Consider the following 141281-nt stretch of genomic DNA (forward strand, 5'->3'; position numbering starts at 1 on the left):
AAGGAAAGGTTTTATGGCGAACACCTCTTTTTAGTAGGAATGCTTTACTATATTTTCAAATGGAAATTGACCGCGTCCCAGGCTTCAGCCAACAGATGTATATCTGTTTTTCATGTGTATCCAGATGTATTACAGGTACCCCTGTGCTCATGTCTGTGTATGTATCTTAATCCCTATATTTAGTCATGGGACAATTTTGGTTAAGCACTCTATAAAGAACAAAAAGCTGGTCTAAAAAATAGAGTGTACAGTTTAACCATAAAGCACAACATATGCGTGCAGACAGAATCCTGGGGGTGGACAAGAAAACTATGAGTCAGTATTACTCAAGAGGACAAGCAGTTGCCTTGGTGCACCAGCAGGCTAACCCCGATACATTTTTTTGGTAGGCTTTACAGGAAAAGAGAGGTTTGCGGAGGAATGCGAAGGAGGATAGCGAAGATGGCTGCGCAGATATTTATGGGAAGCTCTTCCCACACACGGAGGGTAGCCTGGCAGAAATGCAAAGCTAGTTAATATGTGGACATTGAAAGCTGGCATTGTCTGATCAGACTTGCTTCTTCACAGCAAATGACAGAAAATAGATAATAATGTGCTAGGTGATAATATAGTAAGATAATATGGGTGAGTTCTTGGGGCTGCAGGGTTTTTGAGCCTGAGGTCCTTATACCTGGAGCAGTTTTGACTGAAGAAATGTCACTAATCCAACTACAGAATAACACATTGCAATTACGTCTAGATGGACGTTGGGTATCTTGTGTCTAACTTGGTCACTTGTGTCGGTTTGAAAGGATTTATGTAGTACTTTATGTTAATACGATAATGTCTTGCTGATTGCAAGACATATGATGAGATACATCAGGTAAATCACAATACAGCTGTCTTTTATCACATGCAAAGGATCTTGCCAAGCAGTCTTCCATTTGTTTCCTTCCATCCATAGCTTTGGCTTCCACCCTTTATAGTGTGTTTTTCCATGAGATAGAGTGCGTGAACTTGAATTTATCTATTTCTTACATTTTTAACTTCCCAGTGCCTGTAAGGGTACTCAAACTAACTACGAGAACTCCAGCACAAGATCTGCTTGAATGTTTTGGCAGGTGCTATATTGCTTGCTTCTTAACATGTCTCATCTAATAAAACAAGTCTGTTATGAAAATTTTCTTTCATAATTAGGTATGTTATTTTAGAATGGCAGTTCATCATGCTGCCTGAAAGAGTCAGCGTCTGTCCTACACTTGCAGGGTCTCTGTCTTGCCTTGCTGGTGACCGGTGGCAGGGAATCTTACCGTCAACTGGAACTTTGTATCAGGCCCTTAAGGAATACCTGGGGATTTACTGAGGCAGAGAGATTTAGAAATATCTGGTTACTTATTCATTAAGTGGGATTTTGCATTGTGTGTTGGCGTGAAGCCAAATAATTATTTATTTTTTTAAAATTATTTTTTCCCTTCCATGTGTGTGTCACTGTATGAGACAAAGGTTTTGCCACAGAGTTTCTACTCACAGAGACCTTTCCTGATGGCTGCTAGTGATGGTGCTGGGACCAACTGCGTCCCAGGAACACAGCCTGATGTTCTGCGGGTAATGTAGCAAAAATAATTGCAATTCCTGAACAATTACAATTTGTCTTGCAAGCCTAAATCACACTGATGCCTGTTATCTGTGCTATTTAAATACCACACGGTCCCGCCTACAGAGAAAGAACTAACCACCACTTAAGAAGATCACATGCCCATAGGAAGATCCAAAATTCATTTATATGAATCTATGTTAAGTATGATCTCTTGCAATCATTTTACCTTGCCTTATTGCACAAATTGTACTTCGTCTCTTTAAAAAAATATGTACATAGAAATAAAAAAAATCCTAAACACTCCAGAGAGCATTACATATGGGGCAATAATTAATTGATGATAATTAACACTATAAATACAATTTTAAGAGCAGTAATTCTGGTGCATTCCAATTTATAAAGCCAGTTGTCGTAGATGTATCTCGTTAAGTTCCATTTCTCATTCTGATGATAGTAATAATGGTGAAGGTAGCTCTTACGCTCTCAGACCACAGTAATCTATGGTTAGTGTGTGTTAGCGCCTTTTCATAAAGGGTTGGAAAAAGAGACCAAACCCTTCAATTCTTCACATTTTAGGTTGTTGCTACTGAATTCAGAGGAAGCAAAACTGTGTCTTGATTGTGGTGAAGGATGCAGAGAGGAGATGAGAGAAAACTTCCTGGAAATAACCTGCAGTAATAGAGATAATAAAAATGGGATCTTCAAGTACACTTTATTTTTCTGTTGTAGGTCCATTGCTATTACATCCAACATTGCCAGCAATTTATGATGTCAAATATTTCCCCTGAATTGCCTCTTAAATTACTCTGGCAGAGAATAGCATGGTTCATATAACTTAGTCTGGTGAATTTACTTGATTTACTCATATTTTGAGGTTATATGTCTGAATAAAAGCAAGTGTTGGGTAGTCAGTGTCCAGTAGACCCCTAGTGACTCGTCTAAAGATTGAATGGGTATGAAACAGGGCATAGCCTGTTCTATAGGAATGTAAGGAAAGGGATGTATGCATTTTAAAAGATTACACATTTTCAGTCACTATGGCAAAGAGCATGAATGACTATAGAGATTTAATCTTTGTCCAACTTACAAAACAAAAACAACTGTGTGATGCTAAAAAGCAGCTTACAAGACATGCTGTCACTCAGTTAAAAAAGACAAAGCTACTGAAATTGCACCCTTTTTTTGAACAACTGAGCAAAATTAACGTATTTTGCTTTTCTGTGTTTTAACAACTTCATCAACTATTACCAAGCTAAAAATAAGTCTGTAGAAGACTCAGGTAAGACTCCCAGGTAGCACCAGTACCAGTACCCGTCCTTTCCTTTATCAGTGCTCTGGGTATCAGCTAATTAGAGCATTTGTTTTATCCAACAGTTTTAATCTTCCAATTTACAGTAGAAAAATCTATCAAAACAGTTAAAATGACAGCAATCAGCATCAGCAGCGCTGACCACAAGGTCAAAAGCAACAAAAGCAGGAAACGATGGATCCCTTTGCATATATGCACAGCTAAATTGCATATTTTTTATAACAAAAGCCAGAAGGCACGGCAGTGGAAGACACATTGTTTTTAACCCCACGGGTTTTAAGCTGCCGAAACTCGACGCTCCACGGAAGGAGGGTGCCATGGCCACCTCTCAGGAGACCCTTGGCTCCTGGTGACCCCACCACGCCCGAAGCAGGGACTTCTGCGGCCCCGCTGCCTTCTCCGGGACCCCTTCATTCCCTCTGGAAGCGACCCCCCTCCGGCTCAAGGTGAGGGGGACCACCTCTGTGGGCGACCCCACAGCGGGGCCTTTCAGGGCAGGGCTGGGCTGGGCTGGGCTGGGCTGGGCAGGGCCGGGAGGGCACCGGGGCCTTGCCTCAGCCCCCTCCCGCCCCCCGGCGGGCAACAGGAGGAGCCCGGGCCCCGAGATGGCGGCAGAGGGCTGGAGGGTGAGGGGGAAGCGGCGAGGCCAGGTGAGCGGGCCGTGAACTGTCGGTCGCCGGCCTCCCTGCCGGCGGGTAGGGCCAGGCCGGGCGGCTCCGGGCGTGAGTCAGAGCGAGGGGCGGGGAGGCGCGGCCGCCTCGGCGAGAACGGCTCTGCCGGGCGGAGGCGGGGGCAGCGTGTCCGGCCCAGACCCCTCCTCCTCCCGCCTTCCTCCGCCCGCCCGTTCCTCCCTCCCTCCCTCCCTGCGCGACTCTCCCGGGGACGCGGGGAGACACCGCCGGGCCTGTGGCCTGGACCGCACGGGGCCTGCCACCCGCACCGCCTCCCTCCTCTCTGCCGCTCGCCCGCGGGTTAAATGTAGCCGGGCGCCCCGCGGGGGCTGCAGCAAGATGGCGGGTAGGTAGCGCCCCCCCCCCTTTTCCGCACACGCCGCCTCCCCGGTGAGGCGCCAGCCCTCCTCTTCCCCCCCCCCCCCCCCCCCTCCTCCTCCTCCTCCTCCTCCGCCTCTCCCCCGCCCCGGCTTCGGAAGCGCTTCCCTGTTGCTGTCCGGCTTAGAGCGTGGGGGGCTGTGGGGTCAGGTCGCGGGGGGGCACCGGGGCGCAGCCCGCTAACGGCGGCGGCGGCGGCGGCCCCGCGGGTGGGCCGGGTCACGCGTGGGGGGGAGGGGCTGGGGTGTGTCGCGGGGGGGGCGGCGGCGGGCCGGGCACGTTGGCACATGGTGTATCTCCCCCCTTCCCCCAGATCTGTCGCTGCTCCAGGAGGACCTGCAGGAAGAGATCGACGGATGTGAGTGGGGCCAGGGGGGCGTGGGGCGGCTTTCGGGCGAGGAAGTGGCTTCAGAGGGGAGCGCCCACGGTGCATTGTGGGAGGCGGCGGGGGCACAGGAGGAGGAGGGAGGCCATGCTCCGCGCTTCCCTGTGTACATGACACGCAGCCGGGCACGCGTGGGGCAAGCCGGGCTCCGCCGAGCTTTCCCGCGGGGGAGCGGCGGCGGCGGCGCCGCGCAGCGGGGTGCGTTGGCCGGCGGGAAGCGCGCGCGGGGCGGGGAGGGGGTGCGCGCGGGGGTTCCGTTAACGGCCGTCCCGCCGGGGGGGTGTGGTGGCAGCCTGAAGGCCGCCCTGGGGAACCGTCCCCTCACGGCCTGGCCACGGTGTGTGTGTGGGGACGCCTCCGGGGAGGAGAAACCTGCCGGCTCGGAGGCTGCAGCGTGTGGGTTGCTCGTTCCTTTTATATGTATATTTTTTCCTTATATCTGTATATATATTTTTTTTTTTGTCCCCCTCCGCCCCCCCCCCCCCCCCCCCCCCCCCGGCCCCCTCTTCCCGACCCTGCTGGAGAGATGTGTGGAAAAGAGTTCATGTCAGGGAGCAAATTGCAGAATGTGGTGGCTCTGGTGCAAAATTACTAACTCAGGGGTATACGAAGCCTGGCTGGCAGACTGTAAAAATGTTACTCAGGTGAGAAGGCATCCGTTGGTAATGTCAGTACCGAGGGAGCTTCTTGGAAAGCAGAGGAGGATAAATTTTGGGGCGGAAGTGAAAAATGGAGGCGGCTGGTAAGGCAGGCGTCTGCCTCGCAATCTGCCGTGGGCGTGCGGACCCTTGTTGCTGTCTGAAGGTATTTTGTCTGACGTGCAGTCTGCACAGTGAGCCGCTCACCAGGGCTGGATTGCAGGAGAAAAAGCTTTCATTTTATGTCTTACGCTTTTAGGGGAGTGTTATTTTCACTTTTCAGACTTTACTGTGAGCGTTCTACATCTTCAGTTCTGTGATTTGATGTTTAAAAGGCTTTTATCATGTGTTGCCTTGTACAAAGAGGGAGTCTTTCTCCAAGGCTGCTTGCTTGAAATTCAGATTGATGGCATAGCTGTTTGTAAACTTTGTGTGATTACAAAAGGACTTTCTCAGAAGTAACACTTTTTTTTTTTTAAAAAAAAAACCTCTGTGGTCTTGAATTTCCACTTAGATTATGATTTTTCTTGACAGGAGTTGAAGTAAGATATGGTTGTAGTCATTGCAGATATGAATCTGTAGCCGTGGGTTTCTGGTGATGGTTTGGATGTTATGGTCTTGTCTTTAAAGCATAATATATGTGTGGAGATATGACTCAATCCAGATGAGAGCATCCTGAAGGCAGGAGCCATACTAAAAATTTGAAACCTCATTAAAAATTAACTGAGGTTTCGATGGAAGTAGATAAAAGTGAATAGCTCAATGCTTATGCATAATATTTTAAGAGAAAAAAATGGAAATCTGTATGAATCAGTGCTATCTGGACATAGTTCAGTCACATGGTGTCTTTTATGTTTCTAAATTTTATGTGGTTTTGTTCTTGTGAGGTGGGTTTGAGATGAAGAAAAATAATACAGACCAGGGAGACCGTACGTATCTAGTAAAAAACAACGTTTCTTGTGCCCCTGTACAACAGGTCGTATGCAATTTATGAAAGCATTCCCAATTGATGCATTGTTTGATACTACATTTCATAGTTGCACATGTGAAACAGACAATGTCAAAAAAAGACGCAATTTTTGCCTGGCGGTGCCAAGCCTGAACCCCACCCTACAGTACCTCTCTATTGTAAATATTACAAATATTTACAGCTCTCTCGAGCAATAGACTTAGAGGCTTGTTTAGAGGTGTATTCCTGAAGTAGTAATGCAATTCTGAGAAAACTGGAAGTGCTGGCAGCTTTTATGCATGTGTGATTCTGCCAGCTGCAGTCTTGCTATTGAATGTGCTAGGCTGTAGTTAAGGACAAACAAGGAGAAAGCTATGTGGGCATACCTCTAGTCCTGGTGGTATAATTTAGGAAGAGAAATTGGGTAAATGCAAAATAATATGACTGAGATGGGATCAATTGTTTGGCTATTTTGAAAAGTGAACTATGTAGTTTCCGATAAATCTTTGGGCTTTTAATTGATCTAGTATCAAGTGATAGCAAAACATCTATGAGGTATGTTGGAGAAACCAGCAGTGGTTAAGGCTGGATGAATGTGTACAGATCTGGATTGGACATCTGAAGCTTGGTCTGTGATTAGGCATATGGTTTAGAACATTTTACATTTAGAACACTTTACATTTAGAACATTAGGTGTTCCTTTGTAGCTCCTCAATGAGTCTAGGTTTGATTCTGAATCACAAAATTGTACTTTCTTTATAATGATAATCTACAATGTGATTCACCATTTTCTAATACAATAAAAGTACAAAAGAAAATGAAAGAATCATTAACGTGACTAATATATACCTTTTATTGGTCATGCTCTAAGGCAGTAGGAGAAAGTCCTGGAGTTGCGCAAACAACAATGTATGGTTGCTGCTAAAAATAAAGAACCAAGCATCTATATCTTTTTAGTTGAGCAAAGTTAAGAACAGCTATTTTTTGATCGTTGTCTTTAAGGTCTCTGGAATTAAATATTTTACTGTAAAGTTGGAGGTTAATCAACAACTTGTACAACTGTACAATTTGTGCTCTCATTTATTGTGCCAACTCATTGGATGCTAATTAACCTGAAATATAAAACAGTAAATTATTATGTCTTTGGAGTACTGTTTTAACAGTTGCTTGTAAAAGAAAGTTTACAAGCAACAAGTTTCCCAAAGAGAACTTTTGATATAAATATTTAGGTTAAACGAAGCGTTCCTACACTTCAACAGAGAGTAGTAAATCTGCGTTTGGAATAGTGGGAGACCTCAGAATATATGCTGTGGAAGGCATCTGTTTAAAAATTGCCTTTTGTTTATTTGTTTAAGAGGTCAGAGATTAAACGGGAGCTTTTATAAGAAAGGCTTTTAGAGACTAGTTGATAAACCAGCTGGATTGACTTTTAAATAATTAATTTCAGCTTTGGTTCGCATTTCTATTTTGAAAGCTTCATATTATTTTCTGCTCTTGGTTGCTTGGTAACCACTGGAAAGCTCTGATTTTTTTTTTTTTTTTTCCAGGTGAATGCATATTTTACACCTGATGGTACATTACACAGATGATTGCTTTAAGTAGTTACATAGCTTGGCATGTGGTATTTCAGTACTTTAATTTTAGCTAATACTTCGCTTCTGTAGAGGTAGCTCCTAATGTCAGAGGCTATGATTTCTTAAAGAAATTCTGTCTCTCCCATATTCAGCCATCAGCTTTTCCTTGATCAGTAGTTTGAAGTAAAAATAAATAAATAATTAACACCCCCCCCCCCCCCCCCCCCCCCCCAAACCAGTGAATGTATCCTGGCTGAACCTACCTAAGGTTAGAAAAGAAATTTCATTCCTAAATGTAAGTTATTATTGTGAAAGGCAACTTTGTTATTGACTCTAACCCCTCAAATAAGTAACATATCATCGCATTGCATCTGTGTCAAGGTGAACCTAACAAGAATCCTTGCATGATATCCATTAAGGCAAAAAAAACCCACCCTAAAGGCAATAGGATGAAAATTCAAAGTGGAAGCCTGCAGAAGACTCCTCATCCCATCTGGCCGCTATAAGGTCGCAAAATTAAGGTAGTGGTTCAGTGTCACCTGGACAGTTACCCATAATGCTACTTGGACTGTTGGCTTCCATGATCTTTTGTCTAAAATCTTGCACGGTATATGAAAAGAAGTCAGGGAAAATTTGGCTTTTGTTAAAATCTTTGATTTGTGCATACAAAAACCAAAATTGAATAAGGTAGCTGTATAAGCTAAGTATAAAACAGAAAAGAAAATAAGCAACAAAAATGCTTCAAAAGCAAACACGGGGGTTGTAGAATTATATTTCTGATGATAAATAAAATGTTCTTTATGACTCTTCCTTGATAGTGTGTGTTTCACACCCCCTTCCCCCACTGGAGGGGGTTTTGAAGATTGAACTGATCAGTACAGATAGATGCAATCAAACGTACCTTGATGCTGACTTCTTTCAGTCTGTCCATTGACGTGCGTAGGATGTGTATTCTGAAAAATAGAGCCATCTGTAATTAGAATTCAGGTTGTTAAAGACAGCTTTATTTAACTTGGATTTTAACTGTGATTTAAATCAGGAGAGGAAAGAAATTTTGATCTAATAACTGGTTTAATACTGTTTTGCATGTGTGTTTTTTGAAGAAATATTTGTTATAACTGGCAGCTGCATTTGCATACGACTTTTGGACTTTGGATAGTTGCAAGTACTATATAGATGCTTTGGTGGTTACGTAGCTTAACATTCAGATTCTGAAGCTTTACCTTTTATCATGTTGAAAAATGGTGAGTGATAATTACCTTTTTTTGTACACTTACTGTTCAGATGTTTTAACTAAAAATGCAGAACATGGTATTTTAATATCTAAGCATAGTTTAGACAGTTCTGGTTTGAACTGTTAAATGAGTTTTAATAGATACATATATGTATACACTTGTATGTAAACTTGTTTTCCTTAGCATAACAGTTTAACAGTAAGATAGATTTAACTTTTAACAATAACATAGTTTTTACAGTTATCAAATCTAGTGTTACTGGTTGGATTTTAGTTGTAGATTAAACAGTTATAAAGATTAAAAAAATACAGTAGCTGTAATCTAATATACCTCTGGTTTTAGTATTGAGTTCTTTTTAATTGATTGAAAAGAGACAGGTCTTTCTAGCCTCCTCCCAGCGGGCTTCTCAACAGTGAGTGAGCCAGTTATTCAGCTGAGCTAAAGAAAATACTCTTTGTGCATCTGCAGGTGTCAAAAGCTGTTTCATCTTTGTCTTGTTCCAGGTGATCAGCAAATCATCTGGCATTAGCAGTGAGCTTGTGTTTGTTGAATGCTTTTAATTAAATTATTCTACACGTGCAACTTAAGTAGCACACAAGTCTTTTCCCAAATAGAAGCTAAGTTAAATTTAATTTTTCTTTCAATTTTTTTCTCCTTTTTCCTAACACTTAAAGCCAAAAGGTTTTTGCTTGTTTTTTTTTTGTTTGTTTTGTTTTTAATAAATAAAATTGGTCTGTATTTACCTGTGGTGTCAAATCACAGTCACGGCTTGCTGCTGTGTTGTTGCTCTTAGTCCCTTGCAGTGAATTATGTTGGGATAACATGCATTCAGTATTTTAAAATTCACCTTACCTTTCCTGCAACTGTACATAGTAATATCAGAGCTTTTGTATTGTGGCTCCTTTGTTCCTTTACCACAGAACAAGAACTCGCAAATTTTGTTATGCTGTTAGTTGTTACGTATAGACTGCAAGTCTGGTCGCTAGTATGGCTAAATTTCCAACATAACGTTTGAATGCCAAGTTGCAGTGCTGACCTTTTGGTCCTGTCAGAGATTTAGCTCTGGTGAAAGAGTGCTGGGAGAGTTTGAGTTACTAGGATGGCATTTCAGTAGGATGCAGTCTTTAATGTCTGTGTTGCAATAAATAATAACAGAAATTAATGTCAGACTTTCTGTTTCAGTTCTCTGGTGTGACTGAGATTCTGTTCCATTGGGAATCTAATAACCAGTTTATATTGCTAATGAAGCATACTTGTTAAGTCTGTTGTTTCCCCTGGAGATCAGGTTTTAATTCTCCTGACTCTTCAGTTTATTTCTTTGTCTTTTAATGTGGCAATTGACCCTTTATAGAAACTGTGAGACTCAGGTGGATGGCTGTGTCCTCATGGAACTCTGATTTTAGCAGTCTCAGGTGGGTAATGGTTAGTGTCTTTTTCTTGAGCAACCTCTTAGGATTCTGCAGAGGAGAGGTTGTGAAGAAAGGGTTGTGCTGGATTTGGTATAGGCTAATGAACCTTCCTCATGCAGCTGTACATGTTTTCTCCATTACACCTAGCAGAGGTTTGAAGAAGAGCTAATTTTTTTAGGCTTTCAGCTTCCCAAGGCCAGTAGCATCACTTCTCATGTGGAAATGGGCTTTTCACGAGCCACCTTTTATGTTCCTGTCTCTGGCAGGAATCCTCAATTAAGGTTGCCAGCTCCTCTTTTATCTTTTTATTATTTTTTTTATTTTGTCTGTGTCTCCTGATTTATCTCCTATGACTTCAGGAATTCTCCTCCCTTTCTCTCTCACTTGGAGGGGGAAAAAAAACAAACAAAAAACCCCAAACAAACAAACAAAAAACCCCAAACCCGCAAAAAAACGGGAAGGCATGAATGAGTCAGGAAAGAGATGGAAATTTTCAAAATCTTAAGCTTGAGTGAAACCTCGCTGTTCATGCAGTTGCTTCTGACTGCTGACCTATTGTGGAGGTGGCAGACCGCACTGTGTTGAAGATAAAATGCCTCTCTTTCCTGTGTGTGTCTTTTGCTGCTGAGACTTTCCCTCTGTGTGGGCAGGAAGCTTTCTTTGAAAGGGTAGTAGCTGCAAGAGATGACTTGTAACAGTAGCAGAACTGGATGAAAGGACAGCTTCTGCTTTGGGAGCTGGAGTAACAATTCTGTCTTTGGAAGAGCAAGGCAGGGACAGCTGCCCCTAAAGGAACGCAGTACATCAGGGTTTCTCTGTCAGCTTTAGAAAGTATAGCATAAGAAAAATTAATGTGGCTTTTTCTTGGTTTGGGTGTGGTTCTTTCTGGCAATAGGGTTTTAAAATCCCGTCTAATATATAGGTTAAACAAAGTGTCAAAATACATTTGTGAAGGGTGTTCATTTTCAACAGCAGAACAACTAACTGCACTGAGAGTTGAGAGTACTGGTTTGGTGGGGGGGCTGTTACTATTTTTGAGGTTAAAAAAAATGAAAGGCAAATAGTACAATAAATATGCATTATTCTGAGATAAAATTTCCCTAAAAGCTAAAAATACTAGTGTATAAAAGTGACATTCTATATGAGCGCTAATGCAGACTGTTGGAGTGTTTTTCTCTGATAAATAAGTCTGCGTAGGTATTTTTTTGTCTTGTTGCCATAGTGCCTGAATGGTTCCCAAATATTTGAATGGAAGAGAGACCACCTTTTCCTTCCTCTCTAGGCAGAAGGAAGAATAGCTTTAGTAGTCTTTAGGGATACTTGCTTGTGCAGGTTTGCTTGTATGTATGTTTTATTAGAGGAAACTATTTTAAATAACATTGAAATTTGCACCTGTGGCTGTTCTCACTTTCTAAGACTGAATCCACTGCTTTCTGTACTGCTCAGTCTTCTCCCATAGACTGGTTTGATACTTTATACTAAGCATAGACCGGAAAAGCATGAAGAGTTGCAGAAAGAATGTCCTCCTCTGAAAGCTCAGGAAACACGAAGGCTTATCCCACCGAGAGTTTTTAAATGCTGTCAAACAACATCTCACGAGTGTTGTCTGGGGTTTGAGTGGAGAGAGGAGGATTACAGTTAGGAAGTTCAAAGTGATTTATGTTGCAAAGCCATGTTTTATAGAATATGGATGTACTAATCAGAACTTGCCTTGTCTGCAGCATTTAGCCCAAATGTGTTTCAGTTACTGTGACTGAACCAGTCAAAGTAACTGCACAGCGGTGCAATGCTTGATTCAAGTGGAGCAGCTGCGTTAGTAGCTGATGTGTTATAACTCCTCATCTCATGTCAGCATTGCAAAGCTAGCACAAGCCTTTGGAGCGTTTGAGCTTCAACTGCTTGTTTCATAATGCTCTCCCTTACACTTAGACCAAGGGTAAAGCATATGTTGTTTGAACTTGATGTTTTTTTTGTTTACCAAATACCCATTTAGGGGCAGAACTTGAGCACAGCCCCAGGCGCAGTGAATGCATGTGTCCTGTCATGGTAGGACCAGGGAGACCATTTTGGTGGAAGATGAAGTGGAATTCTCTTTGTAGTGCTACAAAGTTTGCAGTCAGTCATAGAGGCAATCAAAAACCCCACAAGCAGCAGTGCTCTGCAGATAGAGGGTGGATGCCTTTCTTTGACTGTAAGGAACTTGTAGAGGGGGGAAAAAAGTAACTTAGAGGAACTTCCTGCTTGCACTAGCTGACACTTGCTTCACTCCAGCCTCATTCCATGATTCTTAATTGTATGCAATTGTTTGGAAAGGGTAAAAGATAGGTATGTTAAGTAGCAGGGGACTTGAGCACCATAGTGATGGGTGTGACATGCTCCCAACAGGAAACTGGTGGACAAAATATAAACTGTTGATTGTTTTAACTGGTAGCTTGGATGTCCTTCTCTTTGTTTTAGTTTCCTCTGGACCAGCTTTTGTTGCAGGTCAAACCATTAACCAGTAGAAGGTACATTCTGCTGTTCTGCAAAGAAATGACTAATGAGCAATATGAGATGGAACTATTCCTTTGTTTCAGAATAAATCAGGATTTTTAGTGTTGCTTGTGTATGACTTGAAGACACATATTTGTCTGTAGCTGCACCTGTTCTTGTTACTTAAAGAATTTTGTACCACCCCTTGTTTCCTCTGATGTTTGTTGAGAAATGCAACTGCTTTGGCATGCATGGTAACTATATCTTTTTTTGAAGGCCTTTGCTAGATGAAAATATTCTCTCAGTCTGTTGTGTTTAGTCTAGTGGGTCTTTTAAATTTGCTGTACCATACTTGCATAGTTCTGTATGTACATAGCTGCTTATTTTGATTCCTGCATCTTTCTTTCATCTGCTAAATGGTGTCCAGTTCTGTTCCCGCCCCACCCTGAAGCTTTATTTTAAATGGTTTGCTTTGTCTGTGCTTCAGGCCGTTAGCAAGCTCTGCTATCAAAGTGCTACATGGGGGCTAATGTGATGAGCCTTGCTGTTAGCATGGCTCTGTTTGCATCAGAGCCGCTCTGCACTTACCCCTTCTTATCTTCCTTGCTCATACCTCTCTCCTCCTTCTCCCCAACTCCCAAACCCAGTCCCACCAAACTTGGGAGTGCAGACAACTGTCTATGCATTCAGGTGTGGTGACTTCACTACATTCATAAGAGACTTAAGATGGATGGTGTTCCATGTTTGAATGAGAAATTTGGGGGAGAGACAGAGAAAGGGAAGTGTGGTTCTTGTTTCTGCTAATATGGTGGACGGACTGGAATCTAGGATTATCACTTGCAGATTCCTTTTTTATTTTTTTCACCTGTTTTGTAATGTTGCATGATGAAATCGCACACTGGTCAAACTTGCATTTTTCTCTGAAAACATTTGTAATATCAGGGTAAACTTGTGGCACCTTATTTGCATTTTCAGTCTCAGAGTACAGCAGGAGAACAGAGATGATATATTTTAAGTGTCTTTTGGAAAAATCAGCTCCCACTTTCTGACAGCGGCACCTATGATCACCTGTGAGTGATACCTGGATGTGGCAGGCAAGATAGTGGAATTCAGCATTACAAATGCATTTTGTAATATTTGTGTAACTGTAATCGCAATAGATCTTGGTTAATGTTACTGAAGCAGTACAGTAAATTTGTGGTAGCAAATGAAGCTGAAATAGCACAACTGACGCTTTGGTCTGTGACATCATTGCGGAACCGGAGCTGCAATATAGTGCACTATGAAAGGGTGAGAGTAATGAGTTCCTAACTGTGGACAAATATAGACGTTTAGCTCATGCTTATGCTGAGGTAGATTTCTCTTTGCAGAACATCAAGATGCAAAATGATAATTCTCATAGTAAATAAGATGGAAAGGAATGCATTTGTAATATTGAAGGGCTGAGAACACTACTTGTGTTCTGCAGAAATCTGAATGTAAGGTGAATTTCTTCTTTCCTAGCATAGAGTATGGTGACTTGGAACGAAACCTGCTGCTATTATTTTGTGATTATGATATTAAATGTTTGGGCTTGTGGGGCTACTATTTTTGCTTTACAATTAAACAGAAAAATTGCTTGCTGGAACAGCAGAACAGAACTAAGTCCTTTTTGCTATATTAACCTGGACACGGCTGTGGTAACAATTGATGTAGACCATAGCAAATAGCCTGTACTACAGTTATACAGATATATCTGTAGCAACTGCCATAGAGACTTCTTAATAGATCTTGAGAATGCTTTGGGTATGCAGAAGATAAAATGAGGGAACTGTAATATTACTTGGAAATCTCAAATCTTTAAAATTATTTGTTGCTCAGCTTTGAGAAATTAAAATTGCTCATTTTTAAATACCTGTTGTCTTGTAACTGAGTTTCCATGTCAAAATGAGGGAGGATATGTTTCTGCCTTGGAGCCTATAGCAGATATAGAAGAACAGAAAGAACAGTCTATGTCAAAGAGTTCATGCATTATGAAATAAAAGAAAAAAAAAAAATTATTGTTTGAAACTTGATCTTGTGCGCCTGTCTGTAAAAGACACGATATGATCAAGATCTTTGTGAAAGACACTATGGAGATGAGACGTAGTAGAAAAATCAACTCACTTGAAAATTGACCTATAGGCTATGGCTTTATAGGGGACTGAGTTTTAAGTGGACTTCTGTTTTGTTGTATGCTCAACCAAGCTTGTCAATGGTCGACTAAGCACCTCTAAACATAGTTTATCTCAGTGAGATTGCTGTATGGTCCATGTTAGTTAATAATTGTGTCAAGTAATTGTATCCTTGCCACGAAACAGAGGAGAACTTAAGGGAAACAGGAGAACTTAAAGTGGGTGTTAATACATTCTTTGTACAGTATGGACCAGATGCAAGATAGATAGACAAGCCTGAACAACTTCTACAAAAAAGAGCCAAACAAATGATTGGACAGGAAAATGAAGGTACAGAGGAGTTACTTGTCTTGTGTAATACAACAGGTCAGTGATAGTCAGATATTGAAACAAAATCCAGTGTTTATCTTGTTTGTGATGCTGCTTTGTGTTTGGTGCTAGTAGTGTAGAGTTTTGAAGAGAAGTTTGCAAACTACTTAGTCTAGATAAATTAACACATTTATTCATTTTCCTCTGCCTTGGTGCTTATGTGGACAGAAAATAGGGGCACTGTGATTGCTTTTTACACTGTTGTCCAACTATCCTTCCTCCTTCCATCACCACTAGTGACTTTAAACTGCTGGGGTAGGGCGTTTTTATAGAAACTCCTGATTTCTTAGCTCTACTTCTTTTGCATGTTAGTGTGAACATGTAAGACCAGATTAAAAGGTACATAGGCTCTGAACTTGCATTAGTTTTCAGTAGTGTATTTTAGCTTAGATGCCTTCTGAGCATTTGGTCTGGACTTATTTGTACTGGTTTGAAAAAGTGAAGAATTCTAACTATCCCAGCCAAAACCAGTACACTTGTGTTCAAGGGTGATTTTTGCATTTGTAGTTTACAAAAGTGATCAAAGTTGGGTAGAAAGCAGAGGAGGGCTGAAGAGGAAATATTCAGTTAACAGCCTTTTGGATAGCTTTATTGGAATAACCTTCCAAATGTAGGGAAAATCAAAGTGACTTGTTTTATTGAATAATGCAAAGTATGTTCTTTATGCATTTTTAGATGAGGAGTGGTTAGATTGTTGGAGAATCATATCTGGGGCAAGTTAAAGATGAACATTCATTTGAGGGGCTTTGTTAGAATGGGAATTCTACTGGGCTGATGCCTCTTTTCACTTGGATCGGTGTCTTGATGTTGAAAGTGAAAATGAATACGTAAGATAATTGTAACAGTACTTTAAAAGAACTATGTACTGTTTGTGTACTGATTGGTTTATTTTTATCACCCCCCTCTTCCCTGTTGGTGTTAGTGTAGCACTTATCAGGATGCTGCCATTTAAATGATCTCTTTTGTGACTATAAGCTGAGATGCTGGAATTACTTAAAGAAAAAATGTTGCTCAGCATCAGTAGCAGAAGCACATTAAGCCTAACATAGTGCTAAACTTAATTTTACAGTGCACAAACACAGCAGAGTCAAATTCACGCACCTCACTTTCTGTTTGAACTAGTAGGAGGCAGGAAACAGATAAATTGTAAGCAGCTGCTCATATTTTTATCATTGATATTTACATCTGATATAGAATGGATTTAGCAGTTTGGTTAACTTAAGTGGTTTCACGAGGCAAAAATTACAAGAACATTCAGTTTACTAAATCAAAGGTGTCAGACATCTAGTCAACTTTGGTGCATGTTTATGTGTTGAGACATACAGAGTGCGCAGTTGCCATGTTCTACAACGTCTTAAGATGACATCCACATTAGACCACTCACTGTAGGAGAGCTAAGGGAGAATAAATGTAGAGGGGAAAGAAAGGAACATGGAACATAAAGTTGAGGTTGAGAGGAGAGAAATGGAGAAAGTAAGACTGGTCGTGGTTGATGTAATGATCAGCATTTTTTTTAATTCACGCATATGATAGCTAAATAAAAATAATTATATTGGTGACGATAATTATGTTGGTATTTTGACATAGTTTCATCAATTTATGCTTTTAAATTTGTAGTATGATCAACAAACTTTAAAATAGGAAAAATAGGACGCTGTCAGAGTTAATTTCACTGAATATTAGAGTGATGGGTTTTGTTCTTCCCAATTGGTTATGTCACAACTTGACTGTATTAATTTAAGTTCTGTAGTTTAGAAATTGATCTCAGTGCAGTGGTTTAGCTCCTTAGTGAAGGGCGCAATTATAATTATACAACCCTCCCCAAAATTATTGCAGTTTATTTCCTGGAATGAGGAGTATCTGTGTAACTTATTTCATGTGTGGATGCTGCAGAATGTTTTTGCCTCAAAGTGTGTCTTGACAGTAGGAGCTTGTGTACGATAAAATGTTCTGTAAGGAGTGGCTGAGGACTCTGTGTTTGCCTAGTTTGGAGTAAAGGAGGCTGAGCAGCAACCTCATTGTTCTCCACAGCTCCCTGAGAAGGGGAAGAGGAGAGGGAGGTGCTGATCTCTTCTCCCTGGGATCCAGTGGGACACATGGGAATGGTTTAAAGCTGCTCCAGGGGAGGTTTAGACTGGACATTAGGAAGCATGTCTTTATTGAGAAGGAGCGTGGTCAAACACAGGAACAGGCTTCCTAGAGGGGTGATTGATGCCCCAAACCTGTCAGTGTTTAAAAGGCATTTGGACAGTGCCCTTAATAATAGCTTTTGGTCATCCCTGGATTGGTCAGGCAGTTGGACTAGATGGTCATTGTATGTCCCTTCAACTGAAATATTCTATTCTAAAAAGACTAGTCTGTGAGAAAGGTGCGTGGCATAACTATAAACACAGGAAAACCTGTTGTTTTAGTTGGATCAATGGGTTGAATTAAAGGCCTTTGAGTCTGTCAAAGGACATAGCTTGTTCCTTGTTAACTTAACCTGACATAGAATCTTAACTTGCATTGTGAGTGCATTTTTACCTTCCCCCACCTTTTCTGTGACAAATAAAACCAATTCTTGCAAAAGACTAAACCAACCAAACAAAAAAACCCCAACCAAACCCACAAACTCAAACCAAATACGGATTCAAACACTTGTGTAAACTTGGGGTTACTAAGTGCTTTCCCTTTGTGCTGCAATAGCTTTCTGCAGCTAACCTTTTTGAGCCTTCCCTTTCTCCCCCTGCAGTTTGTTATCCACTGCCTTAGGCATATCCAGAGAATGCCTAAGGTTCCTCTCCCCAGATTACTCTTCCATCTACTTTGTCTTGCAGTTCCTAGCAAGCTTTCTTCCTTGCTCCTGTCTCCCAGGTTCTTCTTACACCCTTGATCTTTTCCCATCATTTGATCATTTCCCTTCATTTGATTTCTGGCAAGGGTTTCATGTCCTAGCAGCAAGTGCAGAATTTGGACCCTCCTCCAGGGATGGGATTTATTTATGACTAATTAAACAATGTCCGTTGATTCTTTACCTAGAAAATGGGAGAAATAGTTTGTTGGTAAAGGGATGCTATTAACCCAGCTTGGTCTAAAAATGGAGAGTTTGGTGCTAGATCTTTTGACATTTAAAATAGGTTTAGGAAGAAGTTCAGAAAATTGTAGTTGCGTATTCTGAATGGCGAAGATAATGGTACAATGTCCGATAACCAATTTGCATAACATAGTATAGTTGTATGGAAGGTAAGAGGACAGTAATCTTTTCTTTCTTCTATAGAGTTCACTTTTTTTTTTTTTTTAAAATAACCATTGTTGGATTTCTAGATCTGTCTGTCTGCTGTCCAGCTTTTTTTTGCCAGTTTTCAAAGGGCTTTCAGAGAAACTTGGCTAGACAGAAGAATATTTGTAGCCTACTGTAGTGTTGTTGTATCTTCAGGAGTAATGCAGGTGACCTGGTATGGTTCTTGCAAATAAGTGAATGCATTTGCAATACTAGTAAATAAGTGATTGCATTTGCAGGCTAAGGTGTTTGTTATGGGACTGAGTTTTTGAGCGTTTTAGAGAGCATATTGAAGACAGAAAAGGTGATAGTTCAAATCCTAATTCTTCAAGCAGCTTTGCGGAGCAGGGATGGACTCCTTTTCTATTTCATTCTGTTTCCATGTTGATAAAGGTGTCTGGAGTTCCCTATTGAGTTGTTGGTTAATAATTATGCAATAGGTGAATTGTGCCTATTTTAATTGGTAGTCGGATATAGTAATACACATCTGAACTTTTTAACATGCTTAATTTAGGTTTTTCTATTTTAAGAAAATTTCTTTTTTTATTTTGCTAAATGATGTTGTATTAACTCTTTATCTCTGGGCTAATTGCTCCTATGATTTTAGTCTATGCTTCTTCAGAAGGCTGACTTTAGAATTAGCTGAAAGTAATTTATGTAATAAAAATACAAGGTATAAAAATACCATTTGTAAGCTAAAATTATTGTGAATCTTGGATGTTTTGTGAAACATCATCTTTGGGAATTTAGAGAAAATTACTCAAAATCCATTTATTCCAATTTATAGGTAATAAATCACTTTCTCGTGTAGAAAAGGCTTTATGGGAGTTGAGGAAAGCTAGGGGGAATGATGTAGTGCAGTGAGTAAATATGTTGTCAATGGGACCTTGTTTAGACTTCTGTGTTTCAGACCAACAACAGACATCATTTTAGTGTTAAACTACTGTGATTATAAGGAATATTTCTGATGTCTCTGATAGTTGGTGTGGATGACTACAGCTCAGAGTCTGATGTGATTATTATACCTTCAGCCCTGGACTTTGTCTCACAAGATGAAATGTTGACGCCTTTGGGAAGACTGGACAAGTACGCTGCAAGTGAGAACATATTTAACAGGTATGCTTTTTAAATGTCCTGTCTGGCTAATGGTATGCAAACTATTAATCTGATTCAAATCTGACTGAAGTTAATTTGCATGAAATACAAATAGTTTAAAAAAACTCCAACAACTTTACAAAACTTTTCAGTTTGCACTCCTCCTTCTGTTTGCTGATACTCCTTCTACTTACATAGAATGAAGTACTAATGATAACAGAAAAGCATTCGCTTAAGCAGCTATAGTTCAGGACTTCCTGAACTTTTTCATTAATTGGTCCACATCCTTGTAGGTTTTTTGTGGATGTTAACATTCCTGCTGACACAGGACTAGGACATTTCCCCATTTTTATTTCTGTAATACTACTACTACATTTAAAAGCACAGGTATTGTAGCGTACTCTAGACAGACATACGCTCCCCACCTGCACAGAGGCACCCTGCAATGAAATGGAGAAATTCAAAACCAACGCTTATTTTAACTGTAACTGCAAACAGTTACAAAAATCACAGAAATGTATAAAATATGTTAAGGTTGAGGGTTTTCTGGTGTTTTGTTTTAACATAGTTTAGTTGGGCTCCAACTAAATCTTCAATAAAGCATGTTTGCTTTTATGTTGAATTCTTAATTCAGTAGTATGCGGAAGATAAGCCAGTGATCAATCACCCTGTAGGTTAACCTCTATTTTGTTGTTCATGGCCTGAGTTCTGTAAGGATTTAGCCCTGTGCTTAACTTTAGTCATGTGAAGTATACTTTAAATTCTATGTGACATGTGTGAACATCCTGTGTTTGGAAGGTTTTCATTTTGATTGAACTGAAGTTAACAATTACAGAGTGGTTTCTATTACTATAACCTGCATAAATCTGAATGCATAAATTAGTTCTGAAATGCCTGATTTTAAAGTTTTTTGTTTTCCTGAAATCCAAAGTTTGTGGTATTTTACAATTTGAGATGAAATCAGCAATTTGCCAACCAGGAGAGAGTTTCTGTGTGTTTGACTTTTCGTGGGGAGGGAGGGAAGAGGAGCCTTTTAGGGCTACAGGTGACAGTTATGTATTAAAAGTCAGTAGGGCAGAGAACAAACTCATAAACTCAAGTTGCGCGACTTGAATTTTAAGTGAGAATAGTGGTCCTAATATTTTACTTGCCCGTTTAAGAAAAAACTGTCTCTCTGAGTCTCTCAGTATGGATTGTATGGGGTATGGGGCATGCATAAGCTTGAAATCTTTTTGATCACGCCATCCAGCTTTATGCATCCCGTGCTTGCCTGTGCTTTTCTGCAGGGGAAGATGGGTGGAGTAACTAGTTTTCCCCTGGGGTGTTTTTGTGTTTGCTTGTTTGGTGCTTGTTCTTTGGGGTTTTTTTTGTTTGCTGTTGTAAACAAGTTGTTTAATCCTAGCTCTCTTTCTAGGCCTACTGTGTTATGTAGCATAAGAAAATGTAGGAAATAGCATATGATAGCCATTAGTGATAGTGAGTAACTATTGCAGGAAGCTTATGATGATTCAGCATTAGTCAGTGTCAGGAATAATTGAAGAGATTTTTGCTAGACAGATGAACTGGAGCATTTCATAGGGAAAAGATAAGAATGAACAACTTAAATGTAATTTAATTTATGCCTCTTAGTATGGTATAATCATATCCAATTTCTTATATGTAATTTAACATTATTTTATATTATGATTGAGTTAATAATATTTCAGTTGTTTCTGTGACCTTGAACCTGCATTTGTGTGGAAGCTTCAAATTATAGGTGCCCAAACCCTTGAAACGTAATCATTGAGCTTGGGTAAATTAGGGTAAGATTTTTTTTTTCTTTCAATGGATGAATTTGCTTTTAGTGTGTGGTTTGTTTTTTGTGTTTTGTTTTGTTTTTTTAATATTTAAATTTCATTTTAAGTATTATTTCTCTTTGCATTTGTTATTATTATCATTTTCTATCTGGTTAGTCATCTTCATATGTAATCACACACATTTTCACTGTGTGATTATGTTGAATGATAAAAGTGAAGTGATTTTTTTTTAACAATTACTACAAAAGCCTAGTCTCCTTTGAGTGGATTCCTTGAGGACTCATAATTTCTCGGCTGCTGTATGAAGGCCAAAGCAAGTTGCTCTGAGATGGAAATGAATCTATGTCTGCATCCTAAGAAATTTTAGCAGATCGGACTTGGAAATTGCAAATGGGAATTGTTTCTTCATTTAAATATGTATGATTTTTGACAGGATGAGCTGAAAAAAAGAGAGTGAGGTAGGGAATCCTCTAACGACTTCCCAAATTGTAGAAGGAGTTTCTATGTGACAATTTTGGCATGTTATGGTCTACATCCTCACTGTTTTAAGCGTTGCTGATCAGCACCACAGATGTTGTCTTAGTTTATGATAATGGAGGGGAACCTGACAAATAATACAGTAAATAATGCCCCTTGTATCTGAAAATGAAGGCAAATGGGACTCTGGCTATGGTTTTATTAATGAAAAGGCAGCCTCCAGGCAGGATTTAAGACAAATCTCTAAATATGCCTTAATCCAATATCATATTTCAGCAAGAGTAGATGACAAGCAGAAAGCTAAGACTATTGCCCTGAAACACAAGATCTCCTTGTTCCTGGTAGTACTGGTGTGTGTGTGCGTGCATGCATGCATGGGTGATTTGCTATTTGCTTTAAAAAAGCATTTGCTGTTTGCTTTAAAAAACAATTGCTGGTGCAAATTGGAGCATAGCTTTTTGTCTCTTCTCATTTTAAGAATCCTTTGTGGATTTTCCTGAGCTTATTGCTGTTAACTTTCTTCCATTCCTCATTAAGAAGGCTCAGATGTATGCAAGACTCATCAATAGATCTGTTGAAATAGTGAAGCAGTTGCTGAACAACAGACCCTTCCTTCTGATCAGCCTACTTTTTGAGGAACTGTTGCTCTTCAAACGAAAGCAGATCTTGGCAGCAGACTCTTATTCATCACTATGATCAGTCTTTGCTATCAAGACTATATCTACATGTCAATGTAGATATTTTTAAGCTATCCTCTTGCCATGCTTCTTTGTGTTCTGAAGTAATTCTTTGCTTTTGCCTTGGGAGAATACCTAATGTCTTTTGAAGTAGGTTTGTGGTTGGTTTTTTTTTTTTTTTAAATAGTTTAACTTCAAAATACTTGTAGCACAGCACTCAGCAGTAACTGAGGATATATGGGATCTCAAAGAGGGATTAAGCTGAGGTGCGTGTACTCATGTACAGTTTATCAGTAGCACTTTTGCTGTCTACAGTGTAGGTGACGATTTGGCCTAAAGCATTCTGGGTAGCTTGTCTTTTTTGTCTAAAAGATATGCTCCTCTGACTTCATGGCACAGACATCGTTTCTCATATGGTCCGTAAAAGGTAGCCTTTTTGCTTTCTAGAGTCCAGATGGAAGAGATGGGCATCAGAAAGGAGGTTGTACCACGTGTGGCAGTGAATTGTTTTAATGTGGTTATCCGATTCCTGACTCTTAACAGTCACAGTATAAACCTAGGTTTTACATGTCTGTGACTATGGAAAATAGTCTAGAAGCTTTTAGAATTGGGTACGCGATCTGACTGAATGGGCAAGAAAATGCAATTCTGTTAGTTGCTGCAATGAAGACAACTCTGGTGGCACTGGGAATGTGTAAAGGTAGAAGTTCTTAGTGGAGCTTGGTATCTCATTAGAGGCAAGTACTGCACAAACCCAAGCCAGTGGCAGGAGGGAAATGGCAAGAAACCGTTAATCCTAGTCCCACGTTGTGCCCTGATAACCAGGAGTAACGTATAGTAACAGAATGTATGCCACTAAAATAATTTATATTGCCATCATTAACGTTGGTGGAGTAATTTCTGTCACATGTGTACTTGGAGGAGTCTGATTCCCTCTTAGAATGCAGTTTATGGAGACATGATGTCATCCCTAGAGGAAATCTGCTCCTCCTCTTTTTCCCTGACACAGGAGGTATCTTCTTGCCTCTTGAGCATGAAGCTTGTCTGCCTATTTTTGTTGTTTTGTTTGTGTCTAGACTAGACAGGTCATCCTTCAGAGCTCTGTTACAATTTCACAAATGCTCACCTGGTACTCGCCTGGCAAGTTGCTGGGCAAGCTACTGCTTGCCTTATGTTATAGTACTGTGCATTGACAGTTCATCACAGTCCTCTGTTGAAGGCTTTTTATAGCTCAACCGCCAATGCTCGCAGGAGAAGATGATGAGACTGCTAGACAGGGCACCAGAGACCCTTGCTTACTATCAACTCTCCAGTAAGTGGAGCATGTTGAAGTGTAAGCTTGCAGGGCTCAAGTCATTCCGCGTTAGTAGCCTACATGCAAGCTTTCAGCCTGTGGCAAATGCAAGGCAGGTTTAGCTCTGTGTCCTATGTTTGCATCTTGGAGGCACAAGAATAATTTCGGCAGATTGTTGGGGATAGTGGCAGAACTAGGACAGAGCTTGTAATGTTTGGAGGACATGAGTGGACGTCTCCCAGAACACTGGATGGATGGAGTAAGGAGATTACCCTGTCATTACTGGTTACCTACCCAGTTAGGTTTTCTAAAATGAGCTTACCTTGCCCTGTTGTCTTTTGTAGTGCTTTTTACCAGAATCTGCTAAATGTAAAAGCAGATTCATTGATTCCTTTACAAGACAAAGAAGGAAATACCATCTGGATGCAGGTGGGGCCATCTTCTACCTTTAGTCCAGGGAAAAAGTTGAATGTCCCTTCTTAGCTTTGAGTGGATTTAATAAGTAAGTCAGATCTACTTCAGGTTAGGATTCACATTTTCATCTCCGCCTCTTGAGCATAACGTTTGTGGCCTTCAGCTTAATGGGGTGGTTACTTCTGCATAGCCATCTGTGCCACTCACAGCAACGAGCAAAGACTTAACTGTGGGATCCAGCCACCACACTTCAGGATACTGCTAACAAAGCTCTACGAGGAGTTGAGAGTCTTCTCAAAACTCCCAGCGTAGTAGGAGGTCATTCCATAGTTCCCAGGAGCCAAATGGGATGTAGTGCTGTTTATTGTGGTTCCTTACTTGCTGAGACCAACTCAGTGGGTCAGTTGACTTGTCTCTTGCTTTCCAAGATTACGCTTAGTATCTATGAGACACATGCATCCAGGCAGGCTAGTTTATGAAATATGCTTCATCTGTTCCTCTTCTCTTTTCAGAGGTGTCCAGCCCTTTAAAAGACCAAGCCTACTCTGCTTCTAGGTTAGTGTGTCACATAGTCTGTTTCCCTCCACTAGGATTTTGATAGGTGAACTTCCAACTACATATCAAGATCTTTGCTGAGAGATGTTGCACTTTTACCAAATTGAAAAGAGTGAGGGAGAGGAAATTTGTTAAAGGCAAACAGTTTTTTGCAGTTTGCTTTTTAGAGGATTTTGTTCATCTGTATGTCAAAACAGTTCAGTTTAAGATAGTTTTGCAAGTGTGCAGTTTGAAATGTTTAAATTATTGATTTTCAGTCTGAGAAAATGGAAATGCCTGCTTAGCTTTGGGAATTTGTGAAAACCTAACTACATTTCTCCGATTGCATGGAATCGTGAAGTTCCCAAGCTTCCCCTGTGGGGGAATGTAACCATCTGATTTTTTCCAGTTTGTGACCATCGCTCACATTCACTGTTTGTAGTGAACATGATCAAGTTTAGTTATGCTTCTGCTCTTGGCCACAGCACTGCTGTTTGTCAGCAGTGCTTACATCTAGGCTACATCCTAAGAGTGTATCTGTCAGTCAGTTATGGAAATATCTGGCACTTGACCCTTGCTGCTTCAGTATTTTGATAAATTGCTCCAGGGCAGTACAAGAGATAGTAGTGTGTTGGACACTGTTTCTTGGCTGATTCCACTGTTGGGATAATCCTGCTAGCTGTCTGAACTAATGTTCAACCCACGTTGTCCAAAAGGATGAAAAAAAATGAGTTATGCCATTGCATGCTGTTGTTGAGGAGAAAGGTTGATTGTCACACGTTGCCAGCTGCATTATTAAAAACTTAATGTTTAGGGCTCTCTAGGTAGCTGATGGGTATGACTTTGTAACACAGGCTGCAACAGAACCTTAGAGGACAGAAACCCAAATTTGACTGTATCCTGTCACTGACAAGTTAATCCTTAGAAAAATTTCTCATGCATTAGAAGTAGTTAACTGAGTTGATTCTGACTTGTTTCATAGTTTCTTAATGTTTTGTTTTCTACTTTGCTTAATGTATGTCCCAGGCACGCATAGGCTAGTACATTTTATTTTCACAGTACATACCCATTGCTCTATACAGCATTTGAATGAAGTTTAGCTTCTAAACATCACCGTTGGTATGGAAATCTTCAGCTTGAGTGTGCATGCTTCTGTTTGTGAAATAAATTCATAAATCTGTTTAAAAATTTTCTTACAGTAGTGGTGTTGTCTTGTTTTGTATGAACAAGTTAGGGAATTCAGAGGTGAGGATGGAAGGCTGACACTCACTTCCTAACATTCAGCTTCTGTTTGCCCGCTTGGCAGAGGATTACTATTTTTTATCTTTGTGGCTGGTTTCCCTTATCCTTGTAAGCCAAAGGGATACTTTTAATGTTACATTTAACATTATCGGTTCTTTAGGATTACGCCAGGTATCAGAATTAAGAATTCCCAAAGCAGGACTAACTAAATTTACTGAGTTAAAAGTGAATCTATGTAAAATTTTACTGTTTGGTTTAAGAAACTTGTATGATTGCACAACTTTTTGATTTGGCTGTATTTCTGAACACAAATAATGCTTATTTTTAATCTTTCTTGTAAACCAGGCAAATGGTGGCTCGAAGTTTGCTGGACACTTTGAAGGAAGTCAGCGATGATGAGAGAGATTGTATTGCTGTGCTGGAGAGAATCAGCAGATTAGCTGATGATTCAGGTAGGTAGCATTAAATATTTTACTGGGTTACTGAGGGAAAGTCAGAATTGCTGAACCTGTGTTCAGCCCAGGACCACTATGTTCTTTCTCGCCTTCAATATTCAAACTAGGCTTCTGCAAATGCAATAAAATATTGTAAAATTTCATTTTGCTAAATCATCTGCCTAAAGATGACCGTTTTCCGTACTGTTTTCCTTAACAGAATTAAGCCTCTTCAAAATGTAGGATTACCACTTTCCATCAGTACATTTTTGAATAACTTTTGTTATGTACTTTGGCTACTCAACAGATCTATGTGATTATTTCAGATTTGTAGATAAAGATTAATTTCTTGCCTTGAAAAGAATCTTGCAAAACAGCTGTGCAAAACTCTCATTAGTTTTGATAGAATTTAAATGCTCAAGTTCTCTTTTGGGCAACCAGTTGGTGAAGGTAAGAGAGGCAGCAGGAATTGGTAAGCAAGATGCAGATATAAGTAATGAGTAGGAGGGCTCTACAGCTATAGAGGGGCTTTTGCTCATTAATATATTGAGACTACTGGGTGTTTGGAATAAAAGGCAACAGCAGAAGAATAATGAAAAACAAATACGAAAGAAAAGGACCGCTTAAAAAGCGGTCTGGGAGTGGATGAAGGGAAAAATGGTGCGGACAGAGCTGCAACAATTCTTTCTAGAGCATTTTCAACCTGGAATTTTAAGGGCTTAATTTCAACATAGCTGATAGAACCAGAAGGAAGAAGGAAGGCTTTAGCAGCAAAACATCAGAGAAGATCTGAAGTTCAGTCTTTTGTCACTGTAGGAGTGCTATGGAGAGAAACTTGTATTAAGTCTTGTATGAGAAGAAAACGTTTCTTCTGTTTAATGTCTCTTAGTTTTTCTCCCTTTTTGGAATTGCAGAACATAACGCTTTCCAAGGGTAAAAAGGTATTCTGCTCACTTCTGTTATTCTGTCATTACTGTCTTAATTTAAAATGCGTGTTTTTATTTATCTGAGGGAATGTCCTTGTTTAGCCAGGAAAATAGCCTGTTGTAAGCATTACATAATTGTATTGAGTGCCTCTCCAAGGATTCTTTAAGAGGGTAAAAAAAGTCACTATTCATTTAAGATTAAATGTGTCTTTGAGAACAGTGGTGTGCTACTGTTTCTAGAGTGCTTTCCTAGCAGAGCTCTGCTTCTGAAATCTGTCTATATGGTGCTTGTTTGTGTGATCATGTTAACAGTTTTGAACATCAAAAACTTTCTCCGTTTCAAGTTTGGAAAATAGGACAGATGTGTCTGGGGGAAAATGGCCTTGTGCAGCAATTCTGTAGCCTTAGGCTTTTCATTTGTGACCAACTAAGTGTGTCAAATTGAAGTTTGTTTAGGTAGAAATGTAATGGAAACCAAGAGTTGAGCTCAAATCAATTTGTTTCCTTTAGCAAGGGTGGAGTACATTTTTAGTCAGGGTTGATATTTTCTCAGTGTCAGTAAAAGCAGCATTTCAGGCTTTTCCTGTGTTGTAGAAGTTGTCTCAGATCTGCCAAACTAGTAGCACTGGATTCTACAGCTGCCCCACAAATTAAATTTCTGCAAACTTAACTTATTTTGGTGCCTCGAGCAGTTACAGTATTGGACTTAGCCTGTTTCTGTAAGACAGGTTATTAGAATATCCTTGTGTCTTAAACTGTGTGAAAATTCATTAGAAAACTAGATCTGCTTTGTATCTTCTTAATATATGTGCTTGACTATTATTCAAACCGCAAGATAGCGAGCCTTGTTTGTTTTTTTGTTTTGGGGTTTTGTTTTTGTGAGGTTTTTTGGGTTTTTTTTTTTTTTGTTAAGGGTGCTATTACTAGACTTGTTTTTCATTTTTCTGTGATCTGATGCTTTTTTCCATTTACATTTTTCTCCAACTTGTTCTGTAAAACAAACAAACAAAAAAAGAATTTGGAATAAGAAAACATTACAAAAGTATCTGTGCATTTTGACTTGCTTGGTTAGAGTAACGGTTAAAGCCATGCTGGACTCAAACTTTCATGTTTAAATGCATAAATAAAGAAAAAATAAAACAAACTGTTGGGAAGCCAAACTAAACTATGTACAGTCTTCTCATTTCTAATAGGTGATACTCATTAGTCTTATGCTTGCTTTTTAACATTTGGAGGTATTTGTCTTCTCTTTTCAAATCAAGTCACAGAAAGCAAGGTACTTTTCTCTTTTGGCGGTAGTTGGTATAATGAGGTTTGAATTGAAGAATGTACCTGGGTACACGATATCCATGCTCTCTTTGTGCTACTGCTGCTGCTATCTAAAGTAGGGGTGCAGCAGTGAACTAGAAATAGCAACTGTCCTAAAGTTGCCTGAGTAGTCCTCTGTCCTGTTAATACCTTGCAACTTCAGAAGCCCTGTAGGTGGGCTGATCTTTTTCTTTGCTTGAAAAATAAATGTGTTTAGGTTTTTTGGGGGTTTCATTTGTTTTGGGGTTTTTTGTTTGTTTGTGTTTTGGGGGGGGAGGTTGTATGGGAGTTTTTTGCCCCTTTTTTTAATAAAAGAAAAATAAGCTGGGGCTACAGTGAGACAGTCATTTCTGTGTTTGAGAGCAAGAGACTTTCAAAACAATTATTATTCTTGAGGTACTGTGATAGCCCTTTAAGAACCTAAATGTCGTCTTTGTTATGCTAAACACTGCATTCATGTGTAATAAAAATTATTTTTTACTAGAAAAAGATCTGGGTCCAAATATATGCTTGTATGATGGAAGGCACCAAAAAATCATGAGACTGCGGTTTGGTATGATTGACACAGATCTTGACATACCAACTGTCTAGCCATGACATAAATTTTTTTGAGGCGTCATGGCTGAGGCAAATATCAGCTCTAAAACTAGTTTTTAAAAGCTGTTGACAAAAAATTCCCAAAGCAATAGCTTTTGGTGGGAATTAATTTGGACTCTTTGAGTAATATCTTATTAATATCACTAATTTATGAAAGTTTCTTTGAGGTGGGAAGAATTAAGTATTACTTACGCCTAAAGAATGTGAGGTGATGTTTTAACACCTCTCCGTCAACAGCCATGTTGCAGGTGGACAGACAGCAATTGTAGTGAAATGTATTTTGTGAAGGAGAGTTCTGACTACCATTGTGTAACTGCACATACAAATGATATAAAGTGGAACATCTTCTGACAGGGAAATTCGGACTCTTCATAATGAATTAGTTCCACGTTACATGTGATTTTGCAGCCTTAAGATCATTAGTATATTTCTACTGGGAAGAACTGTCCACTTGAGGTGATATTGGAAATGAGCTGCCCCCAGTGCTGACGGAACACAGGAATTGCTGTGCCCTGGTATCATGCCCTGCTGTATGTAAATAGCAGCACAGAATAGCTGTTCCAGTGGAGGAAACCCATCAGTGGCAGCTGGGGAATAATCTGCCGTCTCCAATCCCCTTACTTGCCAAACAAACTTCTTCCCCAAATCTCAGTTGTTTGGAAGGCTTATTTTCTTCAGTGTTTGTCTTCATTGCTGTAGTTGGGTGTTACTGCTAAGTCTGTGATTTTGTTGTGGAGTTTGGGTACTTTTCAGGCTTTCCGAACTCTGACTTCCCTACTGTCTTTGGTAGCAAGTTCCCTCGAACAGTTACAGCTGTGGTAAGAAAGGTGCTACCTTGTATTGCTTTTGAATCTTCTGTTCAATCACTCTGTTTCTTTAGGGATGTTGGTTATGGCTTCCCACTTAAATGTTTTTATGGTGTATTTGAACCTATAGAGCCCAAGAAGCAGCTTGGCGTAGAAGCTCAGTGCTTGGCAAAGGTTAATTTATCCCCCATAATCCCTTGTTAGTGATAAAGTGCTTATCTTTGTGTTAAAACAGCTGGGCCTTCTTCATTCCCAAACATAGACTAGCCGCGGACTTATGTGAGCTTGAACAAGGCCCTTATGTCTGTGTTTTTCACTTGAGTAAATTAGTATTCAATTTTATTTTTTTTTGGTACTAGCTTGTGAATGGTTTATCTGATGATATAAGGCTTCATCGCTGTGCACACAAATACAAGTAACTGGCTTCAAAAGTTAGCCTCAGCCAGAATTATTGCGTTATTGGCATTTTTCTCAATGTCCTTGCAAAACTCGACACTGGAGGCTTTAAATGTCATTTGCTGAAGGTTCTTTCAGAGGGAGAGTCTGTATCTTCATTTCTAAAATATATGTGGTATTTTAATGCACCGTGAAGTAGATACAACTTTCTAAAAAAAATGATGGGGAAAAAGAATGGGACTTGCTGGAGGACTGGTGCTTATTTGCTTGAATATGACCAACTAGAATTTTTTTCTCCTGAATGAAAAGCAGTCCCTTTATTGCACAGAATCAGTTGTGAATGAAGTTTGAAAAACAAACTGATTTTAAAAAATAATTACGAGACTAATTGGTCATTAAGTTTTGAAGCTATATAATCAGGCTTAATGTGGATGGCCTCACAACCTTAATTGCTTAATAGTGTGCTTAACCTATGTTAGTAAGACCATTTCAATTACTGCTGTTGGTATAGTGAGAGATGCCAACAATACCTGTCGAATACACATATTACAGCATTTCAATTTAACAAAATTTTCATATGTAAGCAATATTAACGAGAATGCTGATATTTGCCTTTCCCATTTGTCAATAACTCCACTTTTTTTTTTTTTCTTCCCTCCCTCATCTTTATGTTTCTGCATTTTCCATACCTCTTATCCCATCACCTGCTACACTAAGATTTTTTTCCTTTACTTGATGTGGTCCTCTTTTGTCTCTCCATGCATCTGATGGATGACTAATGGTGACTTTACCCTCTCTCATTAGTCTGTAATTCACTCCTCACTCTGCCAGTCAGTAATGAAGTCCATTTCTGGTTAGTAAGAGAAAAAAACCTGACTACTGAAGCAGCACACATCAGACACACCAGCCTTTCTGATGGACTCCTAAGCTAAAAGGGACAGGCTCTGGTTACAGTCTGTTTTTCACTTGTCTAGGTTTTCTTTTGTCTTCAGAAAAAGTAGGAAATTTGGAGGCACAGATGAAACAGGAAATGAGAGAAATTGAAAGGGAGAATATGGATGACACCGGAAGGAAAAAAGGGGGGGACGGGAAAGTTATATTTGGGAAAGAAGGGGATACATGAAGTTTGATAGTAGAATTTATATAAATGTCGTCTTTGATCATGCAAATTATGTTCAGTTTGAGAATGGGCATGTATACAAATCCAGTACTATTGCCATGCTATTGACAGATTGGCATTTTAGTATGCTGTGGACCTTATATTCAGACTGAATATAGAAATGGGGATCTGTACAGGAGCATGAAGCATGTGCTGCTTGTTTCTCTCTAGCACATATAAATCAGTATTTTCATTTGCCTTTCCCCAAAATGTTTTTCTTTAAAGAATTAAAGTGTAAATGCAAGGCGATACACTTAACCTTTACTTCTTACTCACAACTCTTAATAAGAACAAATATTAATAATATTTATATTCAGGTGTACTTAACATTCATCAAAACTGTCAGTTAAAGCAGCATTAACATCACCAGTAGTTGTTCTTCATATATGCTTTTTCAACAGAAAAACCTTACAGCCTCTCACAAATGTAGGGGAAATTGACTGCTGCTTGTATGCCAGAATGGTCATTTTGGGATAATGAAAGCTTTGCAGAATTTCTTCTAAATACTGTATGTTGTTGTAGAATAAGCTATTATGAAATAGCTCTAGTTGTGAGCTGGCTTTGGTATAATTACTTCATTTACAAATAACTGTTCTGGAGCAATTAGGTAGTATTACACTGTGCGGCTCTGCAGTAATCCCCTTCTAATTTCCAGTATAGAGCTAACTGTGGTGCTTTACTTCCTATAGCTGAAGTGGTATACAGAGTGAACTGAAGCTTCATCAGGGATGAAATAAACATTACACATTTATATAGGAAAGCTAAGTGTATGTGCTAGGAGTAGCTAGATGAATATGTTGGCACTGCTTACATGAGAGATGGTGTCAAATTCTAGTGGAAATTTAAATGTTTTTTCATGAGTGGGGAGGGAACAGTTAGTTACTTCTATGATTTTGGAGTTGATTTGTGAATTTGTGAATTCCGTGATTTAGGAAGTTGATTTAAATGGTGATTAGTGAAACAGATAAAACTGAAGGCTGGTGTGTGCAGATTAAAATCCGCCCAGGCGCCCAGGTTCTAGAGATGTTGGCTGGAATATATTGCTGCTTTCATGTGGTCTGGAAGTCAAGAGAAGCAGAACAGTTTCATTTTATTCTGGCAACTTCTTTTCAAAGTTACTTCACAAACAGAAGAAATGGAAGTTATTTTCACTTTCTTCTGTGATTCTTTTAGTTTTGCTTGATTTCTAAAACTCAGTTCAATGTGATTCTGTATCTAGAGAATACATGAGACCTGATAGAATGAAATGAAGTGCTAATGAATGAGAAAAACAAGTACGAGTTTGCTTCTGAGATCTAATTTTTTATATTACTATTTCTTTTCAGTTTTTTTTGTTTTGACAAGTTGCAGCTTTTTTTCTAGTAGCCTGCTACTTTAAGGCGTAGACTTGTACCTTCAGGAGATAGTTTGAAAAGAGCACTTAAAAATACTTCCTCTGCCAAACGGAAAAATACTGTTCCAAGCAAATGTTATGGAGAATGTAATTGTACACAGTGATTTTTCCAAAGTGCCTAAAATAGAAACTTTCAGTCTTGATGTGAAGCAAAATTCTCCACCCAGGTTTTGTTTATACTGTGTGAAAGCCTGGTCCTGACTGTATTGTACAGTGCAAAAAATATATAATACAGACGTATTCCCCAGCTGTAAGAGCTTCTGCTTTAAGAAGCCGTGTGTAATAATTTTAACTGATACTGCCATGCTCTGTTTGCTGTGGTGATGACCAAACCATAAATATGGTTATAAACAACAGAAAAGTCTAAACTGAAATGGCAGACATACTGCAGTATTGAAGCCTGCTTGAATCTGTATTTGGAGGTGCCACCCATCTAAGCTAAAGACAAAGCTGAGGAATGGATGAAAAGAATGAGAACTCTTTAGTGGAAATTTTTGGTGTTGTTGCTTGGTCTTTATAGGAAACATAATGCAAAAAGAAAAAGCTCTACTGTAACCCCATCAGACTGCAAGATTAGTCTCTATTCAGTACACAGTGGAACATATGCTTCAGCATTTGGAATAATTGAGCTCTTATCTAAATTGGTAAGCTTAAGGTTCAGGTTCCTGCATAGCAGCCGGAATTCCCCAGAACAGCACAAATGCCTTTTTGATAGTGAATTATGGTGTTGTATTACCAAGCCAGTTACGTACACAGTGCTGGTTTGTTTGTTGGTTTGAACTGACCTTACTAAGATCGCAGAGCCATGTACTTAAAAGTTAAGGAATGTAAGAACTAAGGTGACTTTACAGTTCTAATTCATTCCTGGGCATGAATTTTTCAAATCTTTAATTGCATCATCTCATCTGTCTGTGATCCTCACAAAGCCAGAGCTTACTTAGTCGCTGAGGAAGATGGGGGCTCACTTTACGTGAGCAGCTCTTCAATATTGTCAGGCAACGTGGCCACTCTCTTAAGTGCTGCATAATAGATGAAACCTCTTCTGAAGAAAAAAGGATCTGATGTTTTTGGTACTCATTGCTCTCTTACTAGAGTGCTTCATAAAGAAATTTATGAATTCAATTTCACAGCAAACATAGTCAATTTGGGGAAAGGGAGTGTTGCCGTTACTTTACCAGTGGGTGGGCAAACTGTAGAGGTATCAAAATGTCACCATTTTGAGTGCCTAGTGTCCAAAGCTTTATACATAGCTCTTGACATGCTTAATACAGGGCTCTTGTTGGCTTTCACTGTAGTGGTGGTATTTCTTCAGCAGTGAAGACATGGAGTTGAGACTGCAATCAAATGAGCAGTGTGCAATTACTCTGTGAAGAGTTTGGCTTGAGCATTTTGCGCAGCTTCACACTAGGCAAAGAAATGAATAAGGTTTCTCAGCATTTTACTTCTTTCACTCTGTTTTGATTGTAATATCACAGTGAGCAGCTCCTGCACCTTCTTGCCATTGCTTGCTTGCTTCCATCATCAGATAGTTCTGCTATGTGAAGGAACTGCGTGATTGCATAGGGAGACCAATCTAAATGCCAGTTCTTGCTGTTTAATCATGCTGCTGTGGTGGGGCAAAAGCTGCATCAGCCAGATCAGCTCTTTGATATGGTTTGTAGCCTGGCTGCATGAACAGTTGTGTTGGCATAATGGAAAGGCCAGCAGCAAGTTTTGGGTTTGGGAGGGTGGGAACTGCCTGAAGCAAATCTGGAAACAATTTAAGAAGCATTGCTGCCAAACATGCAGCCTCAGACAAATTTCTTTTCCTCCCTCCCCTCCCCACATCAGTCACTTTCTGTCTGCTGCAAGGAATGAGGCAGGGGTCCTAAGAAGTGAGAACGAGATCCTAGTGTTGTGGTACAAGCCTCTTGTACCCTTAGATCATGTCCTGGTCATGTTTTGAAATAGCAGCCTTATGGGAAAGTTGGGAGTGAGTCCCTCCAGCACTGGCATTGGGTCCTGGTTCCAGTTTCTTGTCCAGCAGGTTTCAGTCTCCCTTCCCTTTAGTCGCTACTTTTATCTCCTTCTCACTCACCTCAGCCCTCCATCCCTCCTTACCCAGCCTGGTGGTTCCTCATTCTGCTGTTTCCCATCTGTAGCCTTTTCAAAACAGTTGCTCTTAGGAAGAGGGGCTGTGTACATTCTGTCTGCAGTGATGATGGCTTTCTCCATCTCAAAACATGTTCAGCAAGGAAGGACTCTGCAATATGTAGCTGCTGTGCTCTCTGTCAGCTACTGGGCAGGTGCAAATGTAGGGTGTTTTCAAGGCCTCTTAGCTCAGCCACATTTGGGCAGGTTTTCACACAGATGGAAAAAACATGTTGAGATGTAAAAAGACTTCTTTCTCTGGCATGTTTCAAGCCCTTCTTCCAGAAGTGAAGAAGCTAGGCCTTGTCAGATAAGAGGACCAGAATTCAACATAGGAAGAAAATAGGTAGTTTTGCCAGCTTTAGTCTTGAAAACAGCTAGTGTACTTTGGTGGTTTTTGGTTTTTTGTTGTTGTGTTGTTTTGTTCTGTTGTTTTTTGGTTTGTTTTTTTTTTTTCTGAGAAAACCTCATCCTCATGAAGAACTGCAGCTTACGCTATCTTGTGTTCGAAGGAGTGCTCTGGCAAATTTTTATAAGGAAGCGAAAGATGAGTTACTATGATAGGAAGTACAAGGCAACTTTAATAGTAGAAGGTGCTGCAAGCTCCCAATAGGAAGTTAGAATGAAATTAGAAACTTAGACTGAGGTTGGTAACATTTTATTCTCTTTTTTTTTTTTTTTTTTTTAGAAATACTGCAAGTAGTAGTATTTCCTATTTCCTTTCCTTACATTACCACCATATGTCGAATTTATCTTTCAAAATTTATGATGTCATTAACTATTACGTTTGTCCTATTTGCAGGTGCTTATTTCGGTCAACTGTCATGTTTAGTGCTACAGACATAGTGTTCACCGTGCTAGAATTTAGCCTTCTGTTATCAGTTCATTTTCATTAATTCAAGTCTGCTAAAACTTGCACATAATTTTGAGTAGTCTTCTGCAGGATCTGACTTTTTCAATACAAACTTCAGGATGTCTGTATTGCTTATGGACTTCAAGCTGTGGATGTTTCAGAACACCTAAAGTTTAAATAAAAAAGCTTTTATCTTTTGTGTTCCTGTTACTGTTTTGGGAAGACAAACAGAGCAGATTAGAAGACTTTTTTTCTTTATGGTCGTGAACAGCAAACCTATTTGGTATTGATTTATCTAGGATTTCATTTTGTATTTTGGAACTTTGTCAACAATTAATAAATTTTACAGAGGACTTTGGTATTTTTTTTTATAGGAAAAGTAATTTAAGTCTGTAGCGAAAGAAATGGAGTCCATAGACATTTGATTACTTTGTGTGCTGTGATCTGTTCTGTTCATATTGTCCTCAGTGAAGAAGAGACAGTACACAGTATGGTACTTGCTTTGTCTTTGTTTTGTTTTATTCAGGCCTAAGTTGTCTCTTGTAACCAGTGTTTAAGAAAGCCAAGTGCTGCATGCATTGGCTATATTAAATATAAATGCAAGTTACATGCTTCTATCTAGCAAAAGTTTGTCTTTTTAATGTATCATGGTAATTTGAAGTATTCCAAGGAAGATGGCTCTGGTCATAACATTAAGTTTTACCTGAATAATTCATATGTAACAATTTAGTAAGGCATGCGTATCCTGTGAACAGTATACATCTTATTACTTAAAATATTGGAAATGAAATTACTGTGACTTGAGAGTAATTGATGAGTTTTCATTATGTGGTTTTTATAGTTAATCAGTTCTCTAGTAGTAACTACAGATGTCAGCAAATTCTGAAAGGACAGAAATACTTGGGTCTGATCAGGCATGTGGTAATGACCTACTTCTTAAATTGAAACTGTATTTTTAATAGTTGGAATTTAATCCACGTTTGTATTTCTTCTCATGTTTCTCCTCTCATCCCCCAAATAGATGTGCATGTTCCGTGGGGATTAGGATTCATTCAAGCAGTGCATTGCTTTCTGAATTAAAAGAATGAATTAAATATTATTTTTAAATAGTGACCAACTTTGATGAAAAACATACCTGAAAAGTTTAACAGAAGCAATGGCAAAGATGCAGGACTTCTTCCGTCTGATGGAAATATCAGTAGTCTTAAAAAGCAAAGAATGAAAGAAAGCATTGGTGGTTGTGGTTGGTTGTCCTGCTCAGTGGGATGTTTCCTGCATGAGAGGCTGTGCTCAGAAGCACCCCTCAGTTTGTTTCTTCTCAGAGTCGTACCAGTGGGGTTTGCTTTCTGCTTAGCAGGATTCTTGGAAGTAGGTGATGCTCATAGGGAGTTCAGACAGATTCTGATACACACAATGTTTGGTGGATTGTTCTCTTTTTGCTTGTCTTTTTAGTAGTTTAGCAGTACATAGTGTAGTTGTGCCTGGTTTTGCAAAATCATGGTTCTTGTCAAAATGAAGCTTGACATAAACATGCTGACATGAACACTTGAGAACATAGTTTGTACGCATGGGACTATAAAAAGCTTATTCTGGCAGTATGCTTTTAAATATTTATTGTGCCTTGTTTGGTTTTATTTTGACCCTGACAGAGCCAACAGTACGGGCAGAACTGATGGAACAGGTGCCTCATATTGCTATGTTCTGTCAAGAAAACAGACCTTCAATCCCATATGCTTTTTCCAAATACTTACTGCCTATTGTGGTACGATACCTTGCAGACCAGAACAACCAGGTAAGTGTCTTTTACAAATAGTTTATTATTCAGTTGAATATATCTGGTGTGAGGTTTTTCAGTTTAAGTAATTTAGTATCATACAAGTGTGTAATATTTCAGGGTAAAAAGGTTTTGAATGACATGAAATACGTGGCACTCTGAACTTTAATTAAAGAAAGTTTCCAACATTTTTTCATCTGACTTGATCTGTTCTGATTTGGACCCTTTTATCTGGTATTGTATTCTTATAGATGAAATCAAACAGTCATTTTGATAAGCTGACATAGTTAAATTCTGGCAAAAAGGAACTGTAGTTATGAAAAACTGACTCCTTGGTATAATTTAATTTTTTAATGCTATTATGTATCTTCAGAACCAGTGATTTGTATATCCATCCAATAAACTTTTTGGATTGAATTTGTGTGGTTTGTTTCTTTGCAAGTATGAGTTAGCTTGTCTAAAGCTTTCTCTAGGCTTCTCCATGTCATTTCAGACTAGACTAATCCTAGGTGATACATTGCTTTAAGTAAGTGTTTTAGGCCTCTTGAGTTTGTCACTTCTTTTTCTTGCCCTTTCCAGGTTTTCCATAATTAAAAATAGGTACCAAAACCTATTTTTCTTAATTGTTGGTTTGCTAATTCATGTGTTATAGAAGAACTATACTTCTGCTTGATATTCTCTTGCTAGCAGATCAGCAGTCGTGTTCATCACCTTAACTTCTGTTGATACTCCATAGTTCATTTGTCTGGTTTGCTCTGAAACAAAGATCTCAAAGCTATTTTCAAAATTCCTGCACTGCAGTATATAGTCTTTTGTTTTATGTAATGTCTCTTCTGATTAACTTACTTTTTGAGAGGCAGGGGTTAGCCACATATGAAGTCAATTATATTAATGGTTATCTTATTTTTTTTGTACAGTCTTTTTTTGTTAGATGGGACTAAGCAAAGTTGTGTCTCAGCATTTAACATACATTTGAAGTAAAAACAGTTATTCATTGTCAGCCAAACTTGTTAATCTCAGAAAAAGAGGATTTGTTTAATAAAATTCACATTCCTTAGAACTTTGTTACTCCCAATTAGTTGTGCTGTTTTTCTTGCGTGAGCTTTGCCATGATTGCTTTTTTTTGACATTGCTTTCCTGTGTTTTGGGAAGTAAGTAGGGAGCGCTTTTATAATAGCACTGCTTTAGTTTACAATATACAGGATTTCTTGAGTTGAAACATAGTTTGTTTCAAACATGAAGTGTTTGCAAAAGTGGTTTTGGTGCACCTTTTGCTGAGTGCAATTGATGTAGGTGTGTGGCAGTAGAGAGGTACAGCTTCCAAAATACAGGACACATATTTAGACAAAAAAACCCTCAAAGAACTGTCTTCAAATTCCTTTGTTCAATTTTTGTTTTTATGATAGGTAAGAAAAACAAGCCAGGCAGCACTGTTAGTTCTGTTGGAGCAAGAACTTATAGAGAGATATGATGTGGAGACCAAAGTATGCCCTGTTCTGATAGATCTGACAGCTCCAGACAGCAACGATGATGTGAAGACCGAAGCCGTGGCTGTAAGTAACAGCAATACTAAAATCACACAGTATAACATTTGCTTCAGTGCTTGATGTTGCAGTGATGGTAGTGTGTTTCCAAGATGCACATCCATGTGGTAATAAGGAGAAAAAATTACATTGCTATCCACGACTACTCTGTAACTTTTTCCGTGCTGTGTTACAGTCAAGTCAAGGTTAGATTTAAAGTCAATAGCTTATACATGCTGTAAAGAAAAAACCCAGCTGGACAAGACAGTGCAGAGAATTAATTTTATTGACTTCTAAAGCATGTGCTATTGATGGCTTTTTAGTTTTTTCAGGTTTGTTTGTTTTATGGAAGCTTAAATTGCATATGTGGAAAATTTCCATCAGTGGAAAATCTTTAATGCTTAAATTCTGTCAGTCTTTGCTGTGTGTCTGTTCTCTTTATTGATTTTGGTTTGTTTTATTGGATGAAATAATAAGCATCTGAGTTGAAATCATAGTTGGCAAGTGGGTTGTTTTTGCATTAGGCACAACCTTAATAATTAAAAATCATTATGTAACAAATTAAAATAGTAAGAAATTTAATAAGTTAATTTATAAAGGAGAAATGGTGCTTATGTTTTCCTTGAATTTTTGCAATTTATTTTGGTGCTTTTTGCTGGGTTATTTATTTATTTTAAATTCTTTTTGGTTGAGGGAGCCCTCATCAATATTTTACTTTCATGATGTGGCTAGACTCATAAACTATAAGCAGGCTGGGCATTATTGTATTTGGCACCAAATTTCTAGTACTTTCTTGAAGAAGCTTACAAATACATACGGGAATAAAATTTAAAGCAGAATTGTTTTATCCATTTTTGTTGTTTTGAAGATATTGAATCCTGAGAAAGGTTTCCATAGCTCATCAAACCCCTAGAGGTTATAATAACAATTTATTATTTTTCTAGGAAAATGAATTAAGTAGTTCTGCTGATGTGATTAGGGAAGTTAAACATAAAATTCTTTTAGATTACCTTCTTTTTTTAAAAAGATGTAGTAAAAATCCAAATAAAAGAGCAGTTAGAGGGAAAAGCTGTCACTTTCTTTGTTACAATATGCTTTTTCAGTTATTTTATGCTAGGGAGTTGTGTGCGCGCAGTATGGAGTGTTGTGATTAATTTTTAAATTATACAGAAGTCGTGTAAGTCAAGCACATTAATTGTCAGCAATTTTCTGTTCATTGTAAATATATATTCATTAAGTATTGGAATAGTAAAAGAGTCTTGTACTTGGTGGTTTTTTTATTATTTTATAAGTGGTAAAATAGAGTAATTTCTGAGAATTCAGTTATCTGCATTAGTTAGGAATTTGATTTAGTTTGGTGAAAGAGCAATGTCTTCTATAGCTGTGTTACATCATGACAGGGGAAGGGTTAAAAAGAAAAAAAAGAAAAAGCTTTTTTGCAGAAGTTGACAAACCTTCTCAATTCAAAATACAGATTTTTTTTCCAATATTTTTCACAGTTTTCAATAAAACAATGTGCATCAGAATGAAAAGTAAATGTAAAAAGCCTCTGCTTAACTGACATGGAATTGTGTGTTGTGTAAGCATCCCTGATTAGTGTTTGTCTTGCCATTAGATAATGTGCAAAATGGCCTCCATGGTGGGAAAGGACATCACGGAAAGACTTGTTCTTCCTAGGTTTTGCGAGATGTGCTGTGACTGCAGAATGTTTCATGTTCGTAAGGTATGAATTATCAGCATCTGATCTGGATTATCTGTAAAAGGAGTGGCATCAACTTGGGACTTATATTTGTCTTTTCTGCTAGATCTCATCTGTGACATGTATAAGCTATGGGGTTTCTTTTGTAGCTTGCATTTCCACAGATTTTATATTTGACACTCAGTATTTTCCAAAGTCCCTACCTTTATTATCACAAACAAAGAAAGAATCTGCTTCTCCTTATGGTTGTGTAGGTAGCTACAGAAACGTGAACAAACTGTAACTGATAGGACGTCAGCCATCTGAGCTCATATCTCTGTGTGTAGATGGAATTAAAGATGCTCATTAAGATGAAATAAACCAGTACTCCATCATGGTATTTAGGTGCTGAGGCTGTGTTTTGGTTTCACCCTGACATTGCATAGCTTATTTACCTTAATAACTGCTTCTATTCTTTCATTTGACAACACTTTGAATGCATTTTATGCTCCTTGCTTTTCTCTGAAGTTCTGGGTTGGTTTGTGATTTAAAAAGGCCGATTAAACTTGAAAACTTTTTTTTTTTTTTTTTTTTTTTTTTTTTTTTTAAACCATGGGAACTGATGGAATGGGGAAGTTATTGAGACTGAGTTTGCACCAAAACCTGTTTTTATGGTTTTAACAGCTCTTTACATTTTTCCTTTGATTTTGTTTGCGGTATTAAAACTGTGATCTTTGTGGTTATTTCTTGCATTTTGTCTGCAAGGTATGTGCAGCCAATTTTGGAGATATCTGCAGTGTGGTTGGGCAGCAAGCCACTGAAGAAATGCTGGTAAGCCGTTTCTTAAAGGATTTTTCTTTTTAATACAAGTCAGTAGCAGAGTTAGACAAGGTACAGAGAAGGACAGCTAAAATGATTAAGACAACTGCTACATTCCCTTAGTAGGGAGAGACTAAAAGAGCTGTGACTCTTCAGTTTTGCTGATGTGAGGGTATGACTGACATTTACAAAATTTTGAAGACAGTTACTATGAATACAGAACTCTTACTTGCCAAGTCATACAGTCCAGAGCTAAGGGGTACTCGATTTTGGATCTGGGAGAAGGTTTTAAACCAGACTGAAGAAAACACCTCGGGCAGTGGAGACAGAGTATTTTCAAGTTCAAATATACATTATGCAAGATGTAGGCAGGAATATGTCTTCTAATGTTTATAAATGCAATGAGAGATTGCAGATACAGGAGGAGCACGGCGGGTATAGACTGATAGAAGCGGTGAGTCTTATGTGGTCTCTTTAACGGCATCACTTAATGCTGCTGTTCATTTATTTAACATTAAAAAGTCAGTTTTCCTGACTCAAACAAAGTCTCAAAACCCTCCTGGGAAGGACTGAAAGAGAAAGAAAGGCAGAGAAAATAAATACATTTGAGCAATAACAAATGAAGTAAAGGGAAGAGATAACAAATTCAAAATGGAAAAGCGGGGAGCTGGATGAAGCAGTGAGCAGAGGATCCTTAACAGTGTCCCCCATTCCTCTGGCAGGTCCAAGGAGCTGGTGGATGTTGCTGGGCAGGAGACATGACAGGGCTAGGGAGCAGAAATCAACCTGACAGTCTCTGGGATCCTTCTTCAGGCTTTCTGTTTTGGGGCGTGCGGACAGTGAGCTTATGGAGGGCCAGAGGAGGTTGATGAGTCAGTGCCATGAATTAGCGAGGGACTTACATGGAGAGAGTGTAAATGCAGGCATGGCTTTAACAAGAGGCTCTGCAGCCTGCTGCAGATGTGGTGTTGGGACAGGTACACCTAGTGTGACCCTCAAGGCATTTCTTATCTTCCTACAGCATTTGCTGCATTTTTCCCTAGGTACTATGCGATTCATTTGATAATGAAGTATCACAGATTTACATCCCGTATGTTTCGTCATTGGGGATGTAAATTGATTTCTCACACAAATGCCCTCTTAGTGATACATGTAATGAATTTGGATTACAACTTTGTAGATGGTGCAATAATGTGTGGCTGGACGATTGGGGATCTCTTTCCATAACAGAAAATACCATTTTCTGCTCTCTTAGGATTATTTAAAAAAAAAAAAAAAAGAGGTAAAAAGCTGAATAGCTTTAGATAAAACTTCATTTTGTAACATAAATGGCTTTTTTTTTTTTTTAATCAGAAGTAAAGTCCAGAAAACTTTGCTGCAGAAAGCAGGAACAGCTGAACATCAATAACAGAACAGAGTTGTAGCGCAGTCCTTGTATTACTTGCATCTTACCACTCTGCCTGTTGCAAGCGAAGGCAGCCATGTGATGACCTGCATGTCTTTGACTGACTCATTTGCACTTTGTCTGCTGTTCCATCCTTACCATTATTGTTTCCAAAACAAGGGAGCACCTGAGCAACTTCAAAATGCTTCAGTTTTATTAGTGAAACCACTGCTCTGTTCCAACCTGTTTTCTCTTGCACCAAATGCAGTGTTTCTCTCCTTCCCCTATTCCTCTATGCAGTTAAAGTCCTGCTTTGTAGGGTAGGTGGTGACAGAGATTGGTAAATCTGACAACGAAACGTTTAGGTGGAAAAGAAAGGTTTTCTTTCTTTCTGAAGATGCTCTTCCTTTGCATTTCATTGAGAAACTTACAAAAATCTGAATAGGTCTCTGATAGTTAAAACGTTAACCATCAGTATTCTTGATGGTTTTGTTCTTTCAATGTTATCTGCTTCAAAAGAATGGTGTAGAGGTGAGGTTTCATCTTACAATAGGTTTTCTGGGCTTGGGGATATTTTTGGAGGGTTTTTTGGGTCTGGGTTGTGGTTTTGGTTGTGGGTTTTTTTTTTTTTTACATAAATCAGGTTAGAAAGTTAGTGCTTCCTTGCTATTCTTCGGACAGGTGAATTGTTCTTACCTGTACCCGTATGTAACATGAGAGCAACTGATAAGAAGAGTGGTGATACTGAATGTGTGTTCTTTGTCGTGCAAATGTTAAACTAATGCATCTGAGTATGAGGACAGAGAACAAGATGAAGGGAATGAATGTGAAAAAAGAACTTGCTTTGAAACAGGTACTGCCTGTTAAGACTTGCAGACTTACTCACTATGTTCTTAACAGCTGCCAAGGTTTTTCCAGCTCTGCTCTGATAACGTGTGGGGAGTTAGGAAAGCTTGTGCTGAATGCTTCATGGCAGTTTCTTGTGCAACATCACAGGAAGTCCGGAGGACAAAATTGTCAACCCTTTTTATTAATTTGATTAGTGATCCTTCACGATGGGTAAGCATTGCTTTTTATTTCTTGAATAGTTGTCATATTTAAAGGATTTTACTGCGATATTCTGTATAGAACTTCTCCCCATAGGTGTGGATAACGCAACTTGTTTCATGCACCTCAAGCAAAATTCTTCTTAGATTGCTTAGTTTGTCAATGGGTGTAGAGAGTCCCTCACGTTTTCACTGCAGCATGTCAGAAAAACTGTCAGGGGAGAGCTTTTCTTAGCTGCAGAGCTGCCAGTGACTTAACGTTGCTGAAAGTCATTAACAAAACTGGAAAATTAGATGTGTTTTATTTGTATTTCTTCAGGTTCCCTACCACCACCTCCTTTTCTGGGGGGGAGTGGGGTGGTGCAGTAGGGGTTTGTGTGTGTGTGTTGTTAATTTTGGTGGGGTTTTTTTGTTCTGGTTTTGGGTATTTTGGTTTGTTTGGGGGCTTTTTGTTTGTTTTGGTTTTTTTTTTATTTTTATTTTTGTCTTGAAGATATACTCTTCAAACCTTGTTAAGTCTGTTATTGAGCAGACTACTTCCGAGAGCCAAAAGTAGACCTTTTGCACGGGAGCATGAGTTCTTGGATCCTGGAAAGTCGTGCAGGCTGTAGCCCAGCAGAATTAACCAAATAATAAAAATGGAGGTAGATATGGTAATTGTTGAGAAGGGGAGAATAAATAGTAGGAGAAAGGAGGAGCAAATGAACAACATAAACAAATAGGAAAGGGGAAGAAATGCAGAGCTTATCATCAGTCAGACCTATAGTAGTGAAATGTCTGTTCACTGCACGTAATTTTTTTCCTTTCAAGTTGTTAAAATTCTCAACTGAGAATCTGCTTCTACTGTATAAATAATTTTGATTTCTTTGGTTGTGGGCAATAGGCCTGTCAACTTAGTTACCTATAATTCAACTGGTTTTACCCTGCTTTTTCTTAACTTTTTTTTTACTTGGCACTTTAGCTGGCTGACTCTTTCCAGACAAGAGCCTCTGCTGTTGATTTCCTCAGTAGGTTTATTACCCTTCCAATTCCTAGTAGCAGGCATTTATGTTTTATAGGACAGCAAGCTTTATATATTTAAATATTTTTTTTTTCATCTTGGACCCTCTCACTAGGTCCGTCAAGCAGCTTTTCAGTCTCTGGGGCCTTTCATATCAACTTTTGCTAATCCATCCAGCAGTGGCCAGTACTTTAAAGAAGAAGATGGTAAAAACCCAGAAGATTGTGGTTCTGCACAGGAAAACAGGTAAAGAATTTGCTAAATCTACAGATTATTTTTTTCTTCCTTGTTTGTCTTCTGTATGAACTGCAAGTTAAGAAAATAAAATTTCCTGTATAACTTGAGTATTTGTCTTGGTAAATGGAAAGACCTGAAAATTATCATTTTAGTTAATAGACTACCGGAATTTTCAGTTATTTACTAAAGACACATGACTGTTCAGTAACTTAGGATACCTTAGGATATACCTTCTGTGATGAAATGACTGACTTGATAGACAAGGGATAGTGGTGGATATAGTTTACCTAGATTGCAGTAAGGCTTTTGACATGGTCTTCCATAAGATCCTCATAGGGAAGCTGATGAAGTATGGGCTGACAGTGAAGTGGATTGACAGCTGGCTGAATGGCCGAGCCCAGAGGGTGCTGATCAGCGACACACAGGTGGAGGCCAATGGCTGGGTGTGTACCTCAGGCATCAATATTAGGTCTAGTCCTGTTTAACATCTTCATTCATGATCTGGATGGTGGAGCAGGGTGTACCCTCAGCAAGTTTGTTGATGACACAAAACTGGGAGGGGTGGCTGATGTGCCAGAGGGTCATGCTGCCATCCAGAGGGGCCTCAATAGGCTGGAGAAATGGGCTGTCAGGAACCTCTTGAAGTTCAATAAGAAGTGCAAAGTTCTGCACATGGGGAGGAGGAACAACCCCAGCCATCAATACGTGCTGGGGTCTGACCAGATGGAGAGTGGCTCTGCAGAAAAGGCCCTAAGGGCCAGGACGAACACCAGGTTGACCATGAGGTAGCAATGTGCCCTTGCAGTGAAGGCCAATTGTATCCTGGTCTGCATTAGGAGGAGTGTTGCCAGCAGGTCGAGGGAGGTGATTCTTCTCCTCTGCTCAGCACTGGTGATGCCGCAGGTGGAGTGTTGGGTCCAGTTCCGGGCTCCCCATTATAAAAGACACATGGGTATACTGGAGAGAGTCCAGTGAAGTGCCACAAAGATGATGAAGGGACTGGAGCATCTCTCTTATGAGGAAAAGCTGAGAGAGCTGGGACTGCTCAGCCTGGAGAAGAGAAGGCTCAGAGGCGATCTTAATATCTTATCAATGTAAACAAATACCTGAAGGGAGAGTGCAAAGAGGACAGAGCCAGGCTCTTTTCAGTGGAGCCCAGTGACAGGGCCAGAGGCAGTGGGCACAACCTGAAACACAGGAGGTTCCCTCTGAACATCAGGAAACACTTTTTCATTGTGAGGGTGACCGAGCATTGGCACAGGTTACCCAGGGAGGTTGTGGAGTCTCCATCCTCCAAAATATTCAAAAGACATCTGGACATAGTCCTGAGCAACTGGTTTTGGGTGGCCCTGCTTGAACAGGGGGGTTGACCCAGATGACCTCCAGAGGTCCCTTCCAACCTCAACCGTTCTGTGATTCTGTGATTTGTTTTGATGTGTTGTAAGTAAATCTGGTTTGATAAATAGCAAGCTGATAGCTTGCTCTAGATGTGTGTGAATTTTCAAGAGCATCTGCTTGCAACAAGTGTATTTTGTTTTTTAAATGTTCGTTTGCTTTGGCACTCAACAGTGAACAAGTCAGGACTACAGAAGATGTCACAACAGAGGATGAGCACAACAGCACAGAGGATCTGTCTTCACATGTTGATAATGATGATTTTGTAACAAAACTTGAAAATGCCATGGAAGATCAAAATACAGTGTCAAATAACTCCCAGAGGGAAAGTGATTTCCAAACTGAGTCATCCTTCCGTTGCACTTTGTCTTCAGAATCTTGTGGGGAAATGGCTGAGGAGAGTGAGCGAAGTTCTCATTGCTGTACAGCAGGTCTGCGGGAGGCTGGTCTGAATTCACAAGAAACCTCTCTTTCAGAGCAGGAATTGTATAACTCTTTCCATTTCTGGAGGACTCCACTTCCTGAAATAGATATTGACTTCGAGCTTCAGCAGACTTCTGAGATAATACTCGATAGAGAAATTCAGGAACTCACTATGCCAGTGTCTTCAAACATTCCTATGGCAACAAGGAAAGAATTGGAAGAAATGATAGAAAATTTGGAACCCCATATGGACGATCCAGATGTTAAAGGTATAGTAAAGAAATTGAAGCATTTTTAGTGTTTGGAGATACGCATATGTTGCTTTAGCGGTTTGGGCTTTAACCTTTCAGTTGTTTTATAAGTCAGAAGTACTACTTTCTCCTGGTCCCCAAAGAGATTGTATCTATTTTGATTTAATTGTGAAAATTGATGATGAACTAAAAGGGAACTTGCGTTTGTGTACAGATGTTTAAAGGTAGTATGATTCCTTCCATAAACTGAATACACATAACAGTTAGCAGTATAAACTTCTGGCTGCCTGTTTTGACAGTATAACCAAATAGATGGTTCAGTGTCATAAGCTGTTAATCAGGAAATTAATTTGTAATGGCAGATTAGGATATTTTAAAAAAAAATACTGATGTGTGATAAATGATTTTCATTCTATGCATTATCCATTTTATTGTTAATGAATTTAGTCTTCTCCATGTTTCTGCAAGGTCTTTATTATTGCAGTCTCATGTTGTTGACTCAAGCATGTCAAGTTTGTTGATCCAAACTGAATCTTGAAGTGAACGCACATCCTCCATTTTAAAAGCTCTTCCAAGGTGGGGAAGGGTTTCATAAGTATGAACAGCTGGTGGAGCAGCACCTCAGAGATACCTCCTGGGCTAAGGCAACTTGACTTTTTCACACATACCTACTGGAAATATGTTTTTCTCGGTATTGATTCTAAGGCACGTCAAGCTTGAGCGTCACAGTCAGAAAGTCCAGAGGTACCACTAAAGAAGAAGCTGTATTATTCTGGAGCTGAAGAATCCCTAGGGGAAGCATTCCTCTATACCAGAAAAAGTAGGAAGGAAAAAGAGGGACAAGTTGGGAGTGGCAAAAACATTTTAGAATAAACTGATGCTGCTTTCAGCTTCTTTTTGTTGTTAGTAGGTTGATATGCTAATAAGTTTTCCTTAGGGAAACTTAAGTAACGGGGAAAGAAGATGACTTCCACTGGGTTGAGGAGGATTGAGTGAGGGATCAATTAGATCAATTAGATATTCACAAGTCCGTGGGCCCCGATGGGATGCACCCGAGAGTGCTGAGGGAGCTGGTGGAAGTCATTGCTGGGCCGCTCTCCATCATCTTTGAAAGGTCCTGGAGAACAGGCGAGGTGCCTGAGGGCTGGAGGAAAGCCAATGTCACTCCAGTCTTCAAAAAAGGCAAGAAGGAGGAGCCGGGGAACTACAGGCCGGTCAGCCTCACCTCCATGCCTGGAAAGATGATGGAACAGCTTGTTCTGGGCGTCATCTCAAGGCACGTGGAGGAAAAGAAGGCTATCAGAAGTACTCAACATGGATTCACCAAGGGGAAATCATGTCTGACTAATCTGATAGCCTTCTATGATGGCATGACTGGATGGATAGATGAGGGGATGGGGAGGGCAGTAGATGTGGTCTACCTTGACTTAAGCAAGGCGTTTGACACGGTCTCCCACAGCATCCTCATAGGGAAGCTTAGGAAGAGTGGGCTTGATGAATGGACAGTAAGGTGGATAGATAACTGGTTGAAAGACAGAGATCAGAGGATAGTGATTAGGGGCACAGAGTCTGGTTGGAGGTCAGTGATGAGTGGTGTTCCCCAGGGGTCAGTACTGGGTCCAGTCCTCTTCAATATATTCATCAATGACCTGGATGAGGGGATAGAGTGCACCCTCAGCAAGTTTGCCAATGACACAAAGCTGGGGGGGGTGGCTGACACACCAGAAGGCTGTGCCGCCATACAGAGAGACCTGGACAGGTTGGAGATTTGGGCAAAGAGGAACCTTATGAAATTCAATAAGGGCAAGTGTAGGGTGCTGCACCTGGGGAGGAATAACGCCATGCACCAGTACAGGTTGGGGGCTGACCTGCTGGAGAGCAGCTCGGTGGAAAGAGACCTGGGAGTCCTGGTGGACAACAGGATGACCATGAGGCAGCAATGTGCCCTCGTGGCCAAGAAGGCCAATGGCATCCTGGGCTGCATCAAGAAGAGTGTGGCCAGCAGGTCGAGGGAGGTCATCCTCCCCCTCTACTCTGCCTTGGTGAGGTTGCACGTGGAGTACTCTGTCTAGTTCTGGGCTCCCTGGTTCAAGAAGGACAGGGAACTGCTGGAGAGGGTGCAGCAAAGGGCTACGAAGATGATTAGGGGACTGGAGCACCTCTCTTATGAAGAAAGGCTGAGGGATTTGGGTCTCTTCAGTCTGGAAAAAAGACGGCTGAGGGGGGACCTTATTAACACTTACAAATACTTAAAGGGTGGGTGTCAGGAGGATGGGGCCAGGCTCTTTTCAGTGGTGCCCGGGGACAGGATAAGAGGTAATGGGCACAAACTTGACCATAGGAAGTTCCACCTAAACATGAGGAGGAACTTCTTTCCTTTGAGGGTGGCAGAGCACTGGAACAGGCTGCCCAGAGAGGTGGTGGAGTCTCTGTCTCTGAAGACATTCAAAACCCGCCTGGACGTGTTCCTGTGTAACCTGCTCTAGGTGACCCTGCTCTGGCAGGGGGGTTGGACTAGATGATCTCCAGAGGTCCCTTCCAACCCTATGATTATATGATTCTATGATTCTAAATCCATTTTGGGCTGCTTCTATTTAATCTGTTGGGAAGTCAGCAGATGAAACTTTGTTACTTTGGGCACTCTCTCTAAGGAAAGACATAAGAAAAAACATTCATCCTTGCTAATGATAGTCTTCACATAACCCATCTCTGAAGCCCACTGTTAAAACATGTGGTGCTCTTTAGGTTTGTTTTATAAATCCTTGTTCTGTCCAGTTACAGAACATATCTTAAACACTTTTAATGAAGATTTATGTAGGCATCCATTTATACATCCAGAATTGTTCTGTGTTAGGGGGTTGTTTCCGTTGTGTGTGTTCGTGTCTTGTTTCAGAGGTTGTTTTTTTTTTTTTTGTAGCTCTCTTGACTGGGTGTCAAGAGGTTTTCTGTGCAGTTGTTGACTAGCACTTGGGCGTTTCAGTAGAAGAAAACTGTTGGCAACACCATGGATTCCTGGTACCCACAAGTTAGGAAGGATTTGAATTAGGGTTATCAGTGCCATGCTTCCTAATGTGGGGTGGGGGCGGGTGGTCTTAATTACTCAGTAACCTTTGTATTCCGTACAGTACCTCTGACTTGGTCAAGGCTGTGTAGGGAAGCTCCATGAAACACACCTTCTAAACCTTGTACTCTTTTTTTTTTTTTCTTTTTTTTTTTTCCCCCCTCTCGCCTATACTCTCATTATTCAGTCTAAATACTTCAGAAGCTAGAATTTAACAACATGCCTGTTTCGGTAATGTTGCTATTTTAATTTTACACAAAGTGTATTGAGGTATAAGGAAATTGAGACCAAAACTGACAGAATAGTGTTCATTTTGCATGCTTGTCTCAAACACTAAAGTGCACATAGAAGTGGTAGTGGTAGGTGTCCAGACTTTAGTCCCTGAGTAGCTGACTTAATGCCTATGTGTTAGACCATACCCTCCATATATTCTGATAAGAGGGAAGTAGATTCCCTTTGGGGGTGATCCAGAAGATGAGAGCCCTGTCTGCCTCTTTGCTCATGGCAATACCAGGAATAATCCTTCCATCTTTACCATCTAAAACTGTTGTTGCAAACTGATGGTATAAATATTCAGTCCAAAGGTTGCCTTGATTTGTTATTTTTATAGAAATTTTATGAAACTTCTTAATTTCACAGATAACTTTGTTTCCAGTATATTTGGCTTACAAGTGTTTGCCAAACAGCACTGGTCCCAAGCAGTGCTTAGGGTCTCTCCCTGCCCCTCTGCCCCACAAGACTAGCTATTACGTTTTTATGAGTCTTGTACTATAAGTGAGCTGGTTCTTGACAGCAAAGACTAGATGTTGGTTTTCCTTTCTTTCTTTCTCTTTTTCTTTCTTTCTTTCTTTCTCTTTTTCTTTCTTTCTTTCTTTCTCTTTTTCTTTCTTTCTTTCTTTCTCTTTTTCTTTCTTTCTTTCTTTCTCTTTTTCTTTCTTTCTTTCTTTCTTTCTTTCTTTCTTTCTTTCTTTCTTTCTTTCTTTCTTTCTCTTTTTCTTTCTTTCTTTCTCTTTTTCTTTCTTTCTTTCTCTTTTTCTTTCTTTCTTTCTCTTTTTCTTTCTTTCTCTTTTTCTTTCTTTCTTTCTCTTTTTCTTTCTTTCTTTCTTTCTTTCTCTTTTTCTTTCTTTCTTTCTTTCTTTCTCTTTTTCTTTCTTTCTTTCTTTCTCTTTTTCTTTCTTTCTTTCTTTCTTTCTTTCTCTTTTTCTTTCTTTCTTTTTCTCTTTTTCTTTCTTTCTTTCTTTCTTTTTCTCTTTTTCTTTCTTTCTTTCTTTCTTTTTCTCTTTTTCTTTCTTTCTTTCTTTCTCTTTTTCTTTCTTTCTTTCTTTCTTTCTCTTTTTCTTTCTTTCTTTCTTTCTTTCTCTTTTTCTTTCTTTCTCTCTTTCTCTTTTTCTCTTTTTCTTTCTTTCTCTCTTTCTCTTTTTCTTTCTTTCTCTCTTTCTCTCTTTCTCTTTTTCTTTCTTTCTCTCTTTCTCTCTCTCTTTCTCTCTCTCTTTCTCTCTCTCTCTCTCTCTCTCTCTTTCTCTCTTTCTCTCTTTCTCTCTTTCTCTCTTTCTCTCTTTCTCTCTTTCTCTCTTTCTCTCTTTCTCTCTTTCTCTCTTTCTCTCTTTCTCTCTTTCTCTCTTTCTCTCTTTCTCTCTTTCTCTCTTTCTCTCTTTCTCTCTTTCTCTCTTTCTCTCTTTCTCTCTTTCTCTCTTTCTCTCTTTCTCTCTTTCTCTCTTTCTCTCTTTCTCTCTTTCTCTCTTTCTCTCTTTCTCTCTTTCTCTCTTTCTCTCTTTCTCTCTTTCTCTCTTTCTCTCTTTCTCTCTTTCTCTCTTTCTCTCTTTCTCTCTTTCTTTCTTTTTAAATCCCTGTGACCTTTTTCTTGCGCTTATTTTCTTCATTGGTTTGCTGTTGCCCAAGTCCTGGATTCCTGCTTCCATGTTGTGCTCCTGTCTTTATTGCTGCATTCTCAGTCAAGGGATGGGAGCAGAAGATGCTGTGTTCTCTGTGGTGGGTAAGCAGAGACCTGCCATATGGGGGAGCTCCTATAGGTACACATCATCTGGTGTCTATAGCAAATGGGGCAAGCATCCTAGAGACATCACGCAATGAAGTGGGGATGAGTTAGCAAAAGTATAGTTTGGGAATAAGACTGTAGTGTATGATGTTGTGCATGTGTCACTAAGCTTAAGTTGTTCAGATGACCTTAACTCTGGCTGTACCTAGCCTGTCAGTACTTGACAGGGCAACTTCAGCATCCTTCTCTTAACCACGTTTTGTTTTGGAGAATGTTTTCTCAACTTAAAAAAAGAAGAAAATTAATACCTGTTGTGTGGAACCATATTGGCCAGGGTCATTGGTGCAGGGTTTTTGAAAGTTCTTAAGATCACACTGAATTTTTATTATTTGACTACAGAATAACTGGTGATCATCGTAAAGTGATGTCTTTAATGGTACAATCAGCAGAGGTTGATGATTTCCATTTTGCTAGTTGGTTTCAGAGCCAGTCCCTGACAGCTGAGGCTCTTTCTGTGCTTTGCGCTGTATATGCATCCATAGCAACTACTATACTTTTTTAGCCCGATACCCTCCCTCCGTATGTATTTCCCCTCCTGGTTCCTTTTTTGTTTTCATTTCTCTTCCTTTCTGGATTCTGCATTCTACTTCACATGTCTCACCTCACCCTTCTATGTTGTGCGAGGTGCTTCTTTCCTCATCTGCTTGCATCATTATAGCAGAAGTACTGAGAACAGAATAACTTCATTTTTTGTCTAAGGGGTACGTCAGCATACAATGACAAGGGGAAAGATCTTTTGAAAGGCACGGCATTGCCAGCTTGTGCAGCCCGGAGTACGCTATGTTCAGTGCGTACCCCAATCCTCCAGATGTCTTGGCTGCCAAGCACTAACAGATTACTGTTTAGATACACAGAACTGTTTGTGGTTGTGTGGGTTTTTTTGGTATTTTTGTTTGTTTGTTTTGGGATTTTTTAGGTTTGTAATTTGACTGTGTTTTCTGTGTTTCTGTAGCGCACCTCCCTATCATCAGAGCAGTTTCCATTTCAAACTTCAAATCCTTGCTCCTAGGTATGGAGACTGATGAGGTCTCTAGCAAATACAATTTTTAACAGTGACCAGCAACTGCCATAGAATGTATTTTTTTTTTTTTCCGTAATCTCATTCTCAGAAAGGGATGAACTGCTTTAACTGAATCTCACTCCCAAAAATCTTTACCTTGAGGCTTTCTTTCCAGAACTAACTTGTGCCAAAGTGATAAAACTGAGTAATAGGTAGTTGAGCAGTCAGCAACCAAAGTAAAGACAGCCGGTCTTCTCACAGACAAACTCTACTGGCTAGCAGAGCTACGCAAGCTGTGCAAAGTTAAGCAGTGGTATGTAATCCCTGTTAATAGGACCTTTCTAATCCACTGGCCAGACATCCTGAGGGTCTCAAACTGGGGGATGGACCTTTCTAATCCACTGGCCAGACATCCTGAGGGTCTCAAACTGGGGGATGGAAACCTGCACATTCCTCTGAAGTGTGCCAGTTCTTTTAAAATTATTACAGGGTCTTTATTCAGGTCACCTTTTTCCAGTTCCCTGAGACTGCTGCCATCTTCACTTACTTCAGAGGCTGTTTTTCTTTCCCCAGATGTTTTTCTTTCTTTGTTTTTCTTTCCAGGAACGCTTTCTTCAGCTTTTTTTACCTCCTTATGTTCTGCATAGAAAGTGCTAAATTATGTAATGTCAGCTTTTCTTAATATTATTTGGGGGAAGAGAGAAAGCCTGTGTTGCAGGTTACTGGAGCTAACTGTGGCTTATTATAGGCTGCTTTGCCAAATGGAGACCTAACAGAGATAAACCAACCCAAATGTGGGGTCAATTGATCCCATTGCTTTACAAAAACAATGTTTATAATTCAGGTTACTAGCACTGCCTGCAGTAAAAGTCTAAAATATGTTGCTAAAGTAGAGAAGAAACTCTTCTTATTTTTATGTTTAAATAACTAGCATCTCTGTACCCATTGATGCAACCCGTAGCTTTTGTCTCTGAGTAAGAGGTGAGGGTAAGAAAGGCAGATGCTTTAGAAAAAAGAAGGGATCGTGTCACTTAGAAATATCAATGTCTACTAGTGAAACATGAGGAGAAACAGAAAACAACAATAAAGCATATTGCAAGGACAGAAACTTCTGAGGATCAGGAAATTTAATAAGGCCAGGTAAAATGTGGTTTTGAATTTAAAGATTGTGCCAGTTATTTAGGATGCAGGTACAGTAGCGAAGAGGAAATAATCCCTTGCTGAAAAATACTTCTCACCTGAAGCAAAAGTCAAAGGAAGAAAGAGTTAATTAGCAGATGGTTTAAGATCCAGTGAACATTGACTTTATCTTACTAATGTAATACATGAGTTCTGTGTTATGCACAAAACTGATGTTTACATTCCAGTTTTTACTGAAGGTAGTGGTGAAAGCTAGTTAGTTATCAGATTCCCTTCCAGTCTTCCCCACAAAATCTTGCTTCCCAAGAGCTCTGGGGCATTTCTCTGTGTCATGCGTGAGAGGGGAGCCGTATCCTTTACTTGTACTTTTAATGATTTTCTGGAAAACATTGCCTGTTTTATGGCTGTAGGAAAGATCTTTGTGGGAGATGGGGAGGAGCAGCAGCCATCTTGGTTAGGAGGGTATCAACACTATCAACACAAACCTTGGACTGTGTCTGTGTGTGGTGGGATTACATGGAGATGTGCCTTGGCACCGGAGCCCAGGGTGGTGAAGACAGCTCACTAGGATGCTGTCTCAAGTTTCAGTATCTTCAAGGCAGCCACCTAGAGTTGTGCACATATATGCAGATACTCACCTCACACACGCACTCTCTTTCTCTTCCTCCTTTCCTAAGCACTCAACCGTTCTGGAGCCTTCCTTAGTGACTGTGCTTGGGTCTTTTTTTGGCTAAGACCCTAAGATGTTTATGGACTTCAGGTCATTCAGTATTCAGTGGATGACAGCACTGGAGTCACCCTTGGTGACAAGACATATGGAGAAGCACTCAAAGAAGAAAGAAGGCACTTGACAACCAATGAAATCCTTGGGAGTTTGGCCTCTCCTGTCCTTCAGCCTCATATTTTGGGATTGTAGAATTGACAAGAAGCTGAGGAGGTGCACGTTTATGCCATATCTCCTCTAGGGCAGGCAGAGGCAATCAGGATACATGTAGTCTCTATCCTGTTAAGCCCCTAAACAAGGGTGGTCCAGGTGTACAGGCTGACAGTGGGGTATGGGTGGGGAACATGTCTTGGAAACTTCCCAATTACTGCTGTAGATACCTTCACTCTTATTACTAGAAGTAATCTTTGGAGCTCTGGATTTTTCAGTAAATACGTATTCAGTGTTGAAGCAGTATGTGTTACCTTGTCAGGGTAAGCTTTCTTGACTTTTAAGTGAAAATGAGGGGAGTGTACGGTTTTCATGAAACTGTCCTTCATGAAAGAAGTCTTCATGAAAAATCTCTCCTTGACGTGCAGCAGAACGTAATTCTCTTTAATTTTCTTGTTTGACTTCTCTAAATGAGAATAAATTGGAAATCAGACAGGCATTTCTTGCCCTAGCAAGTGCTCTGAAATGACCACCTGGTTTGCATGGTTTTGGGATGATTTATTTAACTTTTAAGTTTTGGAGGAATTTACTAACCTTGATCTTGTTTATTCTCATGGGCCTTAAAAGTACAGAGGTTTATTGTCAGTGAACTAACACTTTGAGTGAAGTCATAGCAAGCTTTTGTTAATCTTAAAAATTGTAAAACTAACTTTTATGTATTTGGAAGTATTACTATGCTGTTGTGTTTGTTTTTAAGTTTTTAACTTGCTGTGTTTTTTTGTGTTGAGGTGAATTACAGTAGTAGAGCAAGAATATCTTCAGTTATTCTGTTAGACATTTGATGCAGTTACAGAGCTAACATGGCATATTGTAAAGAATTATCTTTACTCCTGGTCATCAGACTCCACCTAGAAACCAGTGAACCTGTACTGTGTTTTCCAAATTTTGCTAGCTAGGATTATGCTGAGTTGTAATTTTCCTTCTTGTGACATATGTATTGTTTCTTCTATCCAACTTACTTTGTTTAATTCTTGTTAATAACCCTATCAAAAAAGTTAGAGGGAGAAATTCAGTTTCTGTAACTTAGTATGGCAATGTGGGATTAAAAATAAGCATATGGTTTGTCGTTTAATTTCACGATGAGCATTTAAGAAACCTTGGAAAAGCCAAAGTCTATGAGGAGCAGATCTTCTGTATGGCGGGGTAAATTTAATGGGTCAGGAGATTATTTTTCCTTACCTTCTTGGAATGAAGTGGATAAGGAGAAGCAGAGTAGATAAGTCAGCACTGAATTGTGTGTTGCTTGCAGCTAAGATTGCCTCTGATACCTGATCTGCTTAGGTCAGGCTATATCCAAGGAACTTTGCTCAACAAAGCTTTTTTTAATTAGCAGTAAGCAGAGGGATGGAAAGCAGAGCAGTCTCAGAACAGCTGGATCTTTTTCAAAAGAGTGCATGGCAGAGTGTGAAATGCTCCCTTTTGGTGAATAAGACAACATCAAACAGTGCAACCTTCATTATTTGTTTGGAGGATGGAAGGAGGCTAAAGTATCCTGTCCAGAAAAGAGTTACTGGGGTCTAGCATCTTCCTATCTAGATATTGCTTTAGAGTTGCTATAAAGACATAAGAATTTAATGACCTTATGTAGAGAGAGACACAGCCTTTTGGAACTGAAATCCTTCCTGTATGAATAAACCTATTCTCAACCTTTATTTGAATTACTTTGCCACAAAGACTATTTGCACCATTAACATGTACCGAGATTCTTAAAGAACTGATCCTGTCATAACAGCAGTCTCTTACTCCTGTGTTTTTTTACATTAAAGACAAATTTCACTGAACTATAGTGTGGTTGACCACCCTAGGAAAAGAGCAGAGTGCTAATATGCCTTACGTTTTACACTAATTGTTCCCAATTTGGGATTTACTAACGGTCAATAATCTTAAATTTGTGCCTCCCCCATAGTTCTTCTGCTATCTTTCAGTTAATTAGTAGTCACTGTCTAAAAGTTGCTTTGTGAACTTGCCAAAAGTTTATTGCAGTTCAGTCTCACGCGTATTTTTTTCTCATGCTGCAGCACAAGTGGAGGTGTTGTCTGCTGCACTCAGAGCATCCAGTTTGGATCCTCATGAAGAGACAATGGCCAGTATCGGCAAGGGAACAGACTCACAGACTGAATTAACCAATGACCAACAAAATTTTAAACCTATACTGGGTGATATTGTGCCTTTAATTGGTGACACTGTTGAGGTAAGAAGCGAATTTTGTACTCTATTTCTTTTTTCCCCATTAGGATTTCCAGGGCTCCAGTAATAGAGCTTGTATTTTTACATTAATGCAGTAATTGCAGACAAATGCTTCCTACTTTGGGCTAGTGTGGCATTTGGTTTTGTTGGCTGGTATTGAAGCGCTAGCTACTAAACTAAAATGAGTTGTGTTTGGTGCCTTTGTTTTTGTCAGTTCTGTGCTTGTCCATGTAAATTATTGAAATTGTTTCTGTTAAAAATCTCTGTTGTGACTTATGACATTTTAAGATGTTTTAATGCTACTGCAGTTTATGACTGAGAAATTGCCTTCCTTAAAACAGAGCCCCCACTGATAATAAGGGAATCTCCTTCTCCAGTCCCGCCCCTGCTGCCTCTCTCCCTCCCCCTCCCCAGTCTGGAGAAAGAGGTACTTAGTTCCCTGTGCTCCCTGTCAAAGTGTTTTATATTAGTTTACTGACCTGCATAAGAGAAGCTCAGAACCTGCAATCTAGGATGTTGTGTGGACTGCTGAAAGAGAAAGTGGATTCTAGCAATCAGTAACACTTCAAATTTTTTTGCACTTACCTTTTCTGCACCCCACCACTGCTCCCTTCCCAACTGTTGCATTTGATACTGTTGTCTGTTCTGTACTGTATATTAGGCCAAACCCACTATGTTCACTGCATATAGTGCCACAAGCTCTGGTGGTATTAAAAGCTATAGCTATGTAGATAGCAACGGTTCCAAAATAAGCTCCATGAAACCATAGCGAGTGATTTGTTGAATCACGTTGCCTAAATGGTATTTTCATATGAAATTTTGATAAATGTCTCTAAAAAGTCTAGGAGTTAACATCAGTCCAGTGCAAATATTTTCAACCTTCCTTAATTAGAGCAATGTTTCTAGATGACATTTAATTAACTTTTCACCTAAGCTGTTGGACTACCATGTAGCCCGAAAACATTTAGCGAGTGGAGGAATGTGACATTTACTTCGATACTTCTGTTTATATGCAATCATAATTTAACACTACAAATGTGGTTGTTCTGTTTGTTTGTTTCAAAAAAACAACCTGCCCCCAATTCCTGATGTCAGACTCCATATATTTCTTTATCGTAGGATCTGTTGTAGTCACTTTTTTCTAATCCTAACATGTAAAATGATAGTGTAGATGTATCCTCTGTCCTTCTAATTTTTGGGGGTAATGAAGGTGGGGTTTGTTCAGAGGGACTTGTCCTGCGTTTTATTTCTTTACTTCTTTATCAGAGTATGATGCTGTCAGAAAGTTTAAGAACCTGTTACATTGCTGGTATATGTTGGTTTTGCATGTTTCAGTTTTACTGTTTAAAAGGATGCTCTTAATCTGTCAGTTCCTTGTTTGTTACTGGCACTGAATCAAGTCCTCATTTTACAAGTGAAAGGATATTATAGAAGTGACCTAGAATTTGGGAATCAAGCTGTGATCTGTTGAGCAAGTGGACTGTTGCCCCTAGCAGTGACGAGAGCTCTGATTTTCACAGGTGTTTGGTTTTTCTTGTTGTCGTTTTGGTTTTGGGTTGTTTTTTTTTAAGTCTCAGCATAGCAACGTGTCAGCCAGGTTCTGGACACTTTAGAAAAATCAAGCTACAGCATTTTGTATTTGAAAGCAGCCTTCACAGTTCTGCACATGTATCACAAAGCAAAATCACACTTTGCTTGTCCTTCTGCAGATGTATTGGCTCCCGAAGGAGTTAATGCTACATATTAAAGAGAGATTCTTTATTCACATGAAAAGAGATGTTGTAATGGAGTGAATAGATAAGATTTTGCAACACAGATGATGCTTGTTTCTTGAAGAGGAGGGTGGCTGTTTTATTTTTCCTCCGGAGCCAACATTTTTATTTTCTTTAGGTTGTGTACTCTCTATAGGTTTGATAAACAATTGTAAGCCCCAAGAAATCCCCTAAATCGTATTCCCAGTGGATAGGTGTGGAAGTCCTCTTTTTTTTATTTTTTTTTTTTTATTATTTTGGTTGGAGGTAGAGGGAGAAGGGAAGGAAAAGAAAGAGGAAGGAAACTGGACTAAAATCAGCCTGTCCCTTTCTGGCACAAGTACCTCTCTTTAAGAAGAGGGTGTATGTCAGAAGGAGACCTGAACCCTGAGACTGGCTTCTTCTTGTGTTTGGGCCAGGAGCCCTGTTAGGAAAGACCAACACCACTTGTCCTGGTGCTTTGGGCTTTGTGTGCAAGCCATGGCACAGAGCAAGGGTCTGTGGAGCACAACCATGGAGCTCTTGTTACACTGCAGCTAAAGGAAACCTCATGTAAGAGATTTGTAAGGTTATAACAAAGATTTTGCATCTCAGAGGTGGTGGTTCACAAATTTGGTACACAAGAAGCTTTCAGGGTAAACCCTGATGAGTTTTTATGTTCTGGCTCTCTGCAGTGCTCAGTTTAGTATGTGCATGTTATCTGGAAAAAGTACAGATGGGACTTCATCTCTGCAGGAATAGAGATACTGCATTGACTTAAATACTGACTGATGCTGTGGTTCTTCTGTACTGAAGCTCTTCCTTTCTGGAATGTATATTTGACTTTAAAAATGTCTGGGTAAAAATGTTCCCATCTGTGATGCCCTTCGGTATATTTAGTTGTTCAACTTAGTTCAATCAGTAAAGTATTTTTTTTTTTTTTTTTTTAAATTAAACTTATCCTTTTAGAGCTGGGGTAGCAGAGATTGTGAGATGAGTTTTTTCATTTTTATTGTAGCAGAATGGATGACTAGCCCCCAGTTCCATGCACCTGGGCAACTCATGGAAAGCACTATGGCTAGGTCGTGCAGGCTGCCTCCTAATTTCTTGATTTGACAGAGGTCAAAGCCGGTGACTTTCTGGCAATGCTGAAAATTGTCTCTTTTTCTGAAAAAAATAAGGCTAAAAGGGAGTGAAGAGTTGACTGGCAAACTAAAATCCTGCAGAGATAGTTTTCAGAGCCTCTGGAGGTTTTATAGTTGGAGTTGTATGCTGCTAGACACATTTAGTTACGGAGTCACTTGCAGATCTGTTCTGTCATTGCCTCTTTGACACCTCTTTGCTGCTGCTTGATATGTCTGACAGGTGACTTAGGCTGCTGTGCCAGTGATATGCAATTGCCTCACAGCTCTGCCTGTTCTTTATCACCTGTAATTACACCTCAGCAACTAAAATTACAACCTAATGCTTAGATGAAAGCAGATCATGGAACGGGAAAAAACAACTGTCTGAAGTCAAACCAAGGAAGACAGATGGTATCCTGGAGGCTTCTTTGAAGAAGTTTGTAGGTTGCTGAAAATTCTCATTGTCAAACTGATCTGAACAGCTGGTAGAGTAGGCATATTCTCAGTGCTTCTGTTGACCCTGAGGGCTCACCCTGCAGCATCTGTGAATAGATACCTTGACTCATATCTAGCAAAAATGCCTTTGTCCTGTTTTACCAGGTAGCAGCCTGATCTACTTTCCAAATATTCATCACATCTTGAAATTCACGGCTGATTATGCAAAGTCTGTTGTATTTGGGGATCTCCACTGATATAGAAAGCGACAGAGCATCCCCTCAGCAGTACAGTTTATCATAGAGTAGCAAACCTCTGCTACTTGATAGCGTTCTGAAACAGAGTCTCAGTCCTTATCTTCAAGGCCCAGCTGTGTAGCCAGGATGCTCGAATGATTGCTAAAAACAGTTTTAATAGAACTGCTGAGAGGGGTGATGACTAGTGTCAGAGCTATGGTCCACTAGGACTTTGTATTATAAGGTGAAGCTCATCTGTGGAGAAGATTACAGAATAATCACCTCTAGGAAAGGAGCAACAGCGTAAGTCTCATCAGTTTCTACTCTTAAGTGTGAGGGTAGCTTTGTTTTGACCTTTTTCTAGCACAAATCCAAAGCAACAAATCCAATAAAATCCACTACAGATGTTTTCTCATTTTCCTTTCAGGGGAGAAGCAATGTGACCCATATGTTAGTTACATTTTCCTTAATGCAGTCTCAAAGGTACTACTCCCCTGTGATTTTCATTCCATAAGAACCAAAATGGAGCAGGATAAGAGGAGTCTGTGTTTGAAATTGAAAGCAGAAAGATTTATCTTACAGGCCTTTTGATTTCAGGCTGTAACAAAATTGTATTTGATATTAAAACATGTATTCCTTTAATCTAAGAAAAAGACCTTGAGGTGAGGACAGCACTTCTTGATGTTGACATTTGTTTTTTGTTTAATCCTTGAGTATATTTTGTGTGACTTTTTTTTTTTTTAAATTTTCCATAGAATATGGATTCTACACTTCACTATATTCATAATGATTCAGATTTGAGCACCAACAGTAGTTTCAGCCCTGAAGAAGAAAGAAAATCCAAAGTACAGGTAAATGACAGTGGTCTCTGTTTTTCCTACATGTATCAGATAAGTGGATTTTTTTTTTTATTTATGTAAGTATTTCTTGTATGAGTTTCAGTCATTTCTGATGTGATGTAGTTTCTGTAAAATATGACAAACCTTTAAGAATAATTTAAAATTACTTATTTTGTGTTTCCAGGGATAATGGCTTAATTCAGTAGTTGCTTCTGATTTAAGTACGTGTAAAAGATGACAGTATTTTTTGATATAAGAACAGTTGTCATAAACTTCCAGGGTTTGGTTTCATTTGGTTTCATTTTCTATGGAAACTATCCTGTCACGGAAATTAGGTTATTGAGGAAACAAGATTTTTTTGTTAAATGTTTTGAGTGGAACCACCCCCACCCCATGACAGCTTTTTGCAGGAAAAACTGTGAAAGTAGTTCATTAAGCTTGAACTGTCTCTTTTGGGTTTTTTTCCCAAAAAGGAATAGAATGGTTTTGTTACATAGTTCAGTATTAAGTGTGCCACCCTGCACCAGTGTGATTCCCTGAGTGAGAACCTCAGTCCCTCTTGTTGCTTTTGTGTGTGCCGAGCTATTTGGCTGCAGTGTTACGGAAATGCTCTTTTGCACCCCCTTGGGTAGAGTCAGTGCCTGAGATAAACTGACAACAGCCGAAGCAAAGCTACTGTTGAAGTCAACACAAAGAGGTTTTCACAAAATTTTAGTTCAGATGCTTTAGTTTCTCAGTGGAGAGAAGGATTGGTCTTCACCAGAGATCTCTGCCTCTGAAGAAGTCTCTTCCTCCCTGCTGACTCTTTAGGGAGTTCAGAAGCAATACTGAACACACTATACTCTGCCCAACCCAACCCCCTGCCCCAAGGCATTTTAATTTAGCTTTCTGCTCGCCAAGATTTTGAGAGGAAGAGGAAAATTATTTTTAAGCAAGTCTTGTCATCTGCTGTTCTGCCTATTTTTTATGTATGAGTTAAAATGGCCAATTTGCACGGCCTGTGAGCCTGAAAGTTTGTAGAAAGGTAGAATGTAGTCTTTTAATTTCCTGGTCTGCCTAAGTAGACAGTGATCTACCCACTCATCTGTTACGTTGGTCTGTATATTTTCAAATAGCCCCCGGTCATGTCATCGTTTCTTTGGAACTTCTTGGTGGAACTTATGAAATGCAAAATCTTTGCATTCTTATTAAGAGATTGTAATTAAATAATACTCTATAGTTGTGGCAAAGAGCATGTTCTGATAGTGTGCCCTGGAATTTTAGTAAGCCTTATGAGGGTTTATTGAAAATAGTGTAAACACTCTATCCTTTTCTTGCTGTAGGATGTTGTACCTCAAGCCTTGCTGGATCAGTATTTGTCAATGACTGATCCATCTCGCGCACAAACAGTTGATACCGAGATTGCCAAGCACTGTGCCTACAGCCTGCCAGGTGTGGCACTTACATTAGGCAGACAGAATTGGCACTGTTTGAAAGATACCTATGAGACACTGGCATCTGACATGCAGGTAAGCTCAAGCTCTGGCAGTGAATAATCTGGAATTTTATGAGGTGACAATGAATAATCTGAGCTTCTATAATGATTTATCTTGTTTACTGGGTGTTGGGTTGCTCTGCTTTTCATGTGGAGCTTTCTGTTGCTGGTATTAGTTATTCATAAGATGAACGAAAGTGTATCTGTTGTCTTGGGAAACGGGATGTGTGTGGTGCTCAGGTAGTAAGGAAATGGGGCACTTTGTGTGGGAGGTAGATCTCCTGTGGGAATGCGAGGAGAGGTCACCAATTTCCTCTGCTCACTTGAGATCTTCTGGCAGTGCTTGGGAGTCTCATAGGTATGAAAATTTGGGCTGCGCTGCTGTGCATGAGCAGATACGTGCCCCTGCAGGCATGTCTGAAGCTGAGTGAGTCACCCTCTTGCCAGGCCTTTCGGTGGCCTTTTTGGTTCTGCATCCAGTTAGTCATAAGGGAATAACATCACTATCATCGTGCAGCACTGCTATTTTAAAAAGAAATACTGGAAATATTTTCCTTTTTGTCAGGTGGTAAGGAGGTGGCTTTGTGCATTTTACTGTTGGTTTAGAGTTGTTTCCCAGTCCTCCCTTGTTTCCTTTTTTGGAGATGCTCTTTTTTTTTTTTTTAAACATTCTCAGGCTACTTCACCTCTCTTGAACTTGCTGCTTGCTGTGTCAGAGCAGCAGATCTCAGTGATATGTAGTGAGTAATTTTGTACATGGCTATTGCTCATGTTTTCCAAACTCTTTTGCAGCCATTAAAAACAACCAGCTAATAAATTTAAAACATTAGTAAAACCAAATTATCCTATGTTCAAAACTGTCCAGAGTTTATCACCAGTCTAATCTGAATTAAGATTGAATTGCCAAACCAGGGCAAAAGAACGGTACTCATGCTAACTGGAAACTGCTGGCTAAAGAATAGATGCTATTTTATTTTTAAAAAGACTTACTTGAAATAATTAATCCATTAAAAAAATGCCCCCTCAAGTTAGGGCGAATAAAAGCTCTACTGGTCCTTGGACTGCTGGGCGCTCAGTGTGGGTGAAACTTTACCTATTATGGAAGCTAAAATATGCCTGCTGAAATACTGTGGGATATGTATCCTGTTCTGTTTTTATAAATAAAATGAGTGAGAGTGTAGTAGTGTGGAACTAATTTACGCAAAAAAATTTAAAGCAGAGAGTAATGTGTGGAAGAATACTGATGTCAAGGAGCACTATCTTCCTTCCTGACACCTGGAAAATTAAAATATTTTCATTACTTTCATTTGCCTGGTTCCTTGATATTCAGGTGGAAGAAATGATACCTCATCATTTTTCCTCTCTTTCCTTTGCCTTTTTTTTCCCCTGTTTTCTTTTTTATTTTTAATTTCCCATTTCATTTTCAATTATTACATGAGATAGCGTTGAATGTATTTGTAACTGTAGTTCGCTGGGAACCCAGCTTGGATACTGATATTTTAACTCAAGTTAAAATAGAGCACTTCAGATAATACATCAATAAAATAAATTTATTTATTTATCTTTCCAGTGGAAGGTTCGGCGGACACTAGCGTTTTCTATACATGAACTTGCTGTCATCCTTGGAGATCAGCTTACAGCTGGAGATTTAGTTCCTGTCTTCAATGGCTTTTTAAAAGATCTAGATGAAGTCAGGATAGGTGTGCTTAAACACTTGCATGACTTTCTGAAGGTATGTCTGTGTTCAACTCTGGTCAAGTGAAATTATGTATTTTGCTTCATTTCTTTGCATGCATTTGCTTTTTAACATAACACTGGTATAACTCTTTGCGGGAATCCATACAAATCTGGATGTAACCCAGATGTCTGTTGAATACTGCAGTATATTTTGCAGGACATCTGTGTTGCTGATACTTTCTTTTCTTTGAAGAGCCTGGTTTGTGCATTTTTATTCAATATATAGGTGCCAGTGGATAGCATTAAGATTTTTTGATGGCTCTAATCTCTCTGCACAACTTCTCAAATTTCTTTAGGAGTTTTTCTCTAACTGCCTCATTTTTGGAGCTGAAAGACACAAATCATAAGACCTTTAAAATCAATACGATCTTTACTGCTTACCCTTCTTGTTTCCTAGAGTAAAAGCAGAGACTAGATTGATTTTGCTTTCCGTAGTGCCCCATGTGATTCTGTAGACTTAAGCATGATAGGGTTTAGCCCAGAAAAGCAACACTATTGCTAAAGATTATTATTTTTAAAAAAATCAAGTGTTTCATTTGTTGTATTTTAAAGCTTTTGTTCTGTCTGATGATGGTAGCCTACATTTCTTTGTAAGCTTATATTTACTGTTACAGCTTCTTCATCTTGACAAAAGGCGAGAGTATCTTTATCAGCTCCAGGAATTCCTAGTGACTGATAACAGCCGGAACTGGCGTTTCCGTGCAGAGCTTGCTGAGTACGTATTTTTCTGGGTGCTTGTTTTTATTGTTGTGGATATTTAAAGATGTTGAAATCATAGAATGAATGTCTTAGTGACATTCTTCATTTCATTTTTTTTAAGTAGCGGATAGTCTTTAGCCTCCTCCACCTGTCCCTCTTGCTTAAAAATTCCCAGTAGTTGTCTATCATTTATAAGAGCTCAAGTTGGAACTTGAATGTCTTTTCCATCACCATATGCTGAAAACATTACCCTTCCATAAAAAAGAAGCTGCCAAAAGAGAAGACCACATCTGCTTGCTGTTGAAGTCAATAGAAGTGTTCTAGCAATTTGAATTCAAGTTGCTCTGTCTGATGAGTAGGCTGAATTCATGACCGTGAAACGGAGGAGATCAAGAACTTGAGGGGAGTAAAGGAAGCAAGTAGCAGAGTAGTGACCTAGGACTTCATGTGAGCAGACTTTGGCTTTTTCATGGAACGGGTAGGTGGGCTCCTATGGGACGCAACGCTGAAGGGTCAAATTGCTCAGGAAAGCCAGCAGATTTTTAAGGACAGCATCCTCCAAGTGAAAGGATAGTCCATCTTGATACTCAGGAAGACAAGGAGATGTATCAAGAGCCTGGTTTGGCTAAGAAAGGAACTCATGACTGAGCTTGAGTGCAAACAGAGATTATACAGGAGGTGAAAGCAGGGACAGGGTGCACAGAAGGAATTCAGAAACATTGCCCAGGCATGTAGGGTTATACTGGGAAAGTCAAAGCTCGGCTAGAGCTGAGACTTGCAAGGGATGTCAAGTACTGTTACCTTAGCACAAAAAGAATTAACAGGGAAAATATGGGACCATTGCTGAATGGTGTGGATGATTTAGTGATGGTGCGCACAAAGAAGGCTGAGGTGCTGACAAGATTTCCCAGGCCTCCATGCCTAAAGTAGGTTTCAGTGGTAGTTGAGGATCAACCAAGGGATTGCTTGAGAACTCAACCAATGTATATCCATCAGACCAGACGGGCTGCAACTGAGGGTGCTGACAGACCTGGCCCATGTCTTCGCGAGGCCATTAACCATCATCTTTGAAAGGCTGTGAAGATGAAGACAGGTCACCAAGAACTACAGAAAGGCAGATGATGTGCTTTTAGCCTTTTAGAAGAGGGGTACTATCAGGGAAGTTAAAATTTTGTCAGCCTTATGTCAGGCCCTGTGAATGATGGAGCAGGTCCTTTTGGAGACCATTTCTGGCACTCCTTCATGAAAACAGTCAGCATGAATTTCCAAGAGTAAATCACATCTCAGCAACTTCCCTTCTGTGAATAAATGACTGACTCTGTATGAGGAGAGGGTGGTGAATGTCATTTACCTCCATTTTAGCAAGGCTTTTAATGCCATGTCTCACAATATTCTTGTAGCCAGGTTTGGACTGGGTGGGTGGAAGCTAGATGAGTAGAAGTCATTGGATGGTTGGGTTCAGGAGGTTGTGGGTAATAGTTTGTGCTCTACCTGGAGTATAGCTGTAGGTGCTGCAGAAGTGCATTCTGGGACCTTTCGTCTTTAACACCTTTATTGATGACCTGGAGGGGGGTGACAGAGTGAACTCTCATCAGAGGTGCTGGTGACACCAGAACGGGATGAACAGTCAATGTGCTTGAAGGGAGGGCTGCCATCCAGAGGGGCCTAGACAGGCTGGAGGAAGGGGCTGACAGGAGGCTTACGAAATTTGACAACGGAGAGACACTAGCTCCTCTGCACGGGAAGGAAGAGCCTCTGACAGTGAGGCAGACTGAGGACTGGCTGCCCTGGAAGCAGCTCTGCTGAAAAGACCCAGGATATCATAGAGGACAGTGAACTGGACGTGAGCCAGCAGTGTGTCCTGGCAGCATAATCCAGGGCTCTTATCAGCAGGAGCAAAGGCAGTGTATCAAGGGAATAGATTAGCCCCCGCTGGTCAGCACTCACTAGATCTCATCCGGAGTAAGGCATCTATACCAATGCAGGAAAGATGCTGATAAACTGGAGCAAATTCAGCAAAGACTCATGAGGATGATCAAGACTGCAGCACATGCCCTGTGAAGAGAGACTGTGGGACCAGGGCTTTTCTAGCAGGAATGATGAAATGAGCATATTGTAATGACTAATTACAGTGTTACCTTTGGAATTAAATTTAAAGAGACCTAGTTTAATAACTGATCATAATGCCATGTTTTTGCTCTATTTAAATGCTATTTTGATTTAGTATCTACAAATTGCTCACCTGTTATTACTGATATGGAAACGTTGAATCGTCTGCTTGTAACATGTCATGCCACTTGTTTTGATATGCTTTCTACCATTCATGACGCATACTTGTGTCTGCAAACCTGCTGAAATCCTAACTCATTACAAACTGAAGACTGATAGTTTCCCTAGTTGTCCAGTATACTCTGAAGTAGAAATTTATAATTTGATAAATCGGCATACTTAAGTGACCAAGGATACTTATCAAACCAAGTCAGAGTAGTTGCTTTGTAGCTGTACATGTGTTATGTGTGTGAGATGTATTTACCAGGTATTCAAATGTATGTGCACACTGTAGTGTCATTCACATCTGGTTGCTGTGCTGCATGTACATTGTAGCAGATATCGGGATCCCTGCTGTGTAAATGCAACCTTGGTTCCTTTGCCCCTCCCTTAGTTTTTCATTCTTTGAGCTCATGTAGCATTTTGCCATTATTGTGAATAAGTGGCAATTTAAAATTTGCAAGTCATAGTCAAAGACCCATAGTGAAACTCATGGCATTGAAAAATAGAAGATTTTATTTTTCAGTAACATTATTATGGCCATATTGCATATTTAGCAAGTGTTGTCATATGATATCATATTCACAGGTAAAGCTACCTTTCTTCTTATTGTAATGTACTCTGTTTGGTTCTTCTTCCATCCTGTAGGCAGCTGATCTTGCTTCTAGATCTCTACAGTGCCAGAGACATTTACGACTACTTGCGACCTATCGCTTTCAGCCTTTGTGCAGACAAAGTGTCTTCTGTCCGTTGGATTTCTTACAAGCTGGTAAAGCAGTTTAAGTAAATTCAGGATTTCAAACTTCAGAGGGTTGGTGGTCAGAAGCAATTTTTATATTATTATTTTTTTTCTTCTCATTTCTTCAAGGTTAGTGAAATGGTAAAAAAGCTGTACATGGCTTCAACATCAACCTTTGTGATAGACCTCATGAATGAACTTGTTGAAAAGTTCTGTAGGTGCCGCAAATGGTCTGGTCGGCAAACTTTTGTCTTTATTTGCCAGGTAAAATGTCTTTTTGCTCATCTTTTAAGTTTTGGGAAGTGGTGCTAAGAATGAAGGGAGGATTAGCAGCTGGAACTCTTTAGCTGTCTGTTGGCACTATTCTAATGAATATTTGAGAACTTTGTTTCCAAGGGAATAGGTTTCATGGTTGCTTTCTTTAGTGTTGCTCCTTACGTGAGTTTGAATGCATCTTTAGCTTAGCATATTAACATCAGGTTTTCAAATCTGATGTTGAATATGAAACAAATGCATAGCAAAATAATCCCTGAGTTGGGAAGCTGCTTTTTCACTCAGCACAAAGTGAGATTTTTATAATATGCTGAAGCAGTCTGCTACTTTTTTGGGCTACCCTTTAGAAATCAAGTGCTGGGAGTTGCCTGTACCTCCTTAGCCAGGTAGCACAGCTTGGTCAAAAACAATGTATTCTCAGCAAAATAAGCAGAAGAGTTGCAAGTAGCTGGGGTCCCAAGGAAATGGTCAAATTTGGAGGCTGTAGCAGAGGTGTAGACTGGGAATGAACATGACTGCTGCCCAAGTGGGAGAGTTCTCTGAGTCATTTGGAGAAATGTGAGCTTTGAGCTTATTTAGAGAAACAGGTTTCCGTACGATGGATGTTTATTGAGATGGGCCATTCTTGTTCTTAATACAGTACCTAGTTAAAACAAAGGCTAAATCAATCTTAAAAAGGATTGGGAAGGTATTTTACTTTTCTTCCGTTTTCAAATGATACAGTGACTAAAAAAAAAAAAAACAAACCCCAAAACCCAAAACACCAATAAAAATAAGGAAGTTGCCAGACTTCATGCAAAATAAACTGGGCTTCTAACTGACCCTGAATTTCCTCAACCCCAACTTGCTTCATTGTATATGACTTTGTGCTAGAAAAATTGTACTGTGTTTTAAAACTTTGCGGATACTACCCACTGTATTTGTGCTATGAAGGTAATAAGATCTGTCAGCTCTGATTGTGCGTTGGGATTTTGTCCTCACAGGGCTGAAATCTAATGAAATTGTTTCTGTCTTCTTGCCAGACTATCAGTGAGGATGACTGCCTGCCCATGGACCAGTTTGCTGTGCATCTGTTACCACACTTATTACACTTGGCCTCTGACAGGGTTCCAAATGTTCGAGTCCTGCTTGCAAAAACATTGAAGCAAACTCTTTTAGAGAAAGGTTAGTGCTCAGAAAGATTTGCAATGGGCTGATGGTGTATCTTTTTGTCCCTCCACTTTCCTATAGTCAGCTGGGAAAGAAGAAACAACATCAGATGCAGGTTGCTCTTGTTTTTACAGTCTCCTTGTGTGTGGAATGTTACCTTGGCTGAGATAAAACCATGAACCTTGTGGTATCAGAGCCACTGTTGTGTCACGCTGGGGAAAAAAAGAGTTGTTGCTCCTATGCCAGCCTGCTCTTTTTGTACTGTTTTTCCCTGAACAAGCTAGTTTGTAGAGGCATCATCAGGCCACAGAAAGCACAAATGAACAGCTAGCAACTCTGGAGTTGTTGAGCAGTGCCTTTCATTTGGTTAAAAAAAATTCTGGTGTTCTGTGTAATGAGGTTAAAGAAGAAAAATCCTTCCTTACAAATCCACCATCTGTTTTCCCACTGGGAGAGAAGAGATGGCTGCTGTTTGTTTTTTATGTTTTATGGTAGCAATGGGAAGAAAGTTTCTCTGGAGTCTCTTCAGGGAAATTAGACATGCAACTTTCAAATTGCAGACTTCGCTTAGGAAAGCATCCCCAATGCACAGCAGATGCCAGAAGAGTCATCAGTGCTTAAATTCCAAAGTGCTGCAAAGGAAAATAGAGATACTATGCTATTTTGTAAACCAGCAGTGTCCGCACTTGGAGTATTTCATCCAGTTATGGACGCTTTCTTTCTCAAAACCATACACTGGCTTGAAGACTGCTTTTTCTAGTGTAGAGAGTGTGAAGAAAAATGCAAAATGTTCAAAACACTGGACAACACAAAGGGTGCCAACACAGTGAGAACTAGACTATTGCGAGTTGTCTCGTGCATGCTGGAGACTCTGAGTAAGCATATGTAGACAGTTAAGATGGATCAGCTGATGTGCAGTCATTTATTCTCTGTTAACTGTGCTAATGCTGTCACTGTTCTTCCTGTTATCATGTAATATTGGTGTTTTTGTTGTTGTCCTCGTTATTTTTGTGTTCTCCACCTGGGTGGTACACTTCCATTCTGCATTGCCTGTGTGTAACCTTATAATACAGGTAGTCCCTGCCTCAAAGATGTTGTGTGTATGATTAGGGATGGTGGGTAGATTATGAAAGGCAGATTTGAAAAACAAGTTCAGAAGTTTTTAAACCTCAGATCTAAATGGCTCTTCCTGTGACCTGTTTGTAGTTACGCTGTTTTATGCAACTTGTGTTGTGTAGTTCATGAAAACTGTCAGATGTTGGAACTTCTTCCACTCTTTCATTTCATGTTATCTTAGTTCTGTTTGATAATTATTAGGCAAGCCTGCCAGTGAAATGGAGTGGGATGGCCATGGATTTGTGGTACCTTCCCTCCATCACAAATATAAGCACACTGCTGAGTCTCTTGCAGGTTTTTTTTTTTCCTCTTTGGTCATGGAGTGAGTCACGCTTACATTTATACTTAAGCACCATGGAAATCCTGGGTTCTAACAGCAGTGTTAGAGCAACTGTGCTCTGAAACATGGAATGATTTTTGTTTTGTGGTTTGTTTTTTGGGTTTTTTTTTTAAGGCGAATTCGTAGGTTTATTCAAAGTGTATTGTGTGCCTGTTCAGATATTCCAGTTTGACTATACACATGCACTGGCCCCTGAGATAGTATGCTGAGGTTTGCGTTGAAGTATCTGCCATCTTTTCCTTCTATAAAGTCTTGTGCATTTTCTCTTACAGAATATTTTCTAAATTCTGCCAACTCTCATCAAGAAGCTGTGGAGCAAACAATTATGGCGCTTCAAATGGATGATGACAATGATGTCAAATATTTTGCGAGCATACACCCTGCCAGTACCAAAATTGCAGATGATGCCATGAGCACTGCTTCATCAACTTATTAAAAAGTCTGAATGTTGCTATAATTAAAAAAAATTTAAACAAACTATCCTCAAATGCTTCTAAAATGGTTGATCCTAGGACAACCTCTTTGGAAGGAGTGATTTCTTGCCAGATTTAACAGGTGGATGTTATCTAAACCTGATACCAGGGATTTTAAGTCAAGAAAAAGTAAACATACCTGTGTCAGCTTGACTTTAGAAAAATACTGCTCAGAGGATTATTTTTGCCACCGAAGCCTTAAATCTTCTGTCTTCCTGAACAAATGAAACTTGAATTGGCAGATCATTTTCATTGTAGAAAGGACGTGATTTCCAGCGACGTGCATTGTTTCTCCTGAGGAGTTAACTTAGCAAGTATTTTCTGTAGCAACTGATAGATGAAATGGCCAGAAAGGCAAATTTGTACCGGGATGTAAGACCTCCAGTATTAGCGCTAAAAGTTTTTATCATTCAAGGACTTGATTTGTGTGCAGCTGGGCACACCCTTAAGTGGGAATAGCTTTGATGTTTGTAAATGGGGAAAAGTAGAAATTGGGATTTCTCTTAAGGGCTCAGTGCTAACACTAAACTAGAATTTGATTTTAATCCTTAAATGCAGCATATTGCTGTACCCATTAGCAGAAAACTTTGCTGAGTACCTGTGTCCTAATTATTTTCATGCTGGTCATGACCTAAAGGAAATTTATTAGCACATGTACTTTAAGTCAGGTATTTTTAACTTGATCATGATCGGCTCTGAGGTGCAACTTTTTTCTTCATATACTGTACATATCTGTGAGCCTCCTTGGAGTGCTGCAGTCTTTAATCATGTTGTTTAAAGCTGTTGTGATACAAGTTGTTCTCTACTTGTCCAAATAAAATTTATTAATAAGATTGAAAACAATCTTGTGACCTTTTTAAGACATTAAAAGAATAAATTTGAAATTTAAGTGGCCTTTTTTTTCCTGGTTCTTTACTCTTTTGACAGGCGTTGCAGGGGGAAGGGGTTTGCTTAATGATTGTGAAGAATTTTGTGTTTTGAGATGGAATATACTACAGCACGGATATACTTTGGCTTGTGTAATTGAGGTTTTGCTAGATTCTCTTTCAAGCATCCGTCTTGTGCTTGGGAACCTGTCACTCCAGTGTGAAATGGCATCTTTGCTGAAGTGAGCCTGAGTATCCCCCTCAGTAGTCCAGATTTACAGGAAGCTGTGAGCTCAAACTGCCCTTTGTCTGCCTTCAGTTTGTTGACTGCTTTCATTTCCTCTCATTTAAAATGACTCATGCGGTATCTCTTTCAATGTCTTCCAGGGGCAACTTGCTTAAATCACCTTTCCTCCAGCCTGCTAAACCTGTGTGAAGCTTATTTTCCTTGAGGAGGTAGAAGTGGCTATGGCAGCTTATCTTTGATGTCTTTTAGCAGAACATTTTCATTTATCAGTCAGGTGCCCGATACCCTGGCAGTTCAGCCTCAGGCAGGTGGCTCTGCAGTTTCTTCTCTGCTAAACAGAAAGTTGCTATTTACTCCTCAAAGGCCTGCTTTTTCTACTCCTGAGCATGGCCATGGAGGTAGTTAAGGTACAGAATTATCTCTGTCTGCCTTGAAGCTTGTGAGTTTGGGGGTTTTTTTGGGGGGTGTTGATTTTTATTATTTTTTAGGCTTGGTTTGTTTTGGTTTTGGGGTTTGTTGTTATTGTTTTAGGTTTGGGTTTTGGTTTTTTTTTTAAGGTTTTTCCTTTGCTTGTCCCTTTTCTTTTCAAAATCGGCTTAAAATTTGAAAAAGCTACAATATGCCCAGGTCAGAAGTTCCTGCGGTATAGGTAATATTCTTATCAGGTTTTCTGTTCCTCCTATTCTCTGATAATTGTTCAGAAATCACGTGCAAATCCATAGAGGACTAGGCAGTGTGACAGCACTGTGTCTGGGTGACAGCAGATTGTTAGAAAGCAATGAGCTCTTCAGGCAGGAGGATTTCTGAGCTCTCCCTGCTGCCATACGGAGGACAACTAAAGTCCTCTCCTAGGTGATTGAAATCCAGTCAATTTCTGCATTTTGCTCAGGGTACATAATTCCCTTTGTCTGTTTTTTTTGGTTTTTTTTTGTTTTTTTTGTTTTTTCCTTAGTGTAATGACAACTGAATTGTTGTTAGGTCATGTGTGCGATTTCTGAGGTGAATGGGATCAGCTCTTTGTTTAGACCAGAGCATGCTTCAGCTCATCTTCTAACTGCGAATGGAGTGCCGTATTCACTGTAGAAGTATTGGGACTTAAAATAAATCCTAGTGTTTGGAGTCTAGAATGAACATGTCCCAACCTACATTTGTTACTGTACTAATGTACTGTTCCACCAGTCCAGTAAAATGAAGCATTATATGTGATACCTTTAGGTATTTTCCAGTTATTTAAGGGTAAGACACCTGTAGGTTGAAAAATGATAAAGATCTTCCAGATGCTTTATTTCTCTCTGTTCTGTGTTTCCGCAGTGCTGGTGCAGGCCTGTGAATTTGAGGGAGAGTTTGAGGCTTTTCCTAAGAAAGACTGAGCGTTTTCAGTTGCAGAGTGCTCGAATTCCCCTGGCATGTAACAAATAAAGATCATCTTCAGGGAAGAGAAGAAATAGCTGTCTTTCTCCTTTTTTCTTCACCCAACATGTCATGGATCTGCCTGCCTCTTTTCTGCTTCATTTGGTGATTCCCAAGAAGTGAAAGGCAAGGAAAGACTTGCTTTATTCTCAGTGTTGCCCAAGAGCATTTCCTCTATAGCCTGAGGGATGTTGTCTCTATTGCTTAGCTCTGATAGGGAATTTTCTCATGCTGGCAGTGTTAGCCATGTCAGTAATTCAAGCTTCAACTCTTCCCTAAGGATGTGGGGTTTGGGGAAATGTGCATCTCAGTTCTGAGTGGTGAAAAAAAGGAGCTGTTTTTTTCCGCGGGGCAGTGTCTGGGAACGCTGCCAAAGATCCTGGTGAATTCCCTCATGTGTGTGTCTCCCCTGAAGAAAGATTCGAGCACTGTATTTCAATTCCTTTCTCTTTTGGTCGGGATTTCTTAAGCAGGAAGTGAGGTGGCTCCCGAATCATCATCTGTTGGTCTGCTGTTTACCAAAAGCAGTATCATAGCTCTACCCCCACCTTCTTGGTAGAATACCAAATCGGTCCTTCACAAGAAATTTTTGTTGTTTTCTATTTAATCTCTTGGCTCACTTATCTTGGAATTTCTCCGTGGGAAATCCCTTTTTTCCCGTGTTCTGGTTGCAGCATTGTCTGCCTTTCTCCCGCTTGCTGTTTTTCGCAGCAGCTTCTGTCTTTGGTTGTTCCTCCCCAGAGACCCGTCAGGATTTGGTAGGGCTGTTTCCTTACCACGCTTTCATGCGGATTTCATGCTAATAAAAGTGGCAAATACGTGGAACCCTCTAGAGGGCAGTTTGTTTTTAACCAAGACATGACTGATGCTCGGAAGCCAGTTTTCTGCCATTTTGAATGTCCCAGGTGGCTGTTGCACAAATTCCTGGCCCTGTGGTTAAGATCCTATGTTCATTAGGACTGCAGAACAGCAGGCGAATTTCAACCCAACTGAAATAAATGTTTGCGTGGGCTTGGCAACCCTCCTGTGCAGGTGTAGGTCTGACCGTGATGGCTCTTGTGTTCAGCGAAGGGATCATGACCCCTCAGTTAGTTACTCCGTATTTGTTAGTGCCTGCCCTCTTGTCTCTGCACTGTCAGAGGTCAGGATTCAGAGGTGGCTGATTTGAACTGTCAGTGGATGGGCAGAGAGGGGAGAAGGGCAAAGTCTGTCCTGTGGCTCGGGCACGCTCAGGCACACTCATTCTTTGATTGGGTTCCTTCCCCTTGGCAAGGTCTCCTCTTGTTCCCTTGTCTTTTGGTGTGGAAACTTGCGCTCATGTTTCTGACCTGACTTCAGCCCAGGGACCTCTCTGTCTTGGTGGGTTGGGAAGGAGCGGGGGGCTGGCAGACAGCAAAAGCTGGTTGTGTATTCCACTTCTCTCATGGCAGTTCTCCCCTCTCTGATACTGATGGGAAAGGCTCGCCTTCTTACCTGTGCTGGAGTTTGGACAACGTGGAAAGTGCGTTTAAAGTGATTAATCTTTTCTTTGTATGCAGAGTTAGGACATACTGACAGCCTGCCTTAAAAATAGAAGACTATGACAGGAAAGCTCATTTAAAACGTGCATGATCTTCTCCTCCCTCCTCACCCCTGAGTGCTTTCAGACTTGGCCTTTTAGTTTTACTTAAGTAAAAAGTAAAGTAAAAGTTAAATCAGAAAAATAAGTAAAGAGCCCAAGGCAACGGAAATGCTTTAGGGTTCAATTGCTGTTGAGGTGGGACTGTGTCGAGCTGATTAAAATACGCTGAGACTTAGCAGAGGCAAGTAAACAGATGTTTAAACATCTTGCAGCCTCCGATCATGGTCTGCGTGAAATGCCGTGACCCGTTTCTGCGGAGGTGTAGTAATGTTTCTGTATGGGAAGTGTTCTAAAAGGATTTACCTGCAGCTGGTTTTGAATCACGACTGTGAAAAGTGAAGGTACTGAGCATGTTTCTCTGCATGTTTTTTGAGGAGGTTACTGAGAGGAGAGATGCACTGTTTGAACACCAAAAGAAATTTCAGGGTTGTGTTTGAGTAAAATCAGGTTTCCTGTATAAGTAAGAACCCGGATAAACTTGGTTTGAGTAAGGTTCAAAGCGGGGCTGGGCCATTTCTCTTGTATTGGTCATTTATTTCACCGTTGTTCTGGTCTGTTGACTGGTTTTGTATTTTGCTTTGGTTTTCTTTCTGGTTTTTTGGTGTTTTTTTTTCAGTCACCTTCTGGATTTTTGTCCCCCAAGCAGTACGGTCGGCAGAGACGTCCTCCCTCAAGGCCCCGCACTGTGATAAAACAGGCAGTGGCTCACAGTACCGGGGGGGGGTTCTGTGTAAGGGAGTGTGCAGCAACAGGAGCTGATCAGGACCTCTCGCTTGTTGGCAAATGACATTCCTTGGTGCAGGAATCTGTCAAACCAAAATACTTCAACTGCTGATTTCCCCAGCCGTCCGCTGAGCTGTAGCTAAGCAAGGCTGTGCTGCCGGCTCTCTTCCCCCTCCCAAGGGGAGCTTTAGGCTGTGGGCGAAGGGGATGGTGCTGCAGTTCCTCTCCTGGATCTGTGAGTCCAGCAGAGAAGAGGGATTTGGAAAGGGTAAGGCCCATGCTGATGAGCCCCAGGTCACAGTGGGTTGGTCTCTCTCGAGTGGCTTTGGTGTGTTCCTGCTTTGGAGGATGGAGCAGCCCTGACAGGAGGATGTGGAGGAACATCTAGGAGTATCTAGGCAGGAGTTGGCTGACAAGTCAAAACAACTTGAGAAACAGCCTTAGAAGTCTTAGGATGCAGTGACTTTTGTTCTTGGCCTTTTTCCTGGTGTCTGCCCTCTGCTATTCCCCACAGGCTCACTTTCAGGCAGGGTTAGTGGAAGTTGTAGAAGGGCTGTCAGCTGCTGTTATGGCTCTCTTATAGTCGAGGGTAGGGCCAGGGCGGGCCATGGGGCATATGCCAGCAGGCAGCAAGGGCTGCTCTCCCTGCCCTGAGCGGCAGTGACCTCGCTGTATGGAGAACTCCTGTGTTTTGCAGTTCAGACGGGGAATTCTTCTAGTGCATGGGAGTGGGGCTGTCTGGTTACAACCGTGTGCTTTGCAACATAATCCTTTGGCGGACCTTCTTGATGGCGCTGTTGAGATAGTCAGCAACACAAGAAACTCCAGATGAAACTTGGTCGCAGTCTGTTGTGTCCGAGCGGGTCAGCAGTGACAGTGCCAGTGCTGAGACGAAGTCACGGAGCACCCCAGGGTCCATTCCAGCAGGCGTTGCGTTGTGTATCCGCATCTGTGACGGGATGGAGGAGCAGCTGAGGGCTTGTCCCACAGCTGTGCTACTGAGCTTGCGCCTCGTCTCCCTGGGACAGGAAGGACTGACAGCCGTTATCTGGTACGGAGCACGGTGCCGCTGGCTTCTGCCATTGGAGCGTGTTTTAAAGAACACTGTAGGGAACTTGTGCTGTTGGATATAAGCCATATTTGGTCTGGATGAGGCATTTTTCCCTCTACAGATGAAGCACGATGAGTCCGAGGTGCATGCTGAAAAATGATAAGCTTGACAGATGAGGCTTGGTCAAACGTTTTTTTGGCAGAGATTCAGGTTGATACTTTAATTTTTATTTTATTTTATTTTAATGGGAAGAGAATAGTCTTACATGGTCAGGTATAAAATTCTTGGCTTCAGTACATAGCCTTTAAAAATTAGACTTAGCTCATTAATCTGATGGGGGACACAGGCAAAAATGAATCCCCCCAGTGCTAGTATGGGAATGAGTGAAGGGAGGAGGAAGCTTCCTGTACAGTGATCTTTATCTTCATCACAAAGGATGATGAATTTCTGGCACCTGTTATGGTTCCCTGTATGTAGGACAGCGCTTTCAACATACCTCCCCGTGCTGGGGAGGAAACCTTTCAGAATCGCACCAGAATTGGCAGCTTCTGCTTCCGTGAGAGCCGGAAGCTGAGCCAGCATCGGAAACCTGGTGTGGACAACGCAGAGCCCAGGAGACCTGGAAGGTCGGCTGTAATCTTGCAAGGTGTTAGACACAAGCTGGTGTTTTTAGGCTGGTGGAAGGGATGTGAAAGGACTACTGCTCATTGTTTGTTTATTTTTTTTTTCTTATCTTTCAATAAATTAAAAAAGCCCCACCTTGTTCAACTGTTCAGGCAATACCAGTTCACTTCAGGCTGCTGTTTTTCAGACTAAAAAGACTTTATTGGGAGGAAAAAAAACCAAACCTGCAAGATGTCTGAAGTCGGTTCATCGTACAGTTGCAGTATTTCGATGTGTATAAAAGCTCTCACGTGTCCAGTTGGATGCGAGTATCCCGCTGCTGGCCAAACCCAGCTGTGTGTCCCGATTCACGCTGGCGTTGCAGTCCCTGGGACTTGCCTGTACGGTGCTTCTGGCTCCTTTGGGTTCTTGACGGCCTGAGCTGACACAATCTGTTCCAGGCTCGTGTTGAAAAGGACTATAAAAACAAGTAAGGAATGGAGTTGTCCCCTGTCCTGTCATCCCCCTCCCTCTCTGAAGTAATGCTCTGTGGTGGAAACACTTAGCTTTTTCCAAGAGGAAAGCAGAGGGGCCACATCAAACTGTTGCAGAAGTTTTGTTAAGCCCAGAAGACTAGAGTTAAGGTTGCAGGCCTGTTCGTTTGTCATTTCAGTCAAGGTAAGTCAGGCTGGGATTTTGTCCGAAGGGTCTGACAGAGGTTCTGTTGCTGCACTCGGCACATACAAGCTGCACGCTGTTGGAAAAAGCCTTATTTTAAGTCAGTTTAAATGTGTTTAAAAGACTTTGATTTAGCTTCGTGCAGGCGGCCTGCTGAGCAGGCATCGTTGGCGCCCTGGGAGGCGATTGCTGAGCGCTGCAGCTCACAGATGTCACTGTAAGGCACTCGGGATTGATAAGGCAGCTCATCAAGTGATATCTGAACAATGCACTCAGGTTATTGTATTGTAATTACTCTCCACTTTATTTGAAATGAGCTTTGGCTTTTCCAGCAAATTATTTGCAACTGCTGCATGCAATCTTTGAATTCACTGCTGCTGGGGTGGCTTTTTCACCACCAGCACTGCAAGGGCTGGCGCTGGGGTCATGCTGGACCCAGGGCAGCCAAAGCCCTTGGTGGAGGTTACTGGGGCAGGAGGCACCGTGGCCTTGCCCGGCCCCCCTTTCCCTGAGGAGGGGGCTGAGGCAGGGCCTCTCATCCACGCCCCTCCGTGCTCTTGCAAGGGGCTGGTTTTTTTGCCGTCTGGGGCTGTCAGGCTTTGGGGTGTGTTTGATGTGGTCGGCATTGACTCGCAGATAGGATTTTAACTACAGGGGTTTTATCATAACTGTGTTTCTCATCAGACGTATCACAGAATGGTTTGGGTTTGAAGGGACCTTAAAGATTATCGTGTAGTTCCAACCCCCCTGCCACGGGCAGGGACACCTCCCACTAGACCAGGTTGCTCAAAGCCCCATCCAGCCTGGCCTTGAACACTTCCAGGGATGGGGCATCCTCAGCTTCCCTGGGCAACCTGAGAGCTAATCTAAATCGCCCCTCTTCCTATCACTACATGCCCTTGTAAAAAGTCCCTCTCCAGCTTTCTTGTAGGCCCCCTTCAGATACTGGAAAGCTGCTATAACGTCTCCCCAGAGCTTTCCTTTAAAAGAATATGAAAGAAAAATTCAAAGAAATATCTTTGAGGTGTTTTGAAACTAAATTTCTGGTTACAGTTGCTATATTACTGCAGGAGCAACAATTCCACCTTCATTTAAGACTTCAGTGGTGACACATTTCAAGTGCCTTGTAAAGTTGCAGGAGAAAGAAGGGTGTTCATGTATTGGAAGTATTGTTTTTTACAGGATTTTTACAGGATTGTTTTTTACATTTGCAGCTGAAATATCTAGTAGTAATAGAGAAGCAAGGGCTCAAAATCCTTAATTTGATCAAATTAAACTTGATCTTCAGTGGAGTCATGGAAGCTTTCTATGACATTCCATTGCAGACAGTGCTCTTTCAGATGAGTGCTACTTAATTGTTCATAAACTTCTCAACTGCTGGTAGCTACCCAAGAAGAGTAACTATCGTTTGCATTAGAAGACGATATTATACGTTGTCATAGAATAGAATCGGAGAATTGTTTAGGTTGGAAGAGACCCTTAAGGTCACTTAACACTGCCACGTCCACCACTAAACCATGTCCCTCAGCACCACATCTACAATTTTAAATACCTCCAGGGATGGTGCCTCAGCCACTCCCCTGGGCAGTTGTAGAGAGCGATAAGGTCTCCCCTCAGCCTCCTTTTCTCCAGGCTAAACACCCCCAGCTCCCTCAGCCGCTCCTCATAAGACTTGTGCTCCAGACCCCTCACCAGCTTCATTGCCCTTCTCTGGACCCGCTCCAGCACCTCAATGTCTTTCCTGTAGTGAGGGGCCCAAAACTGGACACAGTATTGGAGGTGGGGCCTCACCAGCATGGAGTACAGGGGGACAATCCCTTCCCTAGTCCTCCTAGCCATGCTGCTCCTGATACAGGCCAGGATGCTGTTGGCCACCTTGGTCACCTGGGCACACTGCTGGCTCATATTCAGCTGGCTGTTGACTGATACCCCCAAAGTAGATGTGGAGAAAAAAAAAATAAATTATGAAGTAGATATATCAGAAACTACTTTCAAATGGCTGTTGAATTTATTTGCTTGATAAATACAATCCTAACAAAATAAAAAGTTAACCAATATTAAGAGATTTGTCTGAAGAACATTAGAAAAATCCATGACAATTCAATAGGAATTAGTGTGAATTAAACAAAACAAAACAGGTTTAAATATTGCCAGCAAATATAAAATGTATGTAACGAAGGCAAGGGAGAATGCTTTAGTTTACATTTGTCATCTGACCACATTTTCTGTGTTTATAAACTTTTTTTTTCCAAATTTTAAAAAAATACTATGCTGTTTTCTATAACATATCAAAGCATTATTTGTACAAAATCAAATCATGGCCAATGATTCACAACAGTGCAATAGATAAAGAATACAACCACGTCCAACAGGTGCTGAAAATAAATATACCGATTAAAAAATAAGATAGCCTGTATGCACTCTGTGGAGTTTGCCATCTAGGTATGAATTGATGGATGAGTCTCATGAGTGTGTATCTTAACGCATGGCCCTTAACTGCCCGCGGGGCTGGAGGCTGGCGGCAGGTGGAAGCAGTAAAACAGCCAAACCAAAAGCAAGTCCCAGGTGGGGGTTGGTGGGTTTTTTTAAGCAGCCAAAAGAAGAGGCTGTTGCTGAACCCCCCCAGTGCCTCCCCTCGGCATGGCTCTGCAGGCCCATTTGGAAAGCACAAGTGACTTGCATTAATTAATGCTGTATTGCTCGGTCAGGCAGATCTATCTTAAGTAACATAACCCAGCCTTGTCACTTGCCTAAAGCATCCGTCAGCAGCTTTCTCCGGGGACCGAAACATTTAAAATGGATGAAGAAGAAAAAAAAGAAAAAGGTCTCAGCTGTACGGCAGCAGCGTGAACACGGCCCGTCCTAACCAGGTGTGATGAGGGTGGTTTATAAATGAGCAAATGGGTTACCTACGTTGCTAAAAGACATGGACGTTTCCATCCTACAGGGACATAAATAACATCTCTCAAGTCTTACATTTATTCAGTACATCTCAGAACAAAAATGAAGCTTAAGGGCATGTTAGGTAAACACGATACCCCCCAGTCTCCCAACTTTTCAGCCAACCCAGAATAAATTTAAAGCTCCCTTGTATATAATCTGCATCAGAAAGGTATCAAAGGCACAAGCAAGAAGTGACTAGGTTAATAAGCAGAAATAATGGTGAATGAGGATGAATAGATTCGCAAGGCAAATAATTAGTAAGTGCGGGGGTGGATTTCTGTTTATTTACGGAGAATGAGATCTTCCAATTCTGCTCCAATGAATGTAAATAATGATTTTGGTTTAAAATAAAACTGTTACTGAATTTTTTTAAATCACCTGAAGGAAACCAGTCTTGAAATAATCTGATACTAACTGGAAAACTCTTCTGGCCTCTCCAAACTCACCTGAGTCTGATGAGTAGAAGCCACAAGTATTAGAGACAAAAGTCTCCAGGGCTTAAAAGAAACGTTTCTTTACAGAATGTACACAGCCAGCAATAATTTGTGCAGTTTGACTCAAATTACAGTAATTTGCACAGTTCAGTTGATTTTATGCATATCCAAGGAGCCGGATCAAATCGGAGTTTCTTTCCTGTCTTTACTGGGCGATGGCTTGACTTGCTGCTCCTTGCTTGCTTTTGGCTGCTCTTTGGCTGCTTTTGTCTCCAGGACACTGTCTCTTTGCTGCTGAGGAACACCCCCGCGGGGCTTTTCTGGCTCCTCTTCTTCCTGCACCTGCTGCTCCGATTTAGCTCGCTGCAGCAGCCGGAGCTGTACCCGCAGTTCGATGATGGCCTCTCGCTCCTCGTGAATCGCTTGGTTCAGGTGATTGTTCTTTATCTTTTGAAGGAAGGAAAACAAACATCAGGGCTCCTTCTGACAGCGACATGGACTTGCACACAACAGTGATTTTTAAACAGAGCACGTGGGTTATATGCTCAGGCAAAAGAGATGCAAAACTGAGCCGTTTGCACGTGGGTAAACACCTCCACACAGACTAAATCAAGTAAGCACGAAGGAGAAGAGTAACCAATTAATACCAAGAGTCGAATCTTACCTCCAGTTCCTCATTCTGCCTCTGTAAGTCTTCCAGGATGACCTGCAGTTCCTCCTCATCTTCACTCTCACTTTCACTCTCGGAAGAATACTCCTCAGTTTCACTTCGGCCGTGCTGCTGGCGACTGAAAGACCAAGGACAAACTCCGATTTAAACACTTCCTCAAGTCTGCCAGAGCTACAGCAATGTAAAAGGGTTAACTTACATCCACCGAATAATCTGCAATGGTTTTAAAAACCCAAATCAGAATTTCCTTTCAAACCAATGATTTCCCAGGGGGAGTTTTTTAGTGCGTAGGGTCCAGTTTCCTTTAGATCATAATTCCATTGCTATACTAACACAAAATCATAGAATGGTCTGGGTCGGAAGGGACCTTAAAGATCATCTAGTTCCGAGCCCCCTGCCATGGGCGGGGACACCTCCCACTAGACCTGGTTGCTCAAAGCCCCATCCAGCCTGGCCTGAAAAATACCCTGAAAGGTCCAAAGTCACCGAGATTTCAATAAAAAGTGGTGGCTTTCAAATGCAATGTTCACAGGGTGAGCTTTTAAGTGTAGTTTAGAGTATTATTTCGAAGAGCATATATGTTCTTCTAATCAAAGAGTGCTTGCCTGGCCGGGGCTCTGATATAAGCAGTCTCCCTTTTACCTTTGTATTTCAGCTATTTCTGCTCGAAGACGATCTATTTCTTCCTTCTCCGAGGCAATCTGTCTCCGCAGAAACTGCTCCATGGCCAGCAGTTCTTCTTGTTCTGTTAAAATCTCGTTCTCCTGCAATGATCAATTAGTTCACTTTTAAAGCCTTGACTTTATGTTCTACAGGAACATACGATAAGGATAAGATGCTGCTGTTCTCTGCAATACTCTCAGCAGAAGTGGTTAGCACGCCTGCTTTGAACTCTGATTCATCAAGACCTCAAAGCCAAATGCAAGTTCAAAACTAGCAATGTCTCTTCTGAATCCTCAAGATGATTTTTGTACTGGATAGCTGTGGAGATGACGCACCAAATTCTGGCATGCTTGGCTGCCCATTTCCTTAAATCGCAGGGGAAAGCTCTGGCTAACCAGTAAAATAACTAGAAAAACTGAATCACAGAATACGTCTTTGAAGATGGATACAAGGAGGAAAGTACAGTGGAGGGAAGATCAAAGCTACTGAGGGAAGCAAAGGAAGGCAAAAAAGCCAAAATAGTTGCCTCATTTCCTTTGATCAGCAGGAGAGTAGTTAACAGTATTAAAACTGGTTAGATTTGGAAGTGCTTTCTAAGTGCATTAACAACAAAGGCTACTTTTTTTGTTGTTGTTGCACAGTGTCTCCTTCCTGCTGTTAACAAGACCCTACTCAGCTTTGGGTTCACTCCTGCAGTCAGCATTCCTCCCCTACTTTACCATTAAAACAAAGCCTGGTATTTTAATGGCAGAGAGACCCCTTTAAGCCTTCCATTTCCCATTGCATCAGAAGGAACAAAAGAGTGTTTAATACTTCTGAAAGATAGGGAACAAGAAGACACCAGCAGACAAAGAGGTAAGTGCCTGCCTTCTACCTGTGCAAGCAGAATATTTATAACTTCTTCGTTCTCATTCATTTCTTCTTTGGAGACATCCTCCTTTGAAAGGCTAGCAATTTCTTGTGCAATCTTTGTTTCACACTCCTGCCAGAGAAAGAGAACAGGTTTTAAAAGGAAAAGCTTCCCCAGTCACTCTATTTACTGTAAAAAAGACTTCTTGGAACATATTTTCCAGATTTAGAATCACCATCTCAGTTGTCTTGAAAGTTTTCTGCAAGGTCTCTCCCTTCTGTGGGACATATGAGAGTTCAAAAAAAAAAAGCTTCCAAAGTTTGTTAACCTTGAGTCTTCCAGTAATTCCTCTTGGTATTCCAGGACACACTATTTTAAGCATATAATGAATAGATGCTCTGTCAAACACTAAGTTTTTAATCATACATTATTATTTTTGTAAACAGCTGTGAAGGAGCATGAAGATCTTGCTGTCCCTAGGGAGACATGGCTAAACAGAAAATGAAATTGCTCCTCAGCCGTGTAAAGTTAAGATAAAAAAAATCTCCAGTAAGATTGAAAAGTGGTTTGGATCTAACTGGGTCCCTCTGCCTTGTCACAAATTAGGGATCCATGATTTAGATGTCTGGCCAACAAGTAGAAAAGTTACCCACCTGTCTCTTAGCTTCTCGTAGTTTCCTCTTAAGAGCTGTTAAAATTCTTTGCACCTCCCAGAGTCTCTCTTCTTTGGACAAGTCTTTTATCCCTGCCTGCAAGTCTCTGTGTAAACAGTTCAGTAGGAACTCCTAGAAATATTGCCAAAGAAATGAGTGTCTTTAGTAGATCTTAGCAGGGCAGACTGAAAAGAAAAATCTTTTTGGCTTTGTGGAAACAGGCTTGGAGTTCTGGTTTTCAGTGCCTGACAGGCCGACCAACAACAAGTGTTCCATACATTCAGCACATGATCTAGAACAGGCCCAAGAGCAGGATTAAAGAAACCACATGCTTTAACATGTTCTCCTAGCCTTCCTCCCACGATAAAAGCGTTGCACTGCATAGCAAAGCAATCCACAAAAGACACGGCTCTAATCATCACAGGAACAACTTTCCACGCAGGAAATGGGCAAGAACATCACCCAGCTCTTTCTAGTGGTCTCCACTGACAGGACAAGCGTGACAGAATTGAAGAGCTTATTGCAAGCTTATAAGAATTTACTACTGAATGTATAAAAGCCAGGGCAAAGAGAAACAGAAAACCACTAAACTAATTGCCAACCTGTCGCCTGATTTCTTCTTTGATGCTTTCTTGTGTTTCTGGAAGTTGCGGCATTGTTGCCATGTTTGACCAGCGAAGAGGTTTTGTCACCTGCTTTAGGGTCACATTCCCAAAGAACTCCTGAACGTGTGTAAAAAATACATACAGGACACGGTTGCTGATCTGCAAAGGATGGACAGACAAAATATTGGTTAAGCTGATTTATTCACATCATCTTTGTCTGTGAAGCACAGAATCTTTCTCCAGAAACAGAACAGCCTTGAGGGTGCCTTTCTGTGAGTCACAGTCATGTCAGTTTGTCCAAAAAGACTAAAATTGGGATTAAAAACGATACTTTAGATGACCCAGTGCTGGCCTCAAGCAATCACTTCACTGTCTCTCTTACCTGTATATGTGAGGCATTTTCACGCCAAACTCACTCAGAATTTTCATATGCCTTAGCCGACCACGTTATTTCCATCACTGGTAGATACAGAAATGTATCAATTCTTTCTTTTACTCATGTGAAGGTAGTTAGTGATAGCAATAGGCAAGCGGGAACATCAACCATCCTGCACTATGGCTGGTTGCTGGCTACCTTCTCTCTCTTCCCCCAGACTGTAAATATTTTCTACAACTTCTCTCTCAGATTATTTAATATAGTAGAAGAACTAATTTGAAAGGAGATGCTACTGTATTATTTCTTGTTTCAACATGAGACAGAAGCAAATAACTTATTCTGATACTGTATCTTCCATTAAAATAAAAAAAATATTATCCTGAAAGAAAGATTATAGAGTTCAGTCACTACCTGTATTTTACTTGTTAAAAATCTTCTTAACAAAAAAAAAAAAAAACATGATTGGGCCTGTTTTGTTTTACATTAATTGTTACTTTTGTTAGCTAGAAAGTGTCTGGCACAACAAAATAGCCAAGAGTAATACCCAGCCCTTTTGCTACCGGCCCTCCAGCTGGACTCTTAATTATAAAGCTGAGCTTTTCTAAAGTGTGGGTTTTCTTCTAGAAGACCCACACCCAATAATGCCATGTTTCCATTATGCACAGGGCTAATTCTGAGCTGTATTTAAATTAAATATTTCCAAGACGTTTATTAAGGAATTAACCAATCCAGAAACCACAAAATCTTACTGGAAAACGAAGTCAGTTGTTTTCCCCAGCAACGTGACTGCAGACACCAAAGCCATTACACCCAAGGCATCACTGCACCAGGAAGATCTATTTGCAGGACAGGGTTCATTGGCTTGGTATTAAAATTCAGCAACAATATGGTCTTCAGTAAATTATCACTGAATCACAAGCCCACAGAAACTGTGTATCTGCACGAATTCTTGGACAAATTCAACATTAAATTACTTTGTTCACAACAGAATTAAAAACCTGACAGCAGTGTTTGATATGCTCTCGTGATAACCCGAATATCAGACCCACAGTATGCAAGCTCACATTCAGAAAGTCTTTTATTCCCCCTTTCCCAGCATTTTAAGTTCCTGAGGTATAAAGAGAAGATGTTATTTAGCTTCACTGTATCAGACAATACCCAATTCCCACCTGCAAGAGAATTCCTACAAACAAGTCTTTCTCGGGCTAAAGTTCTGCTCTAACGCTTGCAGTGTGATGCACGTACCTGGACAGTAGGGCTGAGCACTATGGAAATATTCTGGATGTTCATTTTTGTTTCCAGTTCCTTTGCAATAACATGGTCCATATGCACAATCAGCCAAGAAATCAGGAGGTGGTTACACTCTGGCAACTCTTTCAGCAACCTCTGGCACTCCTGGACTTTCTCAGCTTCTGTGCTCTTTCCACAAGCATCTTCAAAGCGGGGCATTAGCTCTTTGGTAAGCAAATTTTCAGGCAGTTCTCGTAGGTACTGTTTCAGCAAGCTGGCTACTGTATTGGGCTCGTATTCTTCCAGGTTGGGAGATTCTTCTCGATCATAGGCTGCTTTTAGCTCATCAACTTTTGATTTTATTCCTTAAAAAATTTAGATCAAGAATTAGGAGAAATCTTCAACTTAAATGTATAATAGTTAAACTTTTTTTGCCGGATGCATTTATTTTACTTTTCCTTATAACTTAAGCTAATTGAAGAATATCTTTTAAAAGTTACCCACATGTAACAATGTTAAAATCATGACTCAGAACTACGCAGTCGTTGATCACTGCTTCTAAAAGCACTGACTACCACTACTATGATGCAAAACCACAGCTCTGAATCAGAACTGGCGCCAGCCCTCCTGTGCATCAAGGAATATAAAGCAGGGTGAGGAAGGGTAGGGGAACATAAGATCAATTGTGTATTTGCATTCAGCATCTTTCTGGCTGTTCAATTATAACAGCCCTAAGCCAAGTTGCAAATATGTTATCAACTCGAATATTGTGCAACAAGTTCTACCTACAACAGCTTTCCTCTGTCAAAACAAAACCCACACTTCTTAGTTTCCAGATTTCCAGTCGTCCCGCCTCAGGGGAGCAATCTCAGGATTCTTGATTTGAGGCACAGCATGAATAAAAGTGTGTTCACATAATTATTCAACCCAGCCAAGATCTTCTGTAAGCTGTTTTTATAACTCAGTGACATTCCAATCTTCCCAAACTTGGGGAAATTTTATTCTTAAAGCTCAAACACCCACTGAGTTACACCAACTTAATGCAGTGCCATGGCTTGGCTCATACACAATAAGCCAAACCAGGTGCACTCAGCCCACGGCAAACGCCAGGTGAAATATGCTCAGTGGCATGGCCAAGTAATTCATCACAAGGGCCGGTAGGTTGTCGAGCCACTGCAATTGTCACTCTGAGCTCTCAATTTAAACAATCTCACACACACAAGAGGGTGCTATTGCACTGGAGAACAGCTAGAAAGTACAAACATCAAAAATGATTTGTGGAAAACACACCACCTTCTCTGAAAATTCCCAACACATTGTGTCTTGAAAAAAACACACAACCAGAATGTTCCAATAGACGAAGAAACCTCTTAAGCTGCTGCAGTGTCTATGCATGACTACCAAATACCATGCAGATCGACAGCATGAAGACAGCTTAATGAAGCCTTTAAAATCGTTTAATTACTGATTTACAGTGCTAGGCAACCGGTTTCAAATGCTCTTCCTCAAATTCCCTTTCTCACTTGTTCTTGCTCCCTTAAACATACCCACAGAAGTACTTACATGAGTAAATATTACAGATTATATTGCAGATGTTTGCAAATAAAGGGACTGTTTTGTTTAACGTGACTAAAACTGATGTTTCATTTATGTAAGCTGTTGTTATGCAACTACCATGGTTAATTAGCCGGCTGTTGCTAAGCTTAAACACTGAAACTTCTATTTTCTGCTTATTAGTGTATTTGCTCAAAGAAAAGAAGTTTAAGAAAAAAAATAATCCTACGCTGGAAGTAACTGGAAAACGCAACTTAGTGGGAAGCTTAATAAATGGTTATATCTCATCTTTGATTTGCAATCAACTAGCATTGTATTTCTAATGCAGAAGTAAAAAAATACAAGTTGGCCATACCAAGACATTTTACTCATCATTACCATCCTATCACAAAAAGCAAAAACAAGTGTATTTTTACTACCATTAAGCAGTACCACCATATTAGCAACTTTTCTGGTACTTCAGACCTACAGGTTTGCTTAACTTCAGCTACCTGATTATCTTTTGGATAATTAAAATTATTGCAGCTATAAACAGAGTCTCTAGGTGTTGAAAATAGTAAAATAGTAAGAAAATTGCAAGTAAAGACCTTAGGAACCTGCATGTCAGCGTGCCAGGAGTACCTGAAACTCTGTAGATGCCTTCACATTTCATGCCGTACTTCTCTACGTAATCTATACATTCACGGAAAACTGCTGGCAGGCGGATGCCATCATACATCATGGTCCTGTCTACCGCGTCAGACAAAGGGATGCCAAACACGGGTCTGTGACTGGGAACATCCACTTGAGGTATCTCTGTCTCCTGAATTGGCTTTTTCTTTTTCTTCTTCTCTTTCCACTGTTTCACAACATCTGCTGCAGTTAAGTCTTTTGACTTCTTCTCTTTATGTTTGTCTTCCTTGTGTTTCTCTTCCTTGTGTTTTTCATCTTTGGGTTTCTCTTTTATTTTAAAATCCTTTTCCTTTTTTTTGGAAAAGCTGGGTTTCTTGAAGACATGTATTCCCTTGGACCGCTTCAACTTTGAAGGGCTTTCAGCTTCATCACCGGAACTGTCCTCTTGAAATGCAGCATAACCTTCCGCTATTAGGCAAAGAAGGAGAAGGCAAGAGGACAGCTGTAAGTCTGTTTAGTTTCTAGACAGCATATTATAACAGGGAGAGAACAAGAAGTAATATGTAAGGAGGAGAGAGAAGAAGCAACACGAAAAAAAATAGTGCCTCCCTGACTCTTCAGAAGGTTTTCTTCACTTGTTACACAATTAAGCGGACAAGGATTAAATCAAGGTTGCAAAATGACATCAAAGATAAGCCACACAGCTCCTAAACGATCTAAACAATTAATACTTTATATACTTACTCATAATGGCAATGTCCATGTTATGGGCTAGTTTCCCATCTAATAGTCAAGGAAATGCAAAATAAAAACAACTGTCTGGCAACTTCTCTATGTTCCTGTAATCAACAGTATAAGAGTCGCTGTTAAGGATCATCTACTACATACACATACATCTAAAAAACTTCTATTAAGAACAAACTAAACTTCATCCACTCAACTTCCCAATCCCTTTCCAGAATATTATGAATTTTAAGATAAGTATGAAGTTAATAAAGTTTCAGCCTCGAATAAAATACCAAATAAAGCCCAAGCACACTTACTTTTCCACTAGCCAAATAAAACAATTCCAGTAACACTAGCACAATACCTGTCTGAGAAGTTACCTATTTGCCTTAAAAAGCAAATGCGAGAGCTTCAAACAAGTCCACAGAGTAAGTACACTGTTTCAGCAGCAGAACACCAAGTGCCGTCTAAAACGCGCACCGGTGCTTTTACTGCCTACGCCTCTGCAGCTAGCCCTGCCCAGCCTTCAGGCAAGAACGAGGAAATCTTTAAAGGTGGATTACGGAAAAAAACAAACCAAAACAAAAAGCCACCAACAAAAAAACAACCCACCACCAAACCCAACAACATACAAACTAACACAACTTCCAAGTCAATTAATTGTGATTTCACATACACGGTACCACATATAAGCAAAGTAAGCCTGAAACCTGGTCAACAGAGACGACATTTCACGTGCCATGTGCACCAGCCAGGTCTCCCCCAAGGCAGTGGGCAGCAAGCTCTTGCTTCAACGTGAAGACCCCATTACACAGATCCTTTGAGGCTCTTCCATTACCTCTAGGCAGTGCCTCTGCCCAAGCGAGGAGGCACAGCCAAGTGCTCTTCCTGCGTGAATGGTTTTGAGTGGTGGAAAATTACCCCCTTAGAATATAAGAGAGTGCATCACAGACGAGATTACGGGCTGAAATTTTGACAGGTGAAAGACCTTGTGCAAAAGAACCAGGGGGCAATCAGTGTTTTATTCTTCAAATTCTAAACTATGTTAAGCTGCAGAGTTTCTCAGCATTATTTCGGCACATCCAAGGAGCTGTCTGTATTTTGAAGCCTCCTTGGCTGCTCTGTAGAAAGTAGCTTTTAATAGTCAAATAAATATAAGAAATGTATTAAAGCATGAACTGCCACAAAATCATTGCAATTGTTTGACCAGCTCACCCTTCCCATCCTGGACTCTTTGCTAGGATTACCAAACACGCACTTTCATAGAAGACAGAGCAAGACCATAGCACTGCTCCTCTGCAAGTGAATTTTAATATAAAAATGCAAATGTTATCTGGAGGACAACCGGCAACCAGGTCTCAGTCTATACCATCATTCACTCTTTTTGTAAACTAAAACCAGAAACAGGTAAGGAAACCTGCAGTGCATAAATTAAGGATTCACATCTCACTCTGATAAGAGAAAGAACTGCTGATGCGCCAGCTTCGGGACAAAGGAGGAGCACACATCATCAGTGTGTTTTATGAGAATGAGATGGGGCTGGCAACAAGTTTCAAGATGGGGTTCACAGATGTAATTTCCGAACAGAAAGCCAGATCTTCACCAGACAGAGCCCAAAACAAATCTGCCCTCAATCTTTCCTGCTGTAACAGCTGCCAGTCCAACAGCACAGGGTTCCCCCACACACACTAGGAATAGCGTCAGCACGTCCTCTGGGTCCGCACAGGGGACCCAAGCTTGGAGGTCGGTGTCACCAACACAGCACCTGCCTTACGTCTCTCAACACTCCATGTTGCAACACCACTTGGTGCTTTTCTAGACCTGTGGTAAGGTTAACACCAGCAATAGTGCATTACTGAAACTGGTATTTCTTGACTTCACGAGAAGACATGAAGGAGCAAGTTAAACACAAACCCAGCCTATTTTAATTTGTCTCAGTAACGTAAGTCAACAACATTTAGAAATATATATTAATTACAGATTCACAGAGAATCTCCCACCCATACCAAGAGGGGGTTTGTATGTTTCTCAGAGTAGCCCAATTTTCTTTACCTTACTCCTGGTAAAAAAAATTACTGTATCCCCTTCACCGGTGATACAATATGTTGAAATATAAACAACCTAAACTTATGCAGAAGAAAAATTATCAAGAGCACTTGACAAATCAGGTAATTTTAAACGTGGAAATAAGTATTACCTACTGTTAGGAGACTGATATTTCTGTTCACCCAAGACTTCTAGTACTAATAGTCTGCATTTTCCCATCACTCTAATGTATGTCAGTGACATTTTCCTGCACCTATATGAGAACAGCACTAATTTAATAAACACTCCAATTCCACCAGCATAACGACTGGACTACCTGCCAGTTCCTTGCTTGAGCTTTGTTAGACCTTCCACAAGCATGTCTTCACTACAGTCATTTTAAACGTGATGCTGCAAGTATAGCCCTTATCTTACTGAAAATTATGAAAACCTCTTTTAAAAATAATAATAAAAAAATTCCAGTGTTACCCTGGAAAAATCTAACTTACACACTTAGGAGCTTTGTCATGCAGCAAGGCCACTGTTTCTATCAGTCTACATACTTGGGAATGCTCCTCCTGCATCACTCTTACAACGAAGCTATAAATTCATGCTATAGTTATTTATTGTCAACATCAAGGGTTGCATTATGTAGAACTGCCGCTTATCAAACCTACCACAAGATCAGGTCTCTGATGAGTTTTTAAGTCATTTATACCTCTACATCTGATTTTGGCTCCCTGAGGAAATTTGCATGCATCTGTAATTAATTCACTGAAAGAAAATATAGATTGCTTTTACATACAGAAGAATTAGGTCAAATATGACTATACAGCCCGATGTGCAATGCTAGCAAGAGTTATCTAATTTCAGCTTGTCAGAGGGATTGCCATCAACTTGTATACTATTTCTAAATAAAACCGTAAGACACACATGGATACATAATGAGCTTGGGTAGATGGCTTCTATTTCTTCTCCTCACACACAAGATGTATTGTTATTATTAACGGAAACTTCAAACTTACAGACACCACCAACATTTACTATCCAACTTTCAATTAGATCAGTTTGCTTTTGAGATACATTCAGTTCACTGATGTGAGCACAGCACTCCCAAACAAATTCTGCATTCAGATTACTGCGCAGACAGCAAATAAAGTTGAAATATGAAATTTGCCTCATTTTATTTTGATTTAAAATAATTACTGGCATTGAAAGGCAAACTTTTAAACTATTTGGAAATGGTACTTTGGTTGCTAAATGGTTGCTAAATAAATACATATATAGAGAGATAGACAGACACAGTAATTTCTCAGTAGAATAGGATGTAGCAACACAGAAAGATAAACCTTGATATTAAGAGCCTCTCGTGTTTATCACGGGTAGAAAATTCCAGTAACTTCTTATTCTGTAGATCTGGAAACTGTATTTAGAGCTTCTCCACATACCAGATCAGTCAAAATAATGTTTTGCTTGCAATAGCAGCTACTTGGTTACTTTGTAGGATGACAATATTTCTAACAGACCACCTCCACTCTGCACTCTGCAGAAATGAAGGATCATAGGCACAGAGACAACTTATCATGTCATTGCTCTACCTGGAACAGCTGGGAATACTATTAGAGCTTTTGCATGATTGCTGGATGTCCACATTCCTGAGCAGAAATTATTTTGAAGAAAAATCCCTTAAGATGATGGAAGAGAGGTATCTTCCATCTGGTGGTACCTAGCAGAGAGCTGCAGATTCGTAGAACCTCAATTCAGCAACTCAGGAAGAAGACAGAGGTTAACACCCAATTTGGACCAAAGATTGTCTGCAGCAGGTCCCCAAGTTAACAGCAGGAATATTTCAGCCCTCATCCACATCCCAAAAGAATATATAGGAGGCCCTGCCCAAAACATTAGGGATTTGGTCTTCAAAAATATTTCCTGAAAATTTCAGGAGAGCTCATACCAGTGATACTACTGTCCTTTCAAAAGATAGTTTAGTTTAGCTAATTGTGCGTTTTTGAGGATTTTTCATACCTTTAAAGCTTCCTTTAAGTAACAAAAATTGCTTCTTGTCAGCTGTAAAATGTGCTGTAACCACTTGTGGAAGAAAGTCATTAAGAGTGCTAATGTGCACAGACCTGCATGTATTTGCTGAAGAAGCATTTTTCCTCTTCAGCCTTCAGTTAGACTATCGCCATGAGACACGGAGAATTACACCACAAAGAAACCCACGCTATGTATAATGCTGACCTGTAACAATTCCAAATTTAGCGGTGTCTAATCCAGAGTTATAACAGAAAGCTGATTTGCAAAGAAGAAAAAAACAGTTACTAATAGCTTGAATGTTCATCACCAATTCAATATTCTGTATTAGGTTACTGTTGTTTACACTAGGAAAAAAACTAAAGAATCGGTTTTCTTAAAACCTGCAAGAATTTAAACTATTGGTTTTAACTAGAGGATAATATATTTTTGAGTTACAGTATCCTTGATGTGCAGACTTTAGTTAATAACAATAGTCCTTCTAAACTGTGGTAGAAAAAAATCCTGCATTCCAGGAAACAGGTTTGATTAAAAGCAGTGCAGCGGTAGCAAATTCTTAAAAGAGTAATTCTTTAAATATGTGCATGTATATTACAAATAGTCACCATATTCATCCTAATATGCCAGAATGTTGCATGCTGTCTTGTTGTTTTTAATCTTCCAAATTTCACATATAAGAAGTGGCAACGTACACTGGCATACAGAACTTCCAAGGTATCAGAGATATGGGCATTGTAGAAAATTAACATTATTTCAGTATTTTGCTGAAACAAATGTCATTTAAAAAAGTACTAACATTTGGGATGTGATATTTAGGTTTCAGAGACTTGGACAGTAAGGATTTTTCTGGTACTGAGAGTGCGGAGTATCAGCTTAGGAATTCCAAGTGCTTTGTTCTTTTAGAATACGTAGAAAGACTATATTGAACAATAGAGTCACGTTTCCAAAATTTTCTGCACAAATCTAAAGGTGGGAAGTAAGATTTCTCTTCTGTTGTTCTGGAGGAGGGATGCGCTTTATAAATGAAAATTTCTGTTCTGGACACTGATACACTGACACAGAATAGATTCTATAGTCAAAGCCTTACTTTCTTCTAACCTTTACTCTGTCAGTTCTAGTAAATTCAGATCCTGATGTTGGCTTGCACATTTTTGAACTCTGCAATAGTACTTGGGCACTGCTGGAGGGAAACTGCATGGTCAGACTAAACTGAGAAGCTAAAGAAAAAAAGGACACAGATTTTATCACTCTTCAGATAATGGTGCAGTGTGCACGTAAAAACCTGAGATGGTACACAACAACAAACTCTGCATATGGGAGACAAGGGAAAAGAGTCAAAGTTGTTGAAACTGACTCTTCCAAATTTAAAAGTACAAAATTCAGGTCAAACTTACAGTTTTATTTTAGCTAGCACCTCAGCTACGATTTCAAAAAGCATCCATTTGGAAATATACTTGGAAACCTCTACTTAGAATGAGAAGAAATAACGAGAAAGAACCTCATGCCAGGCAATTACCAATGCATCGTTAAAGGTTTTGGATAAACATGTTTATTAGTAATTCTGGGCACGTGCTTGGCACCTGTATCCGTGCAACAAAAAACAAATCAATTTTTTGGTTAGGGTGTGGGTTTTTTTGGAAGGGAAACAGGTATTGCACAAAGCCTGTTTGTACGAGTTACCTTCCTTCACACCTAAACAAGTTCTACTGGGAATATTAAGCAATTTTGAGAGAGGAAAAAAAAGAGAGAAAGAGAAATTATAAGCGTGAAATAAGAGAAGTTCCCTACTCACTTCTTTTTTCTTTCTTCTTAAATTTTCCTTTCTTCTTCCCATGCTCCTTTTCATCATCAGATATTATATCTGGAGGCTCATGCAAGCTGTCATGAGGTGGTGAAGGCTCACCAGTGCGGTACAATCCAGGGAATTTTGTCGGACTGATTTCTTCAGAGCTGGGAGTACGAGCAAGACCCCCACTGTGTTCTACCCGACGGTGTTCACTGGGGCTGCTAGTGGGAGGCAGGAAGCACTCGGTCATTCTGATTCCCTGATATCAAAGTGAAATCTTCTGCTACCTGTCCATCACACCTGCAGCAGGAGAAAACAAAAAAGCCCCACACAATTTTAAGCAACAGGATTCAGAACACCTTGTTTAGAGCTCTGTCCTGAAAACACAAACAGCAGTACCTTCTACAACAAATGTTCCAACTTACGTCAAGACACAGTAACGTAACATCAGGTCCTAAGCTCAGTGTTTGCAAAATCTGTCCATTAACTCCTAAGCCTTATTAACATAATAAGAGAGCTGCTATTTTAGCCATTTCTACTTTATAGTATATAAAATATTATATAAAACATTATATATTAAGTATCAGAATATTTTAAGATTTGAAATAACTCTTACAAAATTCATAGGCAACGTGCACAGTGATTGGTAATATTTACTATAAAATAGTTAGCTAACTTTAAATTTTTGACATAAAATAGATCTGTCTGGAACCTCAGAGTGTTGTGAGCACTGCACTTAAGGCAAAGATCATTTTCATCTTTCCCAAGCATATTTTACACATGCAAATAAGAACTTGCCTAGCCTGTTGCAATAAGGGTTAAAAAAAGAGTTAAAGCAAATCCATCTTCTAATTATGCTAATGCAAATCAAAGAACGTAGAAAAAGAATTATTAAGTTTTTCTAGTATACAACAACACGTTCACATTTAAAGAGGATATATCAGGTCATCTGCACCCAGATGCTGGTACATTGTTTGCTTGAGAGTTATGGCCAAATAAAAGCTAATATGAAAACTGCTGAAGGAAGCCAATATATAAATTCTCAGCGATGGAGCTCATAAACAAAAAATTCTGCCTAGCATAGATAAATTTCAGAAATTCCACAGAACAGATACTTTGTATGGGACATCATACCTCTGGAGTCCACTTTGCTGAATTTGTCCCTTTGTGTCTAAATGGTCACCCTCAGATATGAGCCCTTCTTTCAAGGGATGAAAGGAAACAGGGCAAACCCTAGAAAAAGAAAAATCTATTTCCCACACCCACTGGTACACCTGGATGACAGGTCAAGTCATGGTTACATGCTAACTTTAATACAACTTAAATCTGTGCTACCGCATTGCTGCTGAAAGGAAATGGATCTGTTGGTACATCAGTTCCACAACCTGGCTCTCTATGCCAGGGCAAGCACAAGGAAGGCTGAGAGCTGGGGGAAGGTGCCCTGCACTGCAGACTTAAAGTGATCAAGGTGGCTGTGTAGCCATGGCCTCAAAAAAACAGAATTAAAATACGTTATAGATTACACACAAAAGCCATATTAAACCTATTTACATGAGTTTTTTAATTATGACAAGAGTGTATCCAGATATAATAGCTGTGGCTATTAACCTTTGGACTCTGCAGTCACCTCTGGTACTCCTGCTATTTAATGCTGACATATAGGTTACAATTAAGAAGAAAGTAGGCAACCCTTTGCTAAGTTAGGCAAACAATTATGGTTACCCAGTATTTTATAAAAATCTCATTTAGGGAATTAAACAATATCTACTGGCTAAGCAGGAACTCCTGATACAACATACAAACCAGACTGTAACTTCTTATGCAAAAGCAGAAAGCCTCTTTAAAAGAGAACAATATTAACATGAGGCACAGCCATTTTCTTTTTTTTTTCATGCTTGTTGGTTTTCTTATACCTTTAATTGATATCAAATACTCCACTGTTATACTAACTTGATATTCTGTTTAAACAAGTAAATGGCATGCTCAGATAAGACATTTTAGGAGAAGAGTCCAGGTATCTAGAGCTTCAAACTTACAGATATCAAAAAAGGTAAAAGCTTTCAATTATATAAGCATTTTCAATATTACCAATGATACAGACTAGCAATACTATTGCGTCTCATCTGACTGTCAGAATGATCTGTAAAATTCCTGCATAGAACCTGTTTGCATTTCCTCCACCAACCCCTCCCCCCCCAAAAAAAAAGCAGAACCCAAAACATCCCACCAAAAGCTCCTACACAATAGACAGTATTTCAACAGTAACCCATGGAATGAAAATAAAAATATGACATATAATTTTTTTAAGCAGTGGATGAACCACACCTACAATAAGCCCACATCTAGAGTGGGCAAGATGGGCAAGTGCACAGAGGGAAAGGACAATGTCATTGCAAAGGCACAAACACTGTCCTGGAAAATGAGGATGCAAATGCTTTTGCCTCTGGAGCCCAGCAGAGCTCCTGGGATGAAGCCAGACTTAGACCACACGTTCCACCACACTCTTCAACTCCTGGGGTCTTACTTACAGATTGGTAGAATACAGAAAAACATAATACGGAATTATGTTTTGACAAGTTAATAATTATAAATGTGTCCAGCGGAGTGGGTTTTGTGGACGGTTGGTGGTGGGTTTTTTTTTAAACCCTCGTCCTTCAGTTCTCTGTATGCAGAACATAGTGAAAATTTAATGTAGGTATGAAACAAAGTATCTCACTACAGGAGATCACTCACAGAGTGCTTATGGAAATTAACAGTTACTCAGATCAGAATAAGAATAGGGCACAGTAAGACAGAATTATGATGAGAAACAAAATATTCATGAAGTCTTTCAATACTGTTCATTCTTTATTCTGGCTAAGGCAGAGACACTGACTAAAAATAAAGATAATGGTGCATATTTCTAAATGCAACAAATTAAGATTGCACTTACGATTCATATATTTTATTTTACAGCTTTAAGAAAGCATTACTTTCCTTTGTGCATAATTTCCTAGGCCTTTAAACAAGGGATAAATTGCACAATGCTCAAATTATATCAAGACTGATCAGCAGAATCAGAGCCTTTAGACCTGCCACAAAAACCTTTTCCACTTTCACTAATGGATGTTAATTTCCTATTGCCATTCAAATCTGCACCTTTCTTCTGGCTTTTACAAATTTTTGCTGACAGCAATAAATGGTGAGACTGAAAAAATCACGGATCCTCTCAGCATTGTGAGAAGGAACATTTTTTAACAGGCTGATTCTTCTGCCAACTTCTCCCTCTCAGACCTGACCCTTTCTTCCCAATCTGTTACCGCTTCAGTCCTGCCTCTCCTCTGCAGCGGGCGCCTTGCTTCAAATTGCTTCTTTTCACCTATGCAGTTGTCACCTGCCAGGAGATTTAACACCTCACTACTGCCACGTGGGGAAGATCATTCTACTCCTCCCATTAACATACCCCTTCAATTCCAGTAGCTGGCTCTCCCAAGACCCCTTTGTGAGATGATTCAATTTGCTAGCTGCTCCCAACAGGCTTCTGCTGCCCAGCTGGCTCGTGGAAGAGCTCAACAAAGACTAAAGATGGAAAGCAGAGGAGTGGAAGAACCACGATGACAGGAGTGCAGCTTCCATCTTTGGGCAGCTCTGTCTTGTGATGCTGCACACACAGCTTCATCTCCCCGGATTTCACTTCATTCTTAGTATTTTCCCCATAACTTCAAGTTTTGATTCCTTTACCACCCAGCGCCAGTACTCCCACGGTTCCTGTCTTGATTGATTTCTCTTTTTTTACCCCCAGTATATCACACACAACATGTTCTTCATCTGCTTTGGTCTTTGTGACCCAGGCTCAGTCTCCCACTTTCCCTTCCCCTTGTTCTTTATTCAGCTGGTTCCTACTCTGCTGCTGCACACCGCCTCCTTGCAGATAAAGTTCTCCCTCTTCTTCCTCTGTTTCTTGAACCATCTTCATGATCAACATGGAGTCAAACCTTCAGAATAACTGAGTGTCAAAGATAAACAGTCTTCACTGAACATGTGCAGAACTGAACTTTCCTCTATCACCCAAGGAAAGACTAAATTAAAAGAGATTTTAAACATGAAAAGCTGAAGGTCTGTCCTTAACACAAAAACTCCTAGCTGTCATGTCAGCACCATCTTTCAAGACCATACACCAAGCACAGGAATGTGGGCTGGGGAGAGGAAAGAAGATGCCTACGCAGGCAAAATAATGTGTTTTTTGTAGCCTCATTTTTGAAAACAGCTGAACTCTTTCCTAAAAAAATCAGCCTCAGCTACATACCTACTAAGTAAAAATTAGTATTAAACACCCGAGGTTTGGGAAAACCATAGAAAATTGAAGACAGAGAGACACGACAGCCAACATCAATAGATCTCTCTTATTATAGTCTGTCATTTAAGTTTTATACACATTAAAGAGAGGCATAGTCAGAAAGACCAAACTCACAGCTCTCATTCAGTACAGAAGGCTCCACTAATTCTGTTTTGCACTGAGTCTGTATTGTGACTTGGTGCCTTGTAACTAATTGCAACAGCAGAAGCAAATTACAGCAGGTGATTGCATGCACAGATGTTATTTTGTAAAGCTGTTGGGTGGAATAAAGGACACGGAGAATTTTTCTGCAACAAGCATTACGCAAGACCACATCTGAAGCATGGTGGGTGTCCCCAGGTCATCCCATTTTGCCACAAACAGACACACTCTGAAAATCTGGGTGTTACATTGAAAATAGTCCCAAGAAGTCAGTAATCAAAGGATGGAGGCAGAGTGGGAACGCTCACTCGGCTACCAGAACCTGCTCTATCCTAACTTCCCAAAAGCAAGACCCAGAACACAGCAGTGCCTCATCATCATAGGCCTTCAAGTCCAAAAGATCTGGACAGACGTAAAGAAACTGATGTTACTTAAGAAATGAGGCACACCACTTTTGGACAAAAATTATCCTAGGAACAGGCATAGCTCCATTTTGGTCAGTAAAGAACCATAAGAGGAAAGAATAAAAACTATCACTTGTGGTCTAAGCGTGTCAAAGCACTTCAGAAACTATGAGTGTTACCCAAACGACTGCTGAGATGGTTGAAAAAGATAACTTGGAGATCAGAAGAGAGTCAGAAATAAGTTATTTATCAAGACTGTAAAATGTCTGAGACACATGTAAGTTTTGTATCTTGCTCAGACTATCGCAAAGTGTGGGAGGCCATTAAAACCACAGTCCTTCCAAGAGTAGAGGATATTGTTAAGTACGCCTCAAATTAATCATCTTATAACTACTGATAGGTGTCAGCTACAGCAACAGTTTAGGCAAAGAACAACTTTTTTACTAGTTTAAAGCTAATAAATCACTTATGTTTTATTCGAGTTGTTCTGAGGTTTTACTACTGCAATAAAACACAACAGCTTAAACTGTGTTTTCAAATAAAGAGATGCATTTTTACAACATACTGAAAGAACCTTAATACAAAACATTTCTTAGACTGAAATTTTGCCATACAGTTAAATAGCAAAATGACATCAGAGGCCATCTATTATTTAACAAGCAGTACCTAGGTACATAAGCAGTGCCCTTTCCTTTCTTTAATAAGGCAACATGGCCATGAAAGGAGAAAGGGAAGTGCTTCATTTAGACAGGTAAAGCAAGTTTGAAATTTCACATAAACACAGCATTAAGTAACTCCTTTGTGAGTCAAGCACTCTTCATAACTGTCAAGAATTAAGGCCTCAAGAAGGGCCTTCGCAAGATTTTTTGGATAAAGAGAATAAAATACAAATTGCTGAGCAACATCCAGCTCCTAAACCTAAGATTACTTTACAGGATGTGCGATGTTATGAGAAAGGAAAGTGCGTAATTACACAACTCAAGTCACACAGGAGCAAGCTGTACATTTTTCAAAAATAATGCCAGCATCAGATCAGCTCTAAAAGTAAAATAAACATGTTTGTGTGTTCTCTCATCTACCTGTAGGTGGATAAAGTCTGCCACAATTACAGTACCATCCAAAGTATTTCAAGGTCTGTTCTGAGAGTCCATACCAGCTCAGAAGTAGCGATATACAAATATACAAAACTACTTAGCTCTCAACAATCAGAGAGCTGTAGACCACATCCATATTTGAGTGGACTCTTGGAGGAGCCAGCTGACATTCAGAATATGTAGCAGTATCCAGGTTATTCCCTATTATTGAGGGTATTCCAGCTCTTCATTAATCCATTCAGAAGAGCCAACCTTAAAATAAATAATTAAATATTACCCTAAACATTTTAGAAATATCAGAAACATGATATCTGATCACATTATGATAAAATCTCATAACCACATGAAGATAAAACCTCCACATATGTGGTAGCCTATGCTTCCCAGTTTGGTTTACTTCAGGGAAAACAGTACCACAGCCTCCACTCTACAAATTCTGTAGAGCTCCATCAGGATGCAATTCACAGGCTGTTTCCAACAGACGCCTTGGGTAAAACAAAACTTGGGATCCCCTGCGGAGAGGAAAGTGCTTCGCTCCAGAAAGCGCACCTGAAAAGAGACCGACCATAACCACATAGGACAAGCCCCTGTCCCATGACTCTGCCTCCCGCACTGGCTATGCTGTCACATTGCCTGTTTAGCCGTAACATCCCTCTTCCCTGGTGAGGCATGCTGTGACAGTTTACATCCCACTGCCTGTTCCAGAGCAAGCTAAAGCAGGTAGTTGAGGAGAAAAGCCTAGGCACAAACCTTTGTTGCAGGGTAATGGCCAAAGCTGTATACAGAGGTTACACAAACTGTGCCACACACTATGCCCTCCCGTGCTCATACCCATCCTTCAGGGATACCTCAGCAAGCCCTGCCACATGTCTTTCCCCAGCTGAATCAACTCCCACAGCAGTTTCAAAGCGGTGCATTATATCATGATCACAACCACACATATAAGAGGCATTCTTGGAAATAACTGGCCAGCTAACAACTGGAAAGACTGCTCTTTAATTGCTTTACATTGCATGTTTCTGAAGGAACAAGCAGAAGGTCTTGACTCCACATCATGAGGCACGTGGGCACTGTAACCAGGCCAGACTTTTCCAAGAATATCTTGACTAATCAGCTACCTGCATCACAACTGCTACTGCCCACCCAGAGAATAACTTCTCATTCTTCGAACTTCTTGCAAAAATGCTGGTCCACTGTTGGTGATTCTCTAGTTTTGGCCCCTGTGAATCCTGCTCCCGGTTCCCACGGTCTTGTCACCCACCACAAAGTAACCCAATACCAGTTCCTCCAGTAATCGTACTCAATCCCAGTACACTAGTTTCCCATTCCGTGGTCTAGTCCCACTGCTTCTCAGGCTCAGTCCCTCTCCATTAGCTTCTTCATTCCCCTCTCCTGCAGTTCAGTTCCTCCACCACCAGGACTGTACCTCTTCTTTCTCACAACCTCCTCCTCACCACGCAGGTGTTCAGCACCTAGACCTGTGCAACTTCAGTTTTACCATTCCTCTTCTCCACGCCCAGTGCCACAACTAACCTCACCTTTTGGCTGCTCACTGTTTCCCAGGTTTCCCTTGTCACCTTCTATTTCTCCCACCCTTGGTTCTCATTAAGGCTTCTGAAAATTACGGTCCACACATAAGAAAGGAAATCTGGGAGGTCTTCACCCAAATTTAGGTTTCCCCTCTGAATTACAAATAGTTTTTAAAAGCTTTGCCTGATTATCAAAATATTTTTATTACAGAAAAGAGATATTCTTCCCTGCTAGCTCAATTCTCAGAAACAGTGTGAAGAATTTGTTTAATGTTCTTTGTTTAAATTTTTAAATACTGGCCTAAGAAACCGAATTTTTGATCCCAAATGAAAATGTGGTAACTTTCGATAAGGGCTAAACTACTGGGAGCTGAATTGAACATTATGAACTGTCCTGCAAATGTAACAAACCCTCCTATACGTCTGAAAAATGCCACATTGTACAACATATACAATACCCACTATTGCTTAGATTCGCCTTAGAATTAGTCCTCGTGTGACAACCCCATCCCTTTTCTCCTGCCCACCTCTCCAAATTACCACTTGTGCCAGCACTAATGCTTGTAAAACAGAACAAGAAAGTTTTACTTTTACCACTTAACAGAGGAAGGCAGAAAAAGGCAATAAAAGGTGTGCAGTTTACTTTTTAAACAATCGCTGTAAACATAGTATCACCTCAGGTTTTGTTTGCCCTCAGGACTATACACAAATTTTTTACAATTCATGTTTTCTGACAAGTCTGTAGAAGAGTTGCTAAATCCCCAGTCACCAAAGATCTGGAGCAAGTTGTACAGCGATTGAAGATTTGGCGAATTAAGACTAATTTTTATACTCTTATCAGTTCCTGGGCTGGGTTTATTTAATGACAAATTCCCCTTATCAGAGATTTCAACTATGGCACTATTCAGCGACACTCCAGTACGTGAACTCAGGTACTCTCAGCCAACTTGAGAACAGCTGTCCATTTAGCGGAGTCAGTTAAAAACAAACACCCCAAAACCCTGACTGGTTGAGCTGAATGTACAACAAATGCTGTTAAAAAAGCAAGTGCCAATCATCAGAGTGAAAAAACCCCAAATGACGCAGAAGAGAAGTCAACAGATTTGGCATCAAATATTTTACTGGAGTTTTAAGTGTTTCTGCTATTCTTTCCAGAGCATCTACAGATTAACCCACAACAATTAGCTACAGATTAACACACAACAGAGAACAGAATCTAGTTTTCCAGACAGGCCAGAGCTCTACACGCTCAGTTACGTTGCCCAATTAGAAAAATCTAAGGCTATATATAGCCTAGTTTTGGCTTTTCTGGTTTGTTTTGTTTTGTTTTGTTTGGTTGGTTGTTTTTTTAAGAGTGCACTAGCTAACACATGCTAAAATACTAGAAATGACAAGGGTAAACAGCAAATATTAAAGACACTTTGCTTTGGATTTAACACTGGTAACAAATTTGGGACATGCCTATACACCACAAACATGTAATATAACACACTGTCATTTCTGCAACAGCAGTAATTCACCTGGCAAAAGCAACAGCAGCAGTAAAGATGCAGTAACACCTTGTGAGGCTCCTCTGCCAGCAGGTAGAGTTCAAGCTCTGTGGAAATTTCGGGAACACACACAGTTGACGTGTACAGGCAGATGCCAATGCTGCTGCATATCATCATCTCATTCATGCCCATAACAGGTACGCCCCCCTACAAACATCGCTTAACTCATGTCTGCTGGTTTGTCCTTTAAAAGCCACTTGCTACCACCTACTAGGACACCGAGTCCAGCTATGCTTTTGTCAATCCCATAAACCTGGCTTAATACATAGAGGAAACGACAAAGAGCGCACATGCTGCCTGAAGTATTGCATGCTGAATCCATGTCCTTTTTAATCCATTATTGAGATATTATCTTTTAGACTGGATGCAGAAAAGTCAATTAGAAGTACCACGCTTCTTCACTGAATTGGCTGAATTGTGATCATTATTTTATTCATAGAATTTTGAAACAGCATTAAGTTCATTTTACAAAACTCACTTCCTAATCCTTTAACTGCGAGGTCAGCATGAACAGTCTAGTTTACCTTCCCGAAGGCGAAGAATATTCAATTCTGAGGCCTTATCATTCCCAGAAATAAGCATTTTCTGAAAGTACGTTAATGACACACAAACCTTTAAGGTTAAAACTGTGAAAATTAAGTTTCTTGTGCTTTACATTGAATTTTTGCTGCCATGTATTGAACACAGATGAAGAGATCTATAAATTACAGGCTGCCACTTGAACTGACAACTCTGTAACATAAGGAGAAACTAAGAACAGTTTTGCTTGGATCTCTTCATAGTGTGATACACGACACAGATGATCAGTTTCCATGTATGATTTTTTTCATGTTTAAAACCCTGCATGTTCCAATGTAACACAGCCAAATCATATCCAACTTTTAGTGAATATTAAATTATTTACATCCAACTTTTAGTGAATATTAAATTAGGTTAAACTATGGTAGTTGAGATAAAACTCATTCTACTGTAACAGCAGAAAGAAAACGTAAGAAAGGCTTTGAGCTAGGAAAACTGTTTATATAACAGCTTCTCTAATTATTTTTAGTGATTATTTAATAACTATGTCTATCTGCTGATTGTTTTTAGTGATTATTTGATAACTATGTCTATCTGCACCACCTTTGTTTTTGGCTTAACAGGCCTGTATATTATCAAGCTAACATCAGTGGCTATTGACCTAGAAACCAAAGTAAAAGGAAAGTCTCCCCTTCTGCCTTCACCAGTTGTTTTATTAGGCCCATACTGAGTAAAATCAACTGCAGATTGGGTTGTGTGCAAACGTTTTCCCAACTTAACTATAGTGGATAGAAGTATAATGTTTCCATGCTCCAAGCACAGCAGTTTTTAGCAAAGCCTTATTGTAGATGCAGTTTCACCCACCAAAAGATTTTTTTCTGATGTAATTTATTTCATTGAAGATCTGTGTTGAGCTATGCCAACAAAACAATTTTATCGATCCACATTACATCTATAGCAGCGCAACCTGCTGGAATAGATGCCAATGTCTGACAAACACATGCTATACGTAAAAGAAAATTATTTTTTTACCATGATATATAAGTTGCCACACAAGAAGAGGACTATGTCTTCTCCTCTTTTCACACATACTCCTGCGAATGCCAAGTCCTCATCAAGATCGCATGAAGTATTTAGCCCTTCTGTAAATTTTTAGTTATCTTTTTCAGTACCATATCTAGAGTTGGGATTAACAAGTTCTGTTTTCCACCTCTGCCCCAGATTCACTCAATACCCAAGGGGAAAGTCAATTTAAATATTTACAAGCTCAGTAGATTATTAATTATGATTAACATCACCACCTCCAGGGCTGAGATGTTGCAAAATGTCATGCATGTGAACGCTGAAAACATTCACAAATACATTCAAGGCAAGGTGCGGCACCACCCAGCTTGGGGCAGCAGCTGGTCTCCACGGTTCCTCTCTGCAGGGAACAGCTGGGAAACAGGAACCTGCCTCCACAGCCAGCAAAGGCTTCTTCAGAGGCAACAAGGGGGAAGACTGATCAGTTAGATTACCAATTACTGACACAACAGCAGGACCCACAAGTCCACAATATTTGTCTTCTATGCCAATTTACATAGCCAAACAGCCTTACCAGAAAACTTACATGAAACACTAGCTTTCCAGAAAAATGTATAAACATCCTTAAAATTTAAAATGAAATTCACACATATTTTCTAAAACAAGCTCCAGCTCAGTCTGTAGCACCTAATGCAGTAATTTTCAACAAACCTATGGCTTCAGAGTATCATAAAAAAACCATACCTTATGAAATCCATGATTGCTATTTTCAACTTACTTGACAAATATAGTAAAACTGAACTGAATAATAACAGAAATAGACACTAAAAATATGTATGCTTCAAAGTTGGCAAAAAAGTTCAATATCTGATAGCACAGGACCAAACAAGTTCTGACATTCCCAAGTCTGTTGTGTAGCCTTGTCTACACAAGAAAAATCATGCTGTAGGTTACTGTAGGTAGTTTAATGGAAGCCCTAGTATACGTAAAATAAAATAATGCCACCGCCCTCCCCCCTGCCCCTTAAAGAAAATAAACTGCTTCCGTCGGTATAAGGCACTTTTAAGAGTGGTGAAATCCTTGCTCTTAAGTATTAAAAAATACCAAACGTAATTACCTGTCAAAAATACGCATCTGTAACTGACTGTTCTAATGATACACACAAACTGCAAACTTCCGTGACATACATTTGTGTATCCTTTAGATATCTTTAAAGTCTGTCTGAAATAGCATATTAAAAACTTACTTACAAAAGAATTTATAAAAAACTAGCAAGCAAAAGAACACAAACCACAATAGCAAACTGTAAGCCAGTTTTAACATAAAAAAAAAATAAATCATAAAATCGTAGCACTCAAAAGGAGTGCTGCAGGCAACAACTGATGCAACCTCTCCATTGTTTTTTGGTAGAGTATACGGATTTTGGCATATTTCAAGATATATTTGTGATTGTCATTGCCAGAAAATTAGTTCTTCTTAATTATCTTTGTTGAGGAACTTTGATTTGAATCTACATCTTAGTATGTCAGTGACATTACTTTACTGAACCATCTAGACAACAAAGTAAGAACTCCACATATTCATCACTTCCTCTTTCAGCTGGAAAGTTGCATTTCATTTCCCCCAACAACTTCTAAAATCCTTTTCAAAACATGACTGATAAAAATACACCAGTGGTATGAGTTGTATAAATTTTGGGGAACTGCAACTCCAAATTTCAGGATTAAAACTTCAGAAGCATGACCTGTGAAAGACCTCTGCATCTACGATTAGGTTGCAAGTGGTCAGTACAAAGAAAACTTACAGAATTTGTAAAGATTAAAACATCTAAAGAACAAGAAAAGCTAAAACCACTAGACTGAAATAATCCAAGGAGTTTCTGGGTAAATCTATTCAGTCAGTTGTTCCCCACACCCTCTTCCCACCCCAAGCTCTTACATTTTTAGTCCATTCAATCAATTAAAAAAATCCCATCAAATATGAAAAGTTCTTTAGGCTATCTTAAAAGAACAGCATCTCCTTTGAAGCGACTGCAATTGAAAATTAAGAGAGGAGAGTATCACATGATACTTTTCTTCAAATTCAACTAAAAAAAGAAAAACAGGTATTTTAGGTTTTATACAGATCAGCATTATGCTTTTATATAGCATTTGGTTCACAATATTGAAATCTACTGGAGTCAGATTATTACAAATATACTACAATATCTGCCAATATAATTATCTTACATCAGGCAATATTGAATTAATACACTCAATATTAAGTATGTGAAAGCAGTGTATTGGACAGAGGAAAACAATAACCAAGAATTATGGACTTCCACAGTAACATTATAGAAAAACACTACTCATACAATGAAATGAGAGAGTTTCATTGGTGGCATGTTTAGCATTAGAATTTACATTTAGCATTCAGTGTAATCCATGCTAATAAAAATCAGTGAAAATTTATTTTCATTGCAACATCCAAAAAAATTCTGCACCTTGACTGGTGATGCTCATATTTAAAAATCACACCTGGACAGGCTAGAAATGTTAAAGTAGCGTTAGCCTAATTACCAGAGTAAGTCAAATGCTAAAGTTCACAAAAGTTATTATAGAAAAAACATTAAAATTTTAGCTTCTAACTCTTAGGCGTTAACTCCTATTTTAAAAAGTTAGGTATGGTTTTAAAGAGAAGTGATGTTCTTGCAGAATTCTTACTAATTTTTTTGTGAAAAATAGAAGCTACAATTTTTATCACTGTGATAGTTCTTTTTCCACAAGCGTCAAGTTAATAGTATTATCATCACACATTGTGTTTTTAAAAAACATGTATCCAGCTCATGGTTTGGCAGTACCAGAGATCTATGTTCAGTCTCAAGAGCTCCTTTCTGACAAACGTATATATTCTAGCATGAAGCTCAGCTACTTGTAGTACAGAAGCCCAGGGATCCTACTCAAACTGTAAAACAGGAAGTAAACTTCATGCGCGTACTTAAGCTAGATCACAGAAATGTGAAATTTTCATACTACAGAGGACAAAAAAGAAACAAAAATACATTTTATCTATACATTCAAGTGGAGAGTTATTTGCTGCTAGCAAATGTACAAAACAACTAACCTGAAACTAAATTTATTTTCCTTGAAATAATTTTCAGTTTGGTCCAAACTTGCATTCCGATTTGGAATGTCAAACCTTACCACCAAGCACCCGCTCCTCGCCCTTCCTCTACAGAAGCCATCTGGCCCCTTCCCACCTGACACAAGCAGCCATCACTCATCCTTTATTTCCTTGTGTGCCTCCAGAGACCAAAATAGCAGGTCTAAAAAAGCTCAGTTCCTTGTGAGCAAGAAGAAGAATGAAGAAGGCAGTGTGCAAATGAGAAATCTGTTCCTACTAGTTGCACAGCTGCCCCTCCCATTGCTCTGCAGGAGAGGGCAGCACCTACTCCTAAGAAAACGCGTATACCCCAGAAGCTAAAATAGTGCATCTCTGCACACTTACGCAAGGTCTTCCCCAGCGCTGTGCTTCGTGCTGGGCCATAGCTGGCACGAATCATTAAGGCATTCCCTGCATCCTCCAGGAAAGACAGTAGCCTGGATGGAAGCAAGCCAGGGATTGCCTACCGGGTCATACCGTAGATTAATCTGTAACACCAAGAATCATAACCTGTCTTTTAAAGAAATTTTATAGTTGCAGTGAGTGCTTAAGATTTGTATTTCTACATTCCTTCCCAGCACTTAAAACAAATGGACAGATGACAAACTAGTAACAATTAAGGACACACCAATGAGGATGAAGCAACTTCCATCACGCTCTTCAATTATTATTATATCTAAACAATTGCATGATTTAATTCTGCACATAGAAGACAATGCTAAATTTCATTATTTAAAACTAAACATATTTTCTCTACTAATGTTTTAAACTGGGCTACACACCACATTAATTTGTGCTATTAAACAGCTCACTATACTTATTCAGATTTACATTGTTATTCTTATAGCAACTGGTGAGCACTTCTTCTTTCTTTCTTTCTTTCTTATTACAAAATTCTGTGTTTATTAAATAGTTGCTATTTTTTCTCAGGATGGTATGCCAAGCTGCTTCTGGAAGAAACTGGGACATGTTTATTATCTATACTTTTGTTCACTTAGTATTACAGAAGCTACACAAGGGAAAAATATCAAACCATGTTCTCTATTTAAATACAGGTCTTATTTAGTTACCAAAGGAAATACTACTTTTTCACTACTTTTTTTCACTACAGTAGGTAGTGAACTGATCGCTCCTAAACATCGTGATCTCATGTTTTCGAATTGGGAGATCTCAATCTCCCATGCATACTTGGAATTCATAGATTAGACAAGAAAATGAGATGCCTTCTGGTTTTTCAATGCACAACTAATAATAAACAACACTAAGAACCCCAGTTGTATTTCCCAAATATTTTTGGTCAGACATATTTTGTTGAAGTATTAACTTTGTTTTTTACCTTCTTAATAAATTATTTTATCCACTGCAGCCACTGTCCTTTGTATTTATCTTTTTCACAAATTCTTCCCTACTAGTTCAAAACTGTCACAGCACTTTATTGATGAAAAATAAACAAATAATTTTTCCTACTACACTATCTTCTAGCAGCAGGACAGAATAAACTATAATCTCTTTGGATGTATTTGAGCCGAGTCTTGTGTGAGCCTACTTACTGGATCACCACTCCTTATTCTGGCATTTATATATATCCCTCCCCATCCCACTTCCCAGCAGCTGCCCCAGGTAAGCCGTCATCCTTCATCTTCTACTGCAGCCTAAAGAAAAGCTGGAAGCAGGGAGCATGGGATTGCTGCTGTTACTCAGCTTCGGAGATGAAGGCCTGACATTGCTGCCTCCAACATCAAAGGCTCTTTCACTCTACTTATACCTTCACAGCTTCAACCAAGTTTGTATTCGTTGATGTCAAGCCCAAAGAGTGAAGGATGGCCTGGATGGGAAGAATAAGTATAGATAGAAGAAGAGTCATACCCTTCCTTATTCTAATATCAACGTGCATCCTTACTTCTCTGCTTTCAGCCATGGCAGGCAAAAGACGTAATTGTTATTTGGACAATCACCTCTCAACATCACCATGTCTGGGGATGCAGCTTAAGTGCAAGACTCACACAGGCTACTTACAGCCTAACTATGGGCTCATTTGATATATTTTCTTATTCTTTTGAGCAACAATTTGAATGCTATGGTCCATGAGGCTCAGGCAAACAGCGAAACAAGCTGATGAATTCTTCAGATGAAAATCTGAAGTAGGCACATGGCAAACCATGACTAGTTTTAAAGGTAGTGAATCACTCATCTATTCAAAATAATCAGATGCATTAGTACAGAGAAAAGCTTAGTATATTATACTAGACATACAATAAACTGAAGATAAAAGTCATACTATACTTTTTTTTTTGGCATTTTGAGGCCAACTACATGACACCAAGCTTTAGAGGAGGAAAGCAGATTTGCATTTGTTGGTAGTTACTGCTAAACAACAGCATCTTCTTTATTAGCCTAAAAACAGCTTGTAAGAAACAGCAGTGGTTACGCAGAAAATATTCAAGCCTTTTCTGTAAGAAAATACAGCTAAAAGATATTAGGGAAGTGCCTAAAGGGTACTACTGAGATCAGAATCCCAGAGTGTTAGATACAGTGCATATGCACATCAGTTTTGGTTTAACTACATTTACAGAATTAAGCCATGCAGCTCTAAAGCTGTATAACTACAATAATACCAGGGGGTTTACAGTGAAATCCTTTCTTGGGGGGGGGGGAAGGAACAAACCAAACCATAAAACATGCCCTCCCACCCCTGAATATACCTTAATACAATGCCAGAGTTGCACCTGAAGTATTACAATTTTGAGGCAGCTATTCCTATCTTGTAGTTCGGATGTGAGAAGAACATGACTTATTTTCTTACAGTTAGAAACGAGAACCCTAGAACAGCTAGCGTAAAGTTCCCTGCTTCTCCGTAATAAACACCGTGTTTTTGACCTAGCTACCTAGAACATTACAGCAGTGGGTTTGGTAAATTTCAAACACTTAAACACAGTAAACACTCAAACCCACAAAAGCTTGGATGCTTTTTTTATTTCTATTTTACTTCTCTGTGGAAAAGAGCCTCTCAAGAGTATGTATCACACTGACTCCATAACAATACTATATATGGACTGTACTAAAATGAACTGAAGAAGCTGTATGGCATCATTCATCTGAAGCTTTATGCAACACCTCAAAATGACACCCAACCCAAAATCTAAGGAATTAAGCTTGCTAATAAATTCACATTTATTACAATCCTGCATCACATCCAACAGAGCCTTAACATCAGCCTTGAATGGGCGCATTATAGCAACACTGAACATGCATGGTAAGCACTTCAAGCACTTTCTAGATGAGAAATAGGTATAAGAATGCAATTATGGCTGTTTTGCTGTGCTGTAACAGAAGACTTATACAAATCCATCTGCTTTATGCAACTGCTATCTGCAACTATAAAATAGGCAACTTAGCCTATTTTGTTTAATCATAATTCCTCATTAAGGATGACCACTAACCTCAGGGACACCAAGGTGGGGGGCAGAAATCCGTACCACACCATTCCCACGAACAGATACTTTCAAATTATCAATGTGGATCGGTGGCATTTTGTTTGACAGTTGTTTTAACATACCTAAGCGCTCAAAAGTAAGACCCATTTATTTACTCACGCATCGCACACTGACCTACGATGTTCGGTCACACACACTTTCTAAAAAACGTCATTAGACAGCATCCTTAGAACTTGTTAAACACCCTAGACACAGAAAAATGACAACAGCGCTAAGAGTTTTCCGTTTTTTACGATGTGACCTCTAGGTGTAGGCAAGTAATGGACAAGCTGGCTGTTAGAGTTGATACAAAGGCCCTAGCTGACATAAAGCCCGGCTGACATACAGGCCTTCACCTATTTTGTTTTATTATTATTCCTCGTTAAGGGTGACACGGGGGTTGGGGGTGGGCAGAAATCCAAACCAGACCATTCCCATGAACTTTCAAACGGATCAACGCGGACCGCTGGCGTTTGCCCCGCCGTTGGTTTTAACATACCTGAGGGCAACAAAAGTTAAGGTCTGCTTATTTGCTGATTTACATCACCCACCCACCCACGGCGCCTTCAAAACAACGTCAGGAGGCAGAAAACGCAGCGATCCCTAAGAACTTGTTAAACGCGCCAGACGCCGAAAAAACAAATAATAAAATGACAATAACGCGAAGAGTTTTCCGTTTTTTTTTTTTTTAAAAGGTGTGACCTCTAGGTGAAGGCAAACGAGGGGCTACCAGGCCAGTCAACAGCCCGCGCTGGGGACAGGCCGCGGGGTCCCAGCGGTGACTTTGTCACCGCTGGGACCCCGCGGCCTGTCCCCAGCGCGGGCACCCACCTCCCCCCCCCCGGCCCCGCCAACCCCGGAAGCGGCTTCCCCCTCACCGGGGACGGCGGAGATCCGGATCGCAGACGCGCCCCCGTCCCCCTCCTCGTCCCCCAGCACTAACCGTGGGGGTCCCGCTCGACCTCCTCAGGCGCCGGGCGCCGCCTCGCGCCCCATCCCGCCTCGCGCCGCCCGGCTGGCAAGGACGGCCGGGGGAGCGGCGCGAGCTGCCCCCAGCGCGCACGCGCCGCTGGCCGGCTGGCTGCGCGGGGGCGGATGAAGGGGGGGTGGGGTGGGGTGGGGGGTTAGTGGGAGTTGGCGCTCTGCGCATGCGCAACGCCGCGGGGGCGGGGAGCGTCCCTACGCGCAGTGCATGATGGGCACTGTAGTTCTCTCCCGGCGCACGACCGGAAGCGGGTCGCTGGCCGACTTCCGGTCGACGGACTATAACTCCCAGCGGCGGGCACGCCGGGGGGGGGGAGATGGTTGGAGTCGTTGCGCGTTGGTTCGCTCAATCCCCCCGTTTTGCAAGCCCCTCAGGCCCAGGGAGGCCGAGTGTGAGGGGAGCTGGTTTCAGCGGTCACTCCTGCTTCAGTGAGGTGGGGAAACACCGGTAACGGAGCTCTGTAAAGTCTCCTGCGGCCGCTGAGGGCAGCCACGGCAGGGGGGATGGAACTAGATGATCTTTAAGGTCCCTCCCAACTCTAAGCGTTCCGTGACCCGACTGCTCTTCTGGGCAGATTTTCAAGGAAGTATAAGCATTAGCAGTGATTAAAGCAGTGTATGACTAAGCCCCCTGCGAGATAAAGTTTGTAACGGTGGGAAGTCAGCGGACGTGAAAAGCCGTTACTAGCAGTGCAAGAGCTGACAAGGCTGTAGAGGTGTTTGCATCTGGCCTGCCTTCCAAATAACGTTGCTACCAACTTCCACATCTGCAGCTCACAGTGGAGCGGCCTTCGACTTCATCTTGCATAACAAATTTGACCTCGAATCATCTCTGCCAGTCTCTGGAATACAAGAAAACAGAGAATTGCTCTGGATGTGACTTGGGGGGGACCTGTGCCAAGAAACACGTCTCTATCTCAACGTGCATCCTGTTTACAGTGATGTTAAAAGGAATTTTGTATTCTCTGTCTCTTACAAGGCAAGTTTCTGTTACGTTAAGCACCTGCATAATTTGAACCCTTTTCAGGATTCCTCATCAACAAGGGAATTTGTTTCGGTAAGAAGCAGGCCGATTCATTCCCACAGCCTCAAACATAATCCCTGGGCTATTGGACACATTAATACTGTGGCAGCGTGCCACCTGCTTCATTTATTCACTTGAGATTCAATGCTGCTTAGTCCCTGTCAAATGGGCTCTTTGTGCAACCTCCTGTGGTAATGTAAAAAGGTCCCCCACAGGAATTTGTGCTATTCAGTAGAAAATACAAAAGGGAGGGTTGTAAACACTCCGATTAGTGTTGGAGCACAGAGATATTGTCTCCACAACATATTACATAACCACGCAGCTTCCAATTTACCTCCTCCCCTCCAGAAGAAACAGCGTAACAGCAAGGGCTTACTGGTTTACTTAACATCGCAGCTAGTATTTTTTTTTTGTTGTTGTTATACAAAGGTTACTTCTGGCAAAAGAAGAGAGAATGATTACTTCAGTCACATCCTGTAGTAATTTGAGATGATTGTCTGTGAGGATCTCCACTTGAAGGACAGTCGCCAGAGGCTCTCAACTCTGAAGAATAAGTATTATCAGAGGCTGTTGCCAATACAAGTTCACACACAATGGGCCCATCAGCTAATGAACCCAGAATGAATCTTCTCCCATTTTTCGAGGACAAATAAGTGATTGTGTGCAGTGCCGACTATACCGATTTACTGCCATGTGAAACACATTTGGATGACTTCTGACTTACAAAACTCATTGTGGTCTGAGGCCTACTTACACAGACTGAGGCACTTTCTTACACCCTCCATGCCCCACGTTCACTCTGTAGATTCTTACTGCTTCATGGACAAAGTCTAGCAAGGATTCTGAGGTGGCCAGCTCTCTGCTTTGGAATTCAGTCTTGGTGATGTACGTGAGCCTCATAAACGTAATAAAATAACAACGGAGGGAAGCTTTAGAAAGCATTTGGTCAGGAAAAAAAAAAGGGAAAAAAGCAGAGCTGTGTTAATAAATGAATAATTCCTTCTCGTTCCCTCTCAGTTATACTACTACTTCAAGGAAGCCAGTTCTGAGGTTGAGTTTGTCTTGGAGAGATGGGAGTCTGCATGGGCTGTACTATCCTGGGATAGCTTTAGACACATTACGCAATTCTCATCAGCAATAAAGGAATACACAGCAGTCATAAAGAGGTGTGTGAAAGAAACTGGTTGGCCACACACGGAAACACACACGTGAAACAATGAGAGAGCCTGCATATACAAAGGAAAGCCTAGAAAAAGTAGATTAGTTAATGCCTTTTGAGGAAAAAAGTATGTTATTTGTAAGAAGTACCACACAGCAGGAGAAGAGAGCCAAAAGAGCTGTATGACACTGAACTCTGCCTATACAAGTCCCATGAGCACTACTATGGAGTCACACCATTCCACCCATCATTGCAGTCAGAAGGAAATTTAAAAATAATTAAGCAATGAAGAGGATATAAGAAAATTTGGGTCTTGGCAGCCTTACATTTTGGATTTGTCTGAAAGGGATTTGCTTTGTTCCTTGCAATGTCTTGCATCTGTTTTCCTATGCGAGTGGCACAAATTTTAATGACGCACCCCTTGGTAAAAGACGTCATGCCAAGTGCATGTGGCAGATCTTGGTACAGGTGTTTCTTTTGCAAAACCCAACTGTCACTATTATCAGCAAACTGTTACGTTATGCGATCAACGCTCCTCTCCACGCACACGAAGGAGCGCAGCGACACAATGGCAGGTGGGGGAACCCCAATACAGTACCCAAAGGAACGAGCCCCTCCCAGGGCTGTCCCACGACAGCCATCACTGTGAGTTATGAGGGTTAATGCCTACAGGAGTATAGGACTCCTGGGACAGAGGGAACATTTTGGAATGGCACAAGATCTATTAAGAGGATTTGTAGCTGAAGGACCAAAGGCAGGGAAAGGGAGGGGGCATCAGGGTTGCTTGGGGAGCAACAAATATGGAGAAAAAGAGGGGTAGGAAGATAAAAGGGACCGGTCAGTACACTTGTCTGGCCATGCCCTGCAGGTACCTCATCAGCACAGTCTGTCCTGTTGCCTCATTAAACTCTTCTCCTGGGTGAGGGGGTCTCTGTGCTGTGTGAGGTGTAAGTGCCAGTCACAGGGGCCTGTGCGTCTCTGGTGCCTGCGGCCCACGAGACCGGAGCGCGTTGTGTGGGTCTGTGTATCAGTGTGCAGCCAGTATCAAAGTAGCCATAATTTTGGGATGGATACTAGAGAGACTGTAGATATGTTATTAGAGATAACAAGCAAGTGTTCTGGTATTTATTTTTTAAGTACTAGATGTGAAATACATTAAATGTATTAAAAGCAAGCCAGGAACCCCAAGAAATGACAGGAAAGCAATGTCACATTATGGCCATTGTACTCACTCTCTCTGCACAGTGTCAATGCTTCTGAAATTTAGGAGCAACAAGTGCCTGTGGGGAAAAACAAACAAAAAATCCCCAAAACAGAAAACCAAAGCAACTAAACAAAAACCTTCTCTACTTTTAGAAAAAGAATAGCAAAAGGCCTTCAACCCTTTCTCAGTCAGAACCCCAACAGACTAGGGATTTGTACATCTTATTGTATGAATTCCCTTTTTTGCTTCCCTTTAAGTTCAGTGATTTACAACTCTGTCCCGAAGGACAGTGATAAAATTGGCTGATGCTTTACCTGCAGAAGATTTCTAGCCAGAAAAGTTTTTAAGTATTTATTTTAAGTATTCTAAAGCACTCGTGTAGGCAATGGTTTGCTGATATCCAGATGTAGGTGAAATAAGAGCCCCTAAAATAAATTATGATTTTTCTTGTAAAATGAGCAAGACTAAATAAACGACTTTCCAAAATGGTTAGATTTGTCAGAAAGAGCATTTTGACTATTAATACAATTCTATGTTATTCATTAATGTAAAGAAAAAAACCTCGAAACTACAACTTTAGTTTTGGAAAAAAAACAGCTGAAGAGTTCATTCTCCGTATTATTCAGTCCATCTAAATCAGTAACTTTTATAATACGCTTCCTGGTAACATTTGCCCTGAGAAAATCTTGAGAAAGAAAACACACAAACCAGTAATGTCTCTTTATTAAAATACCTCTTAAAACACTCATCGTAATAAAACACACTGGATGTTGCTGTATGACAGTTGCATACACACAATGCTTACAGCAAACTCTAGACAGCATGAGGAATTACAAAAAATAAGGTAAGCCCCGGAAAGAGTGCCGTTACACAGACAACTGTGTTTACATGCTCATGCCGTTCCCCACAGCGTTTCCTGGACAGCTGTTGGGCCGGTCCCCCCTTCCCTCCCGCTCCCTGGTCCCTTGACTTGACCTCACACAGTGAAATTCTGGTGATGTAAACGGAGACTTTGTCACCGATCCATGGGGCAGCAGGTGCCTGACCAGAACCATCAGCCCTGTTTTTCCCTCGAGCAGATTCTGAGCTACCATAATGTTTCCAATAATTTAACATCGCAAGAATCTGAAGCACGCTAATGACCTGTATGTCTCCTATCTTGGTCAAGAACGATGATGCATCACCCTCCAGCTAAAAACAGTCACAGCTATTCTAACATGCTCTTTCTCTGCATTCATTTTAAGAAACTCAAGCAGAAAAAAAGATAATGTGGATTGTCAAATATCAAAAGAACAACTCCTTCATGATTAAGCTTTTTCTATTCGCATCTATGATTTTTTTATCACTTAGTTGCAAAGTTTAAAGTATGAAAGTATTCCATTATCCACCAGTTTAAAACAATAAACATTCATCTTTCAAGTACTTCTTTATAAGTGAAAATGAGATTGAAGAAAGAAACATTATTTCACAAGAGTAGATTTTTTTTATTATTACTATTTCATCTTATTGAAAGAACTGTATCAGACAAAATGGAAAAAAAACATTCAGGCAAACTTTTCAACAACATAAATTTAAAATGACTGCTTTCATTTGTACATGGTACAGATAGACAGGTGTGACGAGAAAACAGTTTAATGCCTCTAGACTGAGGTTAGTGAGAGAAACATGAATAGTCAAATTCTTTTTTGTGTGTGCATATGCATATACGCATTAAAAAAAATTTTCAAGGAGTTAAACCACACATCATTATAAATACCAAAAGCTGATCATTAACTACTCATACACTTTATTCTTGTACTTAGTACCATTGTCGATGGAGCCCTAACTGGGTCATAGTAACTGCTATGTAACTGGCAACATATCAAAACTCTTAGAAAAACTGACAGCGTTCTAAGCTCAGAACATCCTAATTTTGCCTTTACAGACGCATCTTCCCTTCTTAGGTGACAACATTTTTGGGGGTGGGGAATAAGAATTATGTTTTGGAATAAATATTCACAGCGAACTACTAAATGGGAACATGCCTGCTGCCAGCTGCTCAACTGGTAGCCCTGTACCACTCGCTAGTTCATGTCATTTCATTCTTCTTTATTCATTTAGTCATTACATCCATAATAACCTTTCATGTTTCCTTTACTGGACTGAACGTTCAGAGAATAACCAACCCTAGAGAACAATGCAAAAGGAGGGAGATGCAACTGCACTTAACAGCTTTATTTTGGCATGTAAGAGAAGACTGAAAACAAATTTTTTCCTAATATATAAATTATGCAACATAGGCCCCAATATACTTACGAGAGACGCACAAATGAAACTTGGAAGAAAAGTATCCCATATGTAGTGTTTTTGTTGGGCAGCCCTTCTAAGAAGTCAGGATTTTATCCATGACAGCCCACATGTTGAACTTGAAGAGAAAGCATGACTTTTTCCCCCAAATACCATTTTCACAACAGAAAGCTATGCTCAAAAACTGGAAGGTAATGAAGTTAAAAAACAAACCCATAAACTAAAACAAAAAAACCCAGCCGCTAGAGAACAACCACCCCCCTCCAGCCTAGCAGCCATTCAATTATTTGTTGAACCTAAATGACAGAAGTCTTGTTACCATATTCTTAAGGTTTCCCTACTCTAAACTACAAGATATAGTACTACATTCTGAAAAACAGTATAGTCAATACTTTCAAATCAAATGAAAACTATCAGAACAGCAAGGATGAGCATGGCTGTACCATTTGAGCAGAAATAAAGAAAAATAAAACATAACATCGAAACTTCTACTTGTTAGCCTTGCTTACATGAGTTAAAAAAACAAAACAAAACAAAAAACAACAAAAAGTTTTCAGATTTTATACATCTTTTTTTCAAGCAGGTACATTTAATTGCAACCAGTAGGCACTCCACCAAAACGCAGTATTTGCAATCCCCATCTCTTTAACCGAGAGAGATTACTTTGGCCTCAGTATTGCTATAATACAATTTTCCTGCTTCAAAACATGCAGTTCATACATTTTACAGTTTTACTGCCATAGTCGATGCATTCTGGCCCGATGCACTCACAGCAGGCGTTGTGAAACCATCGGTATTTGGAAGCTCCCATGGACTCGCAAGAGATCTTGCACTGATGTATTGACATGCAGTCATCAAAATACACCACAGTACACATGTGTTCTAAACCAAGAGGGGGGAAAAAATTTGGTTTAAAAGGGCTTAAAATATTTTTAAAGGTTAGTTAAAAATTAATTAAATGTGCAGCTTTTGAAGTAGGATTGCAAATCATCATGACTATGAGGCAGCAGGAAAAAAAAACAGGTGATAGTGAAAGCAGCAGAGAGAAGAGGCAGAGAGGCAGAGAGCCAAGGTACAATCTATCAGGCTTTCAGGGTCTACAACTCAATCTGTTGTCTGCTCTCCTTCTGTATTAATTTACTCATATAGTCACAGGCAACAATGTTTTGGGGTTTTGTCCCCCAGCTATGGGGGATACCTTCTAAAGTGTAAGGATGGACTATGCCAAAAGAACAAGCAGGCATGTCTCCTCTGAATGTAGTATCAAGATATCACTTTCACAGTTGCCAGCAGTTACTATATACTATCATGAAAAACTTCAGCTTTAGAGAAGTTACTTAAAAACCACCAAAACCCACTTATTTAAATGTTCCCTCCTCCCCCCAAAACTCCACATTAAATCGCTGAGCTAAAGAATCCCATTTTCCTCAACTTGAAACTGCACACTTTTTTCTTCCTTTTATAGCAACACCACCAGCTTTACTGCTAAGATAAAGAAACCGCTTCTGCCCAAGTGTTGACTGCATTCTTTAACGTCCATGCAATTACTTGAAATGCCATGAAGTTTGGTGTTACAACCTCAAACTGGAGCTGATGCATTCACCACAACTATAAACCAAAAACATCCCTCCTCAGTCTACTTCCAATCCTCCAAGCTGACAGATTCTACCAACTTTCTTCTGTGCTGACCGGGTGACCACACCGTAACTTTGTTCATCCTCCAAAGGGCCTTGATTGCATCACGTTTACCCCCAGTGTAACTTGGCATGCTTTAGGGAAAAGCACAACTGAAAAGTGTCTGCAAACATGAATGTCTCACTCACACACACCAGACAGGTCTGTGAGCAGGAGATGTCAAAGGGCTTTCTGGCCTATTACTGCTTACTGTGTGTGGATTCAGGAGAAACATACTGACCTACATTCCAATGGAGATTAGAAAAATGTAATCCAAATGTAAATGGTAAATCAAGACAGTGTTTTGGGGGTTTTTTTTTTGAATGATTATGGAGATACGGAGAAGGGTGAGTAGCCAAAGGGCTCTCAGAGTAGCGTTAGTCTTAGAGTAGTCTCTTATCTGTAAGCAAGTCTTGGGAGGCTGAAGTGCACCAGAACCTCCCCTTCAAAACACTGGTGCCCCATAGATTAGCAGCCTCAGTAGTATGCACATCTCATGGCAAGCTCTTAAGGTGAGGTCCAAAGGTGAGTTGAGGCCACCAAGGGCCTCCACCACCTTACAAGTCATCCATGGGTACTGGGTTACCCAGTACCAACAACAGATGATCTCTGTGGTGCCCATGCTTTTGGGCACGTGACAAGGGACAACACAACGTACAGGAGAGCACAATGTACCCAACAGCTTTTCTGCCAAAGCATCCTCCTCCTTGACATCTGGAAACCGTGTCTACCCTTTTAAGAATTATCTTTTGTTACAACATGTACAAGGGAACCTTGAGCACTGTCAAACTATTTTACTGCTACCGAAACAGCCGCAAGAGGGTCACAGGACCTGCTGCCAGCCCACTGAAAGCATGGGAGTATTCACTGCCTTATTCAGGCTCTGAACTGATGTACCTGTCTCGCAGATGGCATACACAGTGCAACAGGCAATATGGATCTTGGGGAGGAAGTGCAGACCCATGGCTGAAGCGGTTTTCTGCTCCCAGAAAAGCTGTGCTGCTGTAAAGCTGCAGTTGTCCAAGAAATCTTGAAGTACCTGAAGTACTGCTGGGAATGTCAACAAAGTATACTGTGGCTGTGTTAAGTCCTGTCCCATTCTTGGCATATCTATGACCCCGTATAGTAAAGCCTGAGGCACAGCAACCAGAGGAAGGGAGTTCTCAGAGAACAAAACCTCTGCCTAAAACCAAACAACGTATCTACAGCTTCAGTAAGGACACTTGATTCACAGAGTGGAGGGGGAAAGAGCAAAACAGAAGTGTATGCTGTGGTACTATGTACAAAGAGTGACCACCAGCTCAGCCAGAGCTGAAAAGTGGTAGGGAAATGCAGCCACCACAGCCTCAAAAGGCAAGAATCCACCCAGAGGCCATACAGCAGCTCCGTCTCCTTATGGAAAACATGGCACATTTCATCACCAACGATATGGAGAACTTGGCAATGTTTCATCACCAACGATAAAAAACTCAGACTGCCAGGGTCCAAGAAGGAGCACACCCACCCATTCCCAGGAGGCCCACACATTCCCAGGTATCTGTCCCCCCTCACTCCTCATGGGAGGTTTTCAGTGGAAGGGTAGGGTGTGAGAGAGTAGAAGTGAGACTCCAGGCAGTATTCCTCATGAAATCTAACCACCAGTTGACTGTCCCATCAGTCATCCAGTTCAGTGCTAGCGTGCAAGCACAGGAACCTTACAGAAGCCTCTCTAAGACATATTCATATTCTTTGAACCCTCTTGCCTAATCCCAATTCACTCCTTTGATACCTTTTTGTGTTTTTCTTCTCAAGTTTGACCTTAAATGCCATAGGTAGGGTCTGTCTTAGAAGGTGTCAGCTGGAGGCACAGAGCCCCTGCCTTGAAACGGGCAATCCTAGCTAGTCCAGAAAGATTTCTCGCTGCAAAACCAGCTTTTGAGATGCCATCTCCACCTGACTGACCTAGTCGCTGGATCAGCTTGATAAGGCAAAATGAGTCATGGCTCGATCTAGATAGCAGTGGAACAAGTGTTTCTAGAAACCAGAGTCCTCTCGAAAGGGTTGCCAGAAGTGCTCAGTGCTATCATGTTGATCACTGAACTCTGACTGGGAAGATGCGAAGGAAAACCTACAGTATGTCAGGAAAGTTGTGCTCACTCTGAGGGTGGGCTAGCTGCTCCCAGCACCTGCAGGCTGGCATTACACCAGGGAATGACCAGTCCCCTCTGTGTTAGGAGACATCTGTGTTCAGCTTCATGTTAATCTCATTTGTGACAGCCTCATCTGTATTAGTACCAGTTCAGAAGTCCTGGAGAAGCCCAGTTCATCGGCTAATGTCTTGAAATAAAGAAACTTGAAATAAACCTCTTGTGGAAGAAGAGCCTGTGATTTCTAGGATGTGAAGATCAATGACACTGAACTGAGAGACTGAAGACATCTCTCGGGGGGAAGGAGGCCAGAGGACGAGCAGCACCAGGCCCATAACCCTGGCAAAACCAGGAGAAACTGGTCTCCTCGACCACTCTCCCACTACAAAAATGGGAACCAAAGCCAGACCTCGACCTTATTAAGGTGGCAGCAGCCGCCACTGATACTAATCTTGACTGACTGGAGAGTGAAAAAGAAAGTTTATTTCCACCTGCACACAAGCCAAGAGGATTAGGTCCCAGAGGACCAGTCCAAAAATGCTGTGAAGAGGAGAGGACACGGCAGGCCAGAGCCAGCAGTAGATCTGGCTGGTTCCCAGTAGCTCTTCTAGGCAGCTGGAGGACATGTTCCTTGTATATACTGCCAAACCATTTCTGAAGCCTCGCTCACACAGACTTGCCAGGTCTGAAGGAGTCAGATTGGCCAGGGTGCACTTTGTTCATCACGGGACACTCCTGGTCCCCTCCTCCCACAACGTCTGTGTGCCCGTGTAGAGGCTGAATTACTGAAAGCAGGAGAGTTCCTCGCCGAAAGCACTAAATCCCTCTTTATAGGCTGCAGAAACGGAGTTACACAGGGGAAAAAAATACATACCTACAGGCTCAGTTGGGATCCGGGAGAGTATTTAAATTGTTTCACAAACCTAATTACACAGTCATCACTTGGCTCCCTCAGCGTAGATAAAAAGGATGTTACTTAGTGCGGGAACAGCTCTTTTGTTTGCATTTTGCCAACTTTCACACAGGAAGGACTACAGACTACAGGTGTGGGGAGAGAGGAGGATGCAGCAGCATTCTTTTTTTTCCAGAACACGAGTTTCTCACCTTTCCCGCCCCCGGCAATTCATACTCCATGAAGGTTGTGTAGCAGAAACAACAATCAAGTCTAAATTCAAAACGACCAGAAGAAATGGACTCACGATTCTATCAGGCTTTCCTATGATACTGTCTGTGCTGCGAGTGAGATCTGTATTACTGCATTATGGAGGAATTCAGCAACGTGGAGAAGAGAAAACAGTTCTTTTAAGTTAAGGAAAAATGACTATCAAGATGAAAAAGCTTTCCCAATTAATTACAATTCCCTGTATGCCACCTTTGAAATGAAAGGTGCTATGTAAGTTCAGTTGCCTGCTCGTCTGTTTATCGGTAGCTCTAAAAGTACTTGAAAAAGGTAACTGTCCATCCAGCAGCCATACCATTTTATGCCAATCAGAACTTACAAAAAGAAACATTAAAACTAAAAAATAAAAAAATCTTCCTAAACTACCTACAGAGGTAGATGCCGCTTTACTGGATTTCTATCTCTCCTCTACCTGGCTGGCACTGGAGAGGAGTGGAATCGCAGAGCAGACGCCATCCCCCGTGTCACCAAGCAGCAAAGTCAGAAACCCTTAACTACAACACAGATTTTTGTTTCATCAGTTGCCAAAAGATTATCTAGTTCCCCCTTCTCTCTTGCCAACATCCTGTCATCATCTGAAACGATTATGCTCATTTAAACATCTGAACTCACAGTTCAGAGCTCTGAGGGTATCAGCTAAAAGCAAAGCAAAAAGAATAAACGTAGCTCTTGATTAACAATCACCGCAATCCTCTCTGAAGTAGTGGCTCAAATGCCAGAAACTACTGGTACAAAGAACTACAGCAGCTCCAGCAGCGCGCACACACACTTTGGCAGCTAAAACGTTAAAAGCCAATTCACAGGAGGAAAGGGAAGACACTCATTAAGATAATAACGGGGAAGTTCAAGGTCTGGCGGCTGGGCTCGCAGTAGGCTGGGGCGAGAAAGGAATGCTTTATATCCCACCACACCCAACTTCCTCCTGGATCTACAGCCACCCTCCTGGGGCTGGTGGCTTCACGCCACTCAGGCACACAGCTCGTGGGTTCCCCTGGATGGTGCTGCTTCTCCTGGCGCCCACCCAGAACCGCATCGAGCAAGTCTGGCAGCCTGGACCAGCTTCACGGCGACCCCTGAGTGAACGCATGTTGAAGTTAAAGTCAAAACTGCGTTACACAACACGACAAGGGGTACTTGCGGACAGAGCATTTCCAAATTTTGGGATGCATTCCAGAAAGCAGCAGAGAGACTACTGTTCCCTTATCAAAATCTACCTCTCATTAGCCCCTCTCCCTTTAGAGGCAGGGCAGTGGGCTGCTGCCAGCACATGCTGGAGTGAAGCATGCAAGGAGCCACAGAAGAACCACAAAACGGAGAAGACACAGCACCGTAAAGAAAACATAAAGCATCTGTGTTCCTGCTCACAGGAACATTCTTTCAAATCCCTGAATGTCACGGCCTTGAAGACAACTGCTTAGCGAGTCACCTTAAGGATGTCTCCATTTGCAAGATCTGCCCTTAAGCCCAGCAGCACGTCTGGGGAGAAGGAAGGGGTAAAGAGATGGTGTTGTTTCTTCCACTGCAGGCTATGCTTGTATTTACCCCCACTGAGCACACACGCGCACACACACACACAGACCCACCCGCTCTTTCAGCGGTTCACCTAACACACACTGGCTTGTTAAACCACTGTGGCTTGATCGTGCGACTGAATTTTGCATGGGCAGAAGCCATGAGACTCCAGCAAATTCCTGGGCTCCCCCGGGTGCCCATGCTCACAAGCCTCTTTAGCCCTTGACCTGCCACCCCTCCACCTTTTGGTTACTGCTTCCCCAACTAACTCATCAAAAAAGCATTAAAAACAATGCCACCCCATGGCTCACACAGCATCCAGCACAAGAGGTACAGCTCCCCAGTTGCCCTTGCTTCCACCAAAATAAACATCAACCGACCAAGGCCAGTGGCCAACTTTTCTTTCCATCTTCTTCTGTTCTCAATGCTCGAATCATCCATGCTTTTATAAGCAAACTTTAATATAACTTCTGAAAAAAAAGAGCACTAGAAAGTTACCTACATTGTGACCAAGAAAAGAGAGACTCCCCAACAGTCTTACATATTTAGATACTTAAAGTATAGGATGTTGAAAGCCATTTTCTACCTTTTCCAGTTCTTCACTGATCACTAAGATGGAGGAGGCAAAGCCAATGATTACAAGAACAGCTCTGACATTTATTTCTGCTCTAAGTGTCTACTGAAACCCGAAAACCAGTGGCATTTGGTAACTATTTCCAAATATAACTGTTGTTTTTGGACTGTCACCATTCCAGTGAAAGCTCTCTCAACCTAATCTCTAATACATTCTTAGTAAATGAAATGAAGGAGACTTTTGACTAAGAAAAAATTGCAGTGCTATGTATTTGTCTGTGTTGTTAAATTCAAAACTTCTCCACGCCCTTGAGAGGCAATTCACATTCCAAGTTTAATCCAAAACTATCATTAGCCCATCCTGTTGGTATGGTAGTAAAGGACTGTCAGGGAACAGCCATCTGGGCTGCAGTACCTAAGTACAGTGCGATATATTCAAGATTGTAGTGTAATTTTTTTTTCCCCCCAAGTATAATTTACATCTTTAAATACTGTAGTGTTTGCACACAGGGCTTTTTGTGGCTTGCCATTTAACTTGGCTTTCTGCATCATTCTCATAATGGCGAGCAAGCGTTTTAATAACGTCAAAGACATATGAATGAGATGCTTTCTGACCATCTGGTTTCCCAGTTCTGGAGTTAATTTATTTTTCTAACGTGCCTTAACCAAAGGAAATTAGAAAAGTTGCCATTATGGTCCCATTTAATCAACAGCAGTCCCATTCAGAAATGTAACTAGGTCAAAGGTTCATAATGGTGTGGAAAAGCAGCGCGGCCATCAATTAGGGTATCTTTCATTGATAAGATAAAAGAACCATTACAACAGCAACATATAGGGTTGTGAATATTTAAAGTGTGCGTTGGGAAGGAAGCAAAGCATTAATTACATTAATAAAACAAATCAGATGCTCTTTTTTCCCTGTCAAGCAGCAATTTGAGTATGAACTGTTTATGAGATTCTTTTAAGTCTCATGCAATGATTTGCAGGGAAAAATATTTCAGGTTTAGTATGGAAACCAGGCAGCAGAGAGTATTTTTTCTGATGCCACTGTTATCACCACCTCAAACTTCTCATCTTCCCCTTGCCTCAGCAAACAATATTCTGAAGTCTGTCCTCTAAACTGAAGGTGAGAATATAAAAAACTTGATAAGAAGTATAAAAAACTTGATAAAAAAACTAGCATAAGAGGAATGAGTCCGTAAGTTGAAACGCTACCCCCAAATTGCTTATTGTTAACATTGTCTGTCACATATCCCTCCTCAACATAAAAAGCCATCTTGCTAAACTTTCTCAGGTTTACTATTAATCCTGGATTTCCTACAGACCATCTTTCTAAAGAGTTCACGTTATGCCAGCTCAGATGAAAGACATAAACATCTACTCCAAATACAACGGTTTATGCCACGTGGCTTTCTCAAACTTCCGAAGTTGGAAGTTCCGAGTTGGATTCAGCTTTTGGTCTGTCCTGTCTCCTACGCTACAGGTAACTGCTTCAAAGTCAAAGAACACACTATGACAGTGCACATGAAATAACATGAACAAACTGCCTCATGCCACAGAAGGAATTACAGAGATAACAAACTCATGTGGGTTCAGCATCTCCCAAGATCATCAGGCACTTTAACACCATCTTCCATGTTCCTCAATGCTTTTGCCTCACTCCTTTTGTTATGTTATGCTCTAAATTTGACTGAACTTTTCATATTTTTTTTATGGGAAAAGAAGAAGCGAGCACAGACAAGCACAGAATATGCACCAAGAAGGCTGCTGGGAGAGATGAGAGGAAACGCTAGGAATTCAGACACTACACTCATTACCTTTGTCACTAGAGTAAGGTGCGTGGACATTGTTGCTTGGAACAGATACGTTCTGATGCTGCGGTTGGTTCACTGTTTCTAAAAAGGAAACGAGGTTCTCGTGGTGCGACAGTTCTTCTGCCACAGGGAAGGAAACGATATTCCAGTTCAGCTGAGTATCCCCTTCTGTCAGTGCCCGGAAAAGTGAAGGAATTGGTTCATGCAACTCCTCGACGGTGCTCTTGGATGTTGGAGGTGTGTCACTGTAATTGCGAGGATTGCACATACCTGCAGAGGAATGAAACAGTAAGTTACAGAAACTCCCTGAACTCTTCTTGAAACAGGTGGGAATATTTAGAAAATTAAAGTTGCTCTTTTTTATTTTGCTAAGCAGAACAGAGCCCTTTCATATATATCCCGTTTTTAGCTCAATAGCAGAAGCGCCACCAAATACAGCAGGACAAGCTTTCCGCAACGGCAGGTTTCAGATCTCTACAGACTTCCACAGAACGCACCTGCGACTTGTGAGATCCAAGTGAAAAGAAAAACCTCATCTGAACAGCACTTCGTTTCCCTTTTTATGCTAGCATTACAGTTTAGAATACTAAGAGTTCAACAAAAGGTTTGCTTCCCCTGGGAAATGAGACAAAGCACAGTATAATCGATACTAGCATAAATCTGGAATGAAAGCTTACGACTGAAGGAAGATCGTATCTTGACAAGTCCTGAGGTACATGAAACTTTTGATCGCAATTCAAGTATTCGATCTCATCCGTTGCAGCAGTGCACTAGATCTTTTTAGTCGTCTGCCAGAGATGCAAAGATCGCTATCAGGAGGGAGCAAGAGCCTGAATTACTTTACCTGCTTAGAAGACAGCTGAGATGAACCTTGTTTTGCTATGAGGTTCAAAGCTGAACCTGCTTTTTCTATGAGAAGGGTCACTACAGGCAAAATGCTTATTTCCAGGTTACCTCTTCTTTATTTTTCAAGGTCTTTTGTGGTATCTTTTTTGAAACCTTGTATTCTTTTTTTCTCTTTGCCACCTCCTACAAAATGTTTTTGCGATGTGCAGTGCAGGTGCCAGTTTTCCACTAACCATTTAAACGCTGACATTTATTACTAGCAATGAAACTAAAGGGTATCTTTGATTTAATCCGAACATTGAAACAACCAAGATTAAAAAAGAAAGTTGTATCTGCATAGGTATTTAAACTCAGAAGCCATAAAACACTATTAGAGGTCACCTGGCAAGAGACAGACAAATCCATTTTCCTCATGTACATCTGGATATCTTTTCAGGTAGTTTCACAGACACAGTTCTAGACAGCTACAGCTGCAAAGCACACCAATTCTTGAAGTATCAAAGCGATATGGGAAATAAATCAAAGCCTACCTGCCCCACACAACTAGAGACGCATCTCCTGCCCTGCAGATACATTAGGACTCCAGCTTCAGAAATCACGTTTAACTAGGGCCTTCTACAAAACCACAATCTTTTCCATCTAAGTAGATGGATTTCCATAATGAACAGAGTGAAGTTTGTCCATGACGATCAGCATGAGATCTGGCAAATCTTAAGCAAGGGGTTAGCATTACCAGCGTTTAGTAACAGGAACAACACAGGATAGCCTGCTGAGCCAAGTACTGGGTAGGAGAAAAAATTAAGCTTCTCCTCCAAACACTATCAGGTCGCACTAAAAAGTAATTCCACTTACACAAACTTCCTACTGTAAACAGTTATTTTCCTGGTCCTCTCAACTAGGTTTGTTCTTCACAGATGTTTCTGGACTCACTGCTTTAATAAAAAAAGCTTCTATCCCTGCATTATCAGCTTTTAGTAAGCACTTGGAATATTCACCATACAATTGTAAAAAAGGATGCCCACCTAAAAATTAATTACGAAGATATTAAACCAGGTAACAGTTTCATACGGATACATCAAGAGATGTATATTTTAGTTGATGTCATTGTATTAATGTTGTGAAATGGAAACCAGTGAGCCCTTCTAGAGGCCCCCTGGATTCAGAAAATAAATTTCACTGATAAGAAGGATGCACAGGAGAAAAAAAACCATCAAGATTGTTTATCAAATTAACTGCAGAATATGTACAAGTTTGTGTGCATATCAATGCAGTATGAAAATACTGTCTCAAGATGGTACCAAGAAACCGTTGCTCATAGTTCAATGGGTAACTGCTCATTCCAGAAAGATCCTTCCCCTCTTACTATTTTTAAAAGTACTTCAATTATAATACTTATATTTATATATAATAATTATTATAAAATAGTAGCATTAGTTAAAACAAAAATAAAAAAGCTTAACTTACGAGCAACTGGTAAGGAACACACACGTCTACATTACTGCTTTGGGATGAGACAGTGCAGAAATGGGCTACTGAAATGATGGAAGCAGACAAGCCTTTACCTGGGGGGCTAGAAGAGCTCAACTCACAAAGCTCAGAAAAACAGAGGAAAGAGGAACCTGTTGCTGTTCTCCCTCCTCCAGCATTTTTTTCCCCGTCAGCGAAGGGAGAGAACGTCCACACAAAATGCAGGGCATCAGCTGAACATCACTAAAGTTAGCGCTGGAGGGCAGGAGGTAATTCCTGACCTCCGAGCAGACGTGACCTGAGAGACACGACAACCTATCTGCTTTTACATTACACATGATCAGCTTATAGAGAGACTTAAATATCAGCTCAAGTATCAGCAAAGAACTCTCTCCAGGAAGCTGGGTATGGCTCGCACTCCTGTTTCCTCATTTGAATAAGGCCACGGCAAGGACAACCCTGCAGTGAAGAGAAGAAGAATAGCACCATACCATAGAACCAACAAGGTCTGAGGCACCCCCCAGAACCGTCAGGAGATGTTTTAATTTAGTCATTACTGGGAAACTGAACCGTAAACCTCATTAACTTCTCTCCTGGATAACACCATGGGAAAGCGCAGCAGAACAGTGAGTAATCTGCAGATTTAGAAAAAAACAACTAGCCACCTATGTGTGGACTTGGCTTTTTTTCTTCACAATCCCAAGAGGTAGGTTCTTCCTAGAGGGGATCGGCACACTATGCCTTGATTTCTACAGCAGATGATGGTTCTGAACTAGGGAAATAACCTACTATCCTATTCCTAACCCCTATGACTGAATATGCCAACTGCGCACTTCAGTATTACATTACAAAAAACAAGACGACACTGGAAGTGTAAAGGGAATGGGGTAAAAAGGAGATAGAAACATGTTTGTTTGGGGTTTTTTTCTTCACCTTTCAAGGAGCCCAAGATCAAATAGAAAAAACAAACTCCAGGGCCTCTTTCTAAATGTATACCCTCTGCAGGTGCAGGGACTGAAAATACTTTATGCCATTGGGAAGAATCACACTACACCACTCCACTGCTTACCAAAAGACAGTAAAGCAAAGGTAAACTAGCCAGAACCAAGCAAAAAGCAGGATGTCAGAAACCATGTTCACATCATGATGGAACAGGAGAAGCAATGCGCTGAAAAGGACCATTTTGACACTAATCGTCTTCATGAATTCAGAGAAGACACAGCCAGACAGAAAAGCTGAGAGCAGGTACAACACTCAAGACACATCCCTTTCGTGGAAGCCAGAAGGATTTTGAATGGCAGCAGAGGGAGACTTCCAGCAACCACAGGAGGATGAAGCTTTCAATACATTTAAAACAAGAGACAGAACTAGAATACACCCTCCTTAAGCAGGGGCAGCATTCACTGGCAAAGACCTGGGCACTCTGAACACTATCTGTTAGTAGTTAATCCTGTTCTTGCCAACACTATCATCCAATCCTACAGTAAGAACTTTTATACCTCTTTCTTATGCTCCACAAAGAGCTCTTTTTGCAAATAAAAGAACGATGAAAACACTGGGCCATGCGTATTTACTGTTAGTCCCAAGGAGACACAAGGCAACTCAAACCTGAAATTGTCCCTGTGCAGTATCTGTCAAAACACTTTACAGCTGGAAACCTCCATACAGCATCCAACCCCCTGAAGCAGGTGCTGACTAGCTTCCTCAAGATGACAATTTGAAAAGGAATTTGTGTTTTAGAGACAAAATTAATAGTCAGTTATGATGACATTAACCAAACAAAATCTGGACAACCGCCACCTCCAACTCCACAGAGCAGATACAGCCTTAAACGTTTGGTTCCACACAGTAATTTATTCAGTACCCACAGAATGAGCTGTAAGATGTTTAAAGCGCAGGTTCCGTCCCGATGTTTTGCTTCTATTATAAGACTGTGAGCTCAGCATCTGGCAGGAGGAAGCAATTTAAAAAGAAAAAAAAAAAAAAAAAAAAAAAAGAAAATCCCGAAGAAATGCAAACTTACCAACACAGTCACAGCACTCGTCCCACAGTGTGCCCAGGCAGAGCATGCACTCCTTGCAGCAGGAACAGTTGCCTTCCCCGGGGCGGCACTGACACAGCTCCTGAAAACGACAGAAACTCGTCACACAGCAGCAACCCCAGATGTAAAATGCTAACGCGGCAGAGCAGCTCTTCCTCAAGCCGCAACTCAAATTACGGCATTAAAAAAGCTTAGTACGCTAATACAGTGAGTAAACGGTAAAACAGTTCCAGCCAAAGAACTGATCTTAGTTTACAAAAGGATCTCTTGCAAGCTGGTTGGGGTTTTTTGTTGTTGTTGTTTTTTTAAAAGGTGACATTCTAGGGACAAATCTGAAGCCAGGATTTAAAAGAGGAAAAAAAAAATCCTATTCACAGGAAAGGTGTGTGCACTCCTGGGTATGCCTGAATCTACAAGTTCTTTGAGTGTTTTTTCCCATCACAACAGGATGTTTCTTCAAAGAAGGATGTTTCTTTATATATAAATAGTACGTTATAATTTAGCTAAAAAAGGAAGTTACTATAAGCTGCATGTGCATACTCAAGATCATCCACGACGTCTATCATCACACCTATTCATGGATTCTAAAAGGAACTTACTTAAGTCATCTGACCACAGGATTTTGTGCATCTCTGAACGCTTGTTGCACATTGCTCTCCATTTGCAATATTAGTGACCAGATTATTTCCAGCTGATTCAAACCTTCCCCCTCCTCCTCCCCAAAACCGACACCTTGCGATACTTCCAACACTTCTGGAGCCTCTAGGAAGTGAAATGGTATGCATATGCATTTTTCTTTAATCGTTATTAAGCTAGAAAAATGGAAAAGGCATGGAAGCAAGAAGATAAACCCTTTGCTTCAAATTACCTAAACTCGAAGGCACTGGTTTAGCAGTCCTGCTGAAGACATATGCTTGTGGACCTCGCAACATGGAAATAGCTTACATGGGTGAAGCAAGTCTAAAAACCAGGTGGTCTCCTTCCCTCTAGCTCAAATCCGTGCTAGTAATTCCAGTTTGGCTGAAAGACTGTGGCTACATGACAATAATATATAGGCTTGAATCATGCTGTAGCGCAAAACATGGACAGTCATTTGGTTGTCCAAAGAATTTGGTTTTGATGACGTCCGTCTAACTATCACGTTACGCACAACCGGTGAGAAAACAAAATCCCATTACTGGAAACACTGACCACAGGATCCTTCCCACCCTCAGTTTTACTGGAAGGGCCATCGGCAAATCTCTGCTACGCACTGGACCGAGGAGAAGATGACGCCCATCCCCGCTCTTTGATCCTGAAGGAAATGAAGCTTCAGGGCTCCTGGTTCTGGACTAAAACTGAACAAACCCCCAAACCTGCTGCAGACAATGTATTAATGCAGTATAAATTCATTGATAGGTTATTTTTCCATTCGCATCATCACAAATCTTCTTGAAGCCATCAAAGAAACCAGATTCACAAACTGTTGCGTTTTCTGCGTAATGCTGAGAAATGCTGTTGCCTGCAGAGTTGAATGTGAACTGTTTGCCCTGCTGAGTGAGCGAGCGTGAACTTCTTCTGCTCCACATGCATTTCTGCAACATGCATAAGCCTTGCAATTTTATTTACTGTGTGGAAAGCTACCAAGATTTTTTCACTTTTTCATCCTCAAAGTTTATTAATGTCACCTATTACTATGCCGTTTCCAAGCAAAAGATGAAAAACAGGCTCATTAATAAAATATACAATTTTTTTCCACAAGAGGAGACACCACAAACTTAGAAAGATGACTTATGTGAATGCATGACGCATTTCTAAAATATTTATCTTTCCGTTTGATAAACAGATTGTGTCAGCCTTGAGAATAAAAAGCCTGAATAAAACGACTTTAAAAACAACCATGAGTAAAGTACTGTTACCTTGGCCAGAGAATAGCATGAATACATATTAGCATTAAAAATATCCTATATATTTGCTCTTTAACAGTAAAACTGGGCAACCAACTTCGCACTTATTAAAGACATTGCAACACCAACAAGCCAGTATGTGGGAGGAGGCGATTCTCCGTAAACTATTAAATGTAATGTATGAAGCAAAGCCAGAAAACTCACTACATTTAAGTTGTTTCAGTTTTATAGATTGCACTGTGTGAATCTAAGAGAAGAGTATTCTCACTGAATTAAATGTAACCTTAATTTATACATTTGCAATGTAATAAACAAAATTATGCTTAGCTTCGATACGTGTAAGCACTAGTTTTGGATAGCATCGCTACACCTACCAGTATTTTAACAGCTTTATTTTTATAGGAAGGGCTTATGAGCAGGATAATTTTTTATTTTATTTTCTATTTTTATTTCTTACTTTTATTTTTTTTTTAACTTGGGAGAGGGGAGGAGGGCAGAAAGAGCAACCTGATTAGTCTTCTACACAGTTCTCCAGCTCCCTCCTTCTCACAGTTGGGCTATCTCTTCAGGGCAATAACTGTATGTTTTTCCATATATGCGTTTGCACGTACACGGTTTCCTTAACTCTTGAGTCCTTCTGCCTGACTCATCCACACTGGATACTGGTGCAGGATACATCTTTTTAAAAGAATGCTTACATGAGACGTGGGTGAAGCGAGGCAGAATGAGAAACGTTCCTTGTTGATAGCTGGGGGTGGTGAGGCGTCAGTGGAAGAAAATATTACTCATAAGTCAACTTGGCAACTTCCCAAGCTCAACTACTGAAGGTGCATCGGGAAATGTATTTTGCTAGGCAAGAAATAAGCCTCTCGGTCTAAAAATACAGCACTAAATGGGAAGCAGGCATGTTCGTACAATAAAGATACTTCTGCTCCAGAGAGCAAATAAAGATTTTTACAAGGTATTTAACATCTGCATTTTTTCAAAGCTTTCTCGAAATGACAGAGACTATTTTCTCTGTGCAGTGAGAAACAGGACCTGAAGGCATTGGCAACATCTCTGCAAACTGGAAGGGGGAGGGAAAGAAAAGGAGCTAATGTTTTTTTCCTAGAACAGCTTAATAACAGAAAATCTCCTGGAAGCAAACCATCCAGAACTGTTTTGTTAACCCAACTGCGTTACGTACTACAGCTACAACACAGACACTAAAAGTAATTTTTAAATGCCTGAGCCCTGAAGTTAAGGAGTGGTGTTTATTTCATACCACAGGGCTAAAAAGTCTTGGAAATCCTTTCAAGCTGACAAGTTTGTACACAAGATTAACAGGAGGTGAAGACAAAGATGAAGAGAGTTTTTAATTGGAACAATACCATGCCAGCCAAGGTGAACACAGGGAGAAAACTCTGTATTCTCCGGAAAACAATCCCTCTTTAGAAAGATCCGAAATCCGTGCCTGAACTATACTACTGTTTGTTTCCCACAGACAGCGGTAGTTTAAAGAGATGTTGCAAAGCTCGGCTTCCAGCACAACATGGACGTGAAGCCACCCAAGCCACTGCAGGTAGCTCTGCACCGCAAGAGCCAGCTTGGGACTCGCCTCAAACCCGTTTGCTACGAACAGTTGTGGGAACATCCCATCCCAGAGCTTTCTGCCTTCAAGGATTTCCTCCATGTTGCAAGGACACGATACACGCCTCCGCTCCGCCCAGCCAGCCTAACTGGCCTCCTCATCTCCTCCACACATGGAAACATCAAAACAACCCACGCGTCCAAGTCAACAGCAGATGTGCTAGAATAAATACTGCAACACGCACGCCATGTGCAACCAGGGCTCGGTGGCCTACCTGAAGAGCAAGGTAACAGACAGTTATTGACCTCCATGCCCCAATCCCAGAGACACAGGAAGGAACCACATCCAAAGCCTTCAAAGGCACTAATTTTGTGGTCCTACTCTGCCTACGCTCCCAAGTCTTATCCACGACTCCTTCAACAGCTACAGGAAGCCACAGAGTTTTTTTGCGAAGGCTAAGCTTACGCAGAGAGATGCCTCAAGCTATTTTCTTATAGGTCTTTGCTTACGGAAAAACAAGCAGCAGACTACGAGAGCACCAATGAAGCTAGAGCCTTGGGATGTAAAAGGAAAGCTGAACGCATGCAAGTTGTTGATCTCACGCTCTGTTCTGGATCTAACAAAATAAATATTTATGTAGGGACCACCCTTAAGCAGAGCAGCTCCTAAGGAGTCGCAGTCATGACTGTGCTGACTTTCAGCCATATGGCAAAAATATTTATGTTAGCCATATGCTTTTCGAGAGAGCAGGTCTTTTGTCTCATTACGTCTCCAAGACGGGCAGCCTCACTTTCTGCACGCAGATGCAGATGACAAACATTCACATTCTGTTTCCCCCCCAGTCGTCTCCGAGTGACATTATCTTGGTTTCAAGCCACGGATTTTGCCAAACTAGAAATGTTATAAAAATAGGTTAGGGAAGAATGTCATGTAATAGTCAAGCAAACTCACTCAACACAGTATTTTATTTTAAAGTTCAGATTTCTCCAGAAGAGCTCAGAGGGGAAAAAAAAAACCCCAAATACTAATATACTGTACTTGTATACCTACCCAAGAAATAACACACACTTCACATACCAGTGCAGTGCTTCTGCCACAACAGTGCTGAAGATTTAAAAACATAAAATGGGGGGGGGGGGGAGGGGCGGTGGGTTAAAAAGAAAGATGACAATTGCTTTAAGCCACAGCTTTGGGAATCTTCGTATCCACAATCAGACTAGTCTGACCTGATCTGTTCTTCTATAAAGAATGAATACTGACTGGTATGTCAGGCCTGTTCGCAGGAAGAGAGCAGCCAGACGGGGAAAATGAACAGCGGCATTCCCCCGTAATTGTACGCGGTTCACGCGGTCTGAGTTACTTTAGGATCTTGGAGAATTGCATGCGATTTCAATTTTAGGGAAATGCCTTAAAAAGGGATTTGACATCACCTGTACAAAGTTAAGAGAGCACACACCTACAGCGAGTGAGGCAGTACAGGGGTCTCTCTGCACGCACAGGGCTGTGTCGCTACAGGGATGCCAACATAATCCAAGGAAAGCACAGTCGTGTGAGCCGCCTCCAAACAGCGCTGAACCTCAAGCTGTCTTATTCCCAGCCGAGGAAGGACTCCAGTAGCATTAGCTCCACTTCTCCTGGGCTGTACTCTGTCCAGACTAGCTCATAAAAATGAAGTTTAAATGCTGGGTGTCTCAAGCCTGACCCGATAAAAGGTAAGTTGTTACTTGGGAAGGAGATGTCTGTGCTTTCATGGGTGGTGGACTCCATCAGCGGCAAAGGAAAAGGAGACAATAAATCTTCCCTGTTTTCCTTTCATGTGGACCAACAGCTTTCCCCTAAATCAACAAATCTGCACCACCACACTTGTTATTTAAGCGCCTCGCACATCCAACGCCACAACTAGCATCTTACTTTCTAAAGGCTTCAAGCCTAGGGGTGATTTGAAAAAAAGGCAACAGAGGAACTTTGTAAGTGCATCAGTTTGTGACGGTGCACAGTGCCCGGCAAAAACACTGGCATCGTCTTTGAAATGGTAAAAGTCAAAAGCCCCTTTCTTGCTTCTGTATTTAACAACTCCACAGACCAGAGTGGGGATAGGAGAAACAGCTATTTTATCTTTAAAGCAATGGCAGTGCAGAAGCCAGGAAGAAGACAGTTCAGCCTACAGCCAGCTTCATTCCACAGGACGATTCGTGAACCTGGCACGTATTTTTATTTGTAAACCAGACCAATTTCATACAGAAGTCAATGAAATGAAGTAAACACGGAAATGCTTCATGCCACTTCTGCATCAGTTTTCAGACTGTGATCATACATTTTCAGTAAGCATACTCACACATTACCGGCATATGGTATTTGTGTTCTCTGCTTTTGCATTTCCAATCTACAAAGAGGCAGTAAGAAATGATTTATTGCAAGGAAGCTGCAACTAACCACGCGATGGCTCCTTTCTTCAATATGGAGTCAAGAAGCGTGCTCAGTACACCATCAGTAAAAAAAGACTTGGTAGATAGCAGAACTGCTCGCAATTCTGCTACAAAAGGCGCTTTTGTTCTGCTGCACGCCATGCTTCTGAACTTCTACTATAAGACGAGGAACCTGGTCTCAGTCTGTCTCTTTTCCTGTGTGGACAGACACAAAAGCAGTGACTGGATTTGAGTTTAAGATCCACTGCCTACCAGTTCAACTCCTAAGTTTTTGTTGGGTTGTTTTTTGTTTTTGGTTTTTTTTAAGTAAGACCCACGTGCTTTCAGAGCTTGCTCACTACTGTTGGTAGCTACAGGTCCCTGCTGATCAAAAAGCTTCTCCAAATGCACCTCAGGACTTGAAGACAACTTAGGTTCCTCCTCGTGTTAGTTCTCTCATGTGAGTTCAGGCATCTTTCCATCGACCATACAAACATGATGTTAGGGCGAGCATCAGGCATCAACTACCGACCCTCTGCATGGGCCGGGACATTTAAGAAAGTGGACAGATTACAAGTTAAGGGGAACAGATAAGGAGAACATCGCAGACAGATATGGGAACATGCTAAGCACGTTTGAACTGCTGGTATTGCAGGTATCTTTAAAAAAACCACAACTGTTGCCCACAGAAACCTCCCTAATAAAATGTCTGTTTTAAATTGCTGCTTGTTCATAACATCACAAAAAAAGAAGAAAGAGACTGAAAACTAACAGCGTGACTGGTAGTGCCTTCTAACAATAACCCAGCAATCCTCATCCTTGACTTGAAAATGCTTCCATTAAAAGAAGAAACATGCCCTTATCTATAAAACTGTTGTTAATCTGCATTTACACATGCAGGACACCATAATTAACTTCTTTTAAAAAAAACAACCCGGTATTTAACATAAAATGCCAGTTACTTGTATCACTGGATCTTTTCAAGACACAGCTTCAGAACTGTTTCTTAAATGCTTTGAAGCACATAAAGGAAAGATGACTCCTACCTGTATCAGGCATTTACTGACATCGCTAGCACAGAGAGCCTTATTGCAGCCTGCTGCCGACTGGATCCAGAGCAGGAACAGGAGGAGAGTGACGGTGGGCGCCGTGACGTACTGCGACCTCATGTTTCCTGCAGGTGAGCGATTTGCACAAGTACTGCAACCAGCACTGAAATAAAAAACAGCAACTGAAAAGGCAATTTGGGGGAAAACAAAAAAAGTTAAATCCTACTTCCCTTCCCCGCTTCCAGTTCCTTCAAAGAAGATTCACGTTTTTTAGGAGAAAAAAAAAAAGGTCAAATTGGGGAGCTTAACAACAGACCCAACTCCTCCTCCCCCAGCTAACTTGTTTATTTGGAGCCTTCTGATATTGCACCTTTGGATTAAAACTGCAATATGCTCAAGGTGAAAAATCCCGAGTCTGCAATATCAAATACGATATCGTATAAATAGTGACAATAAAAAAACC

General features: G+C 40.6%; 3 protein-coding genes across 9 annotated transcripts; 1 reads left to right on the forward strand and 2 right to left on the reverse strand.

Moving 5' to 3' along the window:
• The first annotated feature begins 3468 nt into the window (after positions 1-3468).
• On the forward strand, positions 3469-73342 carry PPP4R1 (protein phosphatase 4 regulatory subunit 1). 6 transcript variants are annotated; one of them, XM_074576637.1, is made up of 20 exons: positions 3469-3535; positions 4248-4292; positions 19358-19493; positions 26252-26358; positions 37558-37700; positions 39089-39235; positions 40821-40928; positions 41649-41714; positions 43987-44145; positions 45248-45378; positions 46939-47456; positions 57648-57820; positions 62097-62192; positions 63503-63688; positions 65225-65386; positions 66006-66106; positions 69007-69127; positions 69227-69361; positions 70393-70534; positions 72248-73342. In XM_074576637.1, exons 3-20 carry the CDS (start codon positions 19435-19437, stop codon positions 72409-72411), a joined length of 2718 nt encoding a protein of 905 aa, XP_074432738.1. In that variant the 5' UTR covers positions 3469-3535; positions 4248-4292; positions 19358-19434; the 3' UTR covers positions 72412-73342. The 6 variants fall into 6 exon arrangements, with proteins under 6 accessions (XP_074432738.1, XP_074432739.1, XP_074432740.1 ...); XM_074576638.1 differs by having other exon boundaries at positions 19409-19493; XM_074576639.1 differs by lacking the exon at positions 3469-3535 and adding an exon at positions 3741-3902.
• An 8291-nt stretch (positions 73343-81633) lies between these two features.
• On the reverse strand, positions 81634-115103 carry RALBP1 (ralA binding protein 1). Of its 2 annotated transcripts, none has more exons than XM_074576640.1 (10): positions 114962-115103; positions 96815-97108; positions 90247-90705; positions 88087-88436; positions 86463-86624; positions 85861-85992; positions 85232-85339; positions 84337-84458; positions 83689-83812; positions 81634-83471 (listed from the first exon to the last, which is right to left on the reverse strand). In XM_074576640.1, the coding sequence occupies exons 2-10, from the start codon at positions 97056-97058 to the stop codon at positions 83205-83207; spliced, it is 1968 nt and encodes a 655-aa protein (XP_074432741.1). In that variant the 5' UTR covers positions 97059-97108; positions 114962-115103; the 3' UTR covers positions 81634-83204. The 2 variants fall into 2 exon arrangements, with proteins under 2 accessions (XP_074432741.1, XP_074432742.1); XM_074576641.1 differs by having other exon boundaries at positions 114897-115081.
• A 3991-nt stretch (positions 115104-119094) lies between these two features.
• On the reverse strand, positions 119095-140949 carry TWSG1 (twisted gastrulation BMP signaling modulator 1). The gene is made up of 4 exons (XM_074576650.1): positions 140816-140949; positions 133891-133990; positions 129558-129824; positions 119095-121557 (listed from the first exon to the last, which is right to left on the reverse strand). Exons 1-4 carry the CDS (start codon positions 140936-140938, stop codon positions 121376-121378), a joined length of 672 nt encoding a protein of 223 aa, XP_074432751.1. The 5' UTR covers positions 140939-140949; the 3' UTR covers positions 119095-121375.
• Between the last annotated feature and the right edge of the window lie 332 nt (positions 140950-141281).

This window comes from Larus michahellis, chromosome 2, assembly GCF_964199755.1.
Source record: "Larus michahellis chromosome 2, bLarMic1.1, whole genome shotgun sequence".
Classification (NCBI taxonomy): Eukaryota; Metazoa; Chordata; class Aves; order Charadriiformes; family Laridae; genus Larus; species Larus michahellis.

Excerpts from the sequence above, each read along its gene's own strand:
- TWSG1 (XM_074576650.1), bottom strand. The coding sequence starts at position 140,938 with ATGAGGTCGCAGTACGTCACGGCGCCCACCGTCACTCTCCTCCTGTTC. Across the intron at positions 129,825-133,890 it reads CGAGTGCTGTGACTGTGTTG|GTATGTGCAATCCTCGCAAT; the intron begins GTAAGTTTGCAT and ends ATTCCTCTGCAG. Across the intron at positions 121,558-129,557 it reads ACCTTACTCTAGTGACAAAG|AACACATGTGTACTGTGGTG; the intron begins GTAATGAGTGTA and ends CTCTTGGTTTAG.
- PPP4R1 (XM_074576634.1), top strand. The coding sequence starts at position 4,430 with ATGACACGCAGCCGGGCACGCGTGGGGCAAGCCGGGCTCCGCCGAGCT. Across the intron at positions 57,821-62,096 it reads TAATTGGTGACACTGTTGAG|AATATGGATTCTACACTTCA; the intron begins GTAAGAAGCGAA and ends AATTTTCCATAG. Across the intron at positions 70,535-72,247 it reads GCAAACTCTTTTAGAGAAAG|AATATTTTCTAAATTCTGCC; the intron begins GTTAGTGCTCAG and ends TTTCTCTTACAG.
- RALBP1 (XM_074576640.1), bottom strand. The coding sequence starts at position 97,058 with ATGACCGAGTGCTTCCTGCCTCCCACTAGCAGCCCCAGTGAACACCGT. Across the intron at positions 88,437-90,246 it reads AGGCATCTACAGAGTTTCAG|GAATAAAATCAAAAGTTGAT; the intron begins GTACTCCTGGCA and ends AAATTTTTTAAG. Across the intron at positions 85,993-86,462 it reads AAGAAGAAATCAGGCGACAG|GAGTTCCTACTGAACTGTTT; the intron begins GTTGGCAATTAG and ends CAATATTTCTAG.